The following is a 140931-nucleotide window of genomic DNA, read 5'->3' on the forward strand; positions in this document are numbered from 1 at the left end:
CGCGTGGCTTCATAAAATTTAACAAACACCATCGTCATTTATATTTGAAACTACGGCACCCGAACGCCAGCTGCCTGACGCTGAAAGCTCTCTGTGCATGCTAACCTGGTGCTAAATATTGCTACAAGCAGCCGTTGCCTAGATTACAAATGCACACCATTCTACAGAAAAACTCCTTCATGAGCACTTCATGGTTCCCTTTCCCAGGGATCATTTCCAGGACGAGCATGTGTCTTAGACTGAAGAAATTGCACTCTTTTGCCTCTGCTACATTGAGCCAACTACAGCCCAGTGTCTGGCACACTTTAAAAGACACTGCACAGCAAACTTCAGGCTTTTTTGCTTTTACTCTGCTCTTGGCCACTGTGCCCCTGTCCCTTCCAGGTCCCACATGGCCCATCCTCATTCCTACACAGGACGTAACACGACAAGACCCGAGCAGCTTGGCAATTCTGTGTGACTTTATTGAGAAAGGGAAGGTTAGAAAAGCAGCAGCATTTTGGTGCCAACCTGAGGTGCCGTATGCAGAGCAGAGGAGGCACTTGGGTGGGAAAGTGGGAGAACAGCCCCTTTTCCGCCTGGTCCGCTCGCTAACCAAAGCCATCCGCCGCTGTAGTGGAGCATGAACACCGTCAGAACAGCCACCTTTCCCTCAGCAAAGGCAATGGAAGAGGATCAGGGTCACGCCCTATTTCTGCAGCACGCACGCCCATTGTTAGTTCCTTCCATCATTACTTCACTGGGGACATAACTGAGAAGCTAGTAAAGCTGTAGGCAGGCGTGAGGGCCGGCTACTCCCTTTGTAGCCCAACCATCTCTCATTATCCACAGTGCCCATGGGGAGAGTCCTTCTCTCAGACCTCTTCAGGGACAGTGTCCATGGGAGGGTATGAGCCGGCCTCCTGCACTGGCTCCCCACACACAGCACTGCTGGGGACAGAAGAAAACTGCACGTGTGGAAACAGGAACATGCACACCCAGAGTGAAACCAAACAACAACGATACAGGTCCCCTATGGTACTTTACATCCAGAAAGCCTGTACAGACAGTAACTAGCTAACCCCCCACCCCAAGACAGACAGTAACTAGCTAACCCCCTAGACAGATGGACAGAAACTAGCTAACACGCCCAGAAAGACATTAACTAGCTAACCACCACCCCCAGACAGACAGACAGACAGACAGACAGTAACTAGCTAACACTCCCAGACAGACAGAAACTAGCTAACCCACCCAGAGAGACAGAAACTAGCTAACACTCCCAGAAAGACATTAACTAGCTAACCACCACCCCCAGACAGACAGACAGACAGTAACTAGCTAACACTCCCAGACAGACAGACAGAAACTAGCTAACCCACCCAGACAGACAGAAACTAGCTTACACTCCCAGACAGACAGAAACTAGCTAACCCCCATCCCCCAGACAGACAGACAGTAACTAGCTAACACTCCCAGATAGACATTAACTAGCTAACTGCCCCCCCCAACAGACAGACAGACAGAAACTAGCTAACCCACCCAGACAGAAACTAGCTAACACTCCCAGACAGACAGAAATTAGCCAACCCCCCACCCCCAGACAGACAGACAGTAACTAGCTAACCCACCCCGACAGACAGACAGTAACTAGCTACCCTCCCCCCAAGACAGGCAGGCAGTAACTAGCTAAACTGCCCAGACAGAGAGCTGGTCAGTAACTTGCTATCCCCGCAGACAGACAGTCAGTAACTAGCTAACCCGCCCAGCCAGTACCTAGCTAATCGCCCAGCAGTGCTGGCTCATCCCCTCCCATGACCAGTGCCCCAAGAGGGGGCTCTAGGAGAAGGACTCTCACAAGGCTCCTGTCATGGAGCTCCTCCCATTGCCCGTTGGGGCGGGGCTTTCTCCTTTACAGGCCCCGCCCTCAGACTCAGCAGATTCCCAGGGCCTGCCGGTGTTGCTGTGCCGCTGCATGGAGTCTGGCCCCATTCCTGGTAGCATCCCCTGGCTGCAGCAGCCCCGGGGCAGGAGGTGGGGCGCAGTGCTGAGAGCTGCTGCAGGAGGCAGGCAGGGCTCTGCCCCCATCCCCTTAGGAGCCGGAGGAGTCTTGTGGTAGGGAAGGGGCTGCCTCTCCCTGCACACACACACACACACACACACACACACACACCCTGCAGGAGGAGCAGATGCAGGGCTGGGGAAAGGGCCAATGGGGGATCAGCACTGATGTGGGGGCTGAGGTCGTATAATTAATTATTGCCTGGGGGCAGGGGGGGCAGATGTGGGCGGGGGGGGCAGGACTCAGAATTAATGAGTTAGAATGTTGGGGTTTGGGGAGAAGCTGGAAGTGCTGCCCCACGGAGCAGCAGTGAGAGCCTCTGCAGGGGGCAGAGTCCCCGACTCTGTCTGCTGGGGAGAGCTGGCAGCATGGCAACTATCACACACACACGGGGAAGAGCTGGCAGCACTGACTGTCACAATTTTTTTTTTCAAAAATCCAAAACTAGCCCAAACCCAACCTTGCACTCTTTAAACCAAAACCCTCCTGATTTGGGGGCCGATCTCATGATTGGTGGGGTCTGACACATGACTGGAGTGGGCGGTACTGGGGAGGGCCTGGGCAAACAGCTCATTTTTCTCCTCTCATCAGGGAACGTTGCCCAGGACCCAGAAGGGGGCAGGAGAGGGTGAGTCGACCCCATTGAACGGTGACCCAGGTAGGAGGCCCCAGGGCTGAGCGTGAGTCTCTCTGGCATGACAGAAGCTGACGGTGACCCACTAATCTCCCACTTCTGGGGCGTTCTCCCCGGCTGAAGGTACCAACACGCGCTGGTTTGGCTTGTGTGCCCATCTAGCTACCTGGCTGTGGATGCTCCCCGCGCAGGGACCCAGAGCAGGGCCTTCCACACAGAGCTGCCAGCATGCTCGTGTGCAGAGCCCAACCAGTACATAGCATGAGCAGGCAGATCCCTGGCCTGCCCCCAAAGCTGTTCTCGCCCATGTGGGGCGAGGAGGGGCCGGTGCTGTAATGGTGGCTGACCCCTCTATCAGTGCGGAGGGCTCCCTCTAGCAGGGAACTTGGGGTGGGGCCGGGGAAATGCAGCTTGGGGCAGTTATTGGTTTCTTAGGCTCCAGGGTCACACGGCTGTGTCAGTTGCAGGCACAGGCCCTGTGTGTTGGTCTCATGCTGATGGTGCTGAGCAGATCCTGACTGCTTAGCGGTACAACTTAGGATCCCCGCACTCCCTCCAGATGCTGGAGACCGTTGATATCTGGCTGCACATTCTGCTGTCCGGAATACCACGCTCTGGAGTGACAGAGGCAGGCAGGACTATGGGGTTCTGCTCTCTAACCTTCTGTAGAGGCCAGGACGTATCCTGTGGTGTCTTAGTTAGTAATGAGTAACCCGCCATGGCAAGGGATGTGACGTAAACAGGGGCACTGCTGTTCCCTTACAAGCTTGTGGCCACAGTTCGGTTAATAACAAAATACATTTTCATGTTTCTATCAAGTGTCACATAAAACCCTCCTAGAAAACCTTGTGCAAGCAGGTCAGAAGCAGATTGCTTCCCCCGAGGCATTTCTTGACACAGTGCTCTGTGCTTGGCATTACAGGACCGTGCTGATGGTCTCTTTAGGGACCTGGGTGCTAGGCAGTGATTTAAGGTACTCCAGGTGCTTCCTAGCATCTTCCTGGTTGTGTCGAACATAATACACCACGTAGGTGATGACCATGGTGAACCAGCCGAACATGGTGATGAACATAGCAACATCCGTGGTCTTTTGATGGATGTTACAGAAATTGACGCCAGAGTCCAGGACCTGGATCAAAGGCTTCCCGACATATTCTTCCCGCACAGAGGTTTGGCAGGTGATCTCGTTCACCGACTCGGGATCTAGCTTCACTTCCCAGAGCACCTCCTGCAAAGCGCACTCGCAGTGCCACGGGTTATTGGACAAGCGGATCTTAGCATTCAATTTGACCAAGGCTTCCTTGGGAATACTCTGAATAAGGTTATTGGAAAGATCCAGCGTCCGCAGCCCATCTGCCACCCCTCTGAAAGCTGCCATGTCTATCTTCTCAATGGCATTTCTGGAGAGGTCCAGCTCTTCCAAGTGGTTCAGGTGTTTGAACGCGTTGTTGGGGATCTGGGTGATTTTATTTGCATCGAGCTTCACAAACACAGCATCTTGGGGAATGTCCTTTGGGATTGCGTCCAAATGCTTTGAGCTGCACAGCACAGCCATGGCTCCCGAGTGATCTGTGCACTGGCAGGGCTGGGGGCAGGAGGTCCACACAGGAGGGATGCACAGGAGGAGGCAGAAGAAGACGCGTGCAGAGGACAGCTGTGCCAGTGAGGATGCCGGGTGTGCCAGGAACATTCTGATCATCGTCTCAACGGGGCACACTTCTGCATGGCTGCTTGGGAAATGTTAGTCTTTGCCAGCTAACCTCTCCAGGTGTGCAAAGGGACTAGCTGGAGGCATTCACATACTCTCTTTTCTTGTCTTTCAAAGTGCGCTCTTTTGTTTCTGACAGCAAAAAGAGGGAGGGGAAATTGACATTATTTTTCTTGACACTATGAAACACTTAGATCTCTCGGTGTCTGATCTACATTAGCAAAGCAAGCGCTGGGTTAATCTGCTAAACCTGTGCCCCATCCCTAACAAGGTCATCTACCATCATCTCAGATAGGCTCCATTCAGATGAAAGTTATTTCTCTGCATTTTTCAGATTTTTAAATGAAAGGGTCAGTTATTGAGGGCCGTGGTGTGACACGGATACACCCTGGCACAGGGAAGTAATTCCCCACTCCATGCACAGCTGTGGAGACTTCCCAGCCCTGGGGACCAGGGGCACAGGTGCAAGGGTGTTGCCGTTGAGTAGTGAATGGGATGGGCAGAGCCCCAACACAGAGTTGATATTGCACAAGGTTCTTATAATCTGTTGCTGGGACAGTCTTGCCAACCTCAAGTGTTAAAAAAACACCTGAACCAGACCATCCAAATTTGTAAGATTGGCTTACAAATTATGAGATTGTAACAAATAAAGCAGGGTTGTTTTATTTGTCCTCTAGTGTGTAAACCTTTAGAGGTCACTATTTCAAGCTTTTCTTTGCAACCAAGACAATTAGGAAGTTATTTTAAAACAAAAGAACACCGAGATTATGATGGGATAACATGACTCCAGGAGCTGGAGCTTTAAGAAAAAACACTAAATATCACATAGAATGGAGAGAGATGGCAACACTGAAATTAACACACACACACACATGCACATTTACATGCCTGTTCTCCAAACAAATGGTGATTTCATCAGTATGGGAGCTTGGGAGTGGGAGGTACACTAATTTGAAAACAAAATAAAGCCTAATATTAGGAAAGATGAGGACAAACTGGAGAGAGTCCTGAGGAGAGCAACAAAAATGATAAATGGTTTAGAAAACCTGCCCTGTGTGGAAAGACAAAAAAACAGGGCAGGGTTAGTCTTGAGAAAAGGAGACTGGTGGGGGGACCTGAGAACCATCTTCAAATCTGTGAAGGGCTGTTACAGAGAGGACAGTGATCATGGGTGTCAGGTATAAGAGGCCAGGGGAGGCTGAGCCTCCCCCAAAAAGGCCAGTGATGCAGGGGGGAGAAATGTGGCAGACGTGGCACGGGTCATCCCTCCAGCGGCGCACCGGCCCGCTGCCGCCTTTGGGCACCAGAAGCAAAGCCCCATAGAATTGGGGAGCACCGCCCACGCTCTGCTCCATCTTTTCCCCCGATTCCCGGCTCTCACTCTGCCTCTTACCAACTCCGCTTGGCCTTTTCCCCTGAGGCCCCGCCCCCTTCCTGTCCCTGCTCCTCCTCCTTCCCTGAGGACCCCCCACCCTCTGCTCACCTAAGGCAGAAAAAAGTGATGGGGGCATGGCCCCATAGCCCCCTTGGTGGCCCGCCCTTCTGTGAAAGGGGTGGAGAGGAGCAAGCAGCTGGTGAGGGGAGTCTCGGGGGAAGAATCAGAGAGGAGCAAGGGGCCGGAGGGGGGTCTCGGGGGAAGAGGCAGAGAGGAGTGAGCAGCGGGCGGGCAGAGCCTCGCAGTAGGGGGCGGTAAGAGCCAGTGCGAGGGCAGGGCCTCGGGGGAGAGAATGACTGGGCACGGGGCCTCGGTGGCAGGGCCACGGTCCAGGTGCAGGTGGCCCCCCCCCCAACTTCTAGGGAGCTTCTGGCACATGTGTGTGAGCCGCCCGAAAGAGAAGACTCATGTGCCACCTATGACTGTGATCAATGGTTCTCCGTGTTCATTGAGGGTCGAACAGGAAGTACTGGGTTTAACTGCAGCAAGGGAGGTTTCGGTTAGAGATTAGGAAATGTTGTCTAACTCTCAGGGGAGTTAACTCCGGAACAGGCTTCCAAACAAAGGCTGTGGAATCCCCATCACTGGAGGTTGCTAAGAACAGGTTGGACAAACACCCGCCAGGGCTGGTCTAAGTTTACGTGGTCCTGCCTCAGCGCAGGGGCTTTAAGTGAGTTGGATTAATACAGTAATTAGAAGGGTTACCTGCCCCAGGCTATGGGCACCCCTGCCACAAATGACAAGAACAAACAACAGCTTCCCCCCAGATCTAGCAGAGCTCAACCCCAGCCACTCTCCAGCCTGCCCTGGCCAGCCAGATCTAACCCCACACTTTCTGCAGCAGCCCCCACACATAATGCAGCGTGTGCAGACCTGCGGAGGAGCTTGTTCCAGCACTGTAAGACCCTCATGGAATTCCTCTGTTGAACCCAGATCTGGCCATCCCGGCATGGCAAGAGAGGCAGGGTCTCCACTCAGAAGGTCCCAAAGCATTTAGGCCCCAGTTCAGCCAAGTACTTAAGCATGTGCTTAAATACTCTCCTAATAGGGATGGATTAAGCACATGCTTGAAGTTAAAGCATTATGCTGAATCAAGGTCTTTTCCAGCTTTATAGGTCAAAGCCAACTCCTTCAATTCAATCCAGAAGCCATATCTATGAATGGGGTTGCACAGGTGTAAGATCGGTGCAGAATTTAGCCTGATAAATCCATATTAAACTGGCTTTCAAAAGCTGAAGCTAGGCACTGAGCTGAAAGTTTGATTATCCAGAGGGGTCGTGTCCATGCCAGGCGACAGAGAACAATGAGTACGCCCAGCTTCATTTCACTGGGAAGCACAATTTTACTACCAGCCTGTCTGCATCTTCCTCGGCTGCCTGGCAAGGTTTGGCAAGAGGGTTCTTTCGTTACAGCGAATGCCAGTGTGGTACAGCTTCCAATCGGACCCATCTACAATATGCTCAGTCACCTAGGCTGGGCAGGGGTACTTTGTAGCTAATAACTAGCGAAAGGACATATTTCCTAAGAGCCCGCTCTCCTCTCCCTGAATACAATCCTGCTGCTTCCTGCTGTAGGGTGGGAGATCACTAGGAACCTGACCTGCTAATGGCACTTCTCGTTTGCTAAATCCGCAATGAAAAGGCACCTTACCTGAGTTGAGGTAAAACCATTTGGCTGCCGTTCAGGTTTTGTCATTCTCCTCCTTCAGCTGCCAAGCATGTAGCCAGTGCTGTCCCTCCAGCCCGGTATGCCTGAGTCTGGGTGAGATCCAGCAGGGCTAGCAGAGTTTAAACCCCGTCCACCACTTGTTGCTGTCTGTTCAGTCCTCATGTCTCCATCTCTGTGGTGCTTTCCTTTGCCTCGGCATACACACAAGCCACACACCATGCAGATGGGCTGTAATTGGACAGCATCTGCCTGTCACTGACATCCTCGCTGCGCATCCTTGGATTTTTTAAAGGGACAGCCTAGTAATAACTCAACCACATAAACAACCTCAATCTCTTCCCCACACGTCCCTGTGTCATGCTGGCAGGTGTGTACATCGCAGTAGGTTCTGGGCATGATTACCAGGCAATAGATGAGAAGAGGTAGAGTAGTAGCTCTCTCACGAGTGCTTTCAAATTCCCTCCAAATTTCTGTCTTCAGTGCAGTGTCTTCTCTTATTGACAGGAGGGTTTTAAACTGCTCCCAAGAGACTGGATCTTACCTGCCACTGGCATTGGCTGTGGCTCCCCTTGTCCCAGGGATGGGCCAGCCCTTCCTGCTGGAGTCTCAGTGGCTGGTTGCTTTGGGTTCTGTCCCTGAGGGGTGAGAGGGCGAGTCTGGCACTGAAATGAATCCAGCAGCCTCACAGAAGGGTGTACGGTGAGAGTTGGGGCAGGGTTGGGGCGGGCTGGCCCTGGCTGGCACTCAGGAGATCTGGGGTCTAGTCTCAGCTCCACCGTCACCTGCGGGGGTGAGTCATGGACTCTCTTTGGGTGGAACACCCTTCCCTACCTCTCCTTGTCCCCCACAAAGGGAGAGCTCCCCAAGTGCCATGCTGGCTGAGCGAGGTTAGCTCTCTCCTCCACAGGACATTGGCACTGCTTGCATCTGACCCTGGGCGCCCCCTCTAATGTGCCCTGCAGATTGAGCCCTCAGCTTGCCTAGAGTGCTTCCCTGGGGAAACCTATGCTGTGACTGCTCCTGTCCTGTGGCTGCATACAGGGTGTCTCCCCATTCCCCTGCTCCTGAGCGACCAGTTCCAGGCTCTGTGGGGCAGGGGCTGTCTCTCAGGGGCTCTGATCTTGGGTGGAGCCTCAAGGTGCTTCCCTACTGGATAATCACATTGTTTTCTGGGCCTCCTATCAGCCCTGACCCACTAGCAGCCACTCAGGGAGCAGGGGCCAGGGTGACATCTTTGCCCCAAATAGTCCAGCAGATTGCACGAGGGAAACCATTCTGTCGACAGCAGGGTGATCCACGCTGCCTCTGCCCTGCCTCTTCCTGCCCAGGCTGGCCACGTTGCACCTGTGCCAGCGGAGCAGCCTTCGCCAAGGGAAGCATGGCCCAGGAAGGGTTGTGGTCACACTGGGGCCGGCCCTGGAGCTGTCACCCAGCTACTCAGGAGCCATGGCGAAGCGGATGGGCTCTGCCCTGGTACTGACAGGCTCCCAGCTGGCCATTGCACGGCACTGCCTCATTAACCCAGCACATGCCAAAGCCCTTGCGCTCTCCCTGCTGAGGCCACGCTCACTTGGGGCAAACTCAGCCCCCCCAGCACGAGCCCTGCCAGAAGAGCATGCAGTGGAGGAGGCCAGGTCTCAGGGATGCACAGCCAAATTGTCCCCTGCAAGCAGGGGCCCCGTCCTGCCAGCAGCTCCATGGCTTTCGCATAGGACCCGTCATGCTCATCAGTTTAAAGCTGCACCATCGACTCCCTCTGAGGGGATGTGGAGAGTCAAACCCATCGGGGCTGCGCTGGTCCCCGTCACAACTGCTCGGAGGCTCCTGGCACTGAAATCTTGGCAAGTGTTTGGGACCAGCGCAGGGACTGGCCAACTGCTGTCCCCATGGCATTGTACGATCTCTGCAGGGCACGTTCGGGGGATTAATAACTGCATTGCTGATGTGCCCAGCGAGCCGTGTGACTGCACCCACCCCCCACAAACCCATGTGCCTTCAAGGACACCCCCAGCCATTCAGCTTCCCTGTGGGGACAGTACAGGCTTAGCATCTGTGATCCTACCTGCCCCAGTCCCAATGCCATGGCCCTGTCTCAGGAGCTTCAGGCTGGCAGGGTGGCTGGGTTATGGGCAGATACAGAGAATACAGTTACTTCACTGGGAGCTGTTGACACTCTTGGGAACGTTAACAGCTTCGACATAGGAATGCGCTAGCCCTGGGATGGCCAGAGGGCTAATTCCAGTTATTAATTTAGGACTAAACACTCCCCTCAACCTGCAGAACCCCCAAAGATCAAGGGTGGAATGTGGCAGTTACGTAGCAACTAAACATCTAGTTATTATCCCTTAGTTGTTCAGTACCTTCACATCACATTCAGGGGGAGATATGCTCGTAAGGTTTACAGCACTATTTCTGCCTCTGTTCTCTCTCCCTTCCCTGTCTGTTCCTCTCTCTTCCTCCATCTGCTGTTCCTCCCCTCCAGCAACACCCCCTCAGATACAGTGATGAAGTAGTTAATGACAGGGGAAATGTCATCACTGGGCTGTAGGGATCTCACTCCAATTAGATGACTAGCAGGTTGGACAGTTCACAGCTCAGAGCTGTTGTTTTAGGCTCTCTGCAGACTCAGGCAGACAGCACTGCAGTGGTTTATACTCAATCCATATTCAGATGTTTTTCTTTACAAGTGCCAGGGCTAGAAACGGACTTGTTTGTTTCACACAAAAGCTGAGATTCTTGGGATCCATTCAAATGCCTCAGCTGGGCTGGCTCTGGGACACCTCTGCTATAGGCTCAGACCCACATTTCTGTCTTTTTAGCCTAAGCTGGACATTATTTCCCAGTCAACACCCCACATGCAGGCAGAGGAGTCCAAAGGTCAAGCAGAGGATGGTGGCACCACTTCTAGGGGGAATGCTGTACAGACAGTGTACCTCCCCACATGGCCTGCAGGCCGTCAGCCCAGACACAGAGAAGGAGACGGGACAGCAGAGGAGCAAGGCCTATGTTTCAAAGCATGAATTCATGCCAGGGAGGCTGGGGGTGAGTTCCCTCTCATTTATAATGATGTAAATCAGGAGTAGCTCCATGGAGAGCCATGGAATTACACCTGTGCAAAACCTGTGTATGTGCAAGCAGAATCAGTCCCCTCTGTACACATGGCAGATAACGGGCCAGATCCTGAACTGGCAGAAATGACCACTGGCTATGCCAATTTCTACCAGCTGAGGATCTGGCCTAAAGCATATTGCATGGGTAAAGCCATCCCTTGAGCTCTCAGTGGCCTGGTGGCTACTAAGGACTAATTTCCCCCCCGGACACAGGTATTTATCACAAATGTATCAATGGCATGAGAGGACACTTACTGAATTAATTCTCTATGTCCTTGTTAAGTGGGCTGGTATCTCCTCAAATGCCATGAAATCCCAGCCCGATGTGGAAAGGCCCCGCTCCAGGCAGAAGGGAAGAAATAAGATCAAATGGCATTTGTAGGGAAAGCCATTCCAGAAAGGTAGCAAGCTAAATACTAAAAATGGGAAATGCAGCAGTCTGGCAACGCTAATCTTGTCTAAATAAGGACTCAGATCTGCTGCAAACTTGCCCAACCATCTCTGTACTGGAGTAAGCTATGGCCTAGGAATTTGTACACAAATTGTTTGGGTATTGGGGAACTTCTGTTTATGACTAAATTAGGCTTATAGTGGAAAATCAGCTCCTAGCATAACAACTATACAGAGACAATGTGACTGGCCCTAATGCAAGTAATGCCATTAATGCTAGCCTAGTCACTGCCATGCAGACGCGGAAGCGAAGCAAAGCTGTTTATTTTGGAAGCTGCAGCCCTTCATCTCCAATCCCATTAGAATCCAGCACTCTCACGTTGTATTTTTATTCGGTGTGGCTGTCTAAATCAATGAATTCCAACATTTTGAGTGGCGAATTACACACAGTAGCTCCATGCAGAGAGGGAGTTAAGTTCAGTAGTGCCCATTTACTAAAAGGACATCATATGCAATTGATCTTAATTGTTAGATTTATTGAGTTAAGAGAAGCATTAAATAAAACATCATTCTGTCCCCTTATGCAAACGCTGAAGCCTACTTTGGTGCATCATTGCAGGCGAGATGCTGTTGTTCTGCATACACTGCTCTGTATATCGTTGTGGAAGGAATAGTTTGATTGAGCAAAGACTGACTAAATGACAGCAAAAAATCCCATCAAGACCAGCTACGGTCATCAAGGTCTAGCTGCACAAAGGGCCTTAGGCGCTGGGCCACTGATTGTTACAGCACTCATCGGGGATGGGGAGGGCCCTTGTGTCATGTTTCCCCTATGCCAGAGGAGGAGGAGGGTTCTGAACAGCGATCTGTCACCTCACAGGTGCTGGGCTGTGGGGTTCCCTCAGCCTCTCTGGTTAAAGCTGTCCTACGGCGGAGATGTAAGGAAAGAGAGCATGAGAATGACTGTACAGCCTGCTGGTTAGAGCACTTATCCAGGAGCTGGGACTCCCAGGCGCCAGTCCTCCTGCTCCAGTGACACTAATTATTTATCCACAATTCAACAGCTTCAACTGGAGAGACTGAGGGAAGAAGGCCACTGCAGAATAGTCCAGTGGTTAGAGCACTCCACTAGATCCCTGTTCACATCCCTTTTTTTCATTGGGTGGAGGGTGGACACGTATGGCGGTCTCCCAGATGAGTCCCCAAATCACTGGACTAAAACATAGGAGGGAGCTCCTCCTCCCCGTCCTCCTCCCTCAGCTGTTTTGTGTGAGCTCACATATGGAGCCCGATCCAGTAAGCATGCTCAGGGCGCACCTAACGGATTCAGCCCCACATGCAACTTAGATGCCTAAATCCCTTTGTGAACCGAGGCCAAAGTGCTACACTCCGGACCTCTTCCTGATCCACTGCTAGCTAATGGGCTGAGAGGGCTTGACAGATATTCTTGCTAAGCAGGTTTATATGCAAACGCTTTCTCAGCCTGTTTTGAACTAGTTTTGATCTGGAGATCCTGGTCGGCTAGCCTGGGAGTTACATGTGACTGGCTGGCGAAAGGATGTGACCCCATCATTCATTTCTAGCGATGAATTGTGGCAGGGTGGGAAATCAAAGATCAGTGTCCAGCGACTTCATAAGGAATGGAAATCTCGAAGTGGATGTTTGGGGGCTGCACAGGAATCCAAAGGAAGAATAATGGGACTGCAGGCTATCTCCCATGGTGCTACTGCCCTCAAAATGCCTGGTCCATACGTGTGCCTATTTACGACGCAGACACTTTAATGGCAGCTATTTCAAATTCAAACCCAAATATGCACCCTCACCCACCTTGTCTCCATACCCTGGCTTTCCCGAGTCAACCCCCCCCTGTCCTCTAGAACCACTCGCCAGCCACGTTTGACTGCTCCGGCCCTGCGGGGGGATGTCAACGGCTGGGGGCACAATTTAGGCCCTGACTGATGGATGCTTTCTGCCCTGGCTGCTGGCATGCTAGCATCTAAGGAAGGCGACTAGAGCTGGTTCAAGGAATAAGCTCAGATACAATGCAGTTCCCAGCATGTTCAGGGCCAAATATGAGGATGCTGGGCTTTAACAGGGGTGCCAGGGACCCCAACCTAAGGAACAGAGCAAGAAATAAATAATAGCAGTAGATGCTCAACCTAGATTGGGGTTAATTCCTTTATAACGTGCTGCCCCATAACCCCACTTGGGAGTCAACATTTTGTGTCAAAACCAGTGAGATGACAACAAGACCGAGTAGCTCGCACAGACAATAGACAGGTTTCAGAGTAGCAGCCGTGTTAGTCTGTATTCGCAAAAAGAAAAGGAGTACTTGTGGCACCTTAGAGACTAACCAATTTATTTGAGCATAAGCTTTCGTGAGCTACAGCTCACTTCATTGGATGCATTCAGTGGAAAATACAGTGAGGAGATTTATAGACACACAGAACATGAAAAAATGGGTGTTTATCATGCACACTGTAAGGAGAGTGATCACTTAAGTTGAGCTATTACCAGCAGAGGGGGGAGGGAGAAAACCTTTTGTAGTGATAATCAAGGTGAGCCATTTCCAGCAGTTAACAAGAACATCTGAGGAACAGTGCGGGGGGGCGGTGGAAATAAACAAGGGGAAATAGTTTTACTTTGTGTAATGACTCAACCACTCCCAGTCTCTATTCAAGCCTAAGTTAACTGTATCCAATTTGCAAATTAATTCCAATTCAGCAGTCTCTCGTTGGAGTCTGTTTTTGAAGTCTTTTTGTTGAAGAATTGCCACTTTTAGGTCAGAAATCGAGTGACCAGAGAGATTGAAGTGTTCTCCGACTGGTTTATGAATGTTATAAATCTTGACATCTGATTTGTAGGCGTTTGTCTCTGTCTGAGGGGCTGGAGCAAATGCGGTTGTATTGTAGAGCTTGGCTGTAGACAATGGATCGTGTGGTGTGGTCTGGGTGAAAGCTGGAGGCATGTAGGTAGGAATAGCGGTCAGTAGGTTTCCGGTATAGGGTGGTGTTTATGTGACCATCACTTATTAGCACCGTAGTGTCCAGGAAGTGGATCTCTTATGTGAACTGGCCCAGGCTGAGGTTGATGGTGGGATGGAAATTGTTGAAATCATGGTGGAATTCCTCAAGGGCTTCTTTTCCATGGGTCCAGATGATGAAGATGTCTATATGCGCTATATTTATGACATCTTCATCATCTAGACCCATGGAAAAGAAGCCCTTGAGGAATTCCACAATGATCTACAAGATCTCTATCAAGCATTCTTACAACTACAATACCCACCTGCTGAAGTGAAGAAACAGATTGACAGAGCCAGAAGAGTTCCCAGAAGTCACCTACTACAGGACAGGCCCAACAAAGAAAATAACAGAACGCCACTAGCCGTCACCTTCAGCCCCCAACTAAAACCTCTCCAACGCATCATCAAGGATCTACAACCTATCCTGAAGGACGACCCATCGCTCTCTCAAATCTTGGGAGACATGGCCAGTCCTTGCCTACAGACAGCCCCCCAACCTGAAGCGAATACTCACCAGCAACCACACACCACACAACAGAACCACTGTGTGTCTATAAATCTCCTCACTGTATTTTCCACTGAATACATCCGATGAAGTGAGCTGTAGCTCACGAAAGCTTATGCTCAAATAAATTGGTTAGTCTCTAAGGTGCCACAAGTCCTCCTTTTCTTTTTACACACAATAGAGACACTTCCACGCCAAGAGATCCCAAAGCACTTTACAAATAAGTCTGTAGAGGAGCCACAACGTTCAGCATCTTCCGGGTCCAAGATGAGTGATGTGAGTGTGATCAGGTGCAAGGGAGAAGTCTGACATCCAGGACGGTGCCTCTGACAGAGGTAGAGAAGTGACATGAGCTCTGTGAAACCCTGGGCTCCGGAGTGTCTTCCAAGCACGTGCCTTCCAGGATGTCTGAGCTCAGGGCTATGAGTGAGACATAGCAACTGGCTGATGGGGGGGAAGGGAGACACCTGCTTTGTATTCCGTGAAGCAGTACCAGTGCCAGCCTAGACAAAGATCCCTGCTGTTCTCCAAGCCCCAGGAGAGCATGACCATGGCTGACATACACAGGAGCAGCCAAGGTTCAGAGTAGGCATCAAGAAAAAAACAGAGGGTACCTGGAATGAAAGGGAGGGGGCAGTGGGAAGACCCCATATGGACTGGCCTAGGAGTGAGGTGCTGGCCTAAATCCACGCTCAGGTGCCCCTAGGAGTGGGGCGAGTGTGGTGGATGGAGCAATGTCCCTTAGAAAGAGGATGTACGGTAGCCCAGGTGCGTCAGCAGCAGAGTGAAGGCAGGCCATGGGATCTGCTGCCCGTCCCCATTAGTGTTAGATTACACCATGACAGTAGGGACTGGGGGCCCCAGCAAGGACGAGGCACTCATTGTGCCAGGCGCTGTACATAACACAGGGAGAGACAGCCCCTGCTGTGCAGAGCCTACAATCTCCACAGGTGAGCCAGAGGAGCCATGGTACAGATAGGGAACTGAGGCCTAAAGAAACTCGGGCCCAGAGTTACAAAGGGACTTAGGCGATGTGACGTTGGGCGTTGCGGAGCCTACCAAATCACAGGCTCACACTGGGATCCATAAAGCTGCGTTCAGTGCCTAGGGTCCCTATAAAATGCATGGGGAGAGACTTGCACCTGAGAATGTGCCCACAAAGCCAGCATGCTAGGTGGGACTGCCTAAGCCAGCCAAGGGGAGGTGCTGATACACAAGAGCGGGACTCCTCTGCCCATGGGACTTAGAACTTTTGTGAGTCCCTCCCCAAGTGACGGGCCCAAGCTCCCCCAGGGAGTCTGTGGCAGAGCTAGGAACTGAACGCAGATGTCCTGGCCCGGTACTAGGTGGCACCACACATCAGGAGCCTTTCACCTCTAGAGATATGGGTGGGAAAACTGGCCCATGAGTTAAGTCTCTTTCCAGGTCCCACATGTGCACATCCCAAACCCACTGCTAACTTAGCCAAAGCGTCAGGCTCCGCCCAGGAGAAATCCAAGACCACAACAACAGGGGAAGTTGCCAGCTAAATTTGTAGTGCATTGGCAGAGCTGTGTGGGGCAACTCCTGCAAGGACGACGGCCTGGCACAAGCTGCTGCCATCTGTGTCTCACGAGAGTGCTGCATTCACTCGCAAGTAATGATACAAGAGAGTGAGAAGGAGAGTCATGCAGCATGGCATGTTACCCACAGTCCCACTGATCCTGGAGGGTTAAGCCAAGGTACACACCCAAAGCCCCAGTCTAGAGCAACAGGAGACAAGGGGAGCAGGCAGGCAGATCTCCATGACACTTCTCCCAGCTTCGGAAAAATCCATCCCAGGTGGCGGCTGTAACATCAGTAATAGGCCCCCAAAAGAGCAGTCACCTTCTGCAGCAGTTCCTTGTGGTTTGCGTACAGTGGAATTCTCTTGTCCACCAGCTGCCACCGGACGCACGCCTCTGGGTCGCTGCCCTGGAGAAACTGGGAGAGGAAATCAAAGACGTTACACGCAGGCTCACATTGCCACAGAATGCATATTTCCAGCTGCACTCGGCACGTGGCTGGCACAGCAAAGCCTGAGATGGGATGGCTCAGGTGTGGACGAGCTGTTTTTCCCAAGCCTTGATTACCCAGGACTAGCATAAGCACGGACCATTGGTGTTTTAACAAGGGAATGCCAACAGTGTTGGATAAAAGCCAGTTTCTGGGGCTATGTCCTCGCCACCAATGAGATGCCGTTCCTTCCCCCAGGACACAGCAATGGCCCGGCTGCTCTCCCTCAATGCTGAACGAAGGCGAGAGTCAGGCAGGTAATAGATTTTGAATGAAGGAAGTCATCTAACTTTCCTGGGATCTGGTCTCATGGTGCCTGCTGCTGCATGTACAGTCCTTACACAACAAACTTAACAGCATGCCCTGCTCCACCACTGCGCTTCTCCCTGGTCTAGGGTTGCCAACTGTCTAATCGCACAAACCCAAACACCCTAGCCCCGCCCCTTTCCCAAGGCCCCACGCCTTCCCCACCCCTTCTCCGAGGCCCCTTTCCCCCGCTCACTCCAGCCCCCCTGCCTCCATCGCTCGCTCTCTCCCACCCTCACTTGCTTTCACCAGGCTGGAGCAGGGGGATGGGGTGCAGGCTCTGGGCTAGGGGGTGGGGCTGAGGGGTTCAGAGTATGGGAGGGGGCTCCAAGCTGAGCCTGGGGCAGGGGGCTGATATGCGGGAGAGGGTTTGGGGTGAGGGCTCTGGGATGGAGTTTGGGTGCGGGAGGGGGCTCAGGGCTGGGGCAGAGGATTGGGGTGCGTCAGGAGGTTCGGGGTGTGGGCTTTGGGAGGGAGTTTGGGTGTGGGAGGGGAGTGAGGCAGAGGGTTGTGGTGCGGTAGGGGTTCAGGGTGCAGGCTCCGGCTGGGCAGTGCTTACCTCGGAAGTGGCGGCATGTCTGGCAACGGCTCCTGTGCTCACAGGTGGCCAGGCGGCTCTGCATGCTGTCCCTGCCTGCAAGCACCACCCCTGCAGCTCCTATTGGCTGCAGTTCCCCATTCCCGGCCAATGGGAGCTGCGGAGTTGATGCTTAGGACAGGGGCAGCACGCAGAGACCCCCCCCTTGCTGCGCCTCCTCCTAGGAGCTGCTGCCAGACATGTCGCTGCTTCTGGGAGTGGTGCAGAGCCAGGGCAGGTAGGGAGCCTGCCTTAGTCCCTCTGAGCCACTGGAATTTTTGCAGCCTAAAATCTCCTGGATTGGCTTCAGTAGTCTCCAGGAGATTGAGCCTGATTCCAGGAAACTCCCGGCCAAATCGGGAGGGTTAGCAACCCTACCGTGGTCTCTCCTCCCTCCCGCCTATTGCTCTCCTCTTGCAGACCCTTTTACTCCTTCTCCCCCCTGCCTGGCTCCATTTCTCCACCACTCCCATTGCTATCCAGGAGCCCTCTCTCACCTGCTCCTTCTCTGCATTGTCCAGGCTGGGTCCCTCCCACCTGCAGGCAGAGAAGCAGGATGGAATGGGACCACAAGACTTGTGGGCACACCACCACCACGCTGCTGAGATCTGGGCCATTCCCCGAGCTCTGCGGCTTGATCCCACACCCACCCAAGTTGGCATGAGGCTCTTCATTGACTTCAGTGAACGCCTGCTCAGCCCTGTCCTGGGGGCGAGGCCTTTCTGTACGGAAGCTAGTGCTTTGTGAGACAGAAGGCAAAAGGCATTTACCGAGTTCAGCTGCTTCATCTGCACGTCGTTCTCATCTTCAAAGTGCACGTTGATGGCCACTGTCTCGATCCAGGCATTGTCCATGTTCCTGGGGTCATCGACGTAGCCTTTGTATACCTGAGGGACAGAGGAGGCAGCTGGGAAGGGTTCCCCTTGGGTTTCAGTGTGCTAGCAGAAGGTCAGCTGTGACCTGGCTCAGGAGTGCTGGAACGGGGGGGCCATGCCCCCCCCACTTTTTACCTGCCATAAGGGCGAGCGAGAAGGGGAGGGCGTGGAGAGGAGTGAGTGGGAGGCGGGCTGTTGGGGGGAAGAGAAGGCATGGGGGTGGGGCCTCAGGGAAGGGGTGGTGCGAGGGTGGGGCCTCTAGGAGTAGGGGTGGTGCAGGGGCGGGGCTTCTGGGAGAAGGGGCAGCAGGGGGACAGGGACAGGGTTTGGGTACTGGTGGCCCCGCCCACTTGTAAGGAACTGTGACAGAGTGTGGGCTGTGGGAAAGTCCTGCTTTCACATACAGCATCCCTCTCATGGGACGGTCCTGCAGCCAGAGGTGTCCCAAGGGAACTCTGGCACATTGCCTGGGAGCTCTGCTTAACCACAGCAAGTCCCATGCAGTGGTTGTTGTGCCCTGCAGGACAATCCTGGCCTGTTCTACCATTCCTCCGTCCTCACTTCCGCAGACCACACCAGGGTCATGTACACAGATCTGCAGCCCAGGCTCATTCTGGGGGCCACTCTGTCCTGCATGGAAGGAATTGGCATGTTATCATCATGGGAATGGGTGTCTGATTCTTGTCCTGCTTCCTCAGCATGGTGCCATGCGGCGTGCCCAGCATACCTCTGCACCTTGGTTCAGCAGGTTCTGGAACTGTGGCCAGAACTCCCTCCTCAGGACCCTCTTCAGCTTCAATGGCAGCGATTCCCCTGGCTCCAGTGACCCCTGCACAGAACCAGACCATCACAACAGGGCACTGTCTGAACAGACAGCTGGGACTCCTCCCTGACTACAACAAAGAGAGCAGGCCCAATGCTTGCTACTAAGGAAGCAGGAGTTCCCAAACCATGCACTGCCCCAGATGGGGGGACAAGCATGGAGCATCCCACTGTCTGCTCTGGGCAAGGAGTGAAGGGATGCCCATGGCAGAAACTCCTCAGGTGTGCATGGAAATATGGTTTTGCACATAACTTAATTCACCTCTGGAACTTACTGCCACATGGTGATTCTGAGGCCAGGCTTTGAGCAGACACTCCTGAGTCAGAACTGACTGTTAAACTAGCAAGGAGGAAAATGATACGGACTATTAATCACCTGCTGGGCCGGGGGACAATGAAATGCCACTTGTAGTACTGTATTGCGTTATAAGGTGCATCCTGCACTGGACAGACTACAGCCAGATGGACAACTGGGCTGTTCTGGCAGAATTATGAGACCTCTGGGCATGGGGGATAAGATGCCCTGAATCCCAGCTGGGGGCAGATTGTATCTCCCTCCTGCAGAGACCCACAGGGCCTATGTTTTACGTTTTGGTAACATGGGTGTAGCTTGTGATGCCAATAACGTCTCTCTGCACTGACTGATCTGCCTACGTTTTCTGAGCCTTTCAAAGCTAGGTCAGGTCGATGGGCTCCTTAGCACTTACCCCTGGCAGAGCCCAGTGATCTGATACAGGAGACTTGACAACTAAGACCTCCAGCATTTTCTTTAGGCTCTTTCTATAAATGGATCCATCCATATTCCTTCTCCAGCTACAAAAGAGAAATGTGTCATGCTGCCCGGGGAGCTGGCTCCTCCCGTACCTCCCCGTGGCGTGGCAGTGAAGATCAGTTTCAGTGCTCAGGGAGGGCGGTGATGGACTTTGCTGGAGACCCCGAGCTCTCACGAACATCATCAAAGAGATTACACGCTCTTAGCTTTTACATCTGTTAGAAAACAAGCCAGTTTCCCAAGATCCCCCAGCCCTGTTTGCAGGATAACAAGAGGAAAGCACGGCTCCTGAGATAAGAGGTTAAGCGTGGTTGTGGAGCCAGACAGACACCAGGGACATTTGAAGTCTAATCCTTTCTCTGCTCCCAATTCATCACGTGGCCTTGGGCTAGTCATTTACCCACTGGGGGGATCTAATACTTACCTATAAGAGTGCAGTGAGCATCAGTTAGCTAATGACTGTAAAGTGCTTTGAAAGAGTTAAGTGGTGTTTACTGTAAGTGCTAAGCAATAACAGAAGATTATCAAAGATCCAATTGCTACACAATAGCACCATGGTCTATGAAATAAGAACAGGCTGTTCTTTATTTAAAACAAAGAACGGGAATTGTTTTAGCAATACATTTCCTTCTGTACGACAGAGGCCTCTGCCCCGTGTGTTACAGATGTAATGTTCCTAGCTCAGCCAGTCGAGGGTGCTGCTCTAGTCAAGGAACTGCCACATGCCAGTAGAACGGTGTCCAGACGTGCAAGCCGAGATCTTACTTGCTGTACTCACCGCGTCACTATGGGGTGCAGTGCATGGTTCGGTCCAAAGCAGCGTAGGCTTCCTCGGCCTCGTAACCCCGTCCTGCCCATAGGATTCCTAGCACAGAAAGAGCCAGAGAGGCGTTGGTATCCCTTCGCCAGGATTATTGGCTTGTTCAATCACGCCGTCGCTCATGGAACTCAACAGCCAATGCCATGGGGTGACGCTGTGTTTGTTCAAACAACAAAGGCACTGGAAATGTTTCAGCACAGCACTGGAGGAATACACATTTCCACTCCCATTTTCGCTTTTTAGAGCTTTGGAAAATTCCGATCATCAAAGGATAATTGCTCAACCCAATTTCAGGAAATGAACGTAAACAAACATTCCAGATGTCTTCACCAGGATGGGAGACGTTATGGTGGCTTCTAGTTACGAGTGCACAGTGGGGTTACCCAGAGCAGTGGGGGGTGCATTGGAAGGTGGGAATGCTTCCACCAGGGTAGAAAGGGCCATGTCTCTTGGTTCTTGTTCACCATCCGGGAGCCATCAGCCATTGCCATTTTGCTTTGTCATGAGGCTTCTAGGTGACAACTGCATGGAGCTTTGGTTGGTTTAGGATCAAGGGCACTATTTTCCACAGTGCCAGAGGCACCATCAGACACACAGCCTGGTCCCCGTCCATGGAGAGAAGTTTGCAGAGTGAAGTTGGGTAGAAATGTTTGCCCCTGTAGAACTTGCTTTGACACGTTAGGGTTTCTTTCCCTTTCCCCACCCCCAAGTGAACAGCTTGCCTCTTCCCTTGAAACTGCTGGGCAGATTGGAAAGGAGTGGGGGAGTCAGGCAGGGCAGCTGCAACATTTCAGGCTGTTTCAGGAAACCCAAGACCTGGTGAGTGGAGCTGGGCACCTCCTGAGCTTCCTTGTGTTTTCCAAGCACTGCTCAGGTTCACATAACATGGGGCAGGTAGCAGCCCCTCTTGCTGCTAATCTGAGGGAGATGCTGATGGAGATTAGGGACCTGATTCCGCCTCCCACCTGTGGGTGTATGTCAGGAACAACTCCCCTGGATTTAATGGAGTGATCCCAGACAGTGCGAGTGGAGAACTAACCACTCTGATCACAAGTGAGCAACCCACTGCTGCACCAGGCCTCCTTCTGCGTTAAGATCAGACATGGGCGGCAGGTATAATATGCCAGCTCTCCCCAAACCTAGGCCGTGGCCCTGCCCACGCTCCGCTCGGAAGCCCCGCCCTCGCTTCCCCTCTCCCCCGAAGCCGGCAGGGCCTCAGCTTGGGCAGCAGTCTGGAGCCAGGGCTCAGCCAGCCGGCGGCTTGGGCCAGCTGGCAGACTAGGACAGCCGGTGGCCAGGGAAACTTAGGCTGGCCAGTGGCCAGGGTGGCTCGGGCTGGCTGGCGGCCCAGGGGTTGGGCTGGTGCTCGGGCCAGCCGCAGCCTGGGGGTCTGAGTGGTTCGGCTGGGGCTCCTCTGGCCGTGAGGGGGAGGGGAGCTCAGGGCTCCTGTGGGTGAGGGGGCGGGGCCTTGGGCAGAAGGGGCAGGGCTGGGGGCTAGGCTCCCCAAAGGGGGTGTCCACACGCTGCCCATGAGATCTGAGTCACTACACTGCACTGTAAGACCGCAGGGAGCACATCGGGCTTGTGACTGGCCTGACGTTGGGCTGCCCTCTTCCTCCCTGCCCCTGGGAGACATGGTACCACTGAGCCGGAGCCAAAGCGCCGAGGCAACAGAGCCAGTTTGCTTGGGCAGTGTTTGTGTGAGAAACCCCCCGCCCGGCTCACTCACAGTGGCAGCCTGTTCTGGATGGTATACGTGCCGTGGAAGCTCTGCCGGTTGATCAGTCCATCCATCGCATTGTAGTTTATCTTCGAAAGAGCCTCCAGGGAGCTGGAAGACAGAACAGAGCCCCTGTCCTCTTCAGCATGCACGGTGCTGGCCAGCAGCCACAAACACCGGCGGAGCCAGCTGGCTGGAGAGAGCCAGGGCTGGGCAGAGACAGCCAGCCAGTGGAGGAGATGGATACACAAAAGCCGGGGGCTGGAAGAGAGGTCGGGGGTTGACAGAATATGAGAGAGAGAGAGAGAGACTACCTGATCCCACACTCACTCTCTGAGAGGATCGCACGCAGCAATCTCCTTCCTGTCTGCCACGTAGAAGGGAGGGTCATAGATCTGGAACTCCACCTGCAGAGCACACAAACCACTTCACATGCATCCCTCTGGCCCAGGGGCACAGCCCTTCCGCCAGCGGCTCCAGGACGGCATAGCCCCCTCCAGAGAGCTGGCGGACCCCAAGGTGGCCCAGAGGAACTACCCTCCGAGGGATACACTTCCCACTGACCTGCAATGAGTGCCCAACTCTCTGCTGGAAACGGGACTCAGGTCAGCACAGGCACAACAAGGGGAGGCCCAGCATTCTCAGTGGGAAGTGCCCAAGGTGCAGGGTTTAATTCCGCAGGTAGGTCCGTACTCCCCTCGGCCTGCTGCACTGAGCTGCTGAGCTCCCTCCCCTCCCCAGGCCACGTGGCTCCAGGTCGAACCATGGCTGGAGGCCCCCACGCTTGACATCTTGGGCCTAGGGTCACTGAGTGAGGCAGCGTCAGAGCCGGGGGGCAGGGGTTCCTGGCTCCTGGCTCAGTGCTCTGCCCACTGGCCCTGCCTGCTTCCATCAACATGCCCCAAGCATCACAGGCTACGGCCCCTCTGCTCCGGGCAGATCTCCCAGCCACAGGCCCTGCTCTCTACAGTGGCGCTCTCCTACCTCCCAGGGCACCTTCTCGTCCGGCACTGGGAAACGGACTGTGGAGGAGCTGGGATAGAGGAGGTTGCGGGCGCTCACATGGTACAGAGCCATCGTCTCCTCGGGCTTCTCCTCCAAGCCGTATTCCTTCAGCTCTGGGGCTTTGCTGGGGACTGGGAGACAAACACAAAAGAGCTGAGACCCCCATGGAGCAGAGGAACGTGACCTCTGAGAAGGGTTAGGGTGAAAGCAATGGAGTTCCTGCTGCCTGCAGCCAGGGTTAGCTGGGTTTCCCCATAAGAACGGCTTTCCTTCACCACTCTCTGGGCCTGACCCAAAGCCCACTGGGATCACTGGACAGTCTCCTGCTGGGTCCAGTAGGCTTCAGGCCCTGTGCCCCTGGCCGCCCCCAAGTGGCGGGCATTGTCTGCACAGGACACTGACTATTGAAGATTTCGGCCTAGAACTTGCTATTTGTTGCATTGCCCCCATAGAAGTGAGTCTGCCTCCCCTCTCTTCCCCAGCACAGTTACACATATGCCCCTGCCACCTTCCCGTCCCACAGCCCTGCTCTCCCTGCATGGACCCCGAGGGCCCGGAGAAGGAATCCAGCATGGGAGGGAGCTGTGGGGCAAGTGGAGGTGGGAAGCTGCTGGGGAAGGGGTGGGAAGGACAATCTCCAATACAGTGGGGCTGGAGGCAGGGAGGGGAATTAGTAGGAGCCTGCTGCGCTGTGTAGCATCCAGCCGCCACGGCACAACCCACACGGGGTATGCGGAAGCTGGCAGCGAGCCTCCCAGCCTGGGCACAATGCCCCCTGCCTGCCATGGGAACAGGCGCAACCCCTCCTCCCTTCCCCCAGCTCAGGGCATCCAAGACTCTCTGTGCTCCTTCTGCAATGGGGCAGGGCCTGCTACCCAGCTCACCTAGGAGCCCCTTGCCCTGTCCTGCTCTCAGGCCTGGCAGCTGCACTGGCGCCAATCAGGCCTGCGCTGGAGCCAGCGGAGTGACGCTGGTGGGAACCCTGGAGAAGCGAGAGGAGAAATGGGTCCTAGAAGACAAAGGCTGGTCTTTCCTCTCACATGCTGTCAGTCAGAGACTGGCTGGACTTACCCACGGTGGGTGCGTCCTCCTCTGAACCAAATCCATTCCCACGCAGGGCCCGCACGATCCAGGCCAGGGTCTTGGCAGTCTGGGACATCTATCCAGAGCAGAGCAGACCGTCAGGGAAAGCCACCTCCCAGAGCTCCCACCCAGGGCCCAGCTCGGACATGGGCGGGGGAGGTGGGGAGAGAGGGGCGGGTGTGGATACCCCATTTCCAGGCTCAGGGATGTGGTTGGGTTTCGGTTTAGTTCAATTTTACTGTGATTGTGAGAGCCAGAAGGGGCGTTGCCCCGCTTTGTCAGGACAGTGGTTGGAGCGCCCCTCGCAGGAGACGGTCTCAGGGGGTGTAACCCTCCGTGTAATTCCTCTGACCTTGGGACTGAAATCAGTGCCCAGTTCTGCTGGGCTTCCTCTGCTGAAGGGACTCAAATGGAAGAGGAGCGGAGGCTCAGCGGTGGGATGGGACTATATTGCCCCTCAAATAGCGCAAGTTTTCCCAGAGTAGCTTGGATGAGATGTCTTGGCTGCCTGATCCTGAGTACAACCCACTCCCCAGCCTCTGACCCACTCCCTGGGCCTCCCTCCCCCATGACCTCCCGTTCCTGAACATGGCTGGCTGCCCAGGCCCCAGCCCAGTCCCCCCTCCCAATCCCAAATGTCACCCACTCCACGCAAGGCCATCTGTGACAACATCTGTCCTCTCCACGCGCCTCGAGCTCTGTCTCACCTGCTCTTCCAGACCAGTCAGCCTCTGCTCCACCAGTCCGGTCCTCTTCACCTGATCCAAATCCAGCAACTCCGCCAACACATCCACCCTGTGAGCGGGTGAGAGGAGACAGGGGCCTTGGGGAACGAGGCGCTGAGCAGGCGTCCCACGCAGCGACATACAGCCAGCGAGGCACTGCTCCAGGGTCAGGGCAGCCTGCGTGCCTTCACACAGCGCTGCCCACAGACCTCCTGCCCCTCACGCAGCCTGCCAGCTCAAAGTGCCGAATTCCTGCCTTTGCATTCCCAGTGCCCCTCACTGTTCATCGTCCCTGGTGGATGCTGGTCAGACCCAGCTCTGAGAGGAGGCAGGATGGAACTGCCCCGGGGCAGCTCTGCGGAGGGTTGTGCCTCAGTGTCCCCCGCTCCCTGGAGCACAGCTGAGTGTGCACGTGGCACATCCCTTGGCAAGGCAGAGAGGCCCGCTCCTCAGCAGCCATGCTGGGGGCTGCTCCTCCCTGCCCATGTGCACAGGCTGGTGCAGAGTGCATGGAGGTGGGCCAGCTCCTTGCCTTCTTTGCGTTGGCAGCAGGGCCAGTCTGGCCCATACTAAGTGAGAGGTTCAGCACACGTGAATGACACACCACCAGCCATGCATAACTGCTGCTCAGGCCCTGCTCGCTCGCTGCTGCATCTGGCTAGAGCTGTAGCCTTTGGTTTGCCCCTGAGTCCCATTTCTGCAGATCACATAGACAGTGGAGGCCACAGTATCCTGCAAGCTCACCCCGAGGTGCAATGTGGCCTGGGCAAGGGCTGGCACACACCTACCTGCCTTCTACTTGGCTCTGCCCAATGCCACCAGGCAACTTTCGTGTGCACTAAATCTCCTCACAAGCTGCATTGCGTGTCTCACCCACAACCCACCATCTCCCCTGCCAGTGGCTCTGCCACAGCAGACAGCAGGCTTAGCATGGCCCTACAGCCATAGGCGCTGACTCCGTGGGCGCTCCAGGGCTGGAACACCCACGGGGAAAAATTGGTGGGTGCTCTGCACCCACCGGCAGCCAAGCTCCCCGCCCCGGCCCCCCACTCCAGCTCACCTCACCTCACCTCTGCCTCCTCCCCGAGCACGCCGCTTCCCCACTTCTCCCAGCTCTTGCTGCCATAAAACAGCTGTTTCGCGACATAACGAGCTCTGGGAGGGAGCGGGGAGAAGCGGGAACACGGCGCACTCAGGGGAGGAGGCGGGGAAAAGGCAGGGCCGGGGCGGGGATTTGGGGAATGAGTCCAATAGGGGCAGGGAGGGGGCAAAGTTGGGGCAGGAACTTTTGGGAAGGGGTTGGAATGGGGAGCAGGGGTGGAGTTGGGGAGGGGCCAGGGGCTGGGTGGGGTCAAGCACCCACCGGCACCAGGAGAAGTTGGCGCCTATGCCTATAGCCCTGCAGAGAATGGGCCACATCCTGCTCTCATTGACACCTGTGCCAGCCCAGGACTGTCCAGGAGCCATTATGCCAGAAGTAACTGATAGAGTGAACAGGGCTCTTCATGGAGCCTCCAGGTCCAAACTGCTCTTTGACACTCCAAACGTACCCTCTGGACATGAGGAGACAGGTTCTGGAGGGAGCTCCAGCAGCCTGTTAGCGTGCTGGGGGCAATGGGAATGGGAGCGAAACAGCTGGGTTATAAGGAAAGAGGCTGCGAAAGGGAAACAAAGTATTGCTGATCTATAGTCCCAGCAGTGCGATGAGTCCCTGCACAGATTCTGTCACACCTGAGCCGGAAGCACTGGATGGGAATGCCCCAGGGCTATCACAGCTCCATGCGCTGGGGGCAGGGTGCGATGGGTTGGTAATAATGCACGAATACTCTGTGTCAACCTGGTTGTTGGCATGTTACCGTGAAAACTGCTTGAGTTTAGTTTAATGGGGGCTGTCAGGAGAAACAAGCAGAAAAGGATAAGCCACTTCTTCACAAACACTTAAGGGCTGTTAAGGGACAACGCCAGGACGGGGAAGGCCCAGGAACACTGGAGAGCCAAAGAACTATAGTGGGGTCTAAAAAGGGGGCCTCTCTCTCAAGAGAGGGGAGTAGCTGTTTGGGGGCGCCAGACTGAGACAGCCCCTGCTGGGTCGTGTGAAGAAGCCAGGCCTGCCTGGGATGCCGGGGCTTTAAGTAGGAGAGATATGCATGTAGACGTGGTTGTTTTTCTCACCGGCTTCAGGGGGACTAGGAAGGGGGCCCTGGGGATAGCCGCCCAAGGCTCTCCACTCAGAGCTCCCTTCGTGACGGCAGAGAGCACTGACACCCACGGGTCTTTCCTAGGGGAACGCGGGCGAGATGGGCCGGTACCTCTGCACGACGTCTCGGATATTTTGCTCCATGTTCTGCTTCTCCTGGCTCTGCTGGTGCTGCAGGTAGTTCTCCTTCAGGTACGTCTCCCAGGAAAGAAGGGCCACTTCCTCGTTCTTCTCCAGCTTTTCTTCTGCAGGAGAAACCGAAGAGCTGAGCACCAGAGGAGAACCCCCAGGTCCCTCAGACCCAGGCCCTACTCCAGGCCACTCAGACCCCAGTGGTACTATGTCTCCTCCAGATCCCAGTCAGGCCTGGAGAACGTCATCACTTCCCCACGGCCCTTTGAGCCATGGCATTGCAATGCTGCAAACCCCTGTGGCCCGCGATGCACCGTCGCCCTGGCCCAGCCTAGCGGAGGCGAGGCCCCACCGTGTCACGCCCAGCCTGGCCTGGTCTGGCCTGGGAAGGAGCTCCTTACTGAGTTGTTTGTGCCGCTTCGCTGGCTGCCGGAGCAGGACCCTCTTGATGAAGAGCTGCAGGTGGTTGAAGAGGATGAAGGGCGGGGGAGCAGCAGGCCGGCCGTGATATTCCTCAATCAGGTCGTGCCGCTGGAACTTCCAGATCTGGTCGGTGTGCTCCTGCACTTGCTGGAACGTGTAGCTGGGAGGAGGGCCCAGGGGGCGAGGGGTTAGCTATGCTCATACCAGCTAGTGCCAGGCAGGGGCTCTGCAAGCCGGCACTGGGCACCGCCCCAGGCACAGCGCTCTGCCCTTCTCGCTGGCTTCCAGCCTTGATTTTCCTTTCATTCCTGGCCTCCCTTCCTGCTGCTCTGCAGAGCACAGGGGTTGGCCCCAGCACAGAGGGGTGGACGGGCTCCCAAAGGAGGGGCAGGTGGACCCTTGCCTGGGGGCCTGCCAATGTGTCTGCACCACAGCACCCAACCAGTTCACCAGCACCAGGTTCCTCAGGCTTTTGGCTGGTACCTCAGGCTTGCATCTAGAGCAGGTCACCTGACATCTGAGCCAGTGTGCCCGGGAGCTAGCCTGCGTGCTGGCCAGTGCAGCTGGGACCCCACATTCACCTCTCAAGCTGGTCAGGGCACCCACGACCCCCAATCCACACACCCCCAGGCAGGTCAGGTCACCTGGCGCCCCCAATCCACCCCCCAGACAGGTCAGAGCACCTGGGAATCCCCAATCCACCTCCCCAGGAACGCCAGTGCAGCTGGGACCGTCCATCCACCCCCCAGGCAGGTCAGGGCACTTGGGGCCCCAATCCACCCCCCTCCACATAGACAAGTGCCTTGAGCCGTGTGTCTGAGCAGTTCCTGGAACCCACCCGGGCTAGCGCCTGCAATGCCTCGCTGCTGAAGCCCCTATACTGCTTGCCCCCGAGCAGTGGTATGCCTGGCATGCTGTCCCCCTCACACCCATTTACTCCAGCACTGAGCAAACCCCCCCCATTTACTATAGCATTAATTCACCCTTTCTTCGCCCGATGGCCCCCCAGAGGTGCAGTGAGCAGGGGGTGGCGGTGCTGGGTCGGACTCACTTGAACATGGCGATGAGCAGGTTGAGGAGGAGAATGTTTGTGAAGAGCAGATACAGGCAGAGCAAGATGACTGTCAGCCATTCGGGGAAGACAGGCCGCTTATCCTTATTGCTCTCGGGGCACTTGGGCTTGTAGGGGTCTGTTCCATTCGGGCTGCACTGATCCAGATTGAAGTTCACCCCTGCGAGAGAAGAGACCAGAGTTTCACATTGGCAGGCTCTGTCATTGTCCCAGCTGTGTGTTACATGCTGCTGTTCTGGGCAGCTCTGCATGGACCCAGCAGCCCACCTTAAACAGACTGGCTTAATAGCAGCCATCTTAATAGCAAACACTAGTTTGTTCCTGCCCGTCCAGGCCAGGGAGTTCCGTAGGGAACTCAAACTCAGTCCCTGCATGGCGCAGCTGCACCCAGCTGCCTCTAGGACGCTGGAGCAAGAGACGCTTGTAACTGACTGGTTGTTTCTTAGCAGCTACTCATGGGTAGGAAAGCGGCTGGAGCTTTTTTCTCTGCTCCGCTCCCGAGGCTGCCAGGTGCAGTCACTCATCAGTGATGAGTTACCCACTAGACTTGGGAGAACAGCGTTGAGCTGACCCGGCAATGAGTGGAATTCAGGCCTCTCTCAGAATGGTGAGTCATTCACACCGGATTCCCGATTCCGGAGACTGTCCTTTGCATGTGCATGTACGTTTGGAATCATAGTTCCCATCCTCAGACTGGCTCCCACTGCTTTATTCTAGCTGTCATTTACAGCATGCGATTGGCCACATGGTGTTGTTTCTGCTGCCTGACTGGGTCAGAGTAACTCTTTAAGAGGAGAGACATGACTAATAGCAAACCCGGCACTTCCCCTGCAAATGTGCAACCCCTTCAGGAGTCGCAAATATTTCCATGGAAACCAGTGATGGTCATGTGACTGCATGACTAATGAATGGCACCACCACACCCATGCCAGCAGAGCTGTGGGTGGAGACACTATTTGGGATGCATTTGTGAAGGAAGTGGAGAATGCTGGGAGAGTCAGGCAAGGGTCCCTGCTGCTGTTGGTCCTGATCCTTAAAGATGCTGAGCACCCTCAATGCTCTGACAGCAACAAGAGCTGAGAGAGCTCAGCATCTCACAGGATCAGGCTCTTAGGGTCACTTTAGTTTTAGTTTCTCCTGTCTCTGGTGACCCCTCATGCCACCCTCTCCGACACAAGCACTGAGCCCAAGTCTCCACTCCATGACATCAGTTTGATGGGTGTAATGATCCACTGGCTTCAGTGGGCCTAGACCAATTGATACCAGCTCGCGATCTGGCCCATTGACTTTGAGGGAGTTGCCTCTGCATCAAGCAGGTGTCCCGGAAGGTATGCGCTGGCCCGTTGTGTTTATTTCTACAAAATTCCTTCCTCAGAGTGGTGTGAAAGTAGGGAAGGGGCTCATGTCCTTCTGTGATGCTGGTCTGAACTAGGGTGTGCATGGTAAAGGACACAGCAAACCAGCTCTGGGCACAGCCCCAGATTCACTCCTCTCTGCCCTTCTCGCTCTCTCTGTCTTTCATGTTTTATTTCAATTTCATTCTTTCACTCTGAGCCTCATTTCCTGCTGTTCTGGGTCAAAATCTCAGAGCCGAGCTGCTACTGGACTCCTGCTGGGAAGCCGCGGAGCTGCGTGGAGCCCCTGCGCACTGGCAGGACGAGACTAGCTGTTTCAGCCATACGAAAACAGCACAGGGGTGTCTCTGCACTGTAACAAAGGCTTTGGAAATCTCATGGCCCAGCCAGGAGCCTGCGAGAAACCCTGGGTTCCGTACCATCGATGTAGGAAGGGATCTGCCCAAAAATGGTCAGGTAGGAATGGTAGACGACGCCCCGGAAGATCCAGTCCACACGCTCCTCGTTATGGATCAGGATAGCTTGCTTGGCTACGCCAAAGGACACAACCCAGACAGCCAAGAGGAAGAGGAAGAAGAAGACGTCCTTCATCTGCAAAGTCATGAGACAACGCAGGAGTGAAAAGGTTCCTCTCCACAGATCAGGTGCAGAGAATTACACCCTCTCCCAGAACGAAGGCATGCACACCTCCGATACCCGGATCACATGTAGGCCCCACTCTGCTCCTACTGACATCATGCCATCTGCAGGGGGGAGTAGCTCTTACCATTCTCTTCACTATGATGATCTTGGGCCCCAGAGTTTTACTGACTGTGAAAATATGCATCAGCCGCAAGCAGAAAATAATAAAAGCCAGAGACAATATGATCCGTCCTGGATATAAAGTGGATGGGATCCATCTGACACAGACAGGGGAAAGGAAGACATATCAGTGCATTGGCTTAACCAATGTTACTGCCTTTTTATAACAGAAAAATTCACAGCCTGCTTTCCTGGGGAACAAATAAGTCTACCCCGAGAGTCCCATTTGAGAGAGAGAGATACAGCACACAACCTATCCGACGGAGTGACACAGCACCTGGGGACAGCGCGGAGCTGGACAAAATGATCCCTGTTTCCATGAAAAGTTTCATCCCAATTTTGAATGTAGATGTTACATTGAAAAAATTCCAACCACCTCTTTTGCAAATTCCCCTCCCTGGTTTTCCAGCAGCTCCAGCAAAGAAGCAGTTTTATACCGTCCTACAGAATCCCACGTACTCACCGGCAGGTCAACCCTGTTATAAAGATCAAGATGGCGCAAACATCCAGTTTATTCCAGAAATCACTGAAGTACAAGGAAGCCATTTTCAGTAACCCAAAGCCATCGGGGTCATAGAACAGCTGTTAGGAAAAGAAGTGGTTTCGGTATGTCAATAAACAGAACATAGGCTGCTTCTATGCACTTGAGACAGCAATTGTGGCGCTGGGTCCCCAACAGGAATCTGAGCTGGATTTCAAGGGGGTGGGAGGAAATGGGGGAGTGGGCTTCAATTGATAATGAATTTCCCTGCCATGGTGATTTTGGCACCAAGAGAATACTCAACAATCCCTGAGACTGGGCCCTCTGGTGTTCTTCAGACATCATTCTACCCCGGTGACCAAACTTCATTTAAAGTTACTGAGGCGCTTGGTGTTGGCAGCACTTAGCTGTTTTATGTTCCGGCCTAAACCTCTGAAGAAGGTGGCAGGTTCTGTTCTTAGATGTCCTGTAAAATATTTGCGAGTGCATTTGAGAGGCTGACCTAGAACTCTTCTTTTGTATAATGGAGTGAGGCTGGGAATCTGACTGCGGTTATTTCCAAAGGGACCGGTAGGATCCTTGCATACACCCCCATGGCTGATTCATTCTTACTGTTTTCCTTTTGGCCAAACCCTGAGATCATTTCTCAGTGATCTGAGGAACGAAAGGGCAATGAATCTCCAGTATCACATCTTGGAGCACTTTGGAGCTCTGCTAACCCACTTTCTAACATGGCTTGACTGCTTAGCTGTGAGAAGTGGGCCAGATTCTCAGCTGGCTCATAGCTCCACTCAAGTCACATAGACCACCTCTCTAGAAGTCAGGGGCACTTGTGCTATCGACACCAGCTAAGGATCTAGCATTTTCTGTGATTCCATCTCAGTGAGTTATGAATCCTTGCTGGTGATGATGGCTCTTTGTCGTCCCACGGGGTTACAGAACAGATCTTGGGTTCACCTTAGCTCTGGGACAAACACACAAGGACAGCTCTTCCCACAGAAACAATCCCTGTCTTCCCATCTTCTCATCTATGCTACAGTTATGGGACAGTTTCTGTGGGAAGATGCAATATTCCATCCACACATGTGCTGAGAAGATCCCCCCCAGGCTCCTGATCAGGTCTCTTGGAACCACCCCAATATATCCACGCTTGGTTTTACAGGGGACTCAAAGCACAGTGAGACAGGCTGTTGGGAGATACCCCTGGGTCCATAAAGCTGCCAGTTCCTTATTTCAGTACTGAGCCTTAGTGCCTTCATTTAAGAAGGTCTCAGTATCTTGGGCACTTCTCCTCCTTCCCCTGACTCAGCCCAAAAGTATCCACAAGAGCAGTTCAAACAAAACCTTGGGAATGCCACCAACTTTCTCTGTGGGTACTGGGGTCTCCTGAACTATCCCTCCAGTTCAATCAGCCCAGAAAATCAGTGACTCTCTCTGTAATCGCTACAAATCGCCAAAGGACCCGTTAGTCCCTCACGCTATGTCATGGATTTGGAAGGGTAAATAGGGCCGACAGGTGGAGGCAGACTACGAAATGCCGGAGATACCAAAATTTTCTCCCCCGACTTGGATTAGGCCTATGCCCTCAATGCTTTCTAGTAAGCATGGGAGAAAATATTTGGTGCTAAAGAGCTCTTTAATCTTGGGGAAAAGGCAGAACAAGAACCAATGGCTGGAAGCAGAAGCCAGACTGATTCATATTGGAACTAAGGCCCATGTTTTGAACAGGGAGGGTGAACCCATGCCACCTTCAGCCAGCTTACCTGGGTATGTGCTCCCAGCCTGCCAGCGCAGGCCTGTGGCCACTGGTGACTGCTAGGGCTGCAGTGCCAACCCTGGAAACTCTCCCCAGCCCCTTGAGGAGGGGCAGCTTTTTCTGGTTTAGGGCTGCTGTTACTCTTATCGGGGGAGGGGGACTAGGGGGCCATGGCCCCATCACTTTACACTGGCCAAAAGGGTGAGGGATGGGGGTGAGGGGGTGGAGAGGTATCGGGGGAAGAGGCAGCGCAGGAGCGGGATCTTGGGGCAAGGTGTGATGCGAGGACGGGGGAGAAGGGGCAGGGCCTCAGGGGGAAGGGGCGGGTGCAGGAGGCAGGGCCACGGTTCGGGTGCTGGTGACCCCGCCACTTTTAGGGAGCTTCTCTCTTTAGGGAGCTTGCCTCTCATTCTATGGTGCTTTCAGGCCCTTCATCTTTTCCCATCGCAGCTTGCTAGCCCAAGACATCTAAGCACCGGACCGTACTGCTGATATTTCTGCTCTGCCACCTTCTTCAGAGGTTTCAGCCGGGACATAAAACAGCCAAGTGTTGCCAACACCGAGCACTTCTGTAACTTTAAATGAAGATTAGTTGCCAGGGCAGAATGATGTCTGAAGAACACCAGAGGGCCAAGCGGGAACAAACTACCATGGGAAGTGGTGGATTCGCTGTCTCGGATTGACTAAAGCACATCTTCCCGAAAGGCGTGCAGACCCAAGTGACTGAGCTTGACACTGGTGTGGCTGGGTGAAATTCTCTGGTATATGACGTACAGCAGGCCAGACTACAGGGCCAGCCTTAGAGGTGGGCCACCCGGGTGACTGCCCAGGGGCGCCATGGTGCAGAGGGTGCCGTGCAGGAGTGCAGAGGTGTGCGCTGCCAGTGTAGTGTCAGAAACTGCTCCTGGCTGGCAGGGGAGCACGGCTCGGGGGAGGTGCCCAGATGTCTCCCTGCTTCCTCCCATCAGAGGAACATGGGGGGGAGCAGTGACACACATACTGCTCGCCCTCCCCATGTTCCAGGGGGCTGCAAGGCGGGGAGCGAGGAGCAACGCCAGGGCTCCCTGCATCCAAGTCACTTTCCCCACCCAGGCTGTGCTGTGAGGCATCAGGAGCTGCTGCTCTCCTGCCCTCCCTTTACACAGCCCAGGTGGGGAACAACCCCTGACGTCACTCCCCACTCACAGCCCCCGAGGGGTGCGCGGAGAAGCAGCGTTCAAGGGGGGGGCGAGCATCAATGCCAGCCGCTCTGTGCATCCAGGTCACTTTCCCCATGTGGGCGCAGGGGTTGGGGCGCAGGGGACTGGGGAGTCTGGAGAGCACGTGGAGGCCAGGGGCAATGGCGGGGGGGCACCCACAGGAGCCAGAGGGGATGGAGGGCACTGCATCCACAGGGGTCAGAGGTGCCAAAATACAAGTTCACCCAGGGTGACAATTTCCCTAAGGCCGGCCCTGCCAGACTAGATGGTCCGAAGGGCCCATCTGGCGTGAACCCTGTGAGCGTGGCACGTGAGAGCGCGCGAGTGAGTGTGTGGCCAACTGACAGGTGTGACAGCACCATTTGGCTGGCATAGGTGATGGGACTGTTGTGGGAGCACACACAGCAGTGAGAAAACAGGAACAGCTGCTGCCTGCTGCCCTTCCGAGAGACCCTGGGGGGGGCAGCCCTCGCTGACTGGGAGAGAGGCCCGGCAGAGCCTGGATTGCAGCATCACCACCATCTCCCCTGCCCCCCCACGCCTTTGCTGAGCCCACCCCGTACCTGGCGGGTCTCCTCGCACACCAGGGAAAAGAGCCAAAAATAGATGATGTACTCCCGCCAGGACGGCGTCGCCTGGAAGTCGATCATCAGGATGTAGGCGAAGAGCCAGAGGAAGCTGAAGTAGGAGAGGATGTTCAGGTGGAAGATGACGACGGGGGCCGTGAAGAAGGCGTGGGTGCGTCTCAGGCAGCTCATGGGCTGCAGCCTCTTCTCCCTGCATGGGGGAAGGAAGCAGGAAGGAACAGCTGACTCAGCTGTTAGAGGGGAGCTGGACGCAGCTGAGTAGGACCAACCGGGAGAGGCCTTGCTCTGAGCAGTTATAGTGCAGCTAGGGAACCCTGGGACTCTCCCCAGCCCCTCGGGGACGGGAAGGTTTGCCTGGCCCAGGACTGCTATTACTCTCATTATACTGTGCTTTAAGACCCCTCATATTCTCCCATCGCAGCTTGCTAGGCCAAGCAATGCCATGCCCAGGAAGATGTTGGGGCAGCTGCTGCGAGGAAGGAGCCCAGCTCTGACAGAGTGTCCTGGCTGCCCCCAAGGTTCACCAGTGCCCACAGGCCTGTGCTGGCCGGCTGGGATCACGTTCCCGGGTAAGCTGGCTGAAGCTGACAGCAGGACAGGATTGCTGCTGCTAGCTGGCACAACAGTGCTCAGTGAGCTCCAAGGGCTGGGCCATTTCTCCCACGGAGTAGATCAGCCAGGCTGCCGGGGCACGAGCAGTGCAGTGTGGGATGGCAGCGGGCATGGGTGGTGGGTATTGCAGGCCACAGGAGGCTGAGCCTCCCCAAAAAGCCAGGTGTGGCCTGCCCTCGCTCCACCCTGAGACCCCCTCCTGCTTCCCGCTCTTCCCCCTGGCCTGGGCTGGGGCTAGGGTGGGCCGGCGTGTGGCCCAGGACTCAAGGCAGCTGGGGCCAGTGCTCGGGCTGCCTGGCACTGGGGCAGCCTGCCTGGCATGCTGGGGCTGTGGGTGCTGAGCCAGCCTGCCCGGAACTCTGGGGCTGGGGGTGCTCAGGCAGCCTTGAGCTGCAGCGGGAGGGGGGGGGGGGGGGCGGTGGCCATGGTGGGGGGCTCTCGCAGGGGAAGGGTGTGGTGGAGGGCGGGACCGCAGGCAGAAGGGGCAGGGCCAGGGCTAGCCTCCCTGAATGGGCAGTTCACGCGCCACCCATGGCAGTGGGAGAACTATTTACACCAGTGGCCAGCCCGAGGATGCCGCAGTGGCACAGGGGAGAGGCAAAGGAGGGAAGCAAGCACTCTGCAGTCAGGGAATGCGAGTCCTACAGTCCGACTCCCAGCAGCGCACGGCAGCTAGGGCCAGGGCCACGTGCCAGCTCCATCCTGGGAGCCCTGGTGGTACCTGAAGGTGATGAAGCTGGTGTAGATGAGGGGGAAGAACACCATGCACAGGATCACCCTCCAGAGCCCGTTGTCCACGCACAGCTTCCCCCACCAGACTTTGGTCAGAAAGGCCTGGGTGCGGCAGAGGAAGGAAATCAAGCTCATATGGAGCCCAGAGCTGGCCCCCTTCACCCCTAGCTCCAGCCTTGCTGATCCCAAACAGAAATGTTGCCGTGTCCCACCCCACCCCTGGCCAGATCCACACCCCTCACATAGAGGGCTCAGTGAACAACCCAGGGCCTGCCCACAGCTGTGCCAGATGGAAGCTGGCAGAGGTTGGTTTGCTGAGTAGTTCACTAGTCTGGATGGTGCACAGGGACCCCGTGTGGCCGAGGATCAGTGAGTGGCCACCAAAGAGCAGAGGAAATGGACTGCGGGCAATGAAACAATGTGGGCAGCCAGTGAGTGCCGGGGCGGGGCATTCAGGGCAATCTGAGAGTGTGTGCGAGCTCCTGTGGGGAAGCACTGGTGTGCAGGGAGCCCATATGCCACAGCACGTCCCCTCTCTCTTCGAGAACAGGTTCATGGGCTCTGCCCTTTCCAGGCAGCATGGCACAGGATCGATGCAGGCAATGGGTGCAGGCACTCTCAGAGCAACAGGGTGCCATGGGAACAGGACATCTGGTGGAGCCTGAGCTGCCAGACATGCTCCCCTGGCCAAGCTCAGGCAGCGGGAGACAGTGCTGGGGGAGCCAACACAAAGCCCTGGCAGTGGCGTGCCCTCCTTTGAGCCCCACACCTAGGAAGCGGGATACTGGGCCCTAGCATGGGACAGGGAAGAGGTGGGTGCCTCCTCCCAGCCTGGAAACACACCTGGATGCCTCCGTGGGACACAAAATTCATGTTCTTGGCCTCCAGCGCCAGCTGTAAGCAGGTGGTTTTGCCCCAGGCTTCCGAGACTCGGATAAGGAGCTTCTGGGCTCTCTCCTCGTCCTTGCGGTAACACTCTGTGAACACGCCTAGCAGGGCAGAGAGCAGAGCCACACGTGGGCAATGGGCCAAAGAGAGGCTAGTGCCCAGCGTGGATCGAGCCCTGCGCCGCGGAGGAGACAGGCTGTTCCTGGGGATGGGGCCAGAGGCAGCGCCATTCAGCCCGGCCCCAGAGCTTCCTGTCCTTTTCAGGGCCCTGCGTTGGCGCAAGCTTCAGATGCAGGCTTTGTGCACCTGCTAGGCTGGAGATCCATCTCTGGAGTTAGTCTACTCTGTCATGGCATGTCCAGCTGTGCTCTGAACAGATTCCTGCTGACCTCTGAGCCCAGCACTCTTCACAGGCCCAGCCATTATGTTGCACTGTGGCCTCCGCTCCAGCCTCTCCTACCCGGCACCAGACACATTTCCCAGCCCCCAAGCAACAACTTTCCAAACAAATGGCCCGAGCCCCATATGTGTGTACCAAACACCCTGGTCCAGGTACAGCACCCACCATGTCCCTAAGGCCAGCCAGCCAAGCATGGCTTTGTGTCGCAGACGCCCAGGAAATAACTATCCACCTCTGTGTACCAACGCTCCTAGCCAAGGGGTATCTGGCACCAGTACATGGCACTGGAATAGTCAAGGCCCACCAGATCCCACCTTGCCCTGCCTGGCATCTGGACTGTGGAGCGACATTTGTCGTCGGAAATCACCAGCCATTGTCCCCAGCCAGAGGGAGGGGCAGTGCCTGACACCAGTCGGAACCAGGGAGGGACCAGGAACGGACTCAGGAAAAAGAGCAGTGGCTCCAGACAGAAGGAGGGGCCGATAGTGCGACGCTGTTGTCGCTGGTGAGTTGTTGGGAGCAGAGATTGACCCTGGGATCTCTGGATCTAGATACATGAGCTGCAGCTGCCTGAGCTAAAGGACCCCCCACTAGCGGGGAACAGATCACCGCGTGGAGCGGGCATGGCATATGGTAACAACGCTCACCAATGGCTCGGTGCTCATACTCCTCTGCCAGGGTCAGCATTTCCTCCATGCTGTCCGTGTCGTCCTCCTCCTTGGACAGCTCCTTCAGGATCTTGCTGCAGGCCAGAGCCCCCGCAATGCAGTCCTGGCTCTGAGAAAGCAGGGGACAGATTAGCAAGAACAGGGAACTCCCATCCTGGAAGCCAGTAGAGCCCCATGTGTCTGCTGGAGGGAGAGGAGTGGGCAGTCCCAGGCTGAGCGCCACAGAGAAAGGCCAGCATTACAAAGCAGGGCTGGAAGTGATGGCAAATGGGGCTCCTGGCTAGACAGGTAATTCCAGCCCCTGCCGAGGCTGCAGTGTACCCCCCACACTGGGGCCAGGTGCTGCCATGCCCTAGAGCTGCCCAGGTCTTTGGACCATTGCTGGGGAATGCTGCAGTGGTTTGTCGTTTAAAGGGATGCTCTTTCCTGGCCAGAGCTTCTTCAGCACAGGAAACCCTCCCCACACCCCTTGCCCTGTCCATGAGCATCCCAGCACCTCCTCCCTTCCTGCCCAGGGAACTGGGAGCACCCTGAGCTGGCCCAGGACATGGCACCACCACCCACGCTGCCTGCTGGGAAGGGATCTCTCCCTAAGGCCTACAGCTCGCTGTTCCTGATGGCCTTGGCCAGTTCTACATGCAGCTGCTGCACTAGTAACACAACCCAGGCTGGGAGAGGGGGGCGCTCTGTCCCCTTCTAGTGGCTGCTCCGGGTACGAGACTTGCCCTTGCTACAGCTCTCAGGTAAGGGCCTCCACTGCTGTGGGTTCTCGAGCTGAGCTATCTTGTGCCTTGGCCTAGCTCAAGAGAGCCTGGGCACAGTGCCGAGCAGCAGGCACGGCCGCATGCTGCCATTACTCCCTGCACTGGCGCTGGGCCCACTGGAGAGACATCTGGGCACATATCCTGTGGGTCCTAGCACCCCAACTCACTGTGCGGCTCTGTGCTCGCTTTCATGGGGCATCATGGGACAACCTGGCTGTCCCTCCTGTGGACTGTGGGTGGAAAAGGTCTAGGCCCAGGACATTAATTTCCTGGCCAGACCCAAGCTGATGAGCTGTAACCACCCAGCGCCGGAAGATACGGGTCCCCCTCGTCCTAACGGGGACCGACAGCTACTTGGTTTGATGGAGGCAACGTGATCCTGGCATGCCTCTGCCAAAGCTGCAGATGGTGGTGGGTTCAGAGACAGCCTTTTGCCCTTGCTCTTACAAGAAGGAGGCATGAGCCCAGCTGATTCTGCCCTCCCCTACAGACCCCGGCCCTTCTGCACTAGGTCACAAGCATGGGGTGGTGACGACAGTGTGGGATGAGTAGCAATGGGCCCCAAACTTGCACAGGAGGGAAGCGGTGTTGCTGGAGCTGGGAGTCCAAGGGGTGATGTGGCAGACACAGGTGGTCAGCACTGACGGACCTGGGTTCAACTCTATTGTTGTTAACAGTGACCTCGGGGAGTTGTTGGGAAGGGTCCTCGTACCTGGGCCCAGATGATTTCAGCCAGCTCCTTGCGACTCTGGACAATAGCCCAAATGAGGAGGTCCCTGACCGGGTCCATGGTGAAGGTGACCCGGCCAGCTGAGCGCTTGTAGAGGGAGCGGAGACTCACGCCCTGCACCTGGGGAGGACGGCAGAGTTAGACCAAGACTTTGCAAAGAACTGACGCTCGCTCAGGAGCACCCCACTGGAACAGCAAACCAGAGCCCTGGTAAGGGGGCAGGAAGGCTGCAGGCCATGGAGAAAGGAGAGACCTGGTGACAGGGACCAGTGATCTGGTGTCACTGCAGGGGCAGCTAGCTAACTTGCTCTCTCAGCTTGTGGCAGCTGCTCTGTGCAACTCCCAGCTCACACTGTGAGGCCCTGCACTAATACATGCAGAAGCAGGGGAGCCAGGCATCTGGGGAAACGACGTGAGGAAATCTGCTGGCAAGTTTCCTCCGTAGCTACCAGGGTCTCCCCTCCCCAGCCCGTACTTGTCCTGTAAACACCTGGGGTTTCCCAAGTGCGTGGAGCCAGGAACACCTGACTTAGAGGGTCTCCCCTGCCGTGCCCCTTAGGCTGTTGGGACGGGGACAGCAGTGCCATGTGGGTGGGACATGCTACTGCTACAGAAGGGTGTGTCATGATTAACCCGCTGTGCAAGGAGGAAGGCCATGGGAATCAGGCCCCAGGAAAGGGCCTGTCAATGATCTGCCTACAACGGCCATGTTTGGCTTTCAGGTGATTCCGGTGGGGACTCAGAGGAACCCACTTGAGCTGAGGAGGGGTTGGACTTTTACAGGAATTTAAACCTGTGTTTACCAGGAGAGGAACAACCAAACAAATACAAGGGCTTGTCTAGAGCAGGGCAGTTTACACCAGTGGAGCTACACCAATGTACCTATCCCAGGGCCAGCTCCTGTGGGCCATACATGGCCCCGGGCCAGGTAGGCATAGTTATACCATGCCAACCTGATAATGGATCGGAGAGCTGTGCCATCACGAGCCCTCCTTTGCACCAGTGTGGCATTAGGGGTCAGCCCTGGTTGGAGGCACATTGATACACTCCCACCAGTGTAGATCTCCCTGAGCCTTCAGTTGGATGTCCCACGGCTGGGGTTTCTCAGATGCTGGCCAGTGCAGGGATTGCTCAGGTGCCTGGTTTGAAACCTGGCCGCAGTTCTGGCCTCGCCAGCTGGTGTCCTCTCCCAGCAGGTATACCCCCCTCAGCTCCCCCTCCCCTCGCTCCCTGCCCCAGCGCAGGGAGACTCGTACGTTGAGCTTGATATGTGGGACGGCGATGGAGAGCCGGTGCCGCTCAGCATGCTTGGGCTTCGGGTACAGCGGCTGCGTGGAGTTGCCCAGCAGCTCCCTCAGCACCTGGGACACGTGGTGCAGTTGGATCTTTGGCACCTTGGAGAAGGCCGAGCGCTCCTTTTCCTCCACCAGCACCTTCTGCAGCTTGCTGTGGAAGAGGCTGGAGGGCGCCATGTTCTCGTAGAGGTAGATCAGGGTGTCCCAGGTGACGAACTCCTTCAGGTGCACGCCCTGCTCCAGGAACAGCTTCACGAAGTCCGGCTTGTTGGCGATCAGGGCGGCGGCCATCACGGGGTGCAGATCTGCAGGCTGGCAGGCCAGAGACAGCGCTGTCATTGAGTGACGCCGCTCTGCCGATTAGTCCCAGGGGAAGGGCAGGGCGCCAAAGCAGGCAGCGGGCATGGGGCACGGCAGCAAGCCTGGGCAGGGGTCGCTGGAGCAGAGGAAGCAGCCAGCAGGGGAGGCAGCAAGACAGGGGAGGGCATGGACAGGCCGACACAAGCCATGCACAGCTCACGTCTCCACTGCCCGCAGTAAAGCAAAGTAGTTTTGCCCCCTTGGGCAGAACTCCGCTCCTCCTCTGCCCTGGGTCACTGGCCACCTGCTCCTCTCCCCTCCTCTCAGAGGAGCCGTGGCTCTGGGGCTGCTCTGCCCCACTCGGACAGCAGCTAGGCAGCGCTCTCATCCCCTTTCCTGCCCAGAATCCAGTGGTGTGGGGCTGACCAGCTCCCTCCGGTCTTCCTCCCCTCCCCCTAGGAGAGGAGTACTTTCTTTCTGCCCGTCTTTCCCGACCTGGGGCCCTGGCAGGATCAGCTGCCTGTGTGACCCAGCCCTGATCCCATCTGTACTGGGTATTACAGCTGGCCAGGTATTTCCCCTCCTCGGGGCCAGATCCTTTCAGCCTTACTCACGCCAAGTAATACCCCTCCCATGTGCAAACCCGCCAAATTCAATGGGACTCCTCAGGTCAGTACGTGCTGTGAGGTAGCGTGCACAGGGGTTGCAGGCTGTGGTGCTTTTGGTAGAGCATGGCATCCTCTAGCTATAGGGGCTCTGTAGTGGCCATCCACCCTGGCAGGACATTAGACCTACGAGTGGCCATGCTTCTGTGGTCAGAAGGTTTGGCACTCTGGAACTCTGCTTTCCTGGCTTTTGGTTCTTCAGTGGCTGAGATGGGAGTCCCTGTAATTCTCTGACGCGTCTTGTCATGCAACTTTGGATGTTTCCATGGAGAAACTCATGCCACCCTCACGTTTTGTTTTCAGGTATGTGTGTGTGTGTCCTCTGTTTAACCACTGCTTGTCTCCAGACCACGTGGAGTGGTACGTACACCTACAGCTGGTCAGGAATTTCTGTTTGATGGGTTTCTCATCAGGAAATGCCAAAGCATCAAAATCAAATTTTTTTGCAGGAACGTATGGGTTTCGACGGAACTTGCGTAAGGGAGGTTCCTCACAGCTAGGATGGAATTTCTGGTTCAACCCAGAATACCTGGTGAGTAGGGCACTCATCTGGGATGTAGGAGATCCAAATTTAAGTCCCTCCTCTGCCTTATTCAGAGCAGGGACTTGAATCTGGATCTCCAATATCCCATGTCTTAACTATTCTGGGCACTTGGTCGCTCTCTGTCTCATGTTTTTTCATGAAAAATGTCAAAAGGTCTTGGGTTTGTTCCAATGCGGAATGAAAACAGATTTCAAAACCTCAACATTTTTACAGAACGGAATTCTGAATTCCTGGCCAGCCCTGCTCCCATCTCTTGGGTCCCACCGGGCAGCTGAAGCCTTCTGACAAAATATTTGCCAACACGTCAACTTCTGTAAACTACTTCAAAGTTCCAGTGGAGTCAGATAAATTAAAGGGAAGACACAATTTTTCCCACCCTTAGCTTCTGTGCAATCAGAATGAAAAACAGGTGCGTGAGAGTGGAGCTGGCTTTGCTCTTCCGGCCCCACTTCTCTCCACATGAATGTTGTGACACTGCTGAGTACGTCAGCGGGAAAATGCACAGCTCAGGGAGCGGAGCCATGCATCCAGCAGGCTCGTGATGCACATAATAGCTGAGTGCGCAAAAGGACGGCAGCATCTGCAACAGATTTCTTGGCAGTGGAGTGGTAACTTATTTCTAAAAGACAGCTATTCAGACTCTAGAATACATTCCCTGCCCAGTCAGCATTTAAAGGCCGGTCAAATTTTTGGCCTGAGCAGGTTGCTATTAGATCTATGGATAGGGCCCTTCGTTTTCTTTTTCCTGGGAATTTATCAGTGTTTATTACTACAACAACAAAAACAGGTGAAAATCGGTGGAAAAAACTATTGATACTTTTTCTGGGTAAATACTGGGGTTTATTTTGGTGGGCGGAAGGACGGGGAGAAAAATAATCCATAGATTAATGCTTTGACGAATGGAATTCAATGTGGTTTGCTGCAGAACTAAAACAGAACTCAAAACACAATGCCACCTCTGAGTTTAAGAAAACAATATATCTCTAATTAAGGCTACGGTTTTGTCCCGGAGGTCGTGGAATTCATGGAATCCATGACTTCCACAGACCTCCGTGACTTCAGCCCTGGCGGCTGGGAGCTGCAGGGTACTACCGCTTCCCACAGCGGCAGGAAGCTGTGAGGTACCCCCACTGCCTCAGGCGGCAGGGCCCCCAAGCTCTCAGCCATGGACAGAGGGGGTACCCTGCAGCTCCCAACTGCCACTGCAGGCAGGGGGGTACCCTGCAGCTCCCAGCCATCGCCATGAGGCAGAGGGACCCCCGCAGCACCCCGTCACCGCCACAGGGCAGGAGGACCCCGGCTGCTCCCTGGCCGCCATGGCAGAGCAGGGGGATTCCCACAGCTCCCTGGGGTGTGGGCAGGAGGACGCTGCAGCTTCCCTCCACCGCTGGTGGCAGGGGGACCCTGGAGCTCTGAGCCCCCACCAGTGGTGGGGGGGTGAGGGGGAGAGCTCCCAGCCACCCCACAGCTGCCCAGACCCTTTCCATTTTATCATGGAAATTTTTAGTAAAAGTCAGAGACAGGTCACGGGCTTCTGTGAATTTTTCTTAGCCTTACCTATAATCCCCAAATAAAACTTTTCATTTGAATAAACAGTTTACTGTTGTAGACTTAGAACTATTAGCCTATAAAGACTTACATTTAATAATTGGGCCAAACCATTTGCAGCGCATATGCTCAACTTCATCCTTTTCTCCTGTTTTTGTTTTTTTAAAACGTTCGAATCCTTCCTTGTGTTCCGAAACGTAGTCTGATACAGATTTTCATTTTCTTCCCGTTGTTGTGTATCAGATCTTTAAACCGTTGTCTACTAACAGCTTGACATGTGTTTGTGGTGGGCGTGTGTTTCATCCGTACATTCAGATGCGCGCACGCATACTTCAGAGCTTGTGTGCGTGACTGTTTATTGTGTGTATCTTGTAGACCAACACATAGACTTACTTCAACGGGCAGCTTTGCATATACACACAGAATAATGTATTCTTGTAATACATATATCTCATGCAATGTACTGGTATTTTCCTAATAAAACAAGTTATTTTTTATATATTTGAATGATACAAAAGTGGGGTGCAAATTGGAAAAAACAAATAATACTTTTTGTAAAACCCAGGATTTTTTTCTGTAAAAATCGGTTTAAACTGAAAACGAAGGGGCTTATCTATGGAAAAACAGGGCATTACCAAGTACTGAATCCTGGGTTCCCCACCTGTAGTTCAGACTCACATCTACAAGGTTTAAACAGAGTAGCTGCTTCTGACAACATAAGAAGGCCTTAAAGCAGGTAGAAATTGACCCCCTGAGAATGCTCCCTATGCAGGGGGCTCCTTGGCCAGTATACAAGGCCCTGTAGTAGCCCTGCTCTGGAGGTGTGGCTGGCACGTATTGCAGTAGGGCTAGTCTCTGCGCTTCAGAGCAGTCAGGAGATAGGAAAAGCAGAGCGTACATTAGAGCAGGCAGCCCTGCACCAGCATCCTGACCAGCCTTGGCTCCAGAACAGGAGGGAGGCAAAGGTGACATAAAGCCCCCCTTAGATCCCACCCCTCCATCCCTGCACCAGGGCAGAGACCTTGGGGGCTTTTTGCCTTCTGCAGCCTGGGGTATAGGTCACTTGCTGGTTTGAACTAGTGTAAATGTGGGAGTCTCTGTAACTTGAAGCCTTTAAATCAAGATTTGAGGAGGTCAGTAACTCAGCCAGAGGTTTCGGGCCTACTATAGGAGTGGGAGGGAGAGATCTTGTGGCCTGCGATGTGCAGGAGGTCACACTAGATGGTCATGATGATCCCTTCTGGCCTTAAAGTCTAGGAGAGTACCTGAAAATCAGACCCTCTGCTCCCCACTTGCTGCTGAAGGACAGGCACAGCCAAGTGCGTCTCACCTTCCATTCATGGTCATCTGTGAAGATTTCACTGCGAGCAATGTCCACCCTGTTCCAGGCCACTGCCAGCTTCAGCTGGTGGTCCCAGTTCTCGTGGCCAAAGTGATCGCGGTTTCGGGAGGCTGCAGCCAAAGGCACATACAACAGAGTGAACTCCAAGGCTGGGCCGGGATGGCCACATCATTCTTACCACCCTCAGAAAAGCAATATCCAGAGCCAGGCCCCTTGATGGAGAACCAGCCAACTGAGCAGAGCAGCCTGCCCATAGCACACCCCAGTGAGCACAATGGGCCAGGGGCAAGGGAGGCCAATGAACCCTGGGAGAAAGACACCAGAAGACATCCCATATTGGCCCTTCCATTACCACGGCTCCTGGGCTCCTGCCCTCTTGGTCTGTTGTGAGCCATTTGCCAAGCCGCTACGTCTCTTTGCCTGCCCCACACATCCTATGGGTGTGGGATTTCTGGATGGGAATCCAGCGCACGTGCAGAGCAGAAACAGCACAGTTGCTTTGTTCTGAGCGGCGGGGACTGGTAGAGCACTATGGCCTGTGACAATGTGCCAGGAGCTCTCTCCTTATCCCTGCCCTGAAGAGCTACCAGCTTAAGAAACAGTAGAGACCAACTGGAAGAGCATTATGGGAACTGGCCTGAGAAGGAGCTGCTTGGATCCCCACAGACACTGGAGCAGGATGTCCCCCTGCCAGTGAAGTAACCAACGACGATGAGCCAAAAGGGAAAGGGCAGGGACATTGGTTGACTCTGCCCTCATGTGGGATACACAGGGGGGACTCTTCTGACCAGCAGAAGAGCATGAAAGAGTGTCGATTGTCTCGTGATAGATCAGTGGTTGTTTTAACAGTGATCCCTCCAAAAGCAGGGTCACACGTTCCCCTGGGTCTGAGTGAGCAAAAGGCAGAGAGCGAGGGCTGGATGATCTGTGCATGGCACTAGATAACTACCGGGCAAATGTCTTCCATTCAGACAGTGCCAAAGCATCTCAAAGCACCTCACAGCCTTCCTCTGATGAAATGGTGAAACAGCGCCTCATATGGGGCAAGACGCAGCAGCACCCCACAGGGACAGATGCTCTTTGGTCATGCTCAGTGAAAACACTTGGGAAATTAATTGACAACATCCCTGCTCCATCCTGTAGTAGGAAGAGAGCCTGAGACACAATCTCTTGTATTAGAGGCCTGGTATGAGGCCTGGGCTATAGTAGCAGTCAAAACTTTGCTGATATAAAGCAAAAATTAGACTGCGAGCTAGAAGCCGGCCCTGCTCACAGAATTTGGCAAGAACAAGGCTGATATTACAAAAACACACGTTCCTAAGAGGTGCTAGGCACAGAGCACTCACTCAGACACATTCCAGAAGGGTGGTACCAGAACATCCCAATATTAAGGATGGTACAAAAACGTTCCCCAAGGAAAACAGGAACACACTGTCCCCTTTTAAAAGATACGGTCAGGATGACAGCACGTAATAGAGATGTTTTTATTGAAGCAACATGTAAAAGGTGATGGGTAATAACTAGCCACATTAGGGGGCAGTAACTATGCTAGAGGGGCAGTACTAACTTGTTTGTATTAGGATATAAAGATGTATTTTAGAGGGAGTGTTTTTGTTTAGCCCAGGGAGGAATGGAAAGTCCCGCTGTTCACTGAGCTGGTCCATTGTTACAGGCATACATGTATTAGTGGTCCAGTAGAGTTTGCGGGATACTAGTACTGTGCTTGTTGATAATAAACTTGGCCTGGTGCCTTCGTACCTTAATGGATTTTGTGGTCATTGGGCGGTTGGCTCGAGTTCTGCTGTGCCAGCTTTCTGCGCAGAGCTGGGACTGCACGCAGGGAGAACACACACGCAGCCAACATCTGTCCACACATCCCTTTCCTCTGCATATACCTCACTCTCCCCCACACAGCCCAGAGACACTGCACCAGGGAGTGACAACCGGTGCACTCAGTACCGCAGCCACTAAGGAGCAGCTCAAGCACTGGTGAGCCCATGGCCAGCTCTGGTGTGAACTGGCAGCATCCTGACGCCTGGTGGCAGGCACATGCCCACCAGTCTCCAGAGCAGAGCCAGGTAACACCTTCCCCGCCCCTCACCTTTGAGCAGTGCCTGAAGAATGGCCACGTCCACATCTTGCTGGCCATCTTTGCCCTCCCGGAAGATGGTCAGGAGCTGCCTGCTCCGCACTATGTCTTGGATCTGCAAGGAATGGCAGAGGATCAGATGTCCTGCAGCAGCAGCATCCCTTGCCGTGCCACCCAGCTCACGTGAGGTTAATGCTCTTCCTGAAGATCCTGGCTGGATCACCCAGTTCAGTTAATACCCTGCTCCTGCCTTGCGATCTGTGGCCCCTTATGGCCCATTTGACGTTAAATCCCCATCTGCCCTGGACACCTGTTACCCCTCCCAGCCCATTGGAGGTTAATTCTATGACTTCTGTCCCAGCCACCAAACTGCAGACCGAGTCCCTGTCCTTGGAATGCACAGACAGCCCGCTGCTTGCTAGAAGACTGCAGGTTAAATCGTGGCCCCATTGGAGTTGATGGCAAAACTTCCCCTGGCTGCAGTGGGACCAGGATTTCACCCCGTGTGTTCTTGTCCCCAGAAACGCTCCTGCCCTCTCTAGGCACACTCACCTTTCATCCTCTGGACAATTTGCACAGTGCACGTAGTCACTTTGCTCACACAGATGTCCGCTTGCACACACAAATGATGGGGTTTGTAGGTGCATCCAGGGTGAGTGGTGAGTACAGGACACAGGCTCCCTCCCTCCCAACAGTGGGGTGCATAGCTAAGGTCTGGAACACTTCCCCAGCATCACACATGGGGTCCCATTCCTCAGTGGCTTGTGTGGTAACTGCAGATCCCAGGAGGGGTGATGCATTGCCCTCCCCTGTTATCCGAGTGCTCGGGGGGATGTCAGCCAGAGTAGCAGATGGGGTGTGAGCATCTCACCTTTTTGGTCCACTCCATGATCTTGCCCTCGGTGAAGAGCTCATAGGTGTCCCGGAAGAGGATGCTCAGTTCCTTCTGAATCAGGGAGATGGTTATCTCTGGGAGAGGCCGATTGGCCACCTGTGCAATGACATCAGCTACACGCCCGGACCCCTCCACTATCACGCATGGGGTGCCATTGGTGATCGCATTGTAGATTGTCTGCAACACAGAGATGCAGAGCTAGAAGGGCTGACCCAAATCCACTTGAATCAAGGGGAGCCTTCTCGTTAACTCCAGTGAGCTTTGCATCAGGCCCGAGGCACCCACAGCTTACACACAGTCCCCCATTGGTGGCGTCTCTGCATCTGTCACCACTGATGGGCTTCGAGCCCACCCCCACCCCCCCTGCAGTCCTCCTCCACTCAGGCTAAGTGAAGGCTCTCTAACACATGGCTCTCTCAGCTTGTCTCTGCACTGGGGATTTCCGGGGGAGCCATCCCCACAGTGTTTGCTCCTTTGTTATTTGGAAGTCATTGGGTGCAGTCATGGTTTTAGCTTTTCCAGGCCCAGCAGTTCTGACTTCCTGTCTGACCTGTCTGGGAGGAGGAAGCTGCGCTCGTCCCCTTCTCTCCCGTGTACTTACATTGAGCGTCCCAGGTCCCCCTTCCAGCACTACGCAGACGATTGGGATCTTGATGGCGACTCCTGTAAGGAAGCAGGGACTCAAGTCAGCTCCATTTGGACGCAGACCTCTCACAGATCAGCCGCCCTGCTAAGACAGGCCAGCATGGATCTCCCTCAAATAGCTACAAGTAAAAGACAAGCCACAGGTATTTCCAACCCATGCCAGCTTGCAGAGCTGCTCCCAGAGATCAGCTAGCAGGAGGCACTGGCCAGAAGGGCAGGGATGGTTTGTAGTCACTTCACCAGCAGAAATACTGCCTCGACTTGCGCCACTGACCATGGGTGGAGTGTGATCTGCCGGCTGCAGGAGGCTAGAACCCAGCACCGCCCCTTCCTTCCAGCCCAGAGCCCCCCACCGCAACCACCAGCCCCCACCCCAGGCTAGCGCCCCCAGCCCTGGGAGGGTGGATGGCACGGCTCCAGCCTCCCCAGCCCCAGAGAATTGCATAGGGGGATCCGCAGAGCAGGAAGCTGGAGGTGGGGTGAGCCTGGGGGCAGAGCATGGGAGGGGCCATGCCTGGCTGTTTGAGGAGGCACATCCTCCCCCAGCCTATGATATTCACCTCCCATGCCACTGACAAAGCCTGGCAGGAAAGACGTTATCCACTAACAGAGCTCCTTCTCCAAAGGCTCTGCTCCCTGGACTCTCTGACACCACCCGCCAACAGTGAATGCACTGATGCTAACACGCGACCTCCTCCTTGCCAGACGCCAGAGAGATCTAGGAGCTTGCCCATGCCCTGGTGCCAATGTCTGTCGGATCTCACGTCTTTCACTCCCTCCGCTCCGGAGCAGGGCTGACCTGTGCTGCCATTACCTTCTTTCACCTTAGTCTGCTCGGAAATGAACTTCTCCAGTCTGGTCCTCAGGGAGATCTCCACACCGTATCTGCCATGGGTCCCGTCATCCACCAGGATGAAGTGGGAGTGGTTGCTGTCCAGGCAGGAGAGGTTCCCCTGGCTCTCCTCATCCAGCACGTATTCAGCCGGGAAGCCGCCCTGCAAACGGCCAGAGGAAAGAGAGACAGACCAAAAGGGGTATTTCGCTGGGCCCTTCTCGCTTGGAGAGCTCTATTAGCAGAGCAGGCGGGGGTCCCCTGGCTGAACCCCGTAGGAACAGCCCCAGGGAAGCAGACAAGAGCACAGGGTGGTGGCCAGCAGGTGTGGTGAAAACAGCAGGTGTGCAAGAGGGAGTCCGCACAGGGGGGTGGGAGAGGAGAGACGGGGACAGTCCTGACTTGGATCAATGAATGATGGACAAGATGGCCCAGTGTAGTGACAGAGGCAAAGCCAGAAAGCAGAAGAGGGCGGGATCAGGACTGGGCAGCAATCTTTGACAAATAGCCATCCCGGCCCCTCCCAAGCGGTTTCTCACAGTGACTGTTACTTAATCCTCTCAGCTCAGCAGCTTGTGCAGTGCTCCCTGCACCACCTGCCTGGGGCCCCCTCTTTCCGGGCCCCTCCTGATGCTTTACGGAATCGAGAGGGGAGAATCTTCCGCTCAGAAATACACAAAGGAGGGATTTGAAATTGCTACCAGCTCAGTTAGCTCAGTGATTCAAAGGTGGACACTGCACAGCATAGAGGCCAAGAGTCTGAAACAGGGGTAGGGGTGCCTGGAGTTAGGCTCCCAAGTTCCAGAATAAATTATCTGATTGTCCAAAGCGTCAAGTTCTCAGCAGCTCTCAGTGAAATCAATGGGAGTTGTGGATGCTCAGCCCTTCTGAAAGGCAGACTACTTATTTAGGCACCTAATAACGTCACACTGTCTCATTAGACTCGAATCTGTCTGCCTTAAGTATTCCTGAGGGGCCTATCACTGTAACTACAGACTCAAGCTGGAGTTCTGCAGATATGGCAGGCATTCTCCAGTATATTTCCCTGAAACAAAAGCAAATGTGTCACAGATTTGGTTAACTTCTGAGAGGTTGGGAGTGGGGGTGGGGTGGGGGGAGGGAATCTACATTATTTTAGAACCAAAAGTGCCCTAAAATGTGTTTGCAAGGGGGAGGACATATTTTCCTCACCCTTGTCATAATATGGCCCCTTCTGTCTTTCTTGGCTGTCTATTTTTCTCTTATCGCTGCTGAGATTGTGTGAAAATTTCTAACATGAAACGGGCAAGGTCAGGAGTTCCATTTGCATGCTTGGTATTTTAAATACATGGTATTAACAAGCAATCATGAATTCCTTCTCCTTTTTCCTTTCTGATGCAAGGTTTTCAAAGAGGTTGGGGGATAAGTGTTGGCCTTTATGTCTCTAATCCGCTGAGGGTGTGTGAGATTCAGGACATGTCTACAAACACAAAGCCCCCCACCCCCACCCCGCAGCAATCAAACACACAGCCCCCATACCCCACAGAGGCTGGACACTCACCATGGGGCAGATGAGGCTGCCTCGGTTGTACACGGTCCCCCAGGTGGCTATGCCGATGGTAACAATTTTGCCCTCTTTGCAGCTGCTGCTCATGCTGAAGTCTCTCACAGCTTCTCCCACCTGCTTCATCACACCGGCGTGGGACCCACCCGTTATGATCCAGGCACCTGGCAGACAGAGCAGGGGTTGGCAAGGTGAATGCGCCATGTACAGTGGCTGATATCCTAGCCTATCAGAGACCTACAGAAGTCCCCCTTCCACCCAGGTTTTGGAGACTCTGAGGCCTGTGGAGTACCCATCCTGCATTCTGCCCCATCAGTACCTTGGGGTGTCAAAGCCCTCCGTGCACTGAGCCCACCCTCTTTGACACACAGGTCTGGGACCTCTCTGGGCTTCATGCCTCCTTGCCCTGAACTTTGTGCAGGCCCTAGGTGAGGAGAATGCCACTATTGCAAGTGGACCGTGCTTTGTGCAGGGGCAGACAGATTGTCTTGTGGGTCAGGACTGGGATGTAGAAGATCTGGATTTGGTTCCCTGCTCTCCCACAGACTTCCTCTCTGACCTTGTGGACCTGTGTGTTTCTATAAGGTGGGGATAATCATAGAATCATAGAATATCAGGGTTGGAAGGGACCTCAGGAGGTCACCTAGTCCAACCCCCTGCTCAAAGCAGGACCAATCCCCAACTAATAACCCTTCTTATTCCTCTGTTGGGCTGTTCAGACTGAACTCTTCAGGGCAGGGGACTGTCTCTCACCATGGCCTTAATGGCCATGTCTTCACTGCCAAAAAGGTGTGTTTTACAGTGGGATAACTATCAGGCATTAACCACCTCTTTGTAAAACCCTAGTGAAGACAAGGCTCTGTAGCTTTTGCTGGAGGTAGGTGAAGTTAACCACAGGTGTGGGGTATAGGGCAGACCTGTCTTAGCTAAAAACTACCTGCGCCTTGTCTCCACTAGGATTTTGCAGCGAGAGCGCTAATTTGCACTCATTCTTTTGCTGTAAACACACACCTATTTTGGCAGTGAAGACACAGTCGAAGATTTAAAAGCATGAGGCTAACGTGATAACAAACACCTTTTAAAAGTCTAGTCTAGGCAAGGCATTCTGCCTTTAGCACATGGTAAAGGTCCCGGTTAAAGCTTAAAAGGCACACACTTGTCTGGAGACCTTTTAAAAAAAAACATCAACATTATTAATGCATATGAAATCTCATCCTTCCAATTTTACAAATAGCCACATATATCACCTCCTGATGCCACCCTATTTAATCTGCAAAGAATCAAAAGGGTTTCAGGATAGTAACAAACCAATACTTGTTTAGAAAGTCTACTCTATAGCCGCAGCACATGTTCACCAAAAGTTTTTCCAACCTCCAGCCATTTTCCCTCTTCTTCTATTGCTTTTCCTTGGAGAGAAAGTGGCAATTTTCTGCAGTATTTTTATGAAACCTATTTGTGCCTCAGTTTCCCCTATAATTTGCATGGCTACCCAGATGAGGTGAGAGGAGGACTGTTTGCTCTTAGGGCAGGCTGGGAGACATAGGTATGAATGTTGCCCAGCTGTCTGAGCCTGGATGGGTCACAAAAAAGGACTGACCAAGGCCAACCCCATATCAATGGAGGAGCCAAGAAGACAAAGGCAAAGTCAATTGCTAGGACATTGACAGCAACCCAGAGGGAGATGGATTTCCACCCACTCTCAGCAGGGAAGCTGAGCACAATCCCCCAGCTTGAGAACAAAGGACTGGGGAGGTGTGTGGTGCAGGATAAGTGATGGCTGCTGGAAGGAGTCAGGGCTCTGACCTGGGAAGCGACCAAGGAGGTCAGACTAAGACCCCAGACAGAGCCTAAACATGGGGGTTCACTACAGCTTGGCTGGGCTCTGGGCTAACCAGCAGGGTCTCTGGGCTAATTTTCATTTCTCTGTGCTAATCTAAGGACTTCCTATACTGTGTCCAGTTAACACAGGAGAGGCTGACGGACCTGAGGTTATTTAGTCTGCAGAAGAGAAGAGTGAGAGGGGATTTGACAGCAGCCTTCAACTACCTGAAGTGGGGTTCCAAAGAGGATGGAGCTCGGTTGTTCTCAGTGGTGGCAAATGACAGAACAAGAAGCAATGGTCTCAAGTTGCAGTGGGGGAGGTCTAGGTTGGATATTAGGAAAAACTATTTCAGAAGGAGGGTGGTGAAGCACTGGAATGGGTTACCTAGGGAGGTGGTGGAACCTCCATCCTTAGAGGTTTTTAAGGCCTGGCTTGAAAAAGCCCTGGCTGGGATATTTTAGTTGGTGTTAGTCCTGCTTTGAGCAGGGGATTGGACTAGATGACCTCCTGAGGTCTCTTCCAACCCTAATCTTCTATGATTCTATGACTAATAACCCCAACTGTTTTGACAGTGCTGTGGGAGTGTCACTGTGTATGCTGGGGTGCATTAATCTCTGAAGAGGGGACAAGTCTCTACCAAGAGTCTAGCTCAGTTGGACTCTCTGAGCAGATCTCATGGTGTGAAGTAGGAGTGCTGGAGCCCCAGAGGTTCAGTCAAGGAGGCAGTGAGGTAGCATGGCTTACCCTGGAGGAAGAGTGAGACCCTGTGGGGGTCTGGCACATTGAAGGGGCACCTCCTGGAGACTGTTCCAAAACTGGGGGTGTAACACCAATCCTGTGGATCCATGACAATCAAACCAGCTGATCAATAGGGAATCATTTGCCCTGCCCCACATCTGCTTATTCTCCTGTATTTGTCAGCTTTAGAAGGCTTGTTTGTGTTTGGTCAATCTCCTCCCATTGTCTGTCTAGTTATTCAAATGCCTAAGGTGGTGACCATACATTGCATAATCTGCTTGATCCTAACAGCTTTTTTAACTCTGCAATGATTTCCAGTTCTTAGCCCGGTTTTTATAATGTGTTAGTTACCACGTCAGCTAATTTGCTCTAACATTACATCTTAAATCCTAGTCTAGACAAGGCCTGTGTGTGTGTACAGCACCAAGTAGAACGGAGCCCTGAGGGTGGTTGAGGTCTCTAGAATCTTCCCTAATACAGACAATAATAACTGCACCAGGGGCAAGGCAGTGAGGAATCAGCCCCAGTGCCTAAGAGTCATGTGAGACCTGAAGAGTTCCCAAGGGCCAATGGGTTTGTCTGGATTGTCTTCTTTCTGCTTGTCCAAGATGGGCCCGAAACACCAAGTTTGGATCCTGATCTGAATTTTTTCAAAGTCTGAGGAATTCTGGCATGAGGTCTGGATTCATTCCCATCTAGAGGTGGGTGAAATTTTTTGGCCAAAACTCTTTGTCGCCAAAAAAAGCACATTTGGGTCGACAGAAACATTTTATGAATTCACCAAATTGTTTCCATTGGAAAAAACAAAACAAAAAAACAAAACTCTGGAAACATCTAATTGTTTTGTAACAACATTTTCCAACCAGAACGTTTCAATTTTTTGATTCAAGACAAAATGTCATTTAGAAATTTCCTGCAGCTTCATTAATTTTTTTTTTTTTTTAGTTCAAAATTGAAACATTTTGTTTTGGGTCAAACTCAACATTGCATCCAACTGAAAACAATTTTGTTTTTTTTTACTACTTTTTAATTCCCTGAAAATTTTGCTTTGGGTCAACCTGAAACTATTTTTAATTTTTTTTCCCTGGAACTGCAAACAACCTGAAAAAATATCACTCGTTCTCCCAGCTCTACTCCCACCTCATTCAAATGTTCAGAATGCAGATTCTTTGCTCCATATTTACTCTGGCTGTCCCTTTCCCAGCAGTAGCTCTTTGAAATAAGAACTGACGAATTGGCTACTTTCTCTGTAGTTCATTGAAATGGCTGTATGGATAGCCTCTGCTGAAGCTTTTATTTGTCACTTCTTGCAGCAGAATCCCAACACAGATCCCGTGGTCTCCTGCAGCAGTCGACATTTGGGCTGGCCTTTCCCCACCACGTGGGAGAACACCAGGCTCACAGAGTATGAGCTACCCCAAGCAAGGACCGTGCCCAGATCCCAGCACAGTGTTACTTCCCATGAGGACCCCTTGGTAATATCAGTAAGGGCAGAATTTGGCTCAGGATATTTCTGTTCATGATTCAGAGAAGGCTAAGAGGTGATTTGATCAGAGTCTATAAGTACCTAGCAAGAAGACTTCTGATGGCACAGGGGTCTATAAACTAGACTCTAATCTAAAACAAGATCCAATGGCTGAAGCTGAAGCTAGATAAATTCAGACTAGAAACAAAGTGCCCATTTTTAACAGTGAGAGCTTACTGAGCAAGACAGTAGATTCTTCACCCCTTGAAGTCAGTACATCAGGACTGGATGTCTTCGTAAATGATGCACTGATGCTCAAAGAGGCAGAACGGGCTCCATATAGGAGTCACGCTGGCCTGCATTAGAGGATCGTAATGGCCCCTTCTGGTCTTAGCTTTGGACTCTATCACTCACTAGGTGATTCCTGGGATTGCATTAATTTTCTGTCTGAGGCATCTCTGCTGGTGTGCAACTGACACTGTATTCTCAGAGATGCCGAGCCAGGCAGCATGCTAATGAGAGGCTTGCGGTGCCAGCATTACTGAAAGAGGACAGCGAGTGACTGGCGGCTGCTCAGCAATGGAAGCGTTTACTAGGAAAGGCTGGTGCAAGGGTCCTGGTGAGATACGGGGCAATGCTGGGGCTGGAACGCAGGAAGGGGTTAGTGCCCTGTGGCATGTATATGAGAGACCAGTGTGCGGATGGTGGGTAGGAGAGGCTGGTAGAAGTGAGAAATATTCACAGGGCTGCAGTGAGCTGAGATGACAGTGCAAGAGGTTTCTCGGTCTGAAAGCAACATTTCAGATCTGTGGGCCACACCCAGAGATAGGCACTCTGGGCCCCTGTACCCCACCCCAATCACTATGATCCTACAGGAAAGCTAAAGGCTTTTCATAGAATCATAGAATCATAGAATATCAGGGTTGGAAGGGACCCCAGAAGGTCATCTAGTCCAACCCCCTGCTCAAAGCAGGACCAATTCCCAGTTAAATCATCAGCTTTTCCCCTGGAGCACATGGTATAAGCAGAGGGCAGGCAGGTGTGAGTCAGGCGGAGGAAAACGCTGGCCCCAAGGGATCAGGAGTCCAAGGACTCATGGAAGGTCACTTACCAAAGCTGCTCACTGACTCGGCAGAGCTCTGGTAACTGTCTGAACTTGCCTGTCTCCAGAGCCCCTGCAGAGGCTGATCTATCGGACTGCTGTCTGGAGAGCTGTGGGCGAACGTCACTGCCCGTCATTCCAGCACTGATGAGCTCGTAGGCCAGGGATGCTGTTCCACAAGGATTTGACACCTTCTATTCTATTCTATTCCCATTCTGACACCACCCTCACCACCGTATTAGCTGAGCTCCTTCCCTAGCACATTATCCCCCATTGGGAACCCCCTAGCGCTTTCCCCCAGGGACGCAAACAGGGCTCTCCTCTAGCGCAGCCCCAGGAATGCTCTGCCCGCCCTCAGGGACTATGTACCACCAGCAGGTGTTACCTGTTGTCTGGGCCACCTTGACCAGCCCCCGTCGGAAGATGTTCTTCAGCCTCGGCATCATGTTGAAATTCTTAGCTCCCCCGGTCACAGAGATGAGCAGGTTGGGCAAGTCGAGGCCCCAGTGCTGAGTCATCAGCTGGTAGATGACGCATGGAGGGGTGTCCGCCGAGACGCGCACATACTGAGGGTGGGGTGCAAAACACAGGGAAGGGACGGAGTAAAACCCACTGCACCTACCCAGAGAGCAAAGCCAGCCAGGAACTCATCCTAGCCAACACAGCAAGAATCAAACTCCTTTCCTCTAGGCAATCAAGTCCAGGCAGCTCCCTTCTCTCCCCACCCCAGTTCCTCACCTTCCTGTAAAGGACCAGGGCTGCGTGGAGAGGAACATCTCCCTCCACTGCCCCATGCATCACCTCAGGGCCAGTCCAGGCTGGCAGCTGAATCTGTCACTGCACAGCACCCCCGAGGTGACAGATTCCCCCCTCTAAGGAGGGGCTGAGATGACAGAGTGACGGATGCTGCTGCTGTTCTAGTGCCAGGCCCTGGGGAGTGTGAGGTTGACTCAGAGCTGGATGCTGTACCTGTTCCCTCCCACCTCCATGGGATTCAGGCCCCAAGGAGTCTAAGGCAGGAGGAGTGGAGGAGGTCGCACACTGAATCTTGGCCCACCAAATGGCTTCAGAGGAGACCTTAGATTTACTTGTCCTGGCCCTGGGCCTCCTTCCCTCTCCCCAGACCTGCTCCGGCGGTTGGCAGGGTGAAGGAGGTGACCCCACCTGCCCCCTCCCTTTCTCTGCTGGGACCAGGGCTGCCTTTGGAGCCTCTCCTCATCTACCATCAAAAGCAGGCAAATACGCCCATTCTATCAGCTGCAAGTGCCAAGCAGCAGGGTTTCAGTATGGGATCCCTTTCCCCTAGACACTAGGGACTGACCCACCTTTCCCACCTTTGGTCCCAGACCTACAAAGCTGATATCACCAAATGCGTCCGTCGGCATTTCTTGGATGTGCCTCTTGGGGTCCCATTCTTTCCCCAGGAAAACAGATGGCTTTGTAGCCTCTTCCAGGTGCTGTTCCCTGGGGTAACCACACTCACACATGACCCTCCTGCAAGAAAACAGCATCAGCAACTCCCTGAACTCAAAAGGGGAGTCTCTGGCAGTTACAGGCAGATGAGTGGATATTAGGAAAAACTTTTTCACTAGGAGGGTGGTGAAACACTGGAATGCGTTACCTAGGGAGATGGTGGAATCTCCTTCCTTAGAAGTTTTTAAGGTCAGGCTTGACAAAGCCCTGGCTGGGATGATTTAGTTGGGCATTGGTCCTGCTTTGAGCAGGGGGTTGGACTAGATGACGTCCTGAGGGTCCCTTCCAACCCTGATATTCTATGATTCTATGAGTCTGTTGAGTCTATGAGTATGAGACTGGAAGCAGTGGCAATGGCTTACTTTGAAAATTCCCGACACCAGCCCCTAGGGAGCTTATATCTCCTGCCCAGCTTGCCCATCAGCTATTGGCTATGGAGGAGAAATCACTGTGAGGAAGAGATCATTGTGCATGGTAGAACGCAGCAAAAATCAGCATTTCCATTCTGCAGGACATTCCGATATCTGGACATTGTTTTCACCCCAAATTAAGCCAAAATATATTTTAAAAATTGTGGAACAAAAAGTTCTGGAAAATATTGATTCAGAAATGGAAAATCATTTTGTTCTGAGTCAGTTCAATGTTAAGTTACACATCCCAGTAGTGCCTTGCATTGTCTCTTGGGAGGTGTAGTTCTGGGTGCTTCATGTCCTAATGCCCCCAATGGCAGGTCTCCATGGCAAGACTACATCTCCTGTGATGCACTATAGTCAGCTCCCATGATGCACCACACAGGTCAGTCTGAAGGGACACCACATGCTGCACCATGGGACATGTAGTCCAGCCCTGGAGCTCAGCCCATGGGGGAGAATCACCTGGAACTACAACTCCCATGAGGCAATGCACCACCAAAGGGAAAAACAATCCAATGGTGAATGGACCCAAAATGAAATAGTTCATGAAATATTTTTCCATTGGAATATTCAAAAATTTAGGCAAAATAGAAATTTTCACATAGAAAATTTTAACTTTGCAGAAACTGCATTTTCCATCAACAAGTCGTTTTGATTGAAAATTCCCAACCAGCTGTTGGGCAGAGTGCTTTGCACCACTGACCTGTTAAGTGTGGTAGAAGCTCACTAATCTGCACCAGTGTCCAGGAGACCTGATGCACACTGCTCAGTGCTGTGAACTAGTCAGTAGGTGAACAAGCAATCAGGAGCCACATCAAGGCACCTGCATTGCAGAAGGAACCCAGTTCTCTTAGTCTGGCAAGCGTGTTTCCTATTATTATAGATGACAGTACTTCATAACAATGTAACAAGCCAAGACTTGTAGTTAAGCATTGGACCGATTCCCTGTGTGAGCTCAGGCCTCAACTCTGTGGATCTCAGCTCTCCAACTCCTAAAAGAGGATAACGGTTCTTCCGGCGTCTGTCTATTGGTTTGTCAGCTCTTTGGGGAAGGGGCTGTCTCCTACTGTGTGCACTGCCTAGCACAGTGGACCCTTGATCTCAGTGGGGACTCTAAATGCTGCAATAGTAATACATTACTGTAGTATATTTTCCTGAAGTAAATGCAACCTCACTACAGTCATCAGCAACGAGCAGTGACAACACTGGAGATTTTATGAGGATTACCCATGTTTGCAACTTTGCCTGGGAGAGTAGTTCCCCAGATTTTGATCCTGACATTACATTAGAGCTGATCAACAATTTTGTTGGATTTTTGACTAAAATAATGTTTTTGTGAAAGCATCTGCCTTCTGCAAAAAAATTCAGTTTTCTGTTCAAAAACAGAACACCCAAAAAACTGAAATGTTTTGGGCCAAAACCCCAAATATTTCCATCTGGAAATACTGCTGCAGAGCCTCATGGAAATTGTAGTTCAGTTTCTTTATATCTCCATTCACTTCTATGGGCGGGGCTCCCCAGCTGGACTACACCTCCCATGATGCACCGTCACCAGGGACTCTCATGCTGCACCACCTTCCCTCTCCAAGAGAGGAGACTGTGATGCATCAGGGGAAATATCCAAGCAGACAGCTCAGCCTATAAATAATAATTCCTATAATGCTTAGCTGTTTATACAGTGCTTGCCATCAGAAGATCTCAAAGCACTTTTCAAAGGGTAGTAACTGTCATAAGTATACATTATTATGTAAGTATACATTGTCAGTATAAAGAAAAGGAGCGAGGGTGGCCACTCACGCATTCCCAGAAAATGTGGTACTTCTGGGAATGGCATGGACCCACCCCCACTGGCATGACCCTGCACTCATAGTAAGTGTAAGGTCACACCACTTGGAGGACACCATTTGGAAGAGCATGCCACTCCACCCCCACCAGTGTGACCTTGCACCCAGCTGAATGGCCTGCCTGATGGGAGCATGTGGCATCAGAACTACAACTCCCATGAGGTATCATGGCTGCATTTGCAAATCAAAATATATCCATTTTCAAATTTCCACCAAAAAAATCCAAATTTTCTGTAGAAAATTTAAACAAAAACTACATTTTTTTGTTTTTGTTTCCATCAAAGTTTTCCACAGGAATAAGAACAACATTTTTCAACCAGCTGTGCTTAGCATTGTGGAATCAGCTGAAGAAACACAACATTTCTTCTCCAGGAAATCTTTTCCTGTATTCTCTTTGTGCGGCTCCCAGACCATCACTGCACTCCTCTCCTCGTAGCAGAAATGGGCTTAACACTGGATGTTGATTCTACTTTCCTGCAATGTGGGTGGAAAGTAAGAAGCAGACGGAAGGGGGAAAACATCCATGCATTTGGCTTACCCAGTATCTGACATTTGGGAACTTTCAACAAAGTACACACACTCCTTCTTCCTGATGTTTTCAGAAATCCATGAGCTGAGATTCTCCTATGGTGGGGGAGAGAATAAGGGGAACAGTAGGCCTACATGGTTTCAGACAAAGACCAGATTACATAGGTTCCTACAACTGATCCACAGAAAAAGGGGCACATCACAGATGCAGTGTGCAAGGGCTCTCAGCCAGTACATAGAGAAACAAAGGTCACAACTGCAAGAAACCCCAGGGGAATTTGACACTTTCAGTTAGACAGCTAGCAGAGTGAGGACTCTGCCAGCACACTGTGTACCAGAGAGATAGACGTGTGCCCAAAGCTGAGGATGACAAGACATGAAGGAGCAGCGAGGGCTGAGTCTAACAGCTTATTCACACTTTGAATTTGTTGCAGGTTAACTTGAGTTATTTCATGTTAAATTGGTGGGGGCTTTGTCTGGTCACACAGGAAGAAAGGAGTTGTGGCTCCTTTAAGGAATCCCCCCTCCTTAGGGTTGGAAAGTGGGCAGAGGGAAGGGGGCATCACCTGAGCAGGGGATTGGCCAGAGGGGCTCAGGTGCGCCACTGGCCCCTGCAGACAAGGATTAAGGTATGTGAATGCCCTGCCCTCTCTCACTCCAGAAGCATCAGAACAGCTCTGGGACTGAGGGTGATGCTGTTAGTGGGTTTGTTTTCACCTTGTGTGAATGGGATTGTCAGAACGGTTCTCTTCCATGTGTCCACTTCTCCCAGGGCACTTTGTCTGTCTCCCTGGCTATTGGAGAAAAGCATGTAATGACCCTAACTACTACCTCCTCCAAATGATACTCTGTCCCTGGACTGAGAGCCCCTTTCAGCCTACTCCCACCAACCCACCCCTGGGCTTGGAGCATCTCCTGGTTATGCCCCTGACTCTTACACATGGTCAGTGTATTTGCTGGCCTCCCCCTAACCTTGGCATTGTCTAAACTTGCCTTTTCATTATTGCCAGTGGCAAAGTGAGCCTTCCTCTTGCTCTTACAGAAGCCACTATTGCTGCGTCTGAGGTTGGGAACCATTTTGAGGTCGCAGATCTTGGGATGCACAACGTAGCTGTCTCCCTCATCAGGGCAGACTCCATTCAGCTCTAGGGGTAGCATTCTGGCTTGCCTGCCACTCCCAGCTACGGGGCAGGTCTCTCGTCACCCTCAACACAGCCTCTCGAATTTGTTACGCCGAGAAGTCCTGAAATGCAATGAAACAGAAAATAGTAAACATGCATCAGAAACACAAGGAAACTCTAGCTGGTGCTTTTGCTGCTAGGAGAACACCCCTCACCATGAATCCTCTCCCTCCAATCCCAACATGCTTTGGGGTTTGTTTCAGATGTGAGCTAGACCAGTTATGCTATGAGCTAGACAGCACAGACTTCTAAATTAATCTGCTGTTTTCCTACAACAGGCCCCGAATGAATGATCACAGAATCGTAGAAATGTAAGGCTGGACAGGACCTCGAGCCGTCATCTAGCCCATCCACCTGCATGGAGGCAGGACCAAGTAAACCTAGACCATCCTTGAGAGGTGTTTGTCCAACCTGTTCTTTAAAACCTCCAATGAGGGGGATTCCACAACCTCTTTCAGCAACTTGGTTCAGTGTTTCACTATTCTTATAATTAGAAAGTTCTTCCTAATATCTAACCTAAATCTCCCTTGCTGCAAATTAAACCAATTAAATGATGAAATAGGGAAGATTTTAACTACAAAAATAAAACTAAACAGTAACATACACTGCATCTATATTTATGTGTTCATATTAATATGTATGCCTAGTTGTAGGCTCATATCTATATCACCGACAGCTGAGTTGTTAATTTTTTGTCTATAACCCATGGCATATGACCCAGAGACACAACCACAGACCATTCTCCAAATCAGCCACTCATTAATAACCATAGACACCGCCATCTTCTGTTACCCTCCATACACAGAGCAGAGATTCAACTCCTCACTCAGCTCAACACATCACATCTCCCACACACAGCCCAGAAATGATACCTTGCCCACCCGAAGCCATTATTCCACCAAATGGGAAAATACCCAATCTATCCGATCCACCCTCTCTCTATAGATTAGAAATCCCATGTGTCTTCCCTATTCACCCTGCTAGGGTGAGTCAAGGACCTTCCGGCTACACACCAGCTATCCACCTTCATCCAGGTTGCTCTGTGCATACAGATCAAACCCTCAGCTACCCCCTGCACCACACCCGGCTAGTATGTTACTTGCCCTGTCTTTAGAATGTCAGGCAGCCAGAGTGCATGCTCCCTCCTTTCAAAGGGTGTAGCACCCTCCAAGCTCACCCTCACTCCCAGATCCCCAGGGTGAGGTCTAGGCACACTGCCTGTGGGAGCCCTACTGGACTGACAGACTCTACCTGTAGCTGTGGTCTAAAGCCACAACTGCGCCCTCAGTGTCATGAGGCTAAATTTCATTTATGTCTGCGGAGCACTTTAAGATCTTCAGCTGGAACGTGCTATAAAAAGGCAATGTGTTATGATTATTATTTATTCATACACCTGCAGAACGATTCAGCCTCCACCACATCACAGTCTGGCTGGGACATGAGCAAATAAGCCAGTTTTCCAGCAATGGGATAGGATGAAATGTTGTAGTCTTGATGTACAGTTGTTTTCTTGGAAGTGCTAATTTTTTTGTCTCCCCCATTAAGGTCCCTGAGATGCTACGGCTAATTCAGTAGGTTGCACAGTATGAGACCAATGCCCCAGTATGGCACTAGCTGGTGTAACCGTGCTGCAAATGCTACATTTCACATAAAAATATTTTTGTAAAAATAAGTTCCTGTCCTCTTTTGCTCATTGCCATCCTCTCTGGCACTTTCCATAGATTTCAGACCAGAAGGGACCACTGTGATCATCTAGTCTGCCCTCCTGTGTAACACAAGCCATAGGACAGCCCTGAATTAACTCCTGTTTGAACTAGAGCGGATCTTCTAGAAAAACAACCAACCATCCAATCTTGATTTTAAAATGGCCAGTGATGGAGAATCTACCACAGCTGTGGGGAAATTGTGCTAATGGTTACTTACTTTCACGGTTACAAATGCACACCTTATTTCTAGCCTGAATTTACCTAGCTTCCAGCCCTTGGAAGCTTGTTACACCTTTGTCTGCTAGACTCAAGAGCTTCCAATTTCTGTTCCTCATGGAGGCACTTGAAAAGTTGCCCCACAACCTTCTCTTGGTTAAGCTAAACATATTGAGTTCCTTAAGTCTATGTAAAGCCCAGTGGGTCTTAAACCTAGCCCTGCAGAGCTGCTAGGCAGCAAACAGCACCATGCTACCACCAAGCAGCAGCTGTAACCAGCTCCAGCTCCACTACCTACAACCAGCTGTGGACACAGCCCCTAGGAAGTCCCGCCTCAAGGGGACAGACAGGCAGCAACCTCATGGCTCCTGATTGGCTCCCTTCCATATATAAACCCCAGGGGTACTCCAGGAAGTCTCCAGGCAACAGTGTGGATCTCCAATAGCTACTATTACTGGGCTTGATTTGGACCTTGCCTCCTGACCTTTGGTATTGACCCTAGCCTGGAACCTGACTATAGACTCCTCTGCTGCTCTCAGCCTCAGGTTTGACCCAGCTCTGACCTTTGGTCCTGACTACCCTGGATAGGATCCTGACAGCCTATCACTATAAGGCAGGTTTTTTAATCCTTTAATCATTCTCGTGGTTCTTCATTGAACCCTCTCCAACTTAACAACATCCTTCTTGAATTGTGGGCACCAGAACTGGACATGTTCTGGTAACAGTTGCACCAGTGCCAAATACAGAAGTAAAATAACTTCTCTACTCCCACTCGGGATTCTCCTGTTCATGAAGGGTTGCTTTAGCCCTTTCGGTCAGAGAGTTGCACTGGGAGCTTGGATTCAGCTGACTATATACCATGACTGCCTAGTCTTTCTCAGACTCACTGCTTCCCAGGATAGTCCCTCATCCTGCATGTTCTCCATTCTTTGGACCTAAATGTATGGCTTTGTATTTGATCATATTAAAATGCATGTCCGCTTGTGCCTAGGTTGCTCTGTACCAGGGACCTGCCCTCTCTATTTACCACTCCCCCAGTCTTTGAGTAGGAGTAGCTACCTTATTAACCTCAGAGTCCTGATCACACTGCATTCTGCCTTTTGTACTTACACTCCCCATGCATTTTCAAACTGCACCTTGTATCCTAAAGTGGTGCATAGCTATGAACAGTTGTACAGGTGCAGTATTCCATCCCAGAGGTAGCTGCAATTCACCCCGGGAGAAGTGTGTCCTCTGTGGTTATGTGTCTGATGATCTCAAAGGAAACAGGCTGGACATCGAGAGGCAAAGACCGCTAATCCTTGATGGTATTATACCTTGATAGTAGCAACTCCTACGACTAAGCTTGCCCAGCATGGCTAATTATAACCCCAGGTTGAATTGCTTTGCCAGTTGTTCAGGCTGCAATTGTCTATGTTTGCTCTCTGCCTCAGGCTGAATGACCTTTGGGAAGAGTTCAGTCATTTCTGTCACAGCTGGGAATAGAATCCAAGTCTCCACTATCTTACCCCCAGTTCTCAGCTGCTTAGCCCCACACTTCTCAGGCGGAAGAAGGAAGGGAAAGGGAACTACTCTATGTACTTAGCTATGTGCCTGTGAAATGGGGCTACTCCTGCATAGGTTGCCCACAGTTTCTATAGCCCAGATTTTAAAAGGTATTTAGGATCTAGGCACATATGTCTTGCATCCCCCTTTAGTGGCTGGTCTACAGAAGAGCTCACACCCTTCTGCCACTGGTAGCTAATGGAGTTAGCCCTTTGCTCAAATGGTGGAGGGCTGTGCTATGGGGGCGAAGACCATGGACCGATGGCCCTGTTGATGCCTGGTTGGTTATCTCACTGTTGAAATGGATAGATTGTGTATCTTTCTTTTAAAATAACCTGGGAAATTACATACAATAAACTAGATTAACATTCTTTTAATCAGCTTGCAAAGTCAAGCACTGAAAAGTTAGGAAACACCAAAATGAAGACAAACCCATGCAACCTTACTTCAGCTCTCTCATGCATTATGATGCTGTCTTTAATTTAACGATCACACACTGTATCTCCCCCCCCCCCGCCCTCCAACAGAACCACTGCCTCATTCAGTGCACAGGCTGGATGGTGCTCCCTGAATGCATTGGAGTTAAACAGGAAATGAAGCTACTGTTGGTAGAATCCCTAGCTTTTTCACTGCAAAGGTTGGAAAGTGTGTCAGGAATGAGGCAGAAAACTACAGGAGGAACAAGAATGGGCATGTGGTTAAGGCAGCTGACTGCAACCAAGGAGACCTAGGTTCTGGCCTTTGCTCTCCTACATGCAGATGTTGGCTAGATCATCACACCAAATGTTTCCACAGGTGGCCTCCAGTTCTCTACTTCTCATTTTCTGTGAGTCTAACTTGAGATACCTCATTTAAGGGCTGAATATCCACACATGGGACTGAAGTCAATAGGTTGTGTGGGTGCTCGGCCCCTATGAAAAATTTCAAAACCATTGAAATAATTTAGCAACTTACATCCCACTTTCAAAAGTGACTCAGGGGCATGCAGGAGCTGAAATCCCATTGACTTGCAGGGAGACGTGGGCTTCTTCGGCCCAGAGCCTCAAAGGCTTTTAGGCTCTTAGGCTTTCATGCTCCCATGGATGTCAATGGGAGCTAGGTACCTAAGTGCCTTTGAGCATCTTAGCCCTGTGTGCCTAGCATTCATTGCCATCCTTTGGCATACGCAGACAACGCGGCTGCGTAGGGCCCCTGAAAATTTGGGGCACCAGTGGGTGTTAGTGTCCACCCTCCCGGCTCTTCCTATCCCTGTTCTGACACTTCCTGCAGACTCCCACAGCTGGCTGCTGCAGCCTGGTGAGTCTTCCTCGGGAGGGGATTGAATAGTTAAAAGTGAAAAAGCTTCTAGCCTGCTAGACCTATTAGCACAACATTGAAACTGTTAGAGCCATTCAAGTGGTAATGATTCCATTTAACAGTCATTTGCCAAGCCCCAGGTATTATACTGTCAGTTTCTGAATTTACTGACAAAAACATTGTGTATCACTGTAATATTTACTCAGAACATGTTAGTCTACAGGACCTTAGTTTAAAATTTGCTTTAAAAATATTTCATTAGTGAGTTGAAGATTATAAAATCACATCTCTAAAAAATCCTTGCATAGATTTTTAGATGTACAATGATCTTTAGCCTTAAATGCTTGGATCTTCAGACATAGTTTTTTAAATAAATCCTTCAAAAGACCACCCTTATCTAAAATACACATTTTAATTACTATAGTAAAAAAAAAAAAAAACCTTGCTTCCAAAGTCTTCCTGTCCTTTCTGTCCATCCCTTTCTCCCTTCACACACACAACCCCCTCACCCCCACCCCAAAGAGAGCCCTTAAAGGGAAAACACCCCTTTCCTTCCAGATAGCTGGACAAAGAGTTTCCCTTTCTTTACTTCTGACTATCTGATGAACTAGTTTTAAGAGAACCCTCCAGCAAAATCAGTACCTTAGTAAAATATAAAATCCTTTGTTGTGCCTAAAATCTTTGGAAACATATATTATTTTTAAAGTTGGTGAAATGTCATTGTCTGTTATGGAGATAACAAATTTCATTGCCTATTGTTCAACATATTTATTGTTATGGAGATCACACAAAGTAAATTAGTGTTCCCTTTTTCTAAAAGCAATGAACATGTTATGAACACACTAAACCTCTGTGACTGATTAATTTAAAATAATGTCTTTGTTTCACTGAGTTAAATATGTAGTAATCTGGAATGATTGATCAGGAATTATGTCTCCCCCTACCCATCTCTTTTCCAAGATGAAAAGTCTCAGTCTTATTAATCTCTCTCTTCATAGAGGTATGGAATGGCTTCCGTATGAGGAGAGATTGATAAGACTGAGACTTTTCAGCTTGGAAAAGAGACGGCTAAGGGGAGATATTTGAAGTCTATAAAATCATGACTGCTGTAGAGAAAGTAGATGAAGTGTTGTTTACTACTTCTCATAACACAAGAACTAGGGGTCACCAAATGAAATTAATAGGCAGCAGGTTTAAAACAAATAAAAGGAAGTATTTCTTCACACTGCGCACAGTCAACCTGTGGAACTCCTTGCCAGAGAATGTTGTGAAGGCCAAGACCATAAGAGGGTTCAAAAAAGAACTAGATAAATTCATGGAGCGTAGGTCCATCAATGGCTATTAGCCAGGGTGGGCAGGGATGGTGTCCCTAGCCTCTGTTTGCCAGAAGCTGGGAATGAGCGACAAGGGATGGATCACTTGATGATTACCTGTTCTGTTTGTTCCCTCTGGGGCACCTGGCACTGGCCACTGTCAGAAGACAGGATACTGGGCTAGATGGACCTTTGGTCTGACCCAGTAGGGTCATTCTTATGTTCTTATTACTTTTATGAAGGCTTAAGAGTACATTTAAAATATAAAATCAGCTTAGAAATGCCAATTAAGAAAATGTAAAACAGAGAAGAGCTGCATCATGTATTCCATAATATTTAATGACAGGTTTCAGAGTAGCAGCCGTGTTAGTCTGTATTCGCAAAAAGAAAAGGAGTACTTGTGGCACCTTAGAGACTAACCAATTTATTTGAGCATAAGCTTTCGTGATGATGCATCCGATAATATTTAATGTTGTATTCAGCAAGACAGCTGACTTTCCCTTAACTACGAAGTTTTTGCAAATAAATGTCTGACAAACTTCAGGGCAGCTCAAAAAACCTGTGACTGACATTTTTTTTTATTCCCAAGCTTAGAGCTTTTAATTAGGTACCTTCTGCATGCCCATTCTGCGGTGAGGGAGCGCATACGGGGGTGTCTGTGGGGAACTGTGACTCTCCGCTGCCGTGAGGTGGGCCAGGCGTCTCGCTATCCTTTGCTGCCTCATCCCTTCCCCCTCGCCCCCCTGCTGGGCTGCCGTCGAGCATAGGGGCACCAGTTTAATAATACTGCGTAGGGCCCCATAAATCCTAAGGACGGCCCTGCTAGCGTTCTTTAGAAAATGGAACAAAGGCTCCTAAATCATTTAGCTGCATATTATTATCTCCATGTGTCCAAGGGGGCTGCCAAGATCAAAAGCTGGAAAAAATGTACACTACCTTTTGGGGACCTCACTGATTGGTGTCTCAAGCTGGGCCCCCATGGGTAAAATTTTCAAAAACTGCTATCTCACAAGGGAGTCATAAAGACAAAATCACTAATATTTGGGAATGAGGCACTCATGATGAGCAAGTGCCTCATAGTGATAAGCAAGCCCAGAGTCTGATAATTCTGTATTTAGTGGCTATTTGGGATGGTTTGCAGTAAATAAGGCCTCGGGAGGTTACACACTGAATGATGAGTGGAGAGAGAGAAATACTGAGAAGCTTCCACGTTCCCAGAGTACTAGCCACCCATAGGCAGCAAGTTATATGGGCCTGGGGTGCCCATGCTCCACCAATATTCAAGAATTGGGGCCCGGCTCCACCAATGTTTGGGCTTATATTTTCAGAGCTGTCCTGTCCATGGGATGGACCGGGGCAATTGCCCCAGGCCCCATGCTTTGGGAGGTCCTGCGCTTCAGGGGGACATGGGGTCCACAGTGGCCTGGGGGGTTAGCAAGGGGCCTGACTTGGCAGCCGTGAGCGACCCGGCCCCAGCCCCCTCTGCTCCGCTCCACCCCACACCTCCTCTTCCCACTCTGCCCACACTCCACCCCTTCCTCCAAGCCCCCATCCTGCCTCTTCCCGCCCCTGCTCTGCCCCCTCCCTGCCCCCATTCCACCCCAAGCCCCGGTCCCCACCTGCCTCTTTCCAGCTTCCCCATGAGCGTCGCCAGGAGCCAGCAGGGCAGAGCAGAGAGGGCTGGGGCAGCGTCACTCGCTGCTGCTGGCACCAGGCCCACTGCTAACCCCTCCAGGCTGCCCTGGATCCTGTGTCCCCCTGAAGCACAGGGCCCTCCAAAGTGCAGGGCTGGGGGGCGGTTTCCCTGGTCTGTCCTATGGATGGGATGGCTCTGCTTGGACCCATTCTGGGCACCACCAAAAATTATACAAACCTGGCGCCCATGTAGCCACCCTCTGCATGGAATGAGGCAGGGACTTTTTTGGGGGGAAAAACAGTATCTTGGCTAAAGAGGGCCTTGGCCTACACCAAAGAAATCCTCAACATGCACTAGAGATGGCTGAACAAAATCACAGTTATTTAATATTGTATTTTGCTCAATACCTCCATCAAACTGCAGAAGGCAATCCCATCTCACCCTCTCTGGTATCTGCTTGTATAGAGACCAGGATAAAACTCAGGCCTGTGGTACACTCTAAACTAGCCAGCAGTGCCTAGCACGCACAGCGCTCACTGACAGGCGTTCACACAGGGCCCTCCGATGGGCACTGCATACACAGGAGCCTACTAAGAGAAAGCACAGGCACAAAGGATTCCACAAGGGGGACACACGCACATCTTCCAAGGTGGACACGCACACAGCCTATCTTACAGGGAGCACATGCACACAGGAGCTCTCACGTGTCACATGCATACATGCGCATGGCGTGGTGAGGACCCCAAAGTGGTTTTAAATGGATTAAAGGGTTCTTGCAGCCCTGCCCTACAGAATAGTTGCAGGTAGCCTGATTCCTGAGCAATTTTGGACAGCCCTCAGGGGCATTTCTGTCAGATTCTGTCCTTCTGCAGGGCACTGGTTGCTACTGACATTGTCTGGGACAGCCATTCCCAGGCTTTGCAGCTTCCAGGCCCTGACTGAAGTTCCTGAAAATCTGCTAAGACCCGACACAGAAACTGTACATTCCAAACAATGTACCTGCCTGCACCTGCTGTGCAGCCTCCTCCTGCATCTCCTGCTCAGACGTTCGGTGCCAGACATGGGGAATGTCCCTTCGACTCCCCCTCCAGGCAGGTCAGTTGACTAGCTGAGACCCAGGTGATGAGAGAAGAATCAGCTGAGGCATCTCTGAACTGACTGACTGCAGTTAGGAGGAGGAGACGGGGCTGCTGCTGGCAGCCTTCCAGCAAATCAGACTGCAGAAGCAGTCCCTAGACCTGCTAGGGAGCTTTAGGCATAAGGACAATCCAGAGTTTGCTAGACCTTGGTGAGTCACATACCCTTTGTAAACTGCAGAGGAACCCTTTCCATTCCACAGCCTGACAAGGCACTTTCTTTCTCCTGAGTAGCTTCATCTTAACAATGCAAATGATAGTCCAAAATCTGAACCACTCTTCACAACTCTTAATCAGTGGCTGCTTTGTTATGTATGAGGGCCCCATTTGCAAGAATACTTGCTGAAAAGAATAGCATATCCACTGCTTAGATGGAGACTTGGGTCCATTTATTTCCAAGCCTGGCAAGTCCAGAGTAGATAACAAATCTCACTATACTTAGCATTATATCCAGTAAACACTTTAAACCTTAAATTACTGTTCATGGAAATAAAGTCACATTTCACATACATTCTCTCTCCTATTATGCAGTTGAGGTGCAGGAGGAGACTCCAGTCTGGGGGGTGGGGCTGAGGGATTTAGAGTGCGGGAGGAGGCTGCAGGTTGAGGCAGGGGATTGGGGTGCAGGAGAGGGTACGGGCTCTGGGCTGGGGGTGAGGGCTCTGGGGTGCAGCCAGGGAAGAGGGGTTTGGAGTGCAGGAGGGGGCTCCAGGCTGGGGGGTGGGGATGAGGGGTTCAGGGTGTGGGAGGGGTCTCTGGGCTGGGATTTGGGATGAAGAGGGGTGAGGGCTCTGGGCTAGGGTTGTGGGCTCTGGGGTGAGGCTGAGGATGAGGGGTTTGGGGTGTAGGAGGGGGGTCCGGGTTTGGGGGGCCTTAGGGCTGGAGCTGAGGGTTGGGGCTCATGGTTGGGGTGCAGGCTTACCTTGGGCGGCTCCCGGTTGGCAGTGCTGCGGGTCTAAGGCAGGCTCCCTGGCTGACCTGGCACAGCACTGCGCCCCAGAAGCATCCGGCAGGTCCGGCTCCTAGTCGGGGGGGCAAGGAGGCTCCACACGCTGCTCTCGCCCACGGGCACCGCCCCCCCCCCAGCTCCCATGGGAGTGCAGAGCCAGTGTGTGGGGCAGGGGCAGCACGCGGAACCCCGTGACACCCCCCTTGGAGTCGGACCTGCTGGCGACTTCTGGGGTGCAGCACGGTGCCAGGCCAGGTAGGGACTAGCCTGCCTTAGACCTGCAGCACCGCTACCTGGACTTTTAGTGGCCCAGTCAGCAGTACTGACCGGAGCTGCCAGGGTCCCTTTTCGACCGGGCTTTTCAGTCGAAAACCGGACACCTGGCAACCCTAGCGAAGGTGGCTGGTGAAAGCTCATGTGTCCCTACAGAACAGAGCTGGGAAGAGAAACATCTCGTTACAGAGCGACCGTTTACCTTGCTGTTGGGGATAGGCCCTCAGTGGAGGATTAGGCCCTCTGCACCTCTGTACCATGGATGCAATAGCACTTCTCTCCCACGCCGGGGGGAGAGGGAGGGAGCACATTAACACATGGGCAGTGGGTAGATCCTGGGGCTGGGCCAGTGCATGTTCTACAGCAGGGAGCAGGGAGTGGAGCCCCCCAACGCAAAGAGACCCACAGCTTAGAGCCTGCTGTCCCTTCTTCCCCACCCTCCGGGCTTGTCTACACTGGCAAGTTTTGTCACCAAAAACAGCCTTTTGGCAACAAAACAGCAAGAGCGTACACACTACAATGTGACTTTTGTCGCGAAAAACGCCCACTTTTGGCAACAAAAAACTTCCAACCCTATGAGAGACTTTTGTCTTTTCCCCTCCCTTGATTGTGGGCAAAGAGCCAGTATAGACACTGCTGATTGTTTTGTCGACAGCACTGGCTTCTGCCAGTATCCCACAATGCCTGCCCTGATTGCTCTGCTCGGTGATCTCTGCTGCCCTGCAGGCATGCGCCCCTCCCCTTCCAAAGCTCCCCGGAAGTATCTGTGAACAACTCCGGGAAGTATTGGGGAACAAACAAAGAGCAAATCATTGGAATGCTCCTGTTCTGCCCTGCACTAGGAACACAGCAGTTCCCCAACAGGGAGAGCTCACAGAGCTACTCATGATGTTGCGCTCGGCAGCTGAGGGGGCTGTGGGAGAACTCGGAGAGAATCCCAAGATGTCGGGGGGGGGGAGGGCTAGCTCAGTGGTTTGAGCTTTGGCCTGATAAACCCAGTGTTGTGAGTTCAATCCTTAAGGGGGCCACTTAGGGGCAAAATTTGGGGATTGGTCCTGCTTTGAGCAGGGGGTTGGACTAGATGACCTCCTGAGGTCCCTTCCAACCCTATATTCTATGATTCTATGTGCAGCAATCAGCTCTTCCTTCCCACAACATTGCACTGTGGGATACATACCCACTGTGCATTGCTCAGCCTGTCGATGATGGTGTCCCCAATGTGGACGTCATCTGTCAACAGAGGGAGCAAGTGTGAACACCCTTTGGCGATTTTTGTTTTGTTGCCTTTTGGGTGTCGACATAAGTTTTGTCAACAAAACTTGGTAGTGTAGACAAGTCCTCTCATGCATAATGTAGCAGCCCAACCTGTTCTTTTCTCACCCCTCCCCTCCCTAAACCCCCCCAGTACTCCCATGCGTGATGCTGGCAAACAAGGGGCCAGCTCTTGCCAAGGCTTTAGGCCTCAGCTGAGCACTGAGAAATTCATTGCTGGAAACCGGACCAGCTCACCTCTGCAGTATGGCTAAGATGGGTATTGGACGTATAACAATGGGTTTCGCCTTTACAAAATGCTTCTAAATTGCTGCAAGCATTAATCTTACTTATAATATCTTTATAGTTAAGTTTTTGCTTTGCAACTGTAACAAATGTTTGGTCTGGAACCATGAACCTGTCAGGAGGGATTGTCTGCTCCTCATCAGGACAGTTATCAAAACTAAATGGGCCATTGTGGGACATCACAATACAAAGACTTTGTTAATTGCCCCTTCACACCCAGGAAGAGGCTGTGTGCAAACGGGCTCGACCCATCAGCTTGAATTCTGAAAGACAGATATAAAAATAGTTGACAAGAAAATTGTTCATCTCTTTTGCTGTTCAGACTCTCAGGGCTAGAGCTAGAAAACAGAAAGCAGAGATTTCCACGGTCAACCTAGGTTAGCCCTAAAAGACATTCGGTGCTGCTGACCGATAAGGCTTCATGTCCTGCGAGGGCTACTATGAACACAACTTTGTCCTCCGAACCATCATCGAAACGGCCAGAAGGGCATGGAGGCAGTGCACGGTAGCATGGCTTGACCTGGCTAACGCCTTTGGGTCCATGCCCCACCACCACATCTTTGCCATGCTCCAAGAGTTTGGGATGCCAGAGAACTTCCTCTGTGTGATCTGAGAGGTGTACGAGGGATGCAGCACCACCATTCGCTCGGTCGAAGGGGAGACCGCCGAGATCCCGATCCGGAACGGAGTTAAGCAGGGCTGTCCCCTCAACCCCATCATCTTTAACCTCGCCATGGAGCCGTTGCTGCGAGCGATCAGATGGCTTCAACCTCCACAGTAAGAGGGTGAGCGTCCTGGCTTACGCGGATGACCTGGTCCTGACTGCGGATGACCCAGAGAACCTCCAATGTATGCTAGATGCCACCAGTCGAGCTTCCGATTGGATGGGGCTCTGCTTCAATGCAAAGAAGTGCGCATCTCTCCACATCGACGGCAGCAAAAGGGACTCGGTGTAGACGACAGGGTTCCAGATCCAGGGCGAGCTCATCATCCCCCTGGCAGAGGGGCAGGCGTACCGGCACCTCGGCACACCGACGGGTTTCCATGTCCGGCAGACACCCAAGGACACCATCCAGGAGATCTTGCAGGATGCCGCCAAGATCGACGCCTCCCTGCTAGCACCGTGGCAGAAGATAAATGCCTTGAACACCTTCCTGATCCCCCGCATCTTGTTCGTTCTAAGGGGCTCCGCCGTGGCGAAGGTACCCCTCAACAAGGCAGACAAGATCATCTGGCAGCTCCTCTGTCACCTTTGTAACCTCAGACATGGATTTCCTTCAGCCTGTCAGCGAGGCTGTAAACATGGGCACGGGGCAGACACTGTGCTGGTCTTGCTGGCCCGATTTTCTCCCACAAAGCATCCATGCTGGTTTTTTTTTAGATTCATCAGCTGCATCCAACACAGTTAGCACAGAGTTTTGTGGGCAGGAGTTCAGTCATCATTAGCAGGGGACACTGAACTACTCATAAGTGTGTCCAATCCTTCGTAGCAAAGGGGAGTTTGAAGCAGTTGCTCTCCTACCCTGGGGCCCTCTTGGGGAATCCTGCAGAGATCTCTGCCTTCACCCTTCCTATTTCATGGGAATCTATGGCTTTGAGAGCTAGTGCCGAGTCGCAGGCTGCAGGGTACTCAGCATCGTGACATCCTGCTCATGTCAGACCCAGCCGGTGCTGGGGCAGTAATTAGCCAGGGACGGTACAAAGCTGGGGCATTGGTGCAAGCGAGTGGTTTATGGCCCTCACTCTAGAGGAATGGGGGGATGTGTGGGTTGTGGGAAAGAGTTATTGAGGCAGAGTCATACCTGCATCTGTGACCCCAGAACTCGTTTCCCTTGGCCCATCATAGCCCCCTCGATAGCTACCCTTCCTGGCAGGTTTCAGAGTCTGCCTCCTTTCAGGGGCATTTGGGGCAGAGCAGGGTTAGGGCTTGGGGTGCCAGAGTGTGGTTCAGACGTATCAAATGTACTGCCTCCCTCCCTATCCCATGATACCGCAACCCATGGCAGTGTGCCAGGACAGGGAGCAGCAGGGCAAGGAGATCAGCTTCATCAGCACGGAGGTGGTTCTTAGGCAGTGGATCCCAGCAGTTCCTTAGGACAGCTGCTCCCCTCCTCTGGTGGGAGGTATTGACAGCCTCCACCAGCAATGGATTATTTTGTCCATGGGTGAGGTTTCTCACCCGTCGCCCTAGCATGGACTTGGCCACAAGGCCTTGGCCCAAACCTGGAGGTTCCCTTGGAAGTTAGAACCACCTTTGCCTCTACGCTGGCCCTGGCATCATGGCCCCTCCCCAGCCTGCCCATTCCTCCTCCTGACCAGAGAGAGCAGAGATATAATGCAGAGCAATTCATCTTGGACACCTGCAAACTCCAAAACACAGCTACTCACCACAAGGGAGAAAGCTGAGCCAGTACTGCTAAAGGAGACCAATGGATGGCAAAAAGAAAAGGAGTACTTGTGGCACCTTAGAGACTAACCAATTTATTTGAGCATGAGCTTTCGTGAGCTACAGCTCACTTCATCGGATGCATACCGTGGAAACTGCAGCAGACTTTATATACACACAGAGAATATGAAACAATACCTCCTCCCACCCCACTGTCCTGCTGGTAATAGCTTATCTAAAGTGATCATCAAGTTGGGCCATGGATAGCAGTGGACAACAAAACGGCCATGTGTTGGCAATACAGTATGTACAGCCAATAGTTAAGAGCTGTGTCTGTGGAGAAGCGTCACATCATAGAGCAGGGGAGTAATAGTTCTTCTATGAGGAATCTTTCCACTGAGTCCAATAAACATTGGCTCCGGCTGTAAACGGTTCTGGTGCAATTGCATTGGGAATATTCGGTTCCTTTCTTAGCTCTCATGAAGCATAAGAACTGAGAGTTTATTGTTATCATGGTTCTGTGCATCTCTCTGGCCGATCTGGTGAAGGCCTTACTCACAACTTGACGGCATTTCTCTATCTGGGCGTCCGTCTATAATGTGGTAACTTTGGAACACCACATCCAATCAATGCCAAAATTTCAGAGAATGTTCTAGGCATAACTGGGCAGAATCCAACTGATCTGGGGGGAAATCAGAAAAACAAAAGGGGGGGAAATGGGGCCCCTGCCATCTGATTAGCATAGCCACAGCTACAAACACCTCTGCAATTGTCTATAGATAAACTAATGGCACCAATTGACACCTTCCAGCATAACAATATTCCGAATAGAGTTTCATCCTCCTAGTAGCATTTATTACATTAATACTCTGAATGATTTATCACCCAGGTTGGGGAGCAAAGGGTGAATGCACACAGCCCCTGGCCTAGGCAGGGATGGAGAATGAAGGACCTCAGTGTGAGCGGGAGAGGAGGGAATGAGGAGACACACAGACTAGGATTGCCAGGTGTCCAGTTTTTGACCAGAAAGTCCAGTCAAACAGGAACCTGTACAGATGTACTGACCGGACACCAAAAGTCTGGTTACTGTTGTGTGTGTGTGGGGGGGGAAGATGTGAGTCATCAACCCGCACCAGCCCCTGCTCAGCCGGGACCACCTCCTACCTGCATCTCATGGGCAGGGAAGCTCCATGTCAGTGGCTGCAGTTCCCATCCCAGCCCCAGAGCAGAGGGAGGCCAGCTGGTGGTGGGAGAGAGGTGGAGACAGGGAGCAACAAAGAAGGAGGAGAGGGGAGAGCAGCAAGTGTCAGGGGAGGGGTGGAGAGGACCGAGCTGGGGGCAGGGCCTCAGGGGAAGAGGCTGGGAAGGGGGAGGTTCCAGCACTCGTGCTGCAGTGTCCAGTTTTCAGAAATTAGAAAGTTGGCAACCCTAGATCCCCAGGCAAGAGGAATGTTGGGGGGAGTTGCGGGGCGGGGATACAAGGAGCCCTGGTATATGCAATGGGCTCAGCTACACAAGCTATGAAATGTGAGACCCCTGACTTAATAAAACAATAATATCAATAATAATCATTACCAGAAAGAAACTGGAATTCAAAACCTAGTAAGGCTAATAGCAAGGAGCACAAACTCTGGCAGGTGAAGTGTTAAAGTGAAATAAGGAAGAATAAGAAATAACAATAAGAAAGAATTTAAGAAGCAACTTGCTAAAGATGCAAAAACTAACTGTAAGAATTTTTTAAGTACATCAGAAGCAGGAAGCCTGCCAGACAGACAGTGGGGGCACTAGACAACAAAGGTGCTAAAGGAGCACTTAGGGAAGGGAAGGCCATTGCTGAGAAACTAAATTAATTATTTGCATCAGTCTTCACTGCAGAGGATGTGGGGGAGGTCCCCACATCAAAGCTATTCTCTTCCGGTGACAAATCCCAAGTATTTTCCTACATTGATGTGCCAATAGAGGAGGTTTTAGAACAAATTGATAAATTAAACAGTAATAAGTCACTAGGACCAGATGATATTCACTCAAGAGTTCTGAAGGAATTCAGATATGAAATTGCAAAACTACTACGTGTTGTATGTAAGCTATTACTGAAACTATACTCTGTACCAGATGACTGGAGGATAGCTAATGTAACACCGATTTTTAAAAAGGACTCTAGTTATGATCCTGGCAATTATAGACCAATGACCCTAAATTCACTACCTGGCAAATCGGTTGAAATTATAGAAAAGAACAGAATGATCAGACACATAGATGAACCTATTGTTGGGGAAGCATCAGCACAGCTTTTATAAAAGGAAGTCATGCCTCACCAGTCTATTCAATTTCTTTCAGAGGGTCAACAAGCATGTGGACAAGGGTGCTTCAGACGATATAGAGTGGTTGAATTCTCATGGATCAGTAATGGATTAAAATATAGGAAACAAAGAGTAGGAATAAATGGTTAGTTTTCACAATGGAGAGAGGTAAACAATGGGGTCCTCCAAAAATCTGAACTGGGACCTGTGCTGTTCATTAATGACCTGGAAAAGCAGGTGAATATTGAAGTGACAAAGTCTGCAGATGATACAAAATTATTCAAAATAGTTAAATCCAAAGCTGACCGTGAAGAGTTACAAAGAGATCTCACTAAATAATACATACAAAATGATGGGGTTTAAATTAGCTGTTACCACTCAAGGAAGAGATCTTGGAGTCACCATGAATAGTTCTCTGAAAACTTCAGCTCAATGCGCAGCGGCAGTCAAAAAAGCTAACAGAATGTTAGGAACCGTTAGGAAAGTGATAGATAATAAGACAGAAAATATCATAATGCCACTATATAAATCCATGACACGCCCACATCTGGAATACTTCATACGGGTCTAATTGCCCCATCTCAAAAAGGATATAGTGGAACCCTGAAAAGGTTCAGAGAAGGGCAACAAACATGATCAAGGGTATGGAATGGCTTCCATACAAGGAGAGACTAAAAAGATTAGGGCTGTTGAGCTTAGAAAAGAGATGATTAAGAGGGATATGCTAAAGATCTGTAAAATCATGAATGGTGTAGAAAAAAAGTGTTATTTACCTTTTCCCACAATACAAGAACCAGGGGTCACCCAATGAAATTAATAGGCAGCAGGTTTAATAAAAACAAAAGGAAATATTTTTCATACAATGCAACGATTAACCTTTGCAACTCGTTGCCAGGGCATGTTGTGATGGCCAAAAGTATAACTGAGTTCAAAAAAGAGTTAGATAAGTTAATGGTGGATATCAATGGCTGTCAGCTAAGATGGTCAAGGGATGAAACCCCATGCTCTAGTGTTCCTGAACTTCGAAATGCCAGAAGCTGGGACTGGATGGCGGGGATGGATCACTCAATAATTGCCCTATTCTGTTCATTCTCTCTGAAGCATTGGCACTGGCCATTGTCAGAAGACAAGATACTGGGCTAGATGGACCTCAGGTCTGACCCAGTGTGGCTGTTCTTATTCCTGTGTCAATAAACTAATTCAAAGGAAGCCTGGGGAGAGGTGTGAGGACACATATGAGTTCAGAGTAGAGTGAGAGGAGAGCACTGTGCTACGTTCACAGCACACACACGGAGAAGTTAGATAGAAACATAAATACTCTCGCTGGAAGGTTGCACCATAACACTATTTTGTTACGTTGAATTCAGATAACACAAAAGACCCAAAAATAGAAACAAAGGCTGCTCCCTAAAACAGAGGCACAACTCTCCCCAGCTTACCCTAGGCTGGCTGCAAACTGACTCCAGTTTCACAGGTCCCTGCTAAGTCCCCTGCCTACTAGCAGGACGAGGAAATCCCCATTGAATTTAACGTGATAGATCACAATTTTTACACAGCTGTCATTACACCACACTGTGCAGCATGTTTAGTATGGCTTCTGAGGAGCTGGAAGCCAGGGTGGAATCAGGGCCTGCAGGTGATCCTGGGACCTGCTCGGTGAGCTGCAGCTCAACACCCTGATCAACCAGACTCCCTGACTGACTGAGAGGCATCACCTCATGTGCTTTTAAACCCAGCCTCAGCACTAGGTCAGTGGCTGTTCAATGGTTATTTCCCCTAGCTGTGATTGCTCCTGTACCTGCCTTGTTCCTGTCCTGCTCCCTTGCCTGATCCTTGGCCTGACTCCTGGTTCCTGACTCTGGCTTTGACTTCCTCCTGTCCCAGTCACCAGGTGTCATAAATATAAAGGGAAGGGTAACCACCTTTCTGTATATAGTGCTGTAAAATCCCTCCTGGCCAGAGGCAAAGTCCTTTTACCTGTAAAGGGTGAAGAAACTCAGGTAACCTGGCTGGCACCTGACCCAAAATGACCAATGAGGGGACAAGATACTTTCAAATCTGGAGGGGGGAAAGGCTTTTGTCTGTCTGTGTGATACCTTTGCCGGGAACAGATCAAGGATGCAAGCCCTCCAACTCCTGGAAAGTTAGTAAGTAATCTAGCTAGAAAATGTGTTACGTTTCTTCGTTTTGGCTTGTGAAAGTTGCTGTGCTGGAGGAAATGTGTATTCCCGGTTCTGTGTCTTTTTGTAACTTAAGGTTTTGCCTACAGGGATTCTCTATTTTTTTAATCTGACTGCCTGTAAGATTATCTTCCATTCTGATCTTACAGAGTTGTTCTTCTAATAAAGTTCTGTTTTTTTAAGAATCTGATTGGATTTTTTGGGTCTTAAAAATCCAAGGCTGGTTTTTGCTCATCTTGTTTATTCTCAAGCCTCCCCAGGAAAGGGGGAGTAAGGGCTTGGGGGGATATTTTGGGGAAATAGGAACTCCAAGTGGTCCTTTCCCTGTTCTTTGTCTAAATCGCTTGGTGATGGTAGCATACTGTTCCTGGACAAGGCGAAATTTTGTACCTTGGGAAAGTTTTTAACCTAAGCTGGTAAAAATAAGCTTAGGGGGTCTTTCATGCGGGTCCCCACATCTGTACCCTAGAGTTCAGAGTGGGGAGGGAACCTGACTCCAGGCCTGACCGCCCACTCCCTGGTTTGTGACAGTAGGAGTCCAGTATCAGAGGGAGAGCAGACCCTACCCACTTGTAGACTCTGTCATACTTTCCCACAGGATAGAAAGCTTTCCATTCTTTTCTGTGTTTTTCCATTCTTCTCAGTGGCTGAGAGCTACAGGCTAGGATTTAATTTCTTGAAAGATTTCAATATGCTTAGAATGGACTCTGTCCCCCACAGCGCTCCTTCGCATTCTTCCATTTAAAGGCCCTTCCCTGGCAGCACTCTGATCTGTGTGGTCACTGATGGCATGGGAGTCGTCTCTGACTGAAGTTCTGGTATATTGCATCATGTAAATATTTTATAAGATTAACAGTAACAGAAGAATAGTGCAATTAACAGCCACATGCAAGCTGGGCAGACCTTACAAGGGTGCCCATTAAAACCACAGACCTAATCTAAAGGGAACAACTGAGTCTGAGAGTGCTCAGCCCAAACTCTCCCACCAAAATCTGATAGTCTCGCGCGCTCTGACAAGAGGCAACCCAGTCCTAAACTAGCCTACAGGTCTCCTTCACCCTAGGGAAGTGAAGTCCTGATATGTTCCTGAAGAAAAAACTAGCAGAGAATAGGAACAACTAGGAACTTGTCTGCTCATGTTATCAACACACTCCTCAAATGTAGAAAATAGCTACAACAGAAACACCACAGGTTTGAGCCAAACATCACTGATACCCATAGGAGTTTTTCCACTGACTTTAATTAACTTTGGGTCAGACCCTACGTGAACATCAATAAGATTGTTTTGAGAAGTCGTTACAGCTCAGGGACAGGAAAATGTAAGTGTAATTATTTTTAACATACTTTAGAAAAAATGGAAAGTACATTATTCCTAAACACCCAAGTCACGCAAAGCCAAGGTCAAAGTGATCAGTAATCTGCCTCTGTTGGCTATTATGAGAGATACCAGAACCGAAAGGGCGTTATCCAGGGTCCTAACGAAAGGAAGCAACACGAAGAGTTTGGTATCAAGCACAAAGTTGGGAGGAACAGCCCTCAGCTCAGCTCAGAATCTGTAGAGTGCATTTGGAAAACGATCACTTTGGCAAATCTTATTTCTGCCTGAGTCTTATATTAATTATCTTCTTTTATCAGGGCTAGCAGTGAGTGTCTGGTCTAGTCATCTCCTCCAGGCTGAGCTGTGAGGTCATGCGACTGCACTGCTTCAATAAACAGGAATATGCAGATTTCAAAAGTTCTTGCATTTTTTGAAGGGAAAAGTGGAATTGAATTTGCTGGCTTTTCCTGTGCTCCCAAAGAAACCCTCTCCCACCCATCAGAACTCTCTGTACGCTGCTACCAGCAGGACTTTCCTCTGATCAGCTTTCCCTTCCCATTCTGTGCGAAGCTTGCAACACTGCTGCTGCTTGTGCTGTCGTTGTTCTATAGATCAACAGAAAACTTCAGCCTACAGGGCTGTCAAGCCAGCCCCCCCATTCTGTGTGAAGCTTACAGCTTCATGGAGTTACGACAAACTCCCTCAACATGTTTTAGGTAGTAAATTGAGATAATAGAATCATAGAATATCAGGGTTGGAAGGGACCTCAGGAGGTCATCTAGTCCAATCCCCTGCTCAAAGCAGGACCAATCCTCAACTAAATCATCCCAGACAGGGCTTTGTCAAGCCTGACCTTAAAAACCTGGACAAATAAAAGGGCTCGTAGGTAGAAAGAAGAGGGTTAGAATTAGGGTAGGTGCTATTCATGGCAGCTAGCGAGTGGAGTGCCTTGGCGCTCTCTGCTGGAAGTGGTATTTTAAATTATATTGATCAATGCTTTATAAACAAATACAATATGTACAAATTATTACATTTGCACGGGACACTAAAATAAGAATTGCAGTTAAGATATGAGAAATATAGCTATTTTATAGTTTACACATCATATACTAGGCAAGCAGGGAGAAACAAAGTGAAATCCATTTATTCATGGCTGAATATCAGTGACACCATAACACAATTTTCTGAAGCCTTTGCAAGCCATCGCTAACTTCAAACGCTCAACAGCTAACTTTGCAATGACCTTGCTGCACACCATCCATCATCTCCTTGCCGGTTGTCCTCTACTATGTTGCTTCACCATTCCTTCAATAATAACTTTCTTAAAATTATTTCCAGCTATATGCCTAATATGACTAAAGTATGTAAGTTTGCATCTTTTGATTTCTGACATCAGGAGCTGCTTCTCTCCAGTAATATTTCCAACATAGGCATTGGTCTTTTCTTCCATCCAGGAAATATGCAAGAGTCTTCACCAGCACCATATTTCAAAAGCTTCAATTTTCTTTTTGCCAGCAGCACTAACTTCTGGTGATTCACATCCATAAATAGCTATGGAAAAAACTAGGCTTTGCATCAGTCACACCTTCACATATTATAAGATGCCACAGTTTCCCCACGTTTGTTAAGGAAGGTCACAGCTGAGTGAGCAATCCCTAGTCTTCTGATTTCCTTCAAACAGCCTCCTTGGCTGGAGATATATGATCCCAGATAATTAGATTCATCTACTGCTGCTACAGTTAATTGTGATGTCCACTTGCACCCTGTTAAACAAAGCAGAATAGAAGTTAGCTAAGTGCTTAGATATGATGTGAGGCCCTGCAGTAAACATTGTTTACGCCAGCTGACAGCAGTGAGAATTGCACTGATGTTTGACAATTGCTTTTGCTAAACTCTCATACAGAACTGAGCAGTGACCTTCATTTTTCCAAACTCGAGGCTTCTGGGGAGCACCCCCTACAGTGGGGGGAGGGACATAGTGGGGGTCCTCGATACCCTGAACCAGGCAGCCCCTCCACACTGTACTGGGGGCATCCCATACACCACCACCTTTGCACTGGGCAGCCCCTCCCCGCTGTACTAGGGGCACCCAAACACCCCCATCCCCTGCACTGGGGCCGCCCCTTTCCCCTATAATGGGGGCACCCCAACACCTCCATCCCCTGCACCAGGCAATCCCTCCCCCCATAATGGGAGTGTGACATTCTGTACCTCGGGGAAACACCCTGCACCCCCTTGTTCATCTTTATAAAATGGTTCTGTGGTATCCATGCAAAAGTTTGTCATGTTGGATGTCTTCGGAAGGCTCATGGTGCACTGAGCATTGCTGTTATAGTAATGTTATAGGTTGTAATTTCATGTATATAGGTATGAGGCTGAAACTGCGTCCTCATGGCTTAAAACAAGCCCAGGCAAAACTCTCCAGAAGCAGAGGGGCAGTTCACATCTCATCAGGGCATGTATGTGTGGGGGGAGGGATAGCTCAGTGGTTTGAGCATTGGCCTGCTAAACCCAGGGTTGTGAGTTCAATCCTTGAGGGGGCCATTTAGGGATCTGGGGCAAAAACTGGGGATTGGTCCTGCTTTGAGCAGGGGGTTGGACAAGATGACCTCCAGAGGTCTCTTCCAACCCTGATATTCTATGATTCTATGAAACCCAGCTCAGCCTCACAGGAACAAAGGCCAAGGTAGCAACAAAGGATCTGTTGGACTCTCAAGTGAGTCACCCCCCTTCCCTTGGTCAGTTTAGGACTACAATGAGGTAATGCTCACATGACTCAGAAAGGGTTAGGGGGCAAAGCAAAGAGGGAAGAAAGAACATGATAAAAGGGAGAGACGTTTTCCATGCTCTCTCTCTTCCACCTGCATCTACAGACACCACCACCAAGCAACTGAAGCGCTGATCAAAGGGGAGAGCCTGGCTGAAGGGCAACCAGCCAGCCTGTGGTGAGAAGCATCTAAATTTGTAAGGGCACTAAAAGTATTAAGATCAGCTTAGAATGCGTTTTGCTTTTTTTTCATTTGACCAAATCAGACTTGTGTTTTGACTTAAAATCTATCTTTTGGAGTTAATAAATCTGTCTGTTTATTCTACCTGAAGCAGTGTGTTTGGTTTGAAGTGTGTCAGAGACTCCCCTTGGGATAACAAGCCTAGAACGTATCAATTTCTTTGTTAAATTGACAAACTCATATAAGCTTGCAGCGTCCAGAGGGGATAACTGACCACGGCAAGATGGAGGTTCCTAGGGTTGAGTCTGGTACCAGAGATATTGGCTAGTGTCATTCAGTTGCACAATCCAAGCAGTGGCTGGCCAAAAGTGCTCATCCACATACCTGGGAGCAGCTTACATGCCAGAGGCTGTGTGTGAGCAGCCCGGGAGTGGGGGCTCTCACAGCACAGCAGGGTAAGGCTGGTCCCAGAGTGGAGGACTGGAGGGACCTAGCAGATCACCGATAACACCAGGGGAACTTCACAGGGGGCACCCCAACACCCCCTGCACCGGGCAGCCCCTCCCCGCTATACGAGGGGGCACCCCATACACTGCTACCCCTGCCTCGCAGCAGCCCCCGCCTTGGAGGCAGCCGTAGCCCCGCCCCTAGAGATTAGCAGCGTTGGCCCCGCCCCTGGAGACGCTGGTTCTGGCCCGCGTTCGGTATGATCCTCTGCGGCCCCCGTCACGGGGCGGGGCACTACAGGCCGCACGGCGGCCGCCTGTCCTGGAGCCGGAAGCGGGGAGGTGTTGGGATGGCGGCCGCGCCGGGCCCCGCCCCTGGAGACGCGTCCGCCGCGTTGCCCCCGCCCCTGGAGATGCGGCGCGGCCGGGCCGGGGCCATGAAGCTGACGCGCAAGGCGGTGCTGGCCCGCGCCAAGGCCGCCGAGCTGGACAACGTCCGCAAGCTCAACTGCTGGTGAGGGGCCGGGCGGCCCGGCCCCGCTGTGGGGAGCGGGGTAACTCGGGAAGGGGCCCATGGGATGGGGACAATAGACTGAGCGGGGGGTGGGGTACCAGGCTGCGGGAGGGCCCGGGCCCGAGGGTTGGAGGGCCGTTCGTTGCCCCTCGTGGTGTGTTGGCTGACCCTGAAGCCAGCGGACTCCATTAGCTGGGTGTCTCTGGCTGGTTACTGTGGGGCATTGGAGAGGCCCCGCAGCAACCCCAGCCCCCCACGCGCGCTCTCTGCCGGGGTGCGGGTGATTCGGTGTCCTGACCAAATGGGGTCTCATTCAGAACCCGCGCTTGCCAGTGCTGTCAAACCCCTCCCATGGACCAGCCAGCCTCTCTCCCCAGGGCGACCTTGCACCCAAGAGGCTAACATTTACCCGGCAATGTTTGTAAAACATGTTGAAGATAAACATGTGTAATACAATCGGTATTATGGGAATGATCATGCTTGCTTGGCTGGCTACCAGTAGTTACTGAGCCCAGTTTGGCATTTATTTCCTCATAGGGTACAGACCCAGGAGGATATACACATTTCGTTCGCTCACACTGGCATTCTTATTTATCTTCAATAGAATAGTTCAATAAATGCATCATACTCTTCTGTCACCATAAATTATATATATTCAGTCTTAAGCTTGCGTATGTCATTGCTTACGAGTAAAAGAATTGTGGTCTAGGAATTTTTGGGGTGAAGTTCAGTGACCTGTGTTATACAGGAGGTCAGAGTAGCGGATCACAATGGTCACTTCTGGCCTTGGAATTAGGAAGCTGTGAATTAAAAAAAATTCCATAGCAATGTTAGCCATGTTCCCATGCTGTCTAAAGAGACACACAACAGTCAGTCTAGGGAAACTGTTGCTTACCAGTGCCGGATAAGCAAAAGCTCAAATCAAATATGTGAAATGAAAGGATTTACTGTCACTGAAACTAACTGCTGTTCTGTAATTAAATAATCCTGGGTGCATTGACCGCCTGGTAAATTAAAACAGAGGATGAGGTGTGTGTTGCTTATTTTTGTTTAAATTCAACCAATGACAGAAAAATTAATCTTTAGCAAAATGTGAGCAAGGCAGTGAAAATTCTCCTCTGGCTCTACTAGACCAATTGCATCCTATTCTGTACTGTGGAGAGAGTGCATGTGTTCTCCTGAAAGTGCAGAATTACGTATGAGGGCAGGTCTTATTTGGGACAATCATAGTTTGTCAGACTCTCAAATCTGAGACCCAGATTTTCCTTGGACAAATTGCCTTTGAGGTTTTTTAAATGTATTAAATTCCCAGCATAACAGCACAGTGAGTAATCAAGAAATGCTACCTTTGGCTGACAATGTGGCTGAATCAACATTGCTGAGAGAATTAAACCTTAACTTTAAATTTTCCTGACTTTGGGTATTTAATACAATTTTTAAAGATTAAGAGTTAAACATGGAGTTTTGCATTTAGAATTCTTGGGTTTCTATGTCTGTATTTAGTGTTGCCTTAGCTGGTGCAATTATCCCACACATGAAATGAAACTCATACTCGGTTCAATGCATGCTGCCCAGTTGTTATTGTATGTGGGGGAGGAGGGGAAAAGTGCCTCCTACATTGATCTCTTAACAGTAATTAAACACAGTCCCCACTGAACTCTGGCCAGCTGCTGAGGATAGGACCAAATCATGATGAATGCAGCTTGGTCCTATCCACATCAGCTGATCAAACTGTATTATAAAATGATCTACAGAAAACAGTTTAAACATGGCTGTATGGTCAGAGCAGGCAGGGTTCACACTTGCTGACATGACAGATGGTTCTGAATTGTCTTAGCAGTTGGGAAGGAGTGCATTTACCTTCCAGCCACGTGGTATGCTCATAAGGAGATGGAGTATCTACTGAGTGTGGGGAATCATAGTTTTATTGCTTCCACTTTCCCCTGTAGTCTCAGCTGCATAAAACTGTCATGCCCCATTTGGGCTGTTGCAGAATCTTTAATTAGTGCCTTATGGAAGAAAGCACCATTTGAGCTTACATCCTATGTGGTTGAAGGACAGTTGGGGTGGCAAAGGTTCCTTAAGGGTCAGAGTTGGGAGGAGGGACAGGACATGCTCTGATACCTGGCAACCCCTGTCGCTCAAAAAAATGAAAAGACACTTCTGAGAATCCAGTTCTTTAAGATAACGTAGATTTTTAAAAACACACTATTGACCTCAGCCATGGCTTTTTCCATACATTGCATCTTTTCACTCGGTGTAAGTCCTCTTTTTAAAATATTTCTAAATTAATTCTCTGCTTTCTTGTCACTATTCAAAGTGGTTTATTTTTCTCTTGCAGGGGCAGCTGCCTCACAGATGTAAGTACTATTCTTAAAATCAGCCTTTTCCAAGACCCCTTTCCCAAACAAATATCTAACGTTTCCCTAAAGCCAGGTATGATTAAGACACGTTCCTTGAGATCTAGGCCCCTTTTGTTGGCAGTTAGTCCCAACGGTAGAGCACTGGCCATTGATACAGTGCATAGCAAATTGCTGCCTCACTTGGGAATAGAGGGAGCCAAGTATCCCTTTGGAGTGCTTGGGAGTAAGAAAGCTTGCTAGTCTTACACCTCTCTGCGGCTGTGAGATCTTGGGGACTGATTTAGGGTACATCTACACTGCAGCTGGGAGCATGCTTCCTAGCATGGGTAGACACACATGTGTTAGCTCTGCTTGAGCTAGCTCACTAAAAATAGCAGTGTGGCCACAGTGACTCAAGCTAGCAGCCCGAGTACAAACCCATCCAATGTGCTGGGTTGCCTTTGGGTGGCTAGCCCAGGCCAGCAGAGCCACATTGCTATTTTTAGCATGCTAGCTCGAGCAGAGCTAGTGCGTGTCTGTCTACAGGAGAACCTCCCACCTGACATACTCTGAGGGTACAGATCCTCTTCTTAGTTGGGAAGGTCATGTGTGAGGAGAGCTGAGCCCTTTGTATGTGTATTGGTTGGGGATCTTACAGCACCAAAAGTGTACCAGTACAGTGAGCACTTGTCACATGTTCTGAGCATTTGGAGGAGAGGAACAGAACCAGGTCTTATTTTCCATGCACAATGAGTGTCTGATTATCTGTGTTTCTGGGCATGGTGGAAGAAAATGGAATAGATACTGGCTACACTGTGCTTGGGGACTGAAAAAGGGGAGTGGCTGGGTCCAGGAAACTCCCCCTGTGTACAATTAGGTTAGACTGACATTGACTTAGCCCCACTAACGTGCTAGTTGATTTGATATTCTAATGGGTTTATCTGAATAAGCACCTGATTATAGACAGATATCTTTAGAAAAAGTACAGTTCTTTATTGCATCTTTCTCTGTCTAGATTTCAATATGCCGTGAACTACCAAACATTGAAGTGATCACATTCAGGTGGGTGTCAAACTAGCAGCCTGAGAGCAGCAGCTGATAGAACAGAGGAAATCCTTTGTCGGGCAGATGACTACAATCTAGCACTATGCTTTTGGTACTTTACTCCTTACTGACCTTGTGACCGTGCCTCTGTCTGCCTGATCTCCAGTACTGAGTCAGGCTGTGTTCCCTTGGGGACAGAGATGCAGAGTGCATTTATTTCCAAGGCTATCTGAGTCTCTCCTGGCATTATGTAAACCTGCATTCTGTATTGGTGGGGAATGGGGGGTGTTCATTTTGGGGGAAAAATAACTCTGAGGTGCAGTGTAAAACTTCATATTCTCTGTGACGGGTTCGGTCACAGAGACCCCCTTGGACTGTCACCTGATGTGCTGAGATTACCTTTGAGCCAGTTTTCCCTGCCAACTTGGGACTTCAGAACCCCACCTTGTTGAGCCCGACACACTAGCCTTCTGCAACACACACCCAGGTCTGGTCCACGCCCCAAAGCTGGAGACTTTAACCAAAAACTGCTTAGCAAGTCGCCTATCTCCAGCACCCAGACACCCAGCTCCCAATGGGATCCAAACCCCAAATAAATCCGTTTTATTCAGTATAAAGCTTATACAGGGTAAACTCAAATTGTCCGCCCCCTATAACACTGATAGAAAGATATGACCAGCTGTTTGCTCCCCCAGGTATTAATCACTTACTCTGGGTTAATTAATAAACAAAAATGATTTTATTAAATATAAAAAGTAGGATTTAAGTGGTTTCAAGTAATAACAGAACAAAGTAAGTCACCAAGTAAAACAAAGCAAAAACACGCAAGTCTAAGCCTAATACATTAAGAAACTGATACAAGTAATATCTCACCTTCAGAGATATTCCAATAAGCTTCTTTCACAGGCTAGACTCCTTCCTAGTCTGGGCCCGGTCCTTTTCCCGGTACATTCCTTGTTATTTCCAGCTCTGGTGGTAACTAGGGGATTTCTCATGACTGGCAGCCACTTTTGTTCTGTTCCACCCCGTTTTATATCTTTGGCCCAAGGCAGGAATCTTTTGTCTCTCTCTGGGTCCCCACCCCTCCTAAATGAAAAAGCACCAGATTTAAGATGGAATCCAGTAGCGTGTGACATGGTCACATGTCCTGTGAGACCCTAGCCATCATTCTTCCAGGGCTGGCCTGCAAGTCCCCAGGAAGGTTTGTGAGTAAACAGAGCCATTCACAACCAATTGTCCTAGTCCATGGGAGCCATCAAGATTCCAAGCCACCATTAATGGCCCACACTTTGCATAATTACAATAGGACTTCAGAGTAATACTTCATATTTCTAGCTTCAGATACAGGAATGATACATTCATACAAATAGGTTGAACACACTCAGTAGATTATAAGCTTTGTAATGATACCTTACAAGAGACCTTTTGCATAAAGCATATTCCAGTTACATTATATTCACATTCATAAGGATATTTCCATAAACATATGGAGTGCAACGTCACATTCTCCCTTATACATAAATGCTATTCCATGTTCCTGACTGGGTTCTGTAGGTCTGCTGGCCCCACACAGTGTCATGAAACTTGTACCAGGTTGGAGAATGTTTGTGTTGAAGTTCTTCTGGATTCTTTCTTAGCTTCTTATGGCATCTTGGAATATAGATCTTGCAAACTATACTGAAAAATCTGTGAAGCTTCTAAAATCTTAACCTTAAAGCCATTTGGTTTGTGGAGCATGCAAGACCTGCTCTTGGGTGTGTATGAGGAGCGTCTGCAGAAAGAGGATATAACAGCCAATAAATGGTTGTAGTGAGCAAGAGCTGTTCACAGAATTAGCAAAGAGCCAGGAATCTGCTCATCTCTGTAACCCTGAGCCCCTTTCGCTATTTAAAAAAGAAAAACCTCTTGGCATTTTAATTCAAAGTGTGTCATTAACATTAGCTGCTTATTGTTGCTTTCCCCCTCTCCCACTGACATACCTGCCTTCTCCTGCAAAACAGGTCTCTGGCTCCTGCCAAATTAGCCCCTGCCTTTGGGTCTCAGCCATACCTTGGAGCAGTGGTGGGCAACCTGTAGCCCACGGGCCGCACGTGGCCCATCAGGGTAATTCACTGGTGGGCGGCAAGACCGTTTATTTACACTGACCATCCGCAGGCACGGCTGCCCGCAGCTCCCAGTGGCCATGGTTTGCCGTTCCCGGCCAATGGGAGCTGCGGGAAGCGGCGGCGGCCAGCATGTCCCTGTGGCCCATGCTGCTTCCTGCAGCTCCCATTGGCTGGGAACGGCAAACCATGGCCACTGGGAGCTGCGGGTGGCCATGCCTGTAGACAGTCAGTGTAAACACACTGTCTCACAGCCCACCAGTGGATTACCCTGAAGGGCCACACGGTGCCCACTACTGCCTTGGAGTGTCTGCATAGCTCCATAGCCACCCCAGTTAGTGCTTGGGTCCTGAAGCATTCCATGCATTGAAGATGCCTGCTGCCATGGCTCAGGGGAGAAGTTATAAAGAGAAATAAGAGCAGGATGAATATAGATCCTTCTTGGAAACTGCTTTTCTCTTTCCCACTGAGCTGTCCCTTGGCAGCAGGAGCCTGTGGGGCCCATCTGAGCCTCCATGCCCAGGAGTGCTGTCTCAGCAAAAATGTCTTTTCAAGACCAAGAGATGTGAGTGACAGTGCTAAAATTAAAAGAAAAATACTGGATGGAGAGGAGGGGAGGAGTTCCAGAGGCAGTGTGATGAAGTGGAGCATTCAGAAGGGCAAAGCAAGCTGGCTATGTTTATGTAAACCTGTTTCTGCCAGCTGACTGCTGGATAGTATTTTTAGGGCCCTAAAAGTAGCACAATTGGCCTCTCTCTGGTCAGTGTTTTTTGTTACCAAATGCTATCTCAACCTATTTGTGTTTGGCAGCTGGGCACCCAGAATGCACTGCACCATCTTGGAGGAGGCTTTCAGGCTCCCACCATAGGAACGATACAGAAACTGGGACTGAAGAGCTGCAGTGTTGCAGGGGTCCTGCTTCTGCCTGAAAGTCATATTGAGGGTGGAGCTGGTAATTTTTAGGGCCAGAGACTCATTTCTGATGTCCGTGTAATCTCTGTCCAGTGTGAACAGTATCTCCAGCCTGGAGCCAATGAGTCAGTGCCAGAACCTGAGTGAGCTCTATCTGAGGAAGAACAGCATCCCGAGTCTGAACGAGCTCTTTCATCTGAAAAACCTGCCCCGGCTGAGGGTCCTGTGGTTGTCTGAGAATCCCTGTTGTGGTCCAGACCCCCACCGGTACAGAATGACTGTGCTGCGCAACCTCCCCAACCTTCAGAAGCTTGACAACCAAGGTGGGAATCTGAGAACAGAGTCAGTGGCAGAAAGCTTCAGAAAAACCAGGGTTCTGAACTGCCCCGACCCTTAGGGAGTCTTGTTTGGGTTTGCTGGAAATTCAACGTACACACCCTAGAACAGCTGAATACTTTACGTAATAAAACTCTCTCTCTTGGCTCTTGTGTGGGCTAAGACAGCACAACAGTAACCCACTCAGCAGTGCTGTGTGCAGAATGGTGCAGGTAGATCTGCCTATGTTGTCAGCCAGTGTTTTCAAACTGTCCTATCCTTTACCCTCTCCGTACAGCAGTAGTTAACAATACCACACAGGGAATGTATGACCAATATCTTCACAGTCATTATCTCAGATACTGTGCCACCAGTTAGTTTGTTACGGGACTCTCGTTTGTTCTTGCAAAACGCAGATGCTGTAGCTGGCTCTGCTCCTACTGTCAAAGAAAGTAGGACATGTCGTTCTGTTTGGTAAAAGAACTTTCTGCTGTCAAAACAAGAGCTTATGTATCCCACAGTATCTGCAGATCCTGCTGCTGGGAAAAAGGAGGAGGGCTCCAAGAGACCTCTGTGAAACCTCTCCTTTAGTATCCCTTTTTATTTGGAGGAGGTAGGGCTGCCAGAGACTTCCCCCTTAGGCTTTGCTGCAGAACAAAGTGGGAAATGAGGACCGCTGATAGTTATGGGGTATCCCTTATGTCCCTGCTCTCGTACAATCTGACTGTACCTGCTGTCTCGTCTGTAGTTTGTTACACTACTTGTTGCAGTAATATATTCCAAATTAGAACGATGGTCTGTTTTCCATGTTGATAGAATTCCCGAGAGCATCAGACTGGGCTTCTAACATATGCTTGTATGTTTTTGGAAGCTGTGACAGAAGAAGAATTGTCACAGGCCCTGGTAGATGGGGAAGAGATCACTGCACCTCCAGCTAAGCGAAATCTGGAGAACAGCTGTCCAGAGGCCAATGAATCGAGTACCACTGAGTGCACAATGGAGCCAAAGAGTGAACATCTGAATTTCACCCTGGAGGAGACAAAGTGAGGGCTCGGTTATTAATTGTTGGGATTCCTTTGCTAAACTTGTATGTCACATGGGGGGATCCTTCCAAAAATACTCCTGACAACCAACCCCAACATACCATGGGCCACAGCCGCAGCTGATCAAATCCACATAGCACCACTGAAGACAATGGAGCTATGCTGATTTTACACCAGCTCAGAACCTGGCCTTGTGCATACAGAGTAGGTCCTTCCATAGGTTGCTTCCTGTTTTGCAGTACAACAGCTATGTGTGTGCGTGAAAGGGAAGGGATCTTCATATTGAATTATGGTTCTTCTCACTTATCCTTTTTAAATGTGCCACCTGTTATCCAAATGTGCGATGTAGACTCAGCTCTGTGGTCCCAGTTAGCATCACTCCTGTAGTTCCAGCACTGAGAATTGGATTCTGTCATTCCAGACAGTGCTGGGAGCAGGCTCCTTCTGGCGTTGGGTGCTCTCATTTTGTGTACTGCCTTTTCCCCCCCCCCCACAGCAAGATTCGAGAGCAACTTGGCATGAAGCCTGTTCCCAGAGATAAATTTTCCTCCTTTTTGCCCAGGGAGACTGATGGCAGCAGGAAGAAGAGGGTGAGTGTATTTAAAGACTAAAGTTGCTACCTTCTAATGTGTCAGGCAAGTTTAAAGAATAAATCTCTGGATCCAGAAAATGTACAACTTTATACTACCAGATTTGGGTGCACCCAAAGCTGCATAGAACTTTCCGGGTGGGAAGTGGGTGCTGGTCACGTGCCTTTGGGGTAAGTGTCTTGCAGGCTGTTTATTTGTGGCAGAAGCACTGTTGAGCTAAGTGGCTAGCTAGTCCCTGAGATCCATCCTTAGGTGTTGGGGAGCATACAGTGGAGATTAGCCTGTGAATCTATGATACTGTAATGCCTTTAATAAGAAAAGGGGTCAGGATTGATCCCATCAGATAATCATAGGTTAATCTCTACTACCAATTTAATAGCCATCTTTCCTATAGAAAATATGGCCTTGATTCTCCTCTCAGCAGCTGTGGCCAGTGTGTGGCAATGCTACTCTATGGGAGTAAGTTTCACAGAACGTGTATCTGGCCTGGATGGGACTTGGAGTGTGGCTTGGGCCCACCGCCATCACCTCAGTGAATAAAGGAAGGTCAGAATGTGGTCTAGACCAGTCTTGGTCTATTTTGTTTCTCCCCCTGCAGCCAGCTGCGGTACTTGTCCACAGAGCTGCAGGTGTCTATTCCGCAGGCCTTGGATTCGGCACCCATAGGGAGTGGCCTTCTCAGTAGAAGGGCACTGTCTTCCTATAATCAGGCAGAGGAGTAGAGAATCTAGAAGGGTGAAAAACACTATCTAGTAACCTTTGAAAACCAGCCCCTAAATGACCCATCACCTTGCTGGGTCAGAGTCCGTACATCTATAGTAGAAATAACGTCTGTCATGTCTTGACAGAACAACATCCTCAATGCTATCCTGCTGCTCATGAAAGAGCTGGACACAGAGGGCCTGGAAATCATCCACCAAACAGTGGGGAAGAGACTCCAAGCCTTACAGAAGAAGGAGCTTCTGGAAGAGCGATAGTGCCCATTGCAGAATTCTCCAAAGCAGCCACTTTCTGGGCTCACAGAAATGGAACCAGACTGGCAGCACCAGTTCTGCCCACACGCACTTCAGGCGACAGTAAAATCCTCTCTGTAGCCTGCTGCACTTTACCTGGGGTGGACTGGGAGCGGGCAGTACTGACCATAGGAAGAAACTAACTCTTGCAACACATGACATCCCCCTTGGCTGTGCATGCCAGGCCGGTGTTGGGAGCTGCCGAGCAAATCTTGCAGCATGCTTTCATCCCACACGACAGGTTCTATAATGCTCATAACTCACATAGCTGAATCCATGCAGTCTAACTCGGTGCTCCCCTAGGACTCACAAGGGAGTCAGAAAACAAAGGTGAGCGGGGGTAAAGCAACCGGTGAAGAAGGGAGGAGAAAGATAACTCTGCTTGTGCTGATGAAATGGAGTGGAGGAGAGACCTGCCCAGCAGCTACAAATACCATTGCTATTAGGTTTGTTCCAAGAGTGGCTTTAATCAGAGTAATGCTTGGGCAAAGCCCTATAGTTCCTTTCCTCTGCCTCTCTGGGAGTGTAGTATCGCAGCAAGGGTTTATGCCATGCCTTCAAGAGTGGGAGGAGACGGAAAGCAACTTCTGCAAATAAAGATGAGGTTTCACAAAAACAGACTTCTGAACAGACGTGCTAAAAAGAATCACTAACTCTTAAATTTTTGGTGCAGTTTTTGAAGCTCAGTGTAAAAGTGTTAGTTTATTTTCAACTCCTACCATTTCTTAGTCAGCAGCTTCTTACCCAGTCAAAGGGGTAACTCCAAATGTTATCTTGTTGCAACTGAGCCTAAATTCAAGATTCCGGGTGGTAAATGACTCTCTCCTGTATGCTGAAATTTCTCTGCTTTCCATCACCACTCACTCCTTCAGTCTTCAAAGCAGCTAAGAAAAATTTACAACTAGTGCAGAGAAAGATAGCCCAGGTGTTCTGACCGTGGTAGCAATTGAGACAGAAACAAGCTGGGGATGTTTGCTGGGAGATCTGCTTAGATAGGAGGGTGGAATTGTTCTTTACTGACAAGACTGAACTTCTTAAAAGTGTACAGAACTGTTAAATGCTAAATAAAATGCTGTCCCTATTAGATGGAGTCTGTCAAATCATGTCTGGTGCTATTAAGGGTACTTGGAATAGAGGTGATCAAAGTGATTCTGTTAAGCATCACACATACTAACCTCACTCTGCACCTGTGAAGGGGAGAGGATCCAGGCAGCTTCAGCTCTGCCCTATTAACTTGACTATATAAATAGCTAACCCTGTTGTTGCAAATATCGCATGCACCTATTACATCTTTATAGTGCTGAGCTGCTTTGATCCGTTCTCAGGGTTGGAGCAGAGAATCCTGCTTTAAAACCAAGTGCTGCAACTCACTCTAATTGTCTGGCTGGAAAAAAGCTGAGGCTCTTCGTCTCCTCTAACACAGAGCTCAAGGCAGCAGTTGTGTTCTTCTACATTGTGCCAGGGATGCCACCCAATGGAGTGAGGGGCTGACTTAATATAATCATATGTTCTTCCAAGTGCGATGTCAGCCCTGGTGCCACATGGGTACCCACTCTGTGGGATACACAGCGCAGGGCGCTGAATGCTGAATTGATTACAGACTAGCACAACACCTGCAGTGCGGGCTTCACTAATACCACTCTGCTCCTCAGTGCCCCTCTCCACAGAAGGGTTGGGGGTCTACATACTGCATTGTTCCACTGGCCAGACGTCACCACAGGAGATGTAGCACGGATGTCCTTCCCTGTCATTGCCAGGCCTCAGGGGAGGATTCTGGTACCCAGCGTTGGGAGGTCCCTTGCACATGGCCCATTAACCTGGCCTTTGAATAGGAGAATAGCGTTTGACTTTGCTAATTTAGGTCCAGATCCTCAAAAGGTATTTAGAGGCCCAATTCCCATTGATTTCAGTGGAGGTTAGGCCCCTAAATGCCTTCAAGGATCTAGGTCTTTAGTCCACACTCCTGCACTCTGTTCTCAGGGTCCATTCCAAAGGCTCCAATCCCTCATTTCCTTTTTTTCTGTGCTTTTTCCTGCAGAGCTGAACAGCATTTCTCAATCTCCTTCACAACTGTCCTGTAATCTATGCAACTGAAATTAGTTCTGTTATTTCTCTCCCAGCACTAGGGGAGTCTGAAATAGCTACGGGTCAGAGCTCCTGAGCCATAAAATGACGCTATTGTCTTTTTTGTAATTCTCTAAGTAGCCAAAAAGATTAAATTTTCTTTTCTAATTACTGCTGTTCATAAATATATAATTGCCTGTTCTGTGGAGCCTAGTGTTAATGGTGCTTTTCAAAAAAGAAAGTCCACAGCTCTGCAATAAAAACTTTCCAGCAAGCCAGTGTCACCCACCCCTTTCCAGCTCACTGCTCTGTGCGGCTTACTGCTCAGCTGCTTTGGCAGATGATACTGCTGAATTGGGGCATGTGTGCATGGGATACTGGAAGCCCAGAGGGGCCTTACTGTGCAGAATGCTGTACTCTAATGAAATTGCCCAGTGCTCTGCAGAATTTGACAAAACTCTTACTATGGCATGCACTGTGTTCAAAAGGCAGTGGCATTTTTCCATCTGGTTTAGGAACAATTTTCAAAGAGAAGTCCTTTGTGCCATGGGGTTGAATGGTGTATGGGGATTAATGCACTGACCTTTCTCCTCAGGCCAATCTATTCTACCTGTCTTAGCAATTGGGTGATGTGAGTAAGTGGAATGATGATCTAGCTTTGCTTATCTCCACCTATTTTCCTCCCTAATGAACTCTGACAGCAAATAGCCCTGAGCAGTAATGTACAGGGCAAGTCTGGAGACGGGGTCTATTCCTGGCTCTGCTTGGGCAAATCACTTTGCTTCTCTGTGCCTCTGTTTTTCCCCAGCCCGAGTTTGTCTTGTCAGGTCCCGATAATTTCCATATGAGTTTTAAAAGAGCTGGCCAAGGAGCTTGCTGGATTATTAAGGTTGATTTTAATAACTTTTGGAACACTAAAGAAGTTCTAGAAAACTGGAGGAGAACTAAAGTTGGGCCAATATTTAAAAAATTGTAAACAGGATGACCTGGGTAACTATAGGTCTGTCACTCTGACATAGATCCTGGGTAATATAATGGAGTGGCTGATACAAGAATCAATAAATAAAGAATTAAAGGAGGCTAATATAATGCCAATCAATATGGGTTTATGAAAAATAGATGCTGTAAAACTAACTTTTTGATGAGATTACAAGTTTGGTTGATAAAGGTAATAGTATTGATGTAATGTGCTTAGACTTCTGTAAAGCATTTGACTTGGATGGTAAGACATTTTAATTTAAAAAAATAAGTAATACAGAATCAACATGACACACATTAAGTGGGTTAAAGACTGTCTAACTGCTCGGTCTCAAAATATAACTCTAAACGGGGAATCAGGTGGGTGTGTTTCTTGTGAGGTCTCATAGAGCCCTGTTCTTGGCCCTATCCTATGTTAACTTTTTTGTCAATGGCCTGGAAGAAAACAAGCTCATCACTGATAGAGTTTGCAAATGATATAAAGATTGGGGGAGTGAAATGATGACAAGGACAGGTCAATCATATGGAGCAATCTGGATGTCTTAGTAAGCTGGGCGCAAGCAAACAATATGCATTTTAATATGGCTAACAGTTAGTGTATATATCTAGGAACAAAGAACGTCAGCGATACTTACAGGATGGGGGACTCTCTTCTGGGAAGCAGCGACTCAGAAAAAGATTTGAGGGTCACAGCGAATAATCAGCCGAACATGAACTCCCAGTGAAACTCTGTGGCCAAACCTTGGATGCATAAATGGGAATAACAAATAGGAGTAAAGAGATTATATTGCCTCTGTATTTGGCACTGGTGAGACCGCTGCTGGAATAGTGTGTCCAGTTCTGGTGCCCACAATTCCATTTAATGCATCCGATGAAGTGGGCTGTAGCCCATGAAAGCTTATGCTCCTATAAATTTGTTAGTCTCTAAGGTGCCACAAGTACTCCTGTTCTTTTTGCGGATTCAGACTAACACAGCTGCTACTCTGAAATTCAAGAAGAGTGTTGATAAACTGGAGAGAGGTTCAGAGAAGAGCCATGAGATTGATTAAAGGAGTAAAAAACATGCCTTCTGGTGATAAATTACATTAGATTGTGATCAAGTCACCCTATAGACTTCTTTTTGTTAGACTCAAGAAGCTCAATCTGTAAGTACCTATACGGGAACAAATATTTGGTAACAGGCTCTAAATCTAGTAGAGAAAGGTCTAACAGTCCAATCGCTGGAAGTTGAAGCCAGACAAATATAGATGAGAAATAAGATTCACTTTAATGGGGAGAGTAATTAACCACTGGAACAATTTACCAAGGGTCACAGTGGATTCTCCATCACTGGCCATTTTAAAATCAAGATTGGAAGTTTTTCTAAAAGCTCTGCTCAAGTTCAAATGAGTAGGTGATCACAGTGGTCCCTTCTGGCCTTGGAATCTATTAACCTGTGTTGACGCTGACTTGGTTGTCTGTAACAGCCCTGATCACAATGGGTCCTTGATCTCTGGTGGGGTCTCTAGGTGCTACTGTATTATAAAGGATCATAAAGATTTGAGCGCTCCCGGGACAAATGCAGGGATGATATGTAAGAGGGGAGTGACACAGGAAGTAGATCTAAATGGTTCTGATGTCATTTAGGAGTAAACTATGTCACCTTAGGCCGTGTCTACACTGGAAAAACTTATCCTGTTAGAAAAGGTGTGCACAAAATCTTGGTAAGTAATACGAATGACAAGTATGATGTGAAACCCCATTTGACCCTCTGTGACCAATGACTGCAGTGTTTAGAACAGGTTACCTAATCCTGGGCAGCCTAAGAGGGACAGTTAGTCACATATTTAAACATTATGTATTGCTGTCGCCACTCGGTGCTAAGGTGTGTTTAACATACATAACATGTTCCTGAGGTAGACTGCATTTGTTAAGGCCTAAGAAAAGGGTGTTGCCTGAATGAGAGCTTTTGCTCTGTGGATGGCCAGCAAAGGCCGTATCTTAGAGACGTTTGTGCAGAGAGAATCTGCATGACTTAGCTGTAGCCTGGATGGGAGCACCTAGAGAGAGGCCTAAGCCAAAGATGACACCCATGTTATGGGCCTGAGTGACAGGCAGGTGTTGCTATGATTAGTCAACAATAGCAACGGGGTGCATATGTTAGTAAGTATTAACCCTTAAGGAGTTCACATTTATTGCTGGCTTGGTGAAATCTAATGCTAGAACACACCATCTGAGGTCAACAGTCTTGGTTGTGAGCCATACCAGGCAGCACGGAGCATCACAATGCCAACTTTAGGCACCTTGAAAATCACTGGGATCCACAAAGCCTGAGTTAGGCACTGTACACTGGTGCCATCCCAGGGCATCCCTTCGTGCCCTACACACACCCTGCCTCAGTTTCTCTCTGAGTTCCCAGAAATAACTTACAGCAAAATGTCTTTAAAGTAATATTCCCCCTCTCTTGGGATCTGGTTTTTTTAAACACCACCTGGCTCCCAGAAGAGCCTCTTTGCCCTTTCCCCTTAAATTCAGAGTTTCACAGCCCTCCTTCCAGGGACAATGGCTCTAATTTCTGGGGTCCCCCACCTGTAACTCACCCCTCAAAGCCAGAGTTTCACAGCCCTCCTGCTGAGTCTGTGTGCTGGGGGATTTCTTTATCCCAGCAACTATAATCACTAGCTTTGGAGCCTCCTTTTGAGTCAGCCACCTAACCACGTACTTGATCCTCCCCAGGTGGGTCTAATAACCCCAACCCACTGTGTGCACTAGCTGAGAGAGCAGAGCAGAGCCGAACCAAGCCTTCCACCCCCCCTCCTATCCCTACAAGGCACCAAGTCCTGGCCCTTAAAGGAACAGCGGCCTGGGATGGCCCCGTGCCTTCCTTTTCCCAGGCACGGACTGCTCCCCCGGACCATCTTCCTCTCTCCCAGTGCCTGCTTCAGTTCTTCCCAACCCCTGGAACTGGGCTCTCACCCTCCCTTAAAGGGCCAGGACCCTGCTAGAGACACCCAGGTTCCCTATACAATGCATAGAGAGAGACGGGCACCTATGAATGGGATCCATACAGCCAGTACACTTGGTGGGGAGCTGCCTATGCCAGCCGATGGGAGATACCGCCGACAGTGTAAGAACACCACTAGGGCTAGTGGTTGGGACACCCACCTAGGAGACAGCGGACCCAGCGTCCAGTCCTCTGCTCCAATGGTTATTTATTTATTCTCCTCCTCCTCTGGCTGGATTTGGCAGGCATGCTCTGAGCAACCAAGTGGGGGCTGTGTGGCTCGCAGCCACCACCCAGGATTTGGACACCAAAGTCCCTATGCGGAGCTAGACCAGAACCTCCACTGAGATTTTCTCCAGCCAACTCAGAGCTCCGTCTGTTGCCCCCTATGTGGGGCTCGTCCTCACAGGCTCCTTGGAGCTGTGCTCAGAGCAGCAGGCCTGTCCTAGGTCCCCTTCTTTGTGCTTGTGCAGTGAGAGCTGCAGTAGGAAGGATGCCAGATTGCTGAGCCCCGTAATATTTTTTTCTGTGCACTTTCAGAGAACAGGCTCTTGCTTCTGAGCGTCTGGTCTGGTCCCCATCAGAGCTTCCTGCCTGCCTGACTGCTCTATTTATTTGAAATCTTGCCACAGCTGTGGCCAGGACTTTATTTGGTGATCTGATCTATCAGTGAGGAGGAAAGTTGCTGGTTAATGTTTATTTAAGGTGTCCCCACAAGGCCTCCTAGTACTCTCCAGGTTTCTGGCCCAGATCTGTTTTTCCAGCCGTACGATGCATGCATTATCTGATCTCTAGGAAGAAGCGGAGCTGATCATTTCCTAAGAATGTATTTTGACATCCGTGTGTATTTTTGCAAATTGTAAGAGTCAGAATTAAGGTGGGAAAGCAGTGAGCTGGAAGGACAAGGGTGAGTGATGAAGGCGTCATTTGCATTTGGCCTGGAATCCTTCCCAGTCTCTTTAGCACTTCAGGATGTATAACTGTTGTAAAGGTGAAAGCCAGTGTGCGGGTGTTTGCTGAACTCCACTGAAACACACTGTGACGTTATCTGATTAAAATATGACCATATAGATCATTGTTGCAACCACTGTTATATATTTACAAAATCTGGCATGTAAGATGTCTATGAAAAGATTATGATTTTTCTATCTGTATGCATGTAATCATTTTTGTATTTGAAATTATGAATATTGGCTCTATAACTGGATTTCAAATGTTTGCTCCTGGGGTAACACCCACAAGGTAGTTGGCCAGCACATCTTGGAGGGACTATTCAAACTGAGTGGCTCATCAAAAGACCATTTAACTGACAATGAACCATGGGCGATGCCTATTATACTTAATAGAATTTCCTGCCGTGACTAGGCAAAATGCATGGACATGTGACTTGTCCATGTGATCCAACCACCATCTTGTTACTGTACTTTTCCACAGTAAGGACAATGGGATTCTCTCCACATGGCAGAAGCTACAAAAGGCACTGGAAACATCTCCATTTTGCCTCTTTCCTACCCAAACCTCTGGACTATGCTAATGGGAGCATTCTAACCAATGGACTGAGGACCTTCCAATGATTTGGAAGCAGCCAGAGCCTTGACTTAAGCCAGCAGTTTATTCCATCACTGCTACAAGCCTGAACCAAGAACTTTGCCATTACTCGATGTAACTGATTCCTTTAACCAATTTTAATTCTCACCTTTTTTTTCCTGCTTAAACCTTTAGATTTTAGATACTAAAGGATTGGCATCAGCGTGATTTGTGGGTAAGATCTAAGTTATATATTGACCTGGGTGTGTGGCTGGTCCTTTGGGATCAGGAGAACCTTCTATTTGATGAGAGTGGTTGTAAAAAACCACTCATCTCTGAATCCAGTGTTTTTGGTGGTGATATAAGAACTGGAATGCCTAAGGAAACTGCTTTTATGACTTCTTGTTGCCAGTGTGGTGAAACAGAAGTTTACTTTTGTTGCTGGTTTGGTATATCCTATGTGGGATTAGCTAACTGTTTTGGGGTGTATCTGCCCTATTTCTCAGCAGTTTGTCCTGAATTTGGCATCCTCAGTTGTGGCCCACATAGGCATAGTTGCACACACTTGTAACCTTAACACCTTAGAGCTCAAAACTCATCATGGATGGCGCAAGATTATTGACCTCTGAGGTTGCATAGTCCTGGTGCCAAGGCACTGCCCTGGGAGTCAAGATGTGGTCTCTATTCTCTTCTAGTGACATCCTCTAGGGCCTTGGGAGAGTCACTTCTCTTCTGGACCTCAGTTTCTCCATGTGTGCAATGGAAATAATGATCATTGTGATGCTGGCAGACCAGGTGCCAGCTCGTGCCAAAGCCCCCGGCCAATTCATGTGTGTATTAGTGTAGATTAAAGCAGTTGTTAATTGTATCAGAGTGTATTTGGTGTTTAAGCTTCATGAAAACGAATGGGCTGTTACATGCATTTTCACTTATCCGTATCCTGTTACGATGTAATAAACATTGACATGTGTACCCCAGTAACTAAATAACCCATCAAACGAGCAAGAAGCCTTGTGGAATGCAAATGAAGAACTTCAGCAGGGAAGTGCTAATTCTTGCGCATTTGAATGCAAGTGGTCATTGTGTGCGATGATCAGAGATCAAAGACTCTAAATGCGTTCCTATCTCTCCACCAATCAAAGAAAGAGCCCACGCGGGTGGGGACCTGTCAGCTTGTTTTCTGGGAGAAGAAGCTGTAAGTATGGACTCAGGGAAAGCTCCTGGATTTCTGGGCTGTTTGGACTCTTACAGGGAAGGATACTCCGCGGTATGGGGCCTTGCCTGTTATTCCTGGACAGCTGCACAGAGTGCTCAGGGCAGACGCCTAGCGCTCAGCAAAGGCCCACGGCAGGCTGCAGAGATGCCGTCTACGCGCTGCGTCTGTGGCTGAAGCTTAGTCAAACCGCGGCCTTGCCTGGGATTTTCATGCTGCATCGCTGCCCTGCTTCCCAGCGAGCCAGACACCATTCTGAGACCACATTGGTTGGGGTTTCAGCGTCTGGGAGGACAGAGATGGACAAGAACACCAAAGCACGGGGGGAGTGAACCAGAGGGGCAGAGGGGCCTGTTTTCCAGACTAGCTCACCCCCTCTACGATCTACAGTCCTTCTCTCTCCGCTTCAGCGCCACGGGACTCCAACACGACGAGCTGGGAGCCGCGCTCTCCCTTGGTCCAAGCCCCCATGGAGAACAGCCACGCTGGTGCTCGGCCACACAGGCAGGGGCCACTTTCCAGACACAGGTTCGAGTTCAGCGGGTTTTATCGCTAGGAGACACAAGCAGCGCCACAGAGAACACTGGGACACAGCACAGCCAGCGAAGGTTTGGTTACAGACGCGTGACTACCCCACAGCATGCATTGGACATGGTGACTCACGAGGAACATCGGCAAGGGTAGGGAAGGGAGCTTGGCGCCTCGGCCGTGCTAGGAGCCTGCGCAGGAGAGCAACAGGAGCCAAGCACTCGTGCGAAACAGCGTCTCCTGGGCGCTCACTGCGCAGCACACAGCTGGGCTGGGTTGGCGCTCAGCGCCCAGGGAAGACTCCAGCTGCCAGGAAGAAATGCAATTTGGCAAGTGTCCCAACAGAGGAGGCGAGCGGGAACATGCAGGTGACACACGTCTTCCAGGTCGGGAAGAACAGAAGGAGACTTTATTGGGTGCCTACGCAATGGTGAGAGAAAACCACTGGGAAGTGCCTGTGGGGAGCTGACACTCATCCCTGATCCCTTCCAGTTCATTGCAGATGACGCTAACACCTTTGAAGAATTCATCAGACACTGAAGACATTAAATAATGGGAACAAAATCTCAGTGTGAGCTAAAGGAGCTGCCCTGTGCGGACTGCATGTGAATGTGCTCCTCCCCCAGACACCAGCCTCCTGGGCCAACCTCTTCAAACGGAACGAGCTCACTGGGAGAGCCTTACAGGGGCCTGGCTTGGGCCCAGACCCTGAAGGGTCTTTAGACACCTACGTCCCTCTGAAAGCCATGAGAATTAGGCATCTCAATATCTTTGTGGGTCTGTGCACAGAGCTTGCTGAGAATCAGGCCCCTGTAAGGTGGCTCTAGCCAGGCACCCAAACCACTGATCACCGAACCATTGGTAGGCCTGGGACCCTGTAGCCCAGACCCTGCAGGGGAGAGGCAGACCACAGACCCGCTCTGCAGGCCAGGTGGGAGAGAGTAGTGTCAACTAATCTCGGGGGCTGGTTGAAATCCTCAGAAGGCAGGAGATCCTGGGAGTCACTGCTAGCCAGTGCGCCCAGCACGAGCACCTGGTAGCCCCTCTCCTGCCACTGGGGACCAGGGTTCAGCTAATACTGTGTGGGGAGTCAATAGAGACACGGGGATGGGGCACTACAGCGTCCCTGCAGCTGCGGGGCGGTGCTAGAACCCCTTCTCGATGCTGAGGGTGCGCCGGGTGACGTGCTCCATCTTGCCGGAGATGTACTCAGTCAGGCTGATCTGGTAGTTGGCCAACATCTTCAGCATCAGGCGCAGATTGAGCCACCACTGTTCCTGCGGCAGCCTGTGCCTGTGGGGGAGAGGGACAGAGATCAGCACCGCACCGAGCCTGCTTGCAGCAGCAAAGGGTCTACCCAGAGACTCGTGCTCCCAGCAGCTGGACGAATCCCCCACATCCAGCGTTTCCAGCCTGCAAGATGCGCTTTCCCCGCAGTGGAACAGACAGCTTTTCAAAGGGGAACTGGCTAGGTCTTGGAAACCCTGGTAACCCCAGGCTTTGAAATGCACCAGGAGCCTGGTGGGTGGAAGGCAGGTTTTCTGGGGGAGTCAGACAGGGGAGATCAAACCAGGCTGAAAGGGGAAAGTGAGTTCTGCTCTTGAGCTGTGGCATCTCCCACCAGTTCTGTCCGAGACGCTGGGAGCACTGCTGTCCTGGCCCATGACTGCATCAGGCCAACCCCGGTCCCTGCCGCCAGTGCGTGAGAGGTGCATCGCTGATTGCTTGGCTGGCAGAGGCCCTGGCTCCCGAGCAGGCAAGCACACTGGGAAAAGGGAGCCCCCCTTGCTCTCAGCCCGGTACTCACTCAAAGTCGGTGACTTTCTTGAGCTCCATCACGGGGCTGAAGGCCACCGTCTTCTTCCTGAGCCCGATCACACAGGCTGAGTCTGCTGAGTTGGCGAAGACGCGCCCTGCAGGACCACAGGAGGGGCATTAGCAGCAACATGGACATAGCCACGCAGGTCCCCCGCAGAGTGCTGTTTAACCAGCAATAGACCTCGCCCTCAGCAAGGGGCTAACGGAATGCAGGGGCCAGCTCGCTGCACCATCAGCAGGGGCTACCTCGTAACAAGCCACTTCAGGCCAGGACTGACTGACCTGTGGGGCCTCTGCTCCCCTTTCACCTCTAGAGGCTATTTCTGCAGGCCACGGCTGGGGCGGGCTGGCAAATCGCACAGACACTTCCCCATGCTGAGCGTGTCCCGCGGATCACCAGGGCTGGTGGGGCCAGAGTTACCAGCCTGGCTCAGCCGCTGGACACTCACCCGGGGTGGGGGAGAAGCCTGCCCAATGGACCCCAGGGGCTCAGTGTCAATGCCTCGGCAGGCAGAGTGTTCTGTGAGCCCAGGGCAAGCGCTGCGTCCTCGCCCATGTTCCCTGTGCCAGACAAGGCCTCCCCTCGCCGCAACACTCGACCTACCCTTGCGATAAGCCTGCTGCAGCTTCTCTGACATCCACAGCATGGCCTTCACCCCCAGCTTGGTGCCATAGTTACGGTCAAAGGGGGTCGGAGCTCCGCCCTGTAAATGGAGACGGGTGGCCCCATGGGGCATGGAATGAAGCCAGGAACAAAGGAAGCCTGCTGCACAGCTGCTGGGGGTGGCACCAGGCAGGAAGGGGGGGGGTAGGGGCATCTACACATCACTGTGGAACACGGGAAGTGGGTGCCCTGGAAATGGCCACCCGCCTCTGGGCCGTACACAGAGCATACAGCCCAGGCAGCTCCTGCACGGCGTGTGCTGCGCTTTCGGGGGGGGTACGGCCTGCAGAGCGACACTCCGACTGGCTAAGCATCCGGAGGCCTCCGCACTGCCATAAGCACAGGAAGACAGTGAAAGCAAAGGGGAGGCAGGGTCTAGAGGCGACTAGGCCCCAGCCTCTCCTCCTGAGCTGAATGGGAGCCCGTCTCTGGCCATAGCCGCCTGCCAGGAAAGTTCCCAGCCTAGCCGGCGCGGCTGCCGCCTACCTGCTGGAGGTGTCCCAGGACGTTGATCCTGCAGTCGAAGATCCCTCTGCCCTCGGACGAGTACAGGTTGTAGAGGAACTCAGTGGTGTAATGTTCATGGCACTTCTCATTGCTTGGGAGAAGGCAAAGGAGAGCACGTTAGCGGGGCTGCCTCCCGCGATTCAGAAGGCCATGCTGGGGGGCAGAGGATCCTACCCACGGATCGCTGCACCATGGGCAAAGCAGGGAGCTGGAACAATAATCTATGATCCCAAATCCCAGCATGACCTGGTCACCGCCACCTCCAGCCGGGCTGCCTCTGAAACCTTCCGCAGTTACCAAAGCTTGGCAGGTCAGCAGACAGCGCAGGAAACTCCTGCTGCCCTGCGTGCCAAGCCCTGGCTCGGGGCCGAAGCCCTAGGCATTAGAGATGGAAGAGCCCAGTGAGATCTCCCTCCCTCGCCCTACCAGTGCAGGATTGCCCCGGTAGTGTGTTAGCCCGCTCTTTGTGGAGCCTTGCTTCAAACATCTCATGGGATGGGCCTGCCACCTCTGCCTAGCCAAAGAAATCATCCTGTCAGGGAACTTTCCCTCCTGGAGGCTACATCTAATTCATCCCGTTCTTAGACAGCTCCCTGTGCACCACTCCGAGGAACCTCTCCCCGGGCTTCCACCCGCCAGGCACTGGAGCTGGTGAAACAGTCACTGCTCAGCTGCGCTAGATAGTGGCAGCTCCCCGGGGTGGTCTCAGCCAGGCTGGGAGAGGCAGTCCCCGCACTGACCACACCGCACGGCACAACCACGTCTCACTTGCTGACCCCTACCACCCGCAGGTCTCACCCCTCGCTCCTGCAGCCCTGTTTCCTCTCCCCCATCACATGCTTTCTCCCACGCTGGTTCGTCCCAGTATATCCTGCCCACGTTTCTAACCACTGGGGGCTTCACTAGGCTGATTCGGGTTAAAGCTGACCTGCGGGGTTTGGAAATAAAAGCTTCTGAAGGCCAGAGGTCAGAGCTTCTTGTTGGCCCTCAAATTGCTAAAGCTGTCGCAGCCCCCTAAAACCAGCCTGGCGCTGGGGTGCTGCTCTGTGATGGGGCTGACTCCCAACCCCAAGCTCAGCTCTTCAAACTGGTTCATTTCAACTCTTTGCGGTTCAACCGCAGCCGCATCGAGACCAATGTTCTCCACCCTTGCGTAGCGTGCTGGCTTCCCTTAAGAGCCCCTCCCCGATTCCTGCGTGCGCGTGTAGCCATTCGACGGGCAGCAGCTGGGCTGCCTGGAGGGTCAGGGCTGTGTCCTTCAGCCGGCACACTCATGAGCCCTCTGTGCTCCAAACGTGCATCCCACGGGGTACTCTCCTCAGCAGCAGGAAAAGGGTTAAAACTACTAACCCCTCCCCCCAGCAGGATTTAAGCAGGAACACCCTCCTTCCCAGCTCTGCGTGGGCTCTCCAGCCTGGCGCTCAGGGGGTGCCGAGGGGGCCGGCCGGCCGGTGCCCCGCGCAGTCTGGTTGCGGGCTGGAGCGTGGAGGCTGGGTTAGTTTCGCAGCGGTAGTGCAGCCTGCAGAGCTGTGTTGCCACAGAGAAGAGCCCCGGGCTGACTCACCGGAGCACCAGGCCTCTCTGAATGTCAGTCTTCATCTTCTCAGTCAAGTGCTCAACGTTGGCCTACAAGACAGACACGGGGCATGTTAGTACAGCACTCAGCACTGTCCCACCACCCAGCACCTTCCCGGCCAGGGGCTTCCCGCCCCAGAGAAGGCCCTTAGCCCCACTCTCGCCTTCCCTCCGTTCAAACCTCCGGCGCAGCGCAACCCCCGTCCAGAAACACCCTCATCTGATCGACATCATCTCCTCCTCCTCCCGGCAGAGTCCAAACAACAGCTGCAACGTGCTCTCTGGCAGGGAGAGGAAGCTGATCCAATGGGAGCATCTCCTCTGCCCTGTGCTAATGCAGCCATGAACGAACCTTGGCTGGCCCCTGGGTACCGCCTGGGGGAAGGGAGTTACTAGGGCTCATTCAACTCCCTCCCCAGGTGAGCCGTACTGCTAGGGCCTCTGGTGAATCATTTCCTCGCCTCCCTGATGGCCCAGGCTCTTGAGACTCTTCACCCTCTGCATCAGAGGGACCCAGGGAGCCTATCCTTGTAGCAAGAGGTGATGCCATCCTCACGATGGGAGGTTACCAGACCAGCCTCTGCCACAGGGTCTTTGTGAATCCAGCACTCAGATTCAGATCTGATGAGGCAATGAAAGGCAGCCATTCGTTTTCCTCTGCTACCTCATTATCCTTGGGCCCAGGGATCCCTATCAGACCCTCCCAACCCCATGTCCAGCACTGTGCCCTTCCTCCCACCTCACATCTACAGCTGATGTCCTCACCGAATTCCCACTGGCAACCCCCATGCTTAGATCTCCTCGGTCCAGTGAGTGAGGCAGATATCACGGCTCTCTCTCTCCCAGGAACCACCCTGCGCTCTCTCTCCTCCCTTTAATTAATGGCACTGCAAAATAATTACATGTACTACGTTGGTCCCACGTACTATGTCTGCCCCGAACACACTAAGGGAACACTGGAGCAAAGTCACCTGCTGCATGTTCTTCCTGTTCCTGTACGTATCGCGTGGCCCCATCTCAGTCTGGCCCACATCACGCCCAAAGGGAAGGACACGCTCTGCATAGAGCTGGGCGCATCTCCGCAGGAGTCAGAGAGCGAGCTCACCTTCAGGTCGTGAATGGTGAAAGGATCCTCATAGACATAGGCAGCGTCTGCTCCCACGGCGATGCCGGTCACTGTCGACAGGTAGCCGCAGTAACCCCCCATGGTCTCCACAATGAAGACGCGGCGCTTGGTGCCAGAGGCAGACTGCTTAATGCGGTCACAGCTCTGTGCCGGGGAGAGAATAGAGGGCTCATTAGCATGGAAATCAGAATTGGAGCAAGTATGGGATCCCCACCTCTTGGTCACGGACAGCTGGCAAGGAGAACCAGCTGTGGGTCAGAGCCATGTCTGCCATTATCCTGAGCAGACAGGCTCTCCTCCTCCAGCCTGGCAGCCAAGGATTGCTTGGCCCTTCACAATCCTTACAGCGCCCCTGAAATGCTCGATCCAACCTGCATGCACGCCCCATCAGAACAGGGCCCTTGACCCCCACTTCCAGGCAACGCTCTGCCACTGTCCGGCAGATGTCTGCTCAGAGTCAGGGCAGCTCTGGGGTCCAAGCCCTGTTCTGGGGAGGGCCCTGCTGTCTGGCAGGCTGTGGGGCATGGTGGGAGCACTCTGCAGGGCCCAGGCTGAACTGGAGGAGGAAGGGGAATTGCCCTTTGGTCCCTCCCCTTACTGCGTGAAACCTGGTGACACAGGCCTGGGCCTGTCTGTGGTGGGATCTTTCTGGCCGACAGGTCCAGCATGGTTTCCAGGGCCAGGCCTCAGGCTGGCTTAGCAAGGTGATGAGCAGAGCATCTAGCCAGCGCAGGGAGGGAGGACAAGGCCCCACACAGCGATGGGGGGAGGAAGGGGCTGCTTTGGGGTGCAGGAGGCTGTCGAGGCTGGCCCCAGCAGGAGCCTGGGCTGCAAGGGGTGGGTCTCTGCGCTTTATGTGGGGGGTGAGCGAGTATCTCCCCAGACGGTGTGCAGAGGGGATGCGGGGAGCACGGGGCAGTGTGGGTGACCCATGCTGGAAATGCAGGGCGGGGTGGGCAGCCAAAAGGCACCGCCTTCTTCTGCACTTTTCCCTGTTCAACGGGCTGCAGGGTTTTGTGCTGACGGCTCATAGCTGCACTGTGGAATTTGTCAGGGGGTGGGCGAGAGCGCCTAGAGCAAGGGGACTGGACACTGGGACTCACCCTGTAGGAGGATGCTGCACGCACTGGACCACAGAGTCATGCTTGCTCCCTCTCTGGCCCAATGACGTTGGAAGCAGCAGCAGCCTAGCAGCCAACCTCGGGCTCTGCAAATCACAGTGCTGGTCCCAGGGTTATCTAGGTCAGTGGTTATCAGGTCTCTGAGCTGGGGGTGCAGGCTCTGGGGTGGGGCCAGGGATGAAGGGTTTGGGGTGCAGGAAGGGGCTCTGGGTTTGGGAGGGGCTCAGGGCTGGGGTAGCAGATTGGGGCGTGGGCTTACCTCTGGCAGCTCCTGGTCAGTGGCGCGGCTGGGGTGCAGAGGCAGGCTTCCCACCCGTCCTGGCACTGCAGACTACACTGTACCCTGGAAGTGGCCAACAGGTCTGGCTCCTAGGCGGAGGCGTGCAAACAGCTCCGCGCGGCTCTCACCTGCAGGCACCGCGGGGGCAGTGTGTGGAGCCCTGTGGCCCCTCTGTCTACGAGTTGGACCTGCTGCTGGCCACTTCCGGGGTGCAGCACAGTGTCAGAACAGGTAGGGACTACTAGTTTTTATTGGCCAGCCACCAGGGTCCCTGGGTGCTGAGCAAGGCGACCCAGTGCCTTGAATTCTGCAACCCAGCCCGAACGTTGAAAACCACTGATCTAGGTAACCACGAGCGAGGCACTGCGAAGCACAGCGTCACGGCGCCCAACCCCTTTGCGGATCTGGGCCTGCGATGGGAACGCATCTCCCAGCAGTGGCAAGTCTCCTGCTCACCTTGCAAGGAACTTGCCGCCATGCCTCCCCACATCCCCTGATTCTGGGCTTGCCTCACCTCCATGGCAGCATTGACGGCCGTGTCGCAGCCAAGGCTGAAGTCGGTCCCGGGCACGTTGTTACTGATGGTGGCCGGGATCACGCACATGACGATGCAGAGCTCCTCGTACTGCCCTCGGGCCTCGACCAGCTGCAGCACCCCCTCGTACGCCTGCAGGGGGCAGCAGCAGTGGAAATGTAACAACTCGGCAGAGACGATAACCCACCCCCACCTTCACAGCTGGGGTCTACCCAAGAGCTGCACCCCCGGGCAAGGCCGGTTTGATGCTCGGTGAATTGAGATGCTCACAAAGGTGCTGGGGGTTAGCAGAGACTCAGATCTCCTATCTACCCCTCAAAGCAGCAATGCGCATACAGCAGCCACAGGAGCTCCCCAACTGCCTGCTTCAGCGTTCCGCAGGGTAAGGCCTTTGGGACATGGATTGTCTCTTTGTTCTCTGTGTACAGCACCTAGCGCAGCGGGGTCATGGGCCATGGCTGGGGATCCTAGGCACTACCACAATATCAGTAATAAATAATAATAATAAATAGTGTCGAGCTCAGCCACTGGCTTTCCCTGTTGAACCTGCCAACTACTCAACCCAGTGCTCCCACCAGCTCTGTAGGCCTTTGGGAAGATCACTCAACATCCCTTCCGTAAAATGCAGCTGCAGTGGCTTGGGGAATCTGTCAGCGTATAGCTGATTTTATGAACTCTCTGTATAACTATCCCTCAGCGTATGTTGAATCAGCCATCGGCTAATCGGGTCTGTCACTTTCCACCCGGCCTGGCTGTGACAAGAACAATGAAGAGTCATTAACCTTCCATTCAGGGGGAACCACCCGCGATGGCTGCAGCAGAGGAGACACCAGTTCTCCAGGATGGCTGCAGGAGCTGGGGTTGAAGCAATGGAAAATCCCCAGCAGAAACGAAGGAACAAAGACAAGGACTGTTACAAGTTGCTGTTAAAAAGGAATATACTTGCTGAGCGAAGGGGGACCTCCTGGTGGCTAGAGAGCAACAAGATAAAGGGAGCTGGTTTCAGGAGTCAGAGGAAATGCCATGTTCAGGAAGAGAAGACTGAGCTAGAGGAGAGGGGTCCCAGAGGGGGGACCTGGGACCCCGGAAGGCACGGACCAAAATCCAAGGAATGCTCAGAGTTGGGAGGACCCTGAGGGAGGAAGTGGCGTACAGGGCTTTCTTTGTTTGCCTACATCTGTGTATCTCTTGTGCTTTGTCTATCAGTAAAGTGTGATTGGTTTAGAAATTCCTCTGCGAAGTCTCCAGGGACATGTGACAATTGAAGCAAGTAGCATGAAGGGTTAAACTATAAACCCGAGTGTCCACTGGGGTGGAGCTCTGGGGAGGGTGTCCTTGAGTGACTGGGCTGTCTTGGGGAGCCAGCACTGGTCCTGGGGGCTCAGGACAGCTGGTCCGCAGGGGCCCATTCCTTAGATGTGGCATCAGAGTCTCAGCCTGAGAGACCAGAGCCAGAGAAGGTGGCTGGAGCCTGCCCAGTAGCAGGGGCCAGGACAGGGCCAGGTTAATAACACATACCTGCCTCACATGGAGGTTGTGGGGCTCCATCAGCTGCAGAGCTGAAGAGCATGTCAGTGCTATTCTTATGTATGACTGACAGGAGCAGTGATTGCTGCCATGACTCATACCCAGACTCCAGGCACAGAGCGTAGGGGCAGAGCTTTACCCCAGCTGGTTTAGAAAGGAGGCTCGTGGGCTCCCCGAGGAGGAGAGAAACATCCTGCATGCAGTGGCCTGGAGCAGGAGCTGGTGGAGCCTGCCAAGAGGGGGTGTCTGAAGCCAGGTTACAACAGTGCCCAGCAGACCCCAGGACCTGTGTCTCGCCTCACATCGGGTGCACTTTGCTAAGTGCCCGCTACATCCAGCTTGAACGGCTTCAGCCTTTTGTGATCTTCTGACCCCAAGCAGGATAGCTGAAGTCCCTACCTCACAGCGCGGGGCTGGGGTGTACCCAGGCAGCGCCTGCATAGTGTGTCCAGGCCCATAGTGAGCACCCACATTTTGCAGTTTGGGATACACACAATGTCACAGAAAAACGGGCTTGTGGCTAGAGCACGAGGCTGGCACTCAGGAGATCCAGGTTCTAGTCCCAGCTCTGCCACAGACTGCCCATGTGACTTGACCAAGGTGCTTCATCCACCTGGGCCTCAGTTCTCCATCTGCAACATGGGGCTGGAACACCCTTTGCCTGGTCTGTTGAGAACTATAAGCTCTTTGAGGTGGGGACTGCCTCCTACCACCAGCATGTCTAGTGCCTAGCAGCGGGACCCTGATCTCAGATGGAATACAAGTACAGTAGAACCTCAAAGACCCAAAGACCAGAGTTACAGACTGAGTGGTCAACCAGACACCAGGTGGAACCAGAAGAATGTGATCAGGCAGCAGTGAAACAAACAAAACAAACAAACAAAAGGCAAATACTGTACTGTGCCTGTATTGCACCTTAAAGGTAAGCACATCTGGGCTGCTTGTTCCCACCCTCACCCCATGCATGGGTAGCCATTTACAGCTAGGCGGTGAAGATGCTGAGGTTGGCAGGCACAGCAGTGAGCCCCTGCTGGCAGCCCGAGCTGGCAGAGCAGGAGCAACGCTGGGGTCTGTGTCCCTTTCCTGTAAGCCACTGGCGCTGGTTTCATCCCCTCCCCTTAGTCGGGAGGGGGACAAGCTTGCAAGCTCAGTCTGAGCCCAAGCTGCTGATGCTACAAGGAAGCTGTCGGTGCTGGGGCGGGAGCTGCTGCTCTTGTGGCCAGAGCCTGGCCTGGAGTGCGAGCTGCTGGAGTCAGAGCCTAAGCGACTGCTGGCACACTGGGCTCTGGAGGATCATCTCAGTTTTAAAGGGCCAAAGCCTGCACTGCACGCTCACTGATACCACGGTGCCCATGGTGCCTCACTCATCATCCTTGTAGCCAGGGGGCTAGACCCAGCTGCCTGTCCCCACCCCCATGTGCGGGGCAGTCGCTTACAGGTAGGAGGTGAAGACATTGTTCAGAGCTCCTTTCCCAAGGGGTCCGTAACTCTGAGGTTCTGCTGTCTTACAAAATAATTCACTAGCCCCCTTGCCCAACAGACTGTCGAAGGGGGCAGCCTCAACCCACCTCAAAGCCTCCAACAACAAGGAGTCCGTGGATGTTGAATTTCCGCACGTTCTCCACGATCTTTTCCATGCAGGTCTTCGGAAGAGTTCTGGAAAGCGAAACAAGGAGGTGGCTGAGTGCAGAACGTACCCTGCACACCACTGTGGTTCTACAGCTGGGGGCTGGGCTGGCCACACCCAAGGAAGAACACACACTAGTGAGAAGGAACCTGCTTCATCAAGGGACTGTCACCTGAAATCTCAGCCCTGACTGGATGGCAAGAGAATTCCCTCCCTGCCACCCAGTCATTAGTGCTTAATGGCTATTAGCCAGGACGGACAGGGATGGCGTCCTAGTCTCTGTTTGCCAGAAGCTGGGAATGGGCGACAGGGGGTGGATCACTTGATGATTACCTGTTCTGTTCATTCCCTCTGGCGCACCTGGCATTGGCCACTGACGGAAGACAGGACACTAGGCTAGATGGACCATTGGTCTGACCCAGTATGGCTGTTCTTATGTTCTGTTCAGGATGAACAGAGCAAGGATAAGGTGAGGAACTTGTCTGGAAATAAGATATGGGCTTGAAGCAGGTACCACTGAGTGACGATCTCTGGGCTGTGTTATATGGGAGGTCACACTAGATGCACCTTGTGCAAAAGCGATGGACAACACAAGCGGCTTGAGCAAGCAGGGTTTATTCTCGTTCCACACAGGTGCCTGCAGCTACCCTATGAATTCACAGCTGGATTAAAGGGACGCACCCTGCAGCAGGATCCCAAGAGGCCAGTTGCTCCCCCTCCCATTTTGGGGAAGTTTCCTTTTCACACCGAGCCTTCTCTCCCCTCAACAGCAATGGGAGATGTTGACTCCAGTGACCCCTGGAATGACTCCTAGGCTGCCGTGGGGCGACCCCAGGCTTGAGCTGGCAATGGTTCTGCTCTGGGGATATGCAGCATTTTGCAGCAGGCAGATCAGTTCTAGACACGGGTTTTGCTTCAAGGAGATTAACGGACATTTGCTCAGAGTACGTGTGAGGCTAGCCCTGCCTCAGTGGGTCACGGAGTTTCAGAAACTTGCGCTTGGCCCCTGTCTCTCTGCTCCTGCCCTGACACTTCGAGCAGTGCTTGCTGCTGAGCACAGTGAGGATTCACCCAGCCCGCCCATGGCACTTACCGCTTCGTGCCCAGCATGGACCCGCCGCGTCCCAGCCAGCCTGCTACGTCATGCCAGCCCACCTGGCGGATCTGCAAGGAGCAATGTTTTGGTTCACGCCGACGACAGTCTGGCCTTTTCCTATTCGCTCCTAGCCTGGCTGGGAAGCCTGAGACCCCCTCAGCAAATCCCCCGGCTCTGGGCAGTGAGATGATGGTACGTTTTGGAGGGGGCGCATGCGGATGGAATTTGGCTGCTCAGCCTGCCGATCTCACTGGACGGGGCCAGCTTACTGACGTCTTGGTGACGTGGCAAATATTCACCAGGGGTGTTAATATGAAGCCACCCGAGTAGGTTCCCCAGAGGCACATGCCAATGTCTGCCCCCAGCTGCCCCCCCCGCCAGTCAAACTGGAGATGTGTACCTGCCCCTTCGACAAGCCTTCAAAGCCATCATTTGCCACGTAGACCATGTGCCCCTGGGAGATCCCGATGCGCACTGCCGACCTGACAGCTGCGTTCATGCCGGCCGCCGGGGCACCGACATTCAGAATCACCAGGCTGAAGTGAGTCTGCCGGCAGGGAAACAAACAGCCCCAGTCGGCACAGACAGCCACAGCAGGGGGAGCACACGTGTGCCAGGGCACTGTGGCACTTCCTCACCACACACCCGCCAGCCCCAGCCCAGGTGACCCCCAGCCACATCAGCCGAATGGCACCAGAGGCACTCTGCTCCATGATCCTTGGATTTGAGACTCCAGAGATCACTGTGACCACAAATTCTCTGGATCAGCCCTGTCACTGTGGGAGGGCGTGCTGCCACACCTGGGGCACCGGGGATGGTAAGCTTGCAGTGCATGCTAGATTAGACCCAAGAGCCCAAGCACTCTCTGCACCTTCTCCCCCGCAACTTACCTTTTCATGGGCTGTCTTCTGATGTGCCAGGAGCTTGTAAATGTTCCAGTTATTTTCAAAGCTCCTGGAAAGAAAACCACTCTCGATGAGCCAGTCGCCCCGCAGCACAATCACAGCGAACCCCACCCGCAGGATCCACTCCAGAGCTAGCGATCAGCGCCAAGCCGGAGATCACAGATTTAAACAGGGAGGGGGCAGGGCCATGTGCCTAGGAGAACAGCTCCAGGGTGTCAGACTGTAGGAACTGGATGTTCGGAGGGGAGGGAGAGAAGGGGGTAGAGCTATGCCTTTTACTCCAGCTGAGGGTGTAGCTAACAAAGCATGAGCCCCGTATCTCAGCTACTTGTGCATCTGCATTCCCCAAGGTGGGAAAGGCTGGACAGTCAATGGCATTATGCTATTGTACTTCCAGAATTTAAACTAGTGTTTTTTGTTGCTTGTGTATGAACATTGGACTACTTTGAATCTCTCTCTCCCAGATCTCAATTAACTTCTCCCATTTAGAGCAACGCCCTCCCAAATTTCATCTTTTTTTAACAGGTTTCAGAGTAGTTTTGGTACATTTTAGTACTCTCAGAGCCTTGGGAAATGGCAAAACCATTTTCCTTTGGTTAAGGTAGTGTCAAACTCATCAGAATTCCAGGGTCCTGCCTTACACACGAGATTTTAAATCCTGGCAGCTGAGTGAGAAGAACTTCACTTTCGGGACGTTCTAACAGAAATGCTGAGCAGCTCCACATGCAGATTTGATCGCATGGGCTGTGCTGCTAATTAACGGCCTGCAAAACTTTGCTCCTGAGCGAAGGTTGCCCAGTGGTGCCTCATGCCCTTCCAGAATGAGGAGCTCAGCTATGCAAACCAGGCCATACAGGGTTAAGGAACATAACCCCCCAGACCCCAGCACAACCTTAACTCTGCCCCCGGGAGCTGGCAATTGCCGCTGAAAATGGCACAGTCAGGCTGCTGCCATGAGAAGCAGCCACGAAGAATGACTAAGAGAATGTGTCATTTTCTGCGTTGTGTTGCACAGATCTGAACTGCAGCATTTCTCTGCATGCCCCCGAGCTGCGGTTGCCGTGCTAGCAGGAGCTGTACTGAACGGAGGAGGGAGCAGTTGGAGCAGGTTGGCAGAGCTATCGTGGTGACGCTGCACGTGTACCGTGAGGATCGGGGCTGCCCTCAGCGCTGGGAGCTGCAGGGTGTGTCAGTGGCAGGGCCCAGGGCTCTGTGTCCTGGGGACGGCTGGCGCGCTCCTGGCAGACGTGGCAGTGGTCTCTGGGCTTAGCAAAGGGGTTGGCGAAGGCAGTGTCTCAGAAGGGCTCCTCACGGTCAGGGCGAAGGGGAGGGAGCAGCAAGTCGGGGAGGTTTGTGTGGAGCAGGCTCAGGCCGGGGTAGGTGACTCCTGTTTGCTGTGCCTGGCCTGAGCCAGAGAGTCGTCTCAGCAAAGCGAGGCTGTCTGTCTGTCCGTCCGTCCCCCGCAGGGCTCGTGGGCTGTGTCCCCTGCGTGTGCAGAGCACTGCTCCGGGTGCTGGCAGCAGGCTGGGACCTCGTCCACGGAGGGCAAGGGAGGCTGCAGTGCAGGGCTGGCATCACTCTCGCTGGCTCTTTGCGGAGGCTGAGGGTTAGCCACCCTCTGGAAGGGCCCCGCCCCACCGGGTGGCCCGAGCCGTGCTTTAACCATGCTGCTGCACAGTGCATTTCCTTGGCTTTTCAAAACAACTTCTCAGCCCCTCCCCATGTCCCTCTGCCCGGCCTCTGGCTCCATGGCAGCCACTGCCCAGCCCCAGCATGCCCTAGCTGCACGTAGCTCCCTCAGTGCCCTGTGCCATCTGCTTGTCGCCCCTCTCTCTGCCCATGCAGCATGGACCAGAGCTCCCTCCCCAGCCTTCCTCTCTGTGGGCAGCAGGCGTTGGCAGGGAACCCGCAGGGTGAGGGGCTGGGCAGAGGACACGGGAACAGCACAGGGACTAGCATGGGGGGGGGGTGTATTTTGAAAGGGGGACAGGGATGTGGGGTGGTTGGCGGGAGAGAGATAAAACCTCCCCCAACCTCTCCCACTGCACAGCTCTGATCCCCCCTTTCCACCCTACTTCTCCCTGCACAGCTCCCACCCCCAGCTTCCCTCTGCCTGCTCACTCCCCCAGCGCCGCGAGAAGGGCCAGGACCTGCTGGAGGAAGGGAGGGGCGGGAGAATGGAAATGCAGAGTCCCTCCTGCCCCTACCCTGGGCCTCGTGCATACGCATTTCACTTCCTTGGGCATGTCAGTTTAGCTGTCACCCACCTGCAGTTCCAAATTTCACTCTCAGTAACTGCCAGTGTTGCTCTCCCAAAGAGCCAGGGGTGCGGTGCACAAGCTGAGATCAATCCCAAGGAGTGAGATCAGTTTGGGGAGAATCAAAGCCATTGTCTGAGCCCCAGATGTGCACAAAAATCAATAGAAGAACCAGGTGATTTTGTAAATACGTGATTTCTTTTGGGGGGAGTGGGGAGGGACTGTAGCTTGGAAACCCCTTGCTCAAATGATCCCATCCCACATCCCCATGAGCCAGAGCAAGTTTCAAAGCAATCTGAGTGAGCATGTGGCTTGTACAGTACTTAGAATAGTCATCTTAAAAAAGGGGAGTGACTCAATCATAGCTATTGCAGAGCTGCTGCTCTGCCATAATCCAAGTGCCTCACCTCCCCCGGAGCTGGATTGCCTCTTCGAACCTCTTCTCATCCATCGCTTTCTGCACTTCCTTTGTCTGAAAAAAAAAAAAAAAAAAGAGAGAGAGAGAGATGGGGAATTCTCAGTGAGAAAGAAAAACCCACATAATTCCAGGGAAGTCAGCTAAATGTACGACACGGTTGAAAATGAAATTACACTTGGCAGAGTCTCTCTTAGTAACCCCCGAGCCTGGCTTGGGGGCAACCAGGGCAGAACAAGGCCAGAAACGGATTCTCTCTCACACACACACAGACCCAGGCTTTGGACGACAGCAGAAGGGATGTATTGGGACTTTAAATCTCGACACAGGGGATCTGTGTGTGTGAGACTTCGTATTGCTAATGACACATAAAACCCCACCTGCGCATAGCTAGAACAGACCCCCAGATATGCAGATCTCTGAGCCCATCTTCCATTTGTTCTGGGCTCTCGAGTGCTGTTTCTCCCTTGCTAATTGCTGTCACGTACCACAGTACAGTATGAACGAGAGGGAGGCCAACCTGAGCAGTCGAACTTGTCCACCCAGAGCCGCCCCATATACTCACCACCTGGACGCACTCCATCAGAGGCAGGCGGACAGACTGGTTCCCGGAAAGGCTCACCACGCAGGCGGGCGTGTCAGGCGTGGCCTCCAGCAGCGCCATCACGGCCTCCATTCCCATCTTACTGCTCTGCAGAGGACACAGTAACCTTGGTAAGAGGGCTGATTGTCTAGTGCGGGCCCGCTGCTGCCATGGGCCCCACTGCATGGCTCATGCTCACCTATCAGAGGCAGCCGTGCTAGCGGGCAGCCTCGTACAGACACGCTACTAGGAATCGGAGCATCGCACGGGCTTGGTTACACAAAACACACCACGTGCTAAGGAGAGGCTGAGCTGGCGGGGCACAAACATACCTGAGAGTTGCCGCGGAAAGATCTGCGGCCACCTGGATCTTCTCCCAGACACCCACATGCCAAAAAAACTCCCAGGGAGCGTGCCCCTGCCCCCCCCCCCCCACAACAGAGGAGACAGGTGCTGCTGCAACTCCTGTGGGGGTGGTTTTAATTCTGTGCTCGGGCACCAGACAGTACAGCTACGTTTCCCCCCATTAACTCACTTCCCATACACAGGCATCAGAGCCACGGGCTACTGGACAAAGCTCTGGCACAGCCCCTCCGAGGGGGCAGGGAAGAGATGGGTGGATTCTGTGGCTCAGCGGGTTTGTTTCTCTAATTTAGATTATTAGGACCCCAGACCGTTACTAGGCTATTTAAGATTAGGACAGTTAGCAGTCAATTAGGAGGAGTAAACTCCTGAGGGCTGGTCTCTGTTTTGCACAACAGGGTCAAGCACCAACCAAGGCTGCACTGTGCGTGTGACTCCAGGCATTTCCCCAAGCCTGGAAGCAAGTGCCCCTTGCGTCGGGATCTTCTCGGGGGCCCACTTCCTGCTCACCATGCTGGCTACCAGGATGGGATTTCACCCTCCCAAATGCAGGCACTCCAGACCAGTCGCTGCGATCACACACTGGGCCCGCCCGCACACAGCTCCCCGCTCAGCCAAACCGATTGTACCTACCAGCACGCGATCGAACGCCGAGGGGGTCCCGCCACGCTGCACGTGGCCAAGAACGGTCACCCGCGTGTCAAAGCCAAGGCGCTGGACAACCAGCTGTTCAGCAGAGAAAAGAGTGTGGGTTCGGTTCATTACAGGTCAATGTACCTCCAGAGCCCCCCAGCAAAGGAGCACACGCCCCAGAGTGCGTCACTTACATCCTTCACGTAGCTGGAGGAGATGGGTTTGCCGTTCCTGTCGATGGCGCCTTCAGCGATGATGATGATGTTGAGCCGGGACCCTCTGCTGCGTGTCTGCCCCAAGAGAAAGAAACAGCCAAACTTAACCGGAGCTGGCCGGAGCAGACAGACTAGCTGCGCTAGCTGTTCAGGGAGTTCATTGGTGCTCAGCACTGATCATTTGCTCCCTTGCCTGGAGCGGGGAACCGCAGGCTCCTTGGTAAACGGATGGAGGGGATGCACCATGGCTGTGTGCTTCTGTGCTCTCTGCTAACACACAGTGACATCCCTCACTCAAGTCGGGGAGATCTCTTGAAACCTTCTCCAGCCACTGCAGCTCAAGGGCAGAGCAATGTGCCGCCGCACCCCAGGGACGCAGCACAGCGCTGCCCGGTCTGCAGAACCCTAGAAAACAGCCCCCTCCTCCCCACGGAGCTCCATTAACTTCAACAGGGCCCTGCCTCTGTGGGATCGGGCCCTACCTGCCAGTCTTCTCTGGGCCTCCTCTGGGCACGTTTCAGCTGGATTTGTATTCAGCGGCATATTTTGTTTCATTAAAGAGACTGGCTCAACCCTCTTGAACTCCTGTTGGCGCGTACACTACCCTTTGTGAAATGCCTGGTTCAGCCTTCATGAGGGGTCAGCTCCTCAGCTGGGGGGAATCGGTGTCGCCTAGTGAGTGCAGTGGAGCAGTTCCGATTCACAGCAGCTGGGGATCTGGCCCAAGCTGTTCCTAACATGACAGAGGAGGGCACAAGAATGAGGCCAGGCCCAGAGCATGCCCACTTGTGGAAACCCTAAAGGACTCGCCCCATCAACTGGCTTTGTCTGAAGACACTGTTACCTTCACGCTGTCTAACCCACAACAACTACAGAAGCTGGCTTTCCAAGGAAATGAGCCCGTAGTGGAAACTCTAGTGGAAAAGACAAGGGTTGGACACATCCATGTACATATACATTGTTGCATGGGAATCAGTGGGGTCCATGTGGGCAGGCAGGTCTGCTGGCATGGAGCAGAGCGCAGGATTGGGGCCCTAATACGGATGTGCGCCCTATAGAGGGGTGCCCATTATACATTTAACAGAACAAACGAAAGAGATCACAGCTTCGTAAAGTACCAGTGAAGACAAAATATTAAGCATCCAAGTCAGCCTTGCCCACATGCCCCATGTGCATTCTTTCCAAGCACCTGAGCAGCTTTCTGGTTCCACAGTGGTTTTGAATTGAAATTTAGCAGGTGTTTGGCTGACAACATTCGACTGCTGATGTTAAGAATAGACTCCTGCTTTGAAATGGGGGCGTCACTTCATTAAGATCCTCTTTGCCCAAGTGGCCGGACCAAGAGAAGGGCAGATAAAAAGGAGAGAACAGGGAAGAAGAGCAGAACCTTGGAGTGGTATTTCTCTCTGGATTCCCCAGCGCACCGAGCTCCCTTCCCCAGCTGACAGAAGAGGATTGCCGCGTCCCAAACGGCACTCACCTCCCCAAGTCTCTCGCACATGAAATCCTCCCAGCCGTCCTCAGGAGGGGACTCCGGGATGAAAAGCCAGTCAGCACCCGAGGCCAAGGCAGACACCAGCGCCAGGTACCTAGGGAAGCAGACTCAGATTAGCAGCCATGACCGTCAGCCTGCCAACAACAGCACACAATGGAGGGAAGAAATGTGTCACTTGGGATCGAAACAAGTTCAGGGCTCTCATGGCTTGGGAGTAAACAGTGGCATGGTTAGCTTACAATATGCCTTGTGCCGACACACGCTACGGTTACGGTGCTGGTAACTACAGAGGCTGGCAGCAGTCTCCTTTCCACCAGAGCAAACCACTCCCTGGTTCCCATTTGCCCCAGGGTGCATCGCTGATTAGGGTCTTCTCTTGTCTGTTGTGCAGTGCATTCCACACAGCCCAGACCTCCCACTGCCCTCAGCACCACTTCCTCCCCTCCTCCCAAAAACCCACTCTCTTCCCCTCCCGACACTGCCAGCAACCATCCCCACCACACGCCCCCAGTTCTCCCCCTCTCCCAGACAGCCACCCTCGCCTTACCACCTCCCAAAAGCAGGGGCGTGTCCTTACCCACAGTGTCTGCCCATCACCTCCAGCACAAAGGTCCGCTGGTGGCTACAAAGAGAGAAGGAGGATCAGAATTTGGGGAGTAGTGTCTCTCTACAGCAAGGCGCCTTGGCCAGAGTCACGTTCAGTCATCAGAAGGATCCCCCCGTCCCATCCCCCAAGAATCTGGGTCCAAGGCGAGGGCTGTGCAGTGCCAGGTGCGCCATGTCACTGTTCAGTATGGAGCTCTGGCTCTGGCCCTGCCAGCAGAGAGAGGAGGGCATCTGCGAGGGACTCCCCACTCACCTCTGGGCCGTGGTGGTGATCGCATCGATCACCTCCATGATGCGGTGCAGTGCGGAGTCCGTGCCGATCGTCATGTCGGTACCACAGAAATCATTGTCGATGGAGCCCACCAGGCCGACAATGTTCAAGTTACAGTATTTCTTAGCCACCTCCTTGGTGATCTTACCTGTGGGTAAACACAGAGAGGCTGCAGCGATCAACTCCCGACTTTTCCTGCAGAGCAAGACACTGCTCCAGCTGTGGGGCAGAATGGGCCCTGCTTAAGGGCATGCAAAGCAAGCCATTACATGTTAGATCTAGGTATCCCCGTTCTGCTTGAACAGTGTGAATGGAAAAGGCCATTGTCCTGAGTCTTCCAAGCCCTTTGCTGTAGACAGCAGGAAGCAGTCATGCAGCTCTCAATTGATGCACCAGAAAAGCAGATATGACAAGCTGCATTAAGGAGAGTCATTTAAAAAAAGACCAGCCTAGAAACTGGGGTTAATTTCATTGTGATTTCCTCTGTTAGGCCTTTAAATCCGTCAAGCCAACTTCACGATCACACCCCGCTTTCTTCCTGGATCAAACGGAGAGCTGCTTTCCTGATTTACTCCTTTTTGGTATACTTTTGAGACTTCAGGCTCACGTTAGTGATTTAGACTTTGCACCTAAGCCCACATGTCCCTTTGAGCAGAGAAAGGTAGAACAAGAACCACAGTTCGAAGCTGATGCCAGGAAAGTTTAACAGTGAGGGCGATTGGCCATTGGAACAGAGGGCCAACGGACATCTCTTAATGTCCTCACATCCAGACTGGAGGCCTGCCTGGGAGATGCTTTAGCCAAACACAAGTTATTGGGCTCCATGCACCGAGTAAAATTTAATGACCTGTGATGTACAGGAGGTCAGATTAACTGATCTGATGGTCCCTTCTGGCCTTAAAATCCATGAATCTGATGACGTCTCATGCTCAAGCTATCCCCACTTTTCAGTGCTTTTCAGTGTGGGGGCCTTCTCCCCACTTTGGCTCTGGGGATTAGCAAGTGCAGGTCAGACTGCAGCCTGGGCTGGCACGTACCGTCTTTGACCAGCTCCTCCAGCAGGCCGCCCCATTCTGTCCGGAAGATGTTGGCCCCCGTCAGGCTGCCGTCCCCGCCAATGACGCACAGGTTGGTGATGCCGTGCTGCACCAGGTTGTGGGCAGCCAGGAGGCGCCCCTCTCTCGTGGTGAAGGCTTTGCAGCGGGCGCTGCCGATGATTGTGCCGCCCTACAAACAGCAGAAACAAGGTGAGAGAGGAACAAACAGCCAGAGCAGCTGGCGGATGCAAAGGGCCAACTGGGTGAGACCGGTCTTCAGGAGCACAAACTCTTATGGCAAATCCACTTGGGAATCAGTCATGGGAAGCGTCCTGCCCCTACAGCTAGTGGATGGGGAAGGGTGAGCAGGTTACCTGTGGGTAGAGGGGAGGAAAGAGGATGCAGGAACCTTATTCTGGCCCATGTCCCAGTAGGCCAAGATTCAACCGTACCTAGAGCTCTAGAGGGGTCCAACACCTGTGACCGCTGATGTGGTCTCCCAGCTGGCAGCAGGCTCTGGCCAGCTGTCCCCTCTGCTGCCTGCTGTAGCATGCACTAGCCAGGGGAAGATGCTGCTCTGTGTTTCCACCTGTCCTTCCCCAGAACTACCTGCCCTGAGCCAGACTGTGCTGTGACGGCAAGCTGCCACCCCTCCCCCCACCACAGCAGCGTAGCTCGGGCAGGATCCACCTGACGTTTCCGTTTCAAATCTTCCCAGTCTCCTTTGGTCCAAGGGTAGAAAACAGCTGGGGCAGAGTTAACCAGCAACGTACCACCCACCGCCTCCCTGACCGTGCCCCTCGCGTCCATTTGCTGGGATCACAACTCTTCGCCTTCCAACGGAACAATATGGAGTGAGGACGGCTGTTCTCCGGGAGTCGGACTGGCAGGCCTCCCACAAGCTCATCACCAGGGTGTCAGACCCACAGCTTTCCTGACCTCTTTGCAGTCTTTTTGTCTCAGGCACTTCCTTCGGCTCCGATTGCAAATCAAGCCCAAAGAAGTGGTCGCGACCCTCCTGCCCTGAAGGGAGCTAATGTGTCCCCCACCCCTTTGCACCACTAATGGCCTGTCTCACTGCCAGACAGCTCTCCTTTTGGAAGTGGACTCTCCATAAGGTGCTGGCGAGAACAAACACTCCCTTGGGCACTTGGCGGCCTGGCACCTTGCCCATCCCTGCAAGAGATTGCCCTGTTTCGTTCTAGGTCACAGCTCAGCATGCAAATTGCTTCTGGTTCATTTAGGGGCATGTCCCAGCAAGGAGCCTGCCTGTCTCTGGCTTGCATTTGCGCCTGGGGTTCGCTACAGTTTAGCTGATGTACCTTAACTAACACTGTGAGGCCTAACTGCTGCTTTTATCCCCATGGACCCTGCTGCCTTGCTACATACTCCCAACCCCGAGCATGGGGGAGAATTAGGAGCTGGCCTGTTCTCCCCATCACCCCACATTCACAACTGTATGGACAGCAGCTCCCGGGTCAGCAGCGCACCCTACGCCCATGGCGATAAAAACACCGGCACATGCAAAACAGAGAAGGATTTGGAGAAGGAAAGCAAAGGAGGGAAGACAAGGGAGGCAGAGAGACAAAATGTCACGGATTTCAGGAGCTCGCTACCATGGTTGGCTTTACTGCTTTGGAAAGGCTTGGCGTAAATGCAGAGGGTCGTGCCAGGTCCCTCAGGCAGACGTGGCTGGGACAACAATGTGACATCCCTGCCCCTCTCCTCCGGAGCCAGGCTTCTGAGGTCACTCCCCATGGATGAGCGGGCAGCGCTGCCAAGCGAAGCAAGGCATGGCATGCTGAGTGCCAGCGGCTGTGGAACAGCAGCACACAGACGGGGATGGGGAGGGCATGCAGCACCAGAGCATTACCTGTGAGCAGGGAGACACACTGCTCAAATCGGGGAAGATGCTAGAAGGAGAGGGGGGAAAACACAAGAGAATGGAATGAAAGGGCTCAAGGAACTGAGGGATGCTCCCATGTGGCCGGCAGTCTCAGTCCTGGCTACGTAGCAGTTACAGCTTTCTTGAGCGCCTGGTAGATCTCAGCTGGGAATCAATGGGGCTAGCACCTAATCTGGGTCAGTGACCCACACTGCGGCAGACAATGCCAGTATTTCCAAGGCAGAGCCCTGCCCTGCCCCACTAAAGCCCTTGCCCCTTAAACACAGGCTAAGCCAGTATTTCTGTAAGAGTCAAAGTCCCTGCTCCAGGACCCCCACCTCCCCAAACGTCTGTTACACCAAGTCACAAACAGAACCAGATTATTCCGGGGGGGCTGAACCACACTTTAGCCCGGGCCTCTGACAAAGCAAAGAGCCACGCTGACATACCGTTGGGAAGTATTTTTGTGGCCCCGATTGGTTGTGTGTTTTCACGCTGCGCAGCTGTGTTTAAATGTGGCTGTTTTTGTGGGGTAGGCAGGGCCTAGAAGGGGATCTAGCAAGGAGAAGCATTAGGGCTCGAAGGAGAGAAACCACTGGGAAGGTACATCAAGCTGTTTGGTTTTGGATGCGTATCTGGGGGGGATTGGCTACTTGCTTGTTTTTGACGTTAGACATTCCAGTCCCTCTCTCCTGTGTTTCTAGCAGGGCTGTGACACCATACCAGCGGCACCTGTTTAAATCGCCTTCGGCTGGATCCCTAGCGGGTATAAATCAGCGCTCCCCACTGACTGCAGGGGAGACTGTCTGGGTGACTTCAATAGAGCCACGCTGATTTGTGCCAGCTAGGGATCTGGCCCTTTGGTTTGTTAAAGCCTATTGAACTCAAATGCCTCAGAAATCTGTGGGAGACAAGAAGGCTTTAGGTGCCTTTGTTAAAGATTCAGCAAGCCCTTGTTCACTGAAGGACTCAGAAAGCCTCAGTCCTCATGTGAGACCTCCAGCAAACCAGGGTAAGCTCAGACGTGACAGCCGAGATACTTCAAGGTAAAACCGCAAGCAAACACACAACTCAAACCCACATTTTTTACACATCAGAAAGAAGCAAGACGGAGACAAGGACCAGAGGGCCCAAACCCAATTTATTTCCCAACAGCTGGTCCCTTTTAAGCTGGGGTCCCATCTATGCTACAAGTACACTGTGAGGGGCAGAGGTTCCCCAGCAGATGTAGATGGGCCCTAACCTTGGGTTGACCATGAATCAGACTCTCACTTCGGCCCAGGTGTATCCGAGCCTGCAGCACAGTTCAGGGACACGGTTAGGTCCCATCTATGCTACAGAGCAAACTGTGGCAGGGACAGTGGTACTGCTGTCAGCTGTCTTTACAGTGCAGGGTCAATGGGCCCTTAAAGGGCCAAGCATATTTTTAACACAGTTGGGGGCTGTCTACCCAGCTGACACCAAACCTGTGTTATCGCACCGATCGACCACAACTCAGTGCACCAGTCCTTGATTAGTCTGGCTGTGCAGTCAAGACCAAAGCTGATGCAGGACCTTGATGTGAGAAGCACAGACTAAGCCGACTCAGGTGTGAGGGGGAAGGAGATGTCTAAATCATACAATGGAGTCAAATCAAACCAAAGGCGTGTTTCAGTAGGAGGCGAATCACTGTTATCAAGAGGGACAGGGAAAGGAGACCCATTCCCTGCCTCAGGGGGCTTGGGAAAGGGGCATGCACAGACATGGACGGAACACTTTAGCAGGTTTAATGAGGTGTCATCTCTGAGATGGCCCCCTTCCTGCTCTCCAGAGGCAAAGGGCACAGCTAACACTGTTTCTCCGGCCTTGCTATGCTGCCGGATGGCTTACACTGACTTCCCCTCCAGGGGACAGCCTCTTTCCAGAAACACTTTCTCCACGCTGTCTCCTTCTAGCAGAGAATGGAGCACACACAGCGCTGTATAATCAATCACTCCCTACTCCCAGCGTGCCCTGGGCCTGCAGTTGCAATCGTTAGGACAGGAAGAACAGCCTCTATCCCCAGGCTAAACAGTGTGCCCTCGTGTTCAACATGTGCTAGATGGATCCAGCATCTAGACTCCATCGAACTGCACTAGAACATGGTTTAGTTTTGCCCTACGTGACCAGTCAAACTGAGCTATAAAACCGAGCTCGGCAAACTCAATGTGAGCCCAGTGTAAACAGGACAATGGGGAGCAATGACTAGGATTTTATATGTTATTACTAAATCATTTCAGAAAATCCTCTCCAGCTCTGACCTCCGCAGACCAGAGGAAATCGCAACACTGGGCAGATGCGTCAGAGATGCATGTGAGCTGCACAAGTTAAAAGGGAAGGACCAAGAGGCCTTTATACTCAGAGGGCGATGGCAACATAGCTTACCAGCTGAATGATGTTCGAGACGCTCAGCCAGTTTGCTCGCTTAATGTTCTCTCCTCCTTCCACCAGCCCCTCGTAGCCCTGCAAACAGAAAAGCAAAGAAGCAGACGTGAAAGGGTGCCTTGCTGAAGCAGGGCCTGTCCAGCCAGCCAATGCCCAGCAGCTCCTGCGCGGCTCATCCGATTCACTGGTCCATTTTGGCTATGCATCTCTCTGGGCCTGGGTGAGGGATCGGTGAGGCAGACACATCACGGGAGAGTGAGACTGTAAAGCAGCTCCTTGGCAGGACGGCAGGTAACCCTTGTGAGAGTCCCCGCAATGGCAACTGCAGACTGGGGTTAGTGCAGAGCCTGCTAGGCATGTCCAAGGCAGCAGGAAGGTAATGCTGCCCCCAGGTGACTGACAGTTTGGGTTCAGGGCCCCGGGTCGGTTACTGGCAATCAGAAATTCCTCCCTCAGCCACAGAGCATCTCCCTGTGTCTGCTAAGGGCCGAAACAGACCAGGAGGGACACAGCTAGCTTCCCCTCTCCTGTTCCACCTCCCCTTCCCTGCCTTTCTCCCTCAGGAGCGAATGGGGCACGGAAACCCTCACATCTCACTGTGCGTGTGGGATAGGGTTGCCAACTTTGTAATATTTAAAAAACGGACACTGCCCTGCCCCTTCCCCTCCTCTTCCCTGAGGCCCTGTCCCCATTTACTCCTCTTCCCCCCACCCACCGTTGCTCACTGCTGTTTGCCTCTCCCCAGTAGATCTGATCGGATACTGTCAGGTCCCCTTTTCAACCAGACTTTCTGGTCAAAAAACAGGCACCTGGCCACCCTAGTGTGGGGAAGGGGAGAAGTTAGCTTAGTTCAAATATTTACAATAAAAAACTCAGGGCCAGATCCTCAGCCTATGTAAAGCCAATGGAGTAAATGGCTCTGCGGTGGGAAGTGCCCCTCATGAGTGCCAGGAGGAGAGCAGGAGCACCAATGTTTTGCTTCACAGAATCCGCCCAAGCCAAAGGCTGCTGAGGGACACTTCGGCTGCTGGGGTGGCTGGAACAGGCATGCAGCAGTGCCCAGTAGCATGCTTGCAAAGAAGGAACAGAACAAAGCTTGGGACCTCCTGAGAGTTCAAGCGGGAATCACACCCCACAACCTCCCACGATAGGCTGCAGGGGTGAATGGCGTCAAAATCTCACTAGCTCTTCAAGCAGTTAGCATTTGTAATCCAGCTCCTTGTGGGGAGGGGAGGAGTGGCTGGGATGGGGGAGGGCTAAAAGAAGGCAAAGGGGAAGTTTTAAATTGTCCTCTTCCCAAAATAGCCTGCTGCTATGTTTCCGCCACTTTTACACTTATTTGCTAGTGGACAAGCTCAACAGCCCAGATTTGACTTTGGGGCTTGAGGAGTCCAAGGAGAAAGAGCAGGGATTATAAAAACGAAGCGTGGTTAGATGTTGGCTGCGTGTGTGTTTATTTAGTGTGTGGTTTCAGCTTTGCGCAGATAGCAAAGATAGCAGACCTTAATTAAACTGCCCACATCGTGGACACTAGTATGGTTAGATTTCAGCTACATGCATGTTTATTTAGCGTGTGGTTTCCAATGCAAGCCTGGGGCCAGCCCTTGTTGGCAAAATGAGCTAGATCCATACCTTCCATTTGTAATGGCACAGCGAGAAAACCCTCTGTTCCCAGTGACAGATTAGCCACTGGGCCATGGGGGCCCATGCCCAGGGGCCCCGACCCTCTCCGCCTGCCACCCCAGCGCTCCTGCCGGGGAGCAGGGGAAACCCTACTCCCACCCCACTGCCTGGCAGGAGTGCCAGCCGAGCGGTCAGAGGGCCATGCCCCCATGCCCAACCCCATTTACCTGGCAGGAGCGCGGGGGGGACACGACACGAGCCCCCACTTGCTCTGGCCCATGACCCCACAGAAGCTTAATCCACCTCTGTCCATCCCAACTGGATGCGGCCGTACAACCCGGCTGCGCACCCAGCAGCAACTGTGCTAAGAACCTGGCAACTCTCTGCCTTAAACTGAAGTCACCACAAATGAAGCTGAGCAAGCCCATGGGAGTGAAGGGGGAGGGGAGAGGGGACCCTTTAAAAGAAATGTCCATGATTGTAGGGATCACGATACCAAGGAGCTAAGAGAAAGGGCTTCTCCTGCTCAACAGCTCTGCCAATGAACCTGTCACGAGCTATAGCTAACCCATCTATCCCAGTTTGGGGTTTCCACTGGGCAGAAGCCCTCAGTCACGTCAACTTGACGTTAACACACTGGAGACTAGGAGTCACAACTCCTGGGTTCCACCTAGGGCAAGTCCCTTCTCCTCTTTCACCCCCGTGTAATCATTTGCAAAGCAGGGGTGCGATCATCCTTCCCTTTCACAGGCAGGCTCTGAGCAGAGGTCACTAGAGGTGAAAGGATGCTGAACTATCAGGGCATAACCAAACCAGTGTATTTCCCCCTCCAAGTTCCATAGGTGGCACTTAGCCATTTACAGGACAAAGCTATACAACCTCTACCCCTTGAGAATGACAGAAAAAAATACTGAATCGAACCTCATAGATCAGGAAAACTTTTGCTCCAACGTATATTCCCATGCGAGTCACAGCACGGACGGCGGCATTCATACCTGGAAAGGGAGTACAAAATAAATCATAGTCAATACTGAGCACTAGGGCATAGGGGCCACAAAACAGGGACCAGTCCTTACAGTCCAGAGTTTCAATATGGTTCACGTTGCTATCAGATCAAAGCAATTTATAATCTCGATAACAATCACAAAGTTGGGGGAGTAAGAGTATAGGTTTATTACTATTTCTCACCATTATGAAGGCAATTCAACAACAGATACATAGACTAGGAGTAGGAAAGCTAGCTACACTTAATACAGGTAAGTAGCTTTCATGTACAAGAAAGTAACACCTTATAAATAACCACTTCCTCATCTACAGCTAAACCAGACCCAATAGAATAAATACGCTCACAGTACCTGAGTCCCTCCAGATTCCTCTTGCACTGTGATTATACAGATTACCAGGCCTTCCCAGTGGCGAGCTTCAACCTTGGGAAGAATTATAAACCTTGCCCTCAGAACATTCTTTGTCTTTGACAGCAGGTGTTAGCTCTTGAATTCCCCAGCATGTGGCTAAACCTCTTACTTGCCTGGCAGGGTTAAATGGGGAACCCCAGGTGGCTTCTGGGGGGGAAAGAGAAGAAGATACTGAAATGAAGAGGGGAGGAAGGAATGTAGAAATGAGAGGGAGAGAATAAACAAGAGGGGATGAGGAAGGAGAGAGAGACATGAGAGCAGGACCAAGGAAATGAGAAAGTAATTGTAGGAATAAGGGGTGTTTTGTTTTGTTTTGTTTGGGGAGGGGGGGCGGTTTGCTTGGTTTTTCTTGTTTTTGTTTTTTAGTTTCTTTCAGCTACTGCTATTAGACTGACAACCATAGCAAAGGTTTCAGAGTAGCAGCCATGTTAGTCTGTATACGCAAAAAGAAAAGGAGTACTTGTGTCACCTTAGAGACTAACAAATTTATTTGAGCATAAGCTTTCATGAGCTTACAGCTCACTTCATCGGATATTTCACCATAAATCCTCTCGCCTAAAGCTTTGCAATTCCTCCCCCTATTTGAAAAGATGTGAGAGTGGGGAGTACACCAGACAGAAACAATCAAACCCATTTGTTCCAACCAAAATTAAAGTGATCACCTGTGAAAGTGCTGGACTAGAAGGACGGTGGATAAAAATTTTAAAAAATCTGATTTTTTTAAATTAAGTTGGATTTTTTTTTAAAAAAAAACTCTTATTTCTGAAAATATATTATAATTTAAACAAAAGAAATCTGATTTAAATAAAAAAAATACAGTTAATCCCTCTGTTTAAGAAATAAGAACATAAGAATGGCCCTACTGGGTCAAACCAAAGGTCCATCTAGCCGAGTATCCTGTCTTCCGACAGTGGCCAGTGCAAGGTGCCCCAGAGGGAATGAACAGAACAGGTAGTCATCAAGTGATCCGTTTAGCTGTAAATGCGAAACATGTTTTGATAAGTATCCAAAACATGTAAGGTCGTTTTAATACAAATAAACTTCACATGCTGTTGTGTGTGTTTAATTAAATTCCAGTTACCATCCTAATGCAGCTTGATGCAAAGCATGCACAAAAAGTTAATTATCTAGTATAATAAATTAGTAAATAAGCAATATCTCATTCACCATTTTCTGACATACTAAAAATGTACAATTTATAAAAATCTGAAAATATTAAGCTATATAGTTACTTAAATAAATGTATATAGTTATAGTGTACCTTCCTAGATAGCAAAAAGATGTACCAAATATAGTGTCAAGGTTCTATTTAGTTGTAAATCAACATGATTTAATGGTTATATATCAACCAATGAGTTTGCACCAATTAAAATAGATTTAAACTGAGGCTTCCCACTCAGTGATTTAAATTGCTTTGATTTAAATCAATCCCCGCTGCCTAGAACCAGATACCGTGCAGGCAGGTACTTCACTAGTGGTCTAGTAAATCCAAGGATCTGTATCCGCCTCACTATTTATTCCAGGATCAGACAAGTCCTGATTAGACACAGCCAAAGCGAGTGGTGCTTGTGAAGGAATATCACAAAGGACTAGGATGAGCCCTCCAGAATCATTTGACTTTTGGCCTAAATCAGATGGACTCCAACTGCTTGGAGATGAAAGGCTGTTAACTGACTGTGAGATCTCCTCTCTATGGCTGGTTCCACACTAGCTTACCCCATCTGATCACAAGTGCTGATTAACATTATGTAGCATAGAGCAGGTTCCCCTTAATGCTCTTCCTTCACATCTATCTCCTTTTCCTGTTACTTACCACAGTGCTAGAACTGTTTGGTTCCTCCCTTTCTCTATGGGTGCTCCTTTCAACCCAAGTTTATTTCAGGTCCTTGGAAGATAATGTAGCAAGTCTCAGCTGTTTTCCCACCTGATTGGGCAATTTCAGTTTCAGATCCCAGTGTCTGTCCCTTGGGGTTAGAGTTGTGCCAATGGGGGACAGGATGGCTAGCAGTTCTTTGAACAAACCTCCACGTCCTGATGCTTCCTATGAAAATTCAGGCTGCATTAACTTTGGCTCAGTAGACCACACTGCCAAACAAGCCAGCCTTTCATTTGTGTTCATAATGGGCCGACTCCAGTGACATCGCCAGAGATTAATCTGACCCAATATATTTGTGTGTTAAAATGCATTAAAAACCACTTTTCCTTGTTAAAAAAATTAAGCCAGTCACTCAAAGCAAAAACATAGCTGGCCAGGTGAATCCCTACCCAGATATACAATCAGCCTTTATCAAGGGGCAGGCCTCAAACATGTACCTGGCATATACCAGCCTGGGAGCTTAGGCTACCAGCTGTGGCAAAATACACTGGTGCTAGAAACATTGGTTTTTTAAAGTGACAGCTCAGATTCTGCAGAACCCCGATGCTGCTTGTTGAGGAAGGTTTCCTGTTCACCGCAGGAAATTGAAGGAGAGGATTTCTCAAGTATCTGCCCAGGGGGAGCCTTCTAACCTTTGTTTAGAGGTGACATGCAAAAGCACTGCTCAAAGTTACAAGCTTGCCCACAAGATGCCACAAGAAAGAAAAATGGAGATGGCGGTTTAAGAAGAGAAGCAGTACTGTATGGTCAAACAACCCCAGAGATTTACCACTGCCTTGCAATCCCGAGAAATGTGAGCTGCACCCCTCCTGGGGATCCTCTGACATGCCAAGTACCATGCCAGCTACCCTGAGCAAAGGCATATGGAAAAAAGGGTTAGAAATGGAACAGTTCGTTCACGCCTTAGTTAGCTGTTCTTTGTGCTTTTACTGACCCTGGCAGCAAAACTAGGACATAAGCAGCTCAGACTATCAGAGAAGACAGTGATGTCACATGAACATTAACACTACAAAAACAACGAGGAGTGCTTGTGGCACCTTAGAGACTAACACATTTATTTGGGCATAAGCTTTCTCTCAGGTGCCACAAGGACTCCTCATTGTTTTTGCTGATACAGGCTAACACAGCTACCACTCTGAAACCTATTAACACTAAGTAGTACCTGAGGCCAACCGGATTGGAGCCTCATCATCCTAGGCTCAAACACAGAAGTGACAGCCCATCCTCCCAAGAGTTCACAATTTAGGTCGGGGTGGGCAAACTACGGCCCGCGGGCCACATCCGGCCCCTTGGGGCTTTGGATCTGGCCCGCGGGATTGCCACCGCCACGGGCTCCGCGCCACTCCTGGAAGCGGCCACACCACGTCCCTGCAGCCCCTGGGGGTAGGGCTGGGGTGAGGGGGCAGAGAGCTCTGCACACTGCTCTTGCCTGTGGGTATCTCCCCCAAAGCTCCCATTGGCCAGGAACAGGGTACCGTGGCCAATGGGAGCTTCGGAGGAAGTACCCACAGGGAGCTCTCTGCGCCCCCCATCCACCCCAGGGGCCGCAGGGACGTGGTGCCAGCCACTTCCTGGAGTGGTATGGCGTGGCGCGGGGCCAGGGCAGGCAGGCAGGGAGCCTGCCCTGGCCCCAGTGTGCACCGCTGCCACCCAGGAGCGGCTTTAGGTAAGCAGCACCGGGCCGGAGCCTGAACCCCTACTGCAGCCACACCCCAACTCCCCACCCTGAGCCCCCTGCTGTACCTCACACCCCTCCTGCACTCCAATTCCCTGCCCTGAGCCCCCGCCGCACCCCTACTCCCTGCCCTGAGCCCCCTGCTGCATCCCGCACCCCTCCTGCACCCCAACCCCATGCCCTGAGCCCCCTGCCGTATCCCGCACCCCTCCTGCACTCCAAACCCCTGCCCTGAGCCCCCTGACGCATCCCGTACCCCTCCTGCACCCAAACTCCCTCCCCTGAGCCCCCTGCCACATCCCACTCCCCTATTCCCTGCCCTGAGCCCCCTGCCGCATCCCACACCCCACCTGCACCCCAACCCCCTGCCTTGAGTCCCCTCATACAGCCCGCACCCCTCCTCTGCCTCAACCCCTTTCTCTGAGCCTCTTCCTGCACACCACCCCCCTCTCCCATCCCCCACACCTTAACCCCCTACCCTGGCCCTGCAAGCAATTTCCCCACCCAGATGTGGCCCTCGGGCCAAAAACTTTGCCCACCCCTGATCTAGGTGAATGAGACAGACAAACTAATGGATTAGGGTGGGGGGAAAGAGGGTAAACAGCATAAGTGCAGTTCTCAACCAATCAGGAGCAGCAATAACAACTTGTCACCTGCCAGTGCCTAGCTGTTCTCAGGTCTTGTTAAAATGAAAACTCTAGAGCGGTGGTTTTCAACCTCTTTTCATTTGCGGACCCCTAAAAATTTTCAAATGGAGGTGCAGACCCCTTTGGAAATCTTAGACATGGTCTGCAGATCCCGAGAGGTACGTGGACCACAGGTTGAAAACCACCAGCCTAGTTACACTGGGCCAGATCTTGCAAACACTTACACACGTAAGTAGCTTTACTGTGTCTATTAACTTCTCCGAGGCTATTCATGTGAGTTGAAAGAAAAGGAGTACTTGTGGCACCTTAGAGACTAACCAATTTATTTGAGCATGAGCTTTTGTGAGCTACAGCTCACGAAAGCTCATGCTCAAATAAATTGGTTAGTCTCTAAGGTGCCACAAGTACTCCTTTTCTTTTTGCGAATACAGACTAACACGGCTGTTCCTCTGAAACATGTGAGTTGAGTTACTCTCACCTGCTAGGTTTCAGAGTAGCAGCCGTGTTAGTCTGTATTCGCAAAAAGAAAAGGAGTACTTCTGGCACCTTAGAGACTAACCAATTTATTTCAGCATAAGCTTTCGTGAGCTAGTGTTTGCAGGACTGGATCCACTGTGCGTAATTACAGCTATGTACTATACTTACTGCTCCTTCGAAAATTTACAGAAGACTGATGGAGCCTTTAAACATACAAAATAAGATAATTTCTATAGTTTATCCTTAAATTGACCTAACAGTAAGAAATGCCCCAGTCTACTCCTAGCCTTTGATTCTGAAATCAGAGCAGTGCCTGTCATCATTAACATGCTCTTTGCCCTGCCAGACAAACATCAATGAAGTAGGAGTGAAGTTGCAAGAACAGATTGTGCAAGCACTTGTCTACAGGCTAGAAAGATCTCCTTCAGGGCACAGCCACTCCCAGAATTCCAGCACTCAGCAGAATCTAATGTTGGCTTTCTAGCTAATCCTTGGACTGCAGCATATAAAACAAACTAACGCACATGAGGCTTAAACAAGCTGTCTACAAGTTTATCCTATGTCTGAGAATGAAACTGCGCAGAGGAAAAATACAGTAATCCCAGCCATGTGGATCGGAAAGAAAATGCATTGGCAGGATATCAATAAGTGCTGGGCTGATCTCTAGGGCCCCGATTCAGGAAAGCATTTTAGCACGTGCTCATAAACCTAACTTTAAGCATGTGCTTAAGTGCTTCCCTGGATTGATATTTGGGGAAATGGGGTATTTTCTATCAGGCAGGCAGGCTCCTCCTTCCCTGGTTTCATTAGTCCAACACCTTAAAACAAAGCTTAGCGAGGTTAATTTAGGCACCACCAGACCTCTGTTTTCCAACTTATCGCTGCCATTTCCACTAGGGAAGAAGAGGAATACAAAAAGGGGTTGTGATATTTATAATAGTACGGGGTGCATGATCTATACAATAAACATGCTGAGTCAGATCCTCAGCTTGTGTAAATCCACGTAACTTCATTGAAATCAAGGGATCTATACTGATTTACACAGGTTAAAGATCTGGCCCATCGTGCTCAACATGTTCATATTGCATGCAAATAAATTTTACTGCAACAGTAGGATTCAGAAATTGAGGCACAAAGAAGCCAAGAAATTAGGAATTAAGGCCAGATTAGGAGATCTAAGCGTACAGAACTTTGCCAAATGACTGCTAATGGGGCAACATGATAACTACAAGTATTTGAAGGATGTAAACAAATAAGGAAAGAGGAATTGTTTGGGTTTTTTTCTCAAGGGCACATAACTAGGAGTATTATGACGATCTATATAGCACTGCTGGTGTGGATGGCAGTTTTAGACAAGTGACAAGACAAAAGCTTTGCCATAAAGTTTAACAATCTAAATTAGACAGATTACTCAACGACAACAGACTGTGGAGGGAGGTGTCAACTGAAAACAAGGGGAAAAGATACAAAAGTATTTGTATATAACCCCATGTTTTCAGTTGCTGATAGTTTTCCAAAACTTTCACCTTTCAGGCTCAAGTTTTCCAGAACTGCTCTCTGTCTCAAGTTGAAATTTCTGGAATGCCTGGGCACAGCTGGTTCCGCCCCTTTGGAGTGTAAGAATGAAAATATAAATGATACTCTCACCATTATAAAATTGGTTCTAGATCTTTATTTTAAACTGCTTTACTGCTCACAGGGCTGCGGTTGTGAAGATGGAATTGGCACTCTAATATTCCCCTTATTTTAGAAATAGCGTGCGTGGAGCAGCTGCTGTTATTACATGAGGGTGCAGGGGGCAGATGCAGACATTAAAGTTCATTCTTCATTTTGAAAGGTGGGCATTGGACTGCAGAGGTCAGAGCAGACAGTGGCAGGCTGCAGAATCCACCATGCCCTTGCTGCTATGTTAAGCAATGTTTAAATCAAAAGAATCCGTGCCTTAATAAGAACAGCACCCTGTGCTCATATCATTATAGGCTCTTATAAGGGGTATAGTTTAGATGCACTCTTGCCATTTCTTGATGTTTCAGTGCTTATTATTATTAATCATGGTTATTACAGTAGTGCCTAAGGACTAACCAAGACCAGGGTTTCATTGTACTAGGTACTGTACAAACAGAATACTAGATAGTCCCTGTCCCGAAGAGCCGACAATTGAAATACACCAGACAGACACAGGAAAGGTGTAGCTCACACAAGCAGAGTGGACAATGTGATGGCAGCAAGTGGCATATTAGTGCCCTGATTTTTTTTACCCATATGAAAGATGAACTGATTAAAAAAAAGAAATAACCATTTAAGATGCCAAATGCTCCTGAAGATTACATTTTAAAACAAAAAAGATACAATATAGTAAATCCGTTTCTTTACATCCTGACTGTAGCTGAGCAGATTTTTCATTACTCTGAAATCTCTGCTATCAGTGTAAACATCCAGTATTACCATCACCCTAATCACAGATTCAATAACTGTGCCATAAAGTGGTAATACACTGATCTCCTGGTAGGGACAGTTGTAGACTGTTCCCTTTATTTCCAATCCCTAGTCAGTTTCACTGCAGGTCACTCCTGGACCCCCATCTGGTCTGGCTCACACACTTGGCAACTATGTAAAAGAAGCCGGTAGGGCAGGGTAACCTCACAGCGGCCACTAGACCAACAGGCAGGCCACAGCCAGACAGTAGGCACAGCCGCTCGGGGCAGCGGGGCAACATGCCCCATACATTTCACCCTGCTGGGTTTGTGCCCCTCATGGCAGAGCTGAGGGTCATTGGGGCCTGGCTCTCAGAGGTGCTGAGCGCTCACAGCTCCAGGTGCACAGGCCGTGTGACTGAGCGCAGGGCACCATAGCGACAGGCAAGGCCTGGCACGCGAGAGGCCTGGGTGCTGCACCTGTGGGTGTCAGGGCGAGAGGGGATCCCCACCTGGCTCCCCTGCATCGCCCTGACCTCTATGCCACTGGCCAGGCCCTCTGCCCAGGCAGGGCCCCCGGCATGTCCCCCTCCACCCTCTAGGGCCCAGGCACTGCCAGGCCACCTGGGCTGAGAAGGGCTCAGGGATCGGCTGGCGATGTCTGGCCACCACGCGCGCTCCGCGATGGACCTCTCAGGGCTGCCCACCCGACCATCGAGGGCTCCGGGGCGATTAGCAGTGGCGCCCGCCCCGCCGCGAGGGTGCTGAGAGGCCGGAACCTCGCCTCTGGGATCCATTGCTCAGGCCGGTCGCCATGACTGGAGGCACGTTCACCAACAGCACACACGTGACTCCGCTTTGGGCACGTGCGACCCGAGACCCTCAGTCCCCCTCGGAGGGGGCGAAGAGCGAGCCCGAGAGGAGCCCGTGCAGCCCCCAGGGACGGGGGGCCCGGAGCAGCCCCCGGCGAGGGGAGGAGGCTTGTGGGGGCCGGCTGCAGGCAGCCCCCCCTGCAGGGATGGAAGGGGGGCCGGGGTGCGGGGAGTGGGGGGCTCACCTTGCGCGTCCCCCCCGCTGGTGAGCACCGCCAGGGCCATACCGGCCCCCGCCATCCGCAGCTTCTCCAGGTCCAGCGCCGCCGCCGCCATCCCGCCGGCTCCGCGCCCAGCC

The 140931-nt window shown here is 51.7% G+C and overlaps 4 protein-coding genes across 12 annotated transcripts in view; 1 reads left to right on the forward strand and 3 right to left on the reverse strand.

The window, feature by feature from the left end:
- Positions 1-443: 443 nt before the first annotated feature.
- On the reverse strand, positions 444-7707 carry LRRC3 (leucine rich repeat containing 3). The gene is made up of 2 exons (XM_048865072.2): positions 7469-7707; positions 444-4515 (listed from the first exon to the last, which is right to left on the reverse strand). The coding sequence occupies exon 2, from the start codon at positions 4372-4374 to the stop codon at positions 3592-3594; it is 783 nt and encodes a 260-aa protein (XP_048721029.1). The 5' UTR covers positions 4375-4515; positions 7469-7707; the 3' UTR covers positions 444-3591.
- A 3794-nt stretch (positions 7708-11501) lies between these two features.
- TRPM2 (transient receptor potential cation channel subfamily M member 2) lies at positions 11502-71174 on the reverse strand. Of its 6 annotated transcripts, none has more exons than XM_075132290.1 (33): positions 71038-71174; positions 62129-62378; positions 61146-61231; positions 58203-58371; positions 57263-57443; positions 51748-51914; positions 50190-50370; positions 49332-49393; positions 48707-48907; positions 47848-47950; positions 45735-45856; positions 41309-41659; positions 40035-40172; positions 38538-38667; positions 37446-37591; positions 36592-36704; positions 35235-35448; positions 31699-31817; positions 31201-31333; positions 30854-31025; positions 29059-29239; positions 27986-28167; positions 27565-27697; positions 25238-25325; positions 24519-24606; positions 23427-23578; positions 22773-22849; positions 22452-22553; positions 20681-20767; positions 19838-19943; positions 19036-19137; positions 18204-18320; positions 11502-16478 (listed from the first exon to the last, which is right to left on the reverse strand). In XM_075132290.1, the coding sequence occupies exons 2-33, from the start codon at positions 62291-62293 to the stop codon at positions 16353-16355; spliced, it is 4494 nt and encodes a 1497-aa protein (XP_074988391.1). In that variant the 5' UTR covers positions 62294-62378; positions 71038-71174; the 3' UTR covers positions 11502-16352. The 6 variants fall into 6 exon arrangements, with proteins under 6 accessions (XP_074988391.1, XP_074988390.1, XP_048720656.1 ...); XM_075132289.1 differs by having other exon boundaries at positions 71032-71174; XM_048864699.2 differs by having other exon boundaries at positions 71028-71174.
- A 14642-nt stretch (positions 71175-85816) lies between these two features.
- On the forward strand, positions 85817-96480 carry CFAP410 (cilia and flagella associated protein 410). Of its 2 annotated transcripts, none has more exons than XM_048863054.2 (7): positions 85817-86035; positions 88377-88395; positions 89393-89439; positions 92529-92758; positions 93622-93793; positions 94356-94383; positions 95232-96480. In XM_048863054.2, exons 1-7 carry the CDS (start codon positions 85872-85874, stop codon positions 95358-95360), a joined length of 789 nt encoding a protein of 262 aa, XP_048719011.2. In that variant the 5' UTR covers positions 85817-85871; the 3' UTR covers positions 95361-96480. The 2 variants fall into 2 exon arrangements, with proteins under 2 accessions (XP_048719011.2, XP_048719010.2); XM_048863053.2 differs by having other exon boundaries at positions 85821-86035; positions 94290-94383.
- Positions 96481-105076: 8596 nt separating this feature from the next.
- PFKL (phosphofructokinase, liver type) overlaps positions 105077-140931 on the reverse strand; it is a 35901-nt gene continuing 46 nt past the window's right edge. The window contains exons 1-22 of one of the 3 annotated variants that reach the window (XM_048863050.2): positions 140819-140931; positions 132179-132252; positions 129635-129712; positions 125347-125536; positions 124292-124457; positions 124010-124054; positions 123418-123526; positions 121917-122012; positions 121723-121815; positions 120709-120834; positions 120136-120200; positions 117456-117519; positions 116966-117112; positions 116563-116633; positions 115411-115498; positions 112295-112447; positions 110359-110523; positions 109243-109304; positions 107658-107769; positions 107112-107211; positions 106497-106602; positions 105077-105982 (exon numbers count right to left, since the gene is read on the reverse strand). The exon at positions 140819-140931 is cut by the window's right edge and continues 46 nt beyond it. In XM_048863050.2, coding sequence (XP_048719007.1) covers positions 105835-105982; positions 106497-106602; positions 107112-107211; positions 107658-107769; positions 109243-109304; positions 110359-110523; positions 112295-112447; positions 115411-115498; positions 116563-116633; positions 116966-117112; positions 117456-117519; positions 120136-120200; positions 120709-120834; positions 121723-121815; positions 121917-122012; positions 123418-123526; positions 124010-124054; positions 124292-124457; positions 125347-125536; positions 129635-129712; positions 132179-132252; positions 140819-140909 — 2349 coding nt within the window. In that variant the 5' untranslated portion in view covers positions 140910-140931 and the 3' untranslated portion in view covers positions 105077-105834. Of the gene's footprint in view, positions 105983-106496; positions 106603-107111; positions 107212-107657; positions 107770-109242; positions 109305-110358; positions 110524-112294; positions 112448-115410; positions 115499-116562; positions 116634-116965; positions 117113-117455; positions 117520-120135; positions 120201-120708; positions 120835-121722; positions 121816-121916; positions 122013-123417; positions 123527-124009; positions 124055-124291; positions 124458-125346; positions 125537-129634; positions 129713-132178; positions 132253-140385; positions 140407-140468; positions 140597-140818 lie in introns of those variants that run through there. The other 2 variants (XM_048863051.2, XM_048863052.2) reach the window with 2 other exon arrangements.

The sequence above is a fragment of the Caretta caretta genome, chromosome 9, assembly GCF_965140235.1.
Source record: "Caretta caretta isolate rCarCar2 chromosome 9, rCarCar1.hap1, whole genome shotgun sequence".
Taxonomy (NCBI): Eukaryota; Metazoa; Chordata; order Testudines; family Cheloniidae; genus Caretta; species Caretta caretta.

Excerpts from the sequence above, each read along its gene's own strand:
- LRRC3 (XM_048865072.2), bottom strand. The coding sequence starts at position 4,374 with ATGATCAGAATGTTCCTGGCACACCCGGCATCCTCACTGGCACAGCTG.
- TRPM2 (XM_075132290.1), bottom strand. The coding sequence starts at position 62,293 with ATGCTACCCCTAGAGCTGAATGGAGTCTGCCCTGATGAGGGAGACAGC. Across the intron at positions 31,818-35,234 it reads TGTGCGAGGAGACCCGCCAG|CTGTTCTATGACCCCGATGG; the intron begins GTACGGGGTGGG and ends TTTTCCTAACAG. Across the intron at positions 20,768-22,451 it reads ATCCAGAACAGGCTGCCACT|GAATCCTATGGGCAGGACGG; the intron begins GTGAGTGAGCCG and ends TTTCTGTGCTAG.
- CFAP410 (XM_048863053.2), top strand. The coding sequence starts at position 85,872 with ATGGCGGCCGCGCCGGGCCCCGCCCCTGGAGACGCGTCCGCCGCGTTG. Across the intron at positions 92,759-93,621 it reads TCAGAAGCTTGACAACCAAG|CTGTGACAGAAGAAGAATTG; the intron begins GTGGGAATCTGA and ends TGTTTTTGGAAG. Across the intron at positions 94,384-95,231 it reads ATGGCAGCAGGAAGAAGAGG|AACAACATCCTCAATGCTAT; the intron begins GTGAGTGTATTT and ends ATGTCTTGACAG.